At 38.1% G+C, this 115,031-nt stretch overlaps 10 protein-coding genes, 2 long non-coding RNA genes and 1 pseudogene across 19 annotated transcripts in view; 10 read left to right on the top strand and 3 right to left on the bottom strand.

The window, feature by feature from the left end:
- Window positions 1–2,443: 2,443 nt before the first annotated feature.
- LOC131790252 (uncharacterized) lies at window positions 2,444–9,532 on the top strand. Its single transcript, XM_059107440.2, has 6 exons — window positions 2,444–2,588; window positions 5,140–5,400; window positions 6,544–6,678; window positions 6,878–6,961; window positions 7,788–7,977; window positions 8,953–9,532. Exons 2-5 carry the CDS (start codon window positions 5,181–5,183, stop codon window positions 7,964–7,966), a joined length of 618 nt encoding a protein of 205 aa, XP_058963423.2. The 5' UTR covers window positions 2,444–2,588; window positions 5,140–5,180; the 3' UTR covers window positions 7,967–7,977; window positions 8,953–9,532.
- Window positions 9,533–11,233: 1,701 nt separating this feature from the next.
- On the top strand, window positions 11,234–18,877 carry LOC131790819 (uncharacterized). 2 transcript variants are annotated; one of them, XM_059108073.2, is made up of 6 exons: window positions 11,234–11,518; window positions 11,859–12,016; window positions 15,621–15,752; window positions 16,290–16,388; window positions 17,691–17,883; window positions 18,204–18,877. In XM_059108073.2, exons 1-5 carry the CDS (start codon window positions 11,391–11,393, stop codon window positions 17,864–17,866), a joined length of 693 nt encoding a protein of 230 aa, XP_058964056.2. In that variant the 5' UTR covers window positions 11,234–11,390; the 3' UTR covers window positions 17,867–17,883; window positions 18,204–18,877. The 2 variants fall into 2 exon arrangements, with proteins under 2 accessions (XP_058964056.2, XP_066018562.1); XM_066162465.1 differs by lacking the exon at window positions 11,234–11,518 and having other exon boundaries at window positions 11,881–12,016; window positions 17,691–17,882; window positions 18,204–18,784.
- LOC131790964 (uncharacterized) lies at window positions 11,899–50,148 on the bottom strand. Its single transcript, XR_009340745.2, has 5 exons — window positions 50,037–50,148; window positions 45,051–45,154; window positions 36,420–36,626; window positions 24,326–24,431; window positions 11,899–12,030 (listed from the first exon to the last, which is right to left on the bottom strand). It is a non-coding gene; the product is annotated as an uncharacterized lncRNA (long non-coding RNA).
- LOC131790906 (uncharacterized) lies at window positions 20,752–27,814 on the top strand. 2 transcript variants are annotated; one of them, XM_059108191.2, is made up of 5 exons: window positions 20,752–21,106; window positions 23,648–23,863; window positions 24,345–24,457; window positions 25,327–26,249; window positions 26,686–27,814. In XM_059108191.2, exons 2-5 carry the CDS (start codon window positions 23,672–23,674, stop codon window positions 27,243–27,245), a joined length of 1,788 nt encoding a protein of 595 aa, XP_058964174.2. In that variant the 5' UTR covers window positions 20,752–21,106; window positions 23,648–23,671; the 3' UTR covers window positions 27,246–27,814. The 2 variants fall into 2 exon arrangements, with proteins under 2 accessions (XP_058964174.2, XP_058964164.2); XM_059108181.2 differs by having other exon boundaries at window positions 20,754–21,106; window positions 23,645–23,863; window positions 26,686–27,813.
- On the top strand, window positions 29,740–38,782 carry LOC131790941 (cysteine-rich secretory protein LCCL domain-containing 2). 3 transcript variants are annotated; one of them, XM_059108239.2, is made up of 14 exons: window positions 29,740–29,906; window positions 31,820–32,047; window positions 32,401–32,521; window positions 33,006–33,175; window positions 33,759–33,877; window positions 34,445–34,536; window positions 34,619–34,729; window positions 35,202–35,294; window positions 35,870–35,911; window positions 36,435–36,545; window positions 36,830–36,928; window positions 37,066–37,182; window positions 37,567–37,680; window positions 38,380–38,782. In XM_059108239.2, exons 2-14 carry the CDS (start codon window positions 31,847–31,849, stop codon window positions 38,502–38,504), a joined length of 1,515 nt encoding a protein of 504 aa, XP_058964222.2. In that variant the 5' UTR covers window positions 29,740–29,906; window positions 31,820–31,846; the 3' UTR covers window positions 38,505–38,782. The 3 variants fall into 3 exon arrangements, with proteins under 3 accessions (XP_058964222.2, XP_058964237.2, XP_058964229.2); XM_059108254.2 differs by lacking the exon at window positions 29,740–29,906 and adding an exon at window positions 30,017–30,181 and having other exon boundaries at window positions 31,823–32,047; XM_059108246.2 differs by lacking the exon at window positions 29,740–29,906 and adding an exon at window positions 30,018–30,181.
- LOC131790916 (uncharacterized) lies at window positions 39,526–48,625 on the top strand. 3 transcript variants are annotated; one of them, XM_059108211.2, is made up of 5 exons: window positions 39,526–39,759; window positions 44,104–44,171; window positions 45,070–45,182; window positions 45,904–46,823; window positions 47,267–48,625. In XM_059108211.2, the coding sequence occupies exons 2-5, from the start codon at window positions 44,121–44,123 to the stop codon at window positions 47,824–47,826; spliced, it is 1,644 nt and encodes a 547-aa protein (XP_058964194.2). In that variant the 5' UTR covers window positions 39,526–39,759; window positions 44,104–44,120; the 3' UTR covers window positions 47,827–48,625. The 3 variants fall into 3 exon arrangements, with proteins under 3 accessions (XP_058964194.2, XP_058964186.2, XP_058964201.2); XM_059108203.2 differs by lacking the exon at window positions 39,526–39,759 and adding an exon at window positions 41,559–41,696; XM_059108218.2 differs by lacking the exon at window positions 39,526–39,759 and adding an exon at window positions 43,332–43,448.
- A 560-nt stretch (window positions 50,149–50,708) lies between the features above and the next one.
- LOC131791026 (zinc finger matrin-type protein 5) lies at window positions 50,709–53,994 on the bottom strand. Its single transcript, XM_059108334.2, has 4 exons — window positions 53,767–53,994; window positions 53,617–53,679; window positions 52,360–52,434; window positions 50,709–51,515 (listed from the first exon to the last, which is right to left on the bottom strand). The coding sequence occupies exons 1-4, from the start codon at window positions 53,891–53,893 to the stop codon at window positions 51,271–51,273; spliced, it is 510 nt and encodes a 169-aa protein (XP_058964317.1). The 5' UTR covers window positions 53,894–53,994; the 3' UTR covers window positions 50,709–51,270.
- Window positions 53,995–55,382: 1,388 nt separating this feature from the next.
- On the top strand, window positions 55,383–64,753 carry LOC131790444 (uncharacterized). 2 transcript variants are annotated; one of them, XM_059107670.2, is made up of 6 exons: window positions 55,383–55,465; window positions 57,473–57,604; window positions 59,570–59,630; window positions 61,219–61,340; window positions 62,615–63,537; window positions 64,094–64,753. In XM_059107670.2, the coding sequence occupies exons 3-6, from the start codon at window positions 59,580–59,582 to the stop codon at window positions 64,660–64,662; spliced, it is 1,665 nt and encodes a 554-aa protein (XP_058963653.2). In that variant the 5' UTR covers window positions 55,383–55,465; window positions 57,473–57,604; window positions 59,570–59,579; the 3' UTR covers window positions 64,663–64,753. The 2 variants fall into 2 exon arrangements, with proteins under 2 accessions (XP_058963653.2, XP_058963661.2); XM_059107678.2 differs by lacking the exon at window positions 55,383–55,465 and adding an exon at window positions 55,803–55,866.
- Window positions 64,754–73,582: 8,829 nt separating this feature from the next.
- Window positions 73,583–75,487, bottom strand: LOC131791333 (uncharacterized). Its single transcript, XR_009340782.2, has 3 exons — window positions 75,029–75,487; window positions 74,688–74,729; window positions 73,583–74,410 (listed from the first exon to the last, which is right to left on the bottom strand). It is a non-coding gene; the product is annotated as an uncharacterized lncRNA (long non-coding RNA).
- A 2,590-nt stretch (window positions 75,488–78,077) lies between these two features.
- LOC131791354 (uncharacterized) lies at window positions 78,078–82,339 on the top strand. Its single transcript, XM_059108692.2, has 4 exons — window positions 78,078–78,134; window positions 78,339–78,460; window positions 79,995–80,917; window positions 81,460–82,339. Exons 1-4 carry the CDS (start codon window positions 78,084–78,086, stop codon window positions 82,026–82,028), a joined length of 1,665 nt encoding a protein of 554 aa, XP_058964675.1. The 5' UTR covers window positions 78,078–78,083; the 3' UTR covers window positions 82,029–82,339.
- Window positions 82,340–87,333: 4,994 nt separating this feature from the next.
- LOC131790854 (uncharacterized) lies at window positions 87,334–97,312 on the top strand. Its single transcript, XM_059108109.2, has 5 exons — window positions 87,334–87,417; window positions 89,027–89,087; window positions 91,503–91,624; window positions 93,338–94,254; window positions 94,910–97,312. Exons 2-5 carry the CDS (start codon window positions 89,037–89,039, stop codon window positions 95,458–95,460), a joined length of 1,641 nt encoding a protein of 546 aa, XP_058964092.2. The 5' UTR covers window positions 87,334–87,417; window positions 89,027–89,036; the 3' UTR covers window positions 95,461–97,312.
- Window positions 97,313–101,470: 4,158 nt separating this feature from the next.
- LOC131788899 (uncharacterized) lies at window positions 101,471–104,968 on the top strand (annotated as a pseudogene).
- A 4,352-nt stretch (window positions 104,969–109,320) lies between these two features.
- Window positions 109,321–115,031, top strand: part of LOC136279067 (uncharacterized) — a 6,450-nt gene continuing 739 nt past the window's right edge. The window contains exons 1-5 of the mRNA XM_066162461.1: window positions 109,321–109,424; window positions 110,666–110,735; window positions 111,538–111,659; window positions 112,046–112,977; window positions 113,650–115,031. The exon at window positions 113,650–115,031 is cut by the window's right edge and continues 739 nt beyond it. Coding sequence (XP_066018558.1) covers window positions 110,685–110,735; window positions 111,538–111,659; window positions 112,046–112,977; window positions 113,650–114,215 — 1,671 coding nt within the window. The 5' untranslated portion in view covers window positions 109,321–109,424; window positions 110,666–110,684 and the 3' untranslated portion in view covers window positions 114,216–115,031. The remainder of the gene's footprint in view (window positions 109,425–110,665; window positions 110,736–111,537; window positions 111,660–112,045; window positions 112,978–113,649) is intronic.

Here is a 115,031-nt window from a genome sequence, read left to right as displayed (position 1 = left end):
CATAAAACTTTGTAGAAATGCGACTTATGGTCAAGGAATGCAAACTGCAAAACTCTCATCTCATACTTGGGTATGGGCATTGATGAAGAGTTAAATTCATTCACGTATACGGTGCCCTAACGAGTTCGACTCCTGATAATGAACCTGACTAATGAGGACTTAAAACATGATAGTTAATTGATGATGAAGGGGAGAACTTGAAAATCCACTGATCAATTTAACTATGGTAAAAAGATTAATGAAGGAGGCTAAAGTTGACCGAAAATATCGGACATTTAGATACGTTAATGGGTAATTCATCTTTTAAAAGTGAAGATTAACTTTGAAATGATAGCTGATCTTGCTGCCCTTTGACACCCTTGAATCAGTTACTTAGGAGAACATTTGCGAAGGAAGAGGGTGTTGAAAACTATGAGAAACGTTCAAAAGCGCTAGCTCTTTTTTTAGTACCAAACTGGTTCATCATTGGCAATCCCAGTTAAGCTGTGACCTATTTCAAGGCTTAACATTAACCCTTTCAAGCCTTAGTTACAAGCGTCTGATTTTTCCCTACAATATTACCTCTGAATCAAACATTCACGTCACGAAAATAAATGAAATGATCACTTACCAAAGATTCTCTTGATCGTTACATACATACATTCTTTATTTGATAAGTAGGTTGTGTGAAAGGCAGCCAAAGGGCTGATGTGGACCTACTATACTAAATATTAAGAATTACATATATATAAAAATTGCAATAATAACTTAGAACTACTATATACAAATAAAATGGTGTTCACTAAGACTAACATATAAATCTAAAAGTAAATGAAATGGTTAAACATGCATACTGATGTTAGGGCGTAAAATGTCAAGTCTAGTCCTGAATACTTCTTAGATTTATGATATTCAGTAAAGAAAATACAATAACGTGAAGTGGTCTTGTGCTTGTCGGCAGAATTTTGGGTTGTCTTTCAATATAGGTTGGACAATGAGTTACTCAATTTTAGCCACGAGCCACAAGCTTTAGTTGATTACATAATCAGTAAACGGAAAATTAGCTATAATGTAAATATAAACAAAATACAACGCAACTGAAAACAATTATCATTAATTTAATCTAAAACTCTATTCAAGCGAAGTCAGACATCATTTACAAATAGCAGAAAATTTTAATGAGAATCGGCTGGCAGTTCGTAGTCGATTCTTGCAGGTTGTTTTACCATTTTCTCGTATTATGCAGATTGCATATTTTTGGGACAAAATTTGATCCAAAGGTTCTAATGTCAATTGCCCTTAAAAAACAAAAAGTGAAACAAACTTCATTAGAACTGAAGGACCAATGCTGGTACAATTTGAGACACTTCAGCTGTCCTTACACAAATGTAGTCCTAATGCTTAGTACACTGACGAAAAGCAATGCTCAACTTGCAGAACTTCCATTTAAATTTAGCTGTGGAATACTGACTCAGAAATTCTATCATAGCTTACAATTCTTGGTTGTGTGCAACAAATATAGCTATTTCACTTTTTCTGGAGAAATGTTTGCAATGTAATATTGCACAATCAAACTTTTCAGACGCAAGAAGACACCTTTCTAATAAGGTCACAAAGAGGTTTGAAATTTCAATTTCACATAAACACTAAAACCACCAGATGAATATGCAATTCACAACTTATAGCCACAAATGCAGAACTGATAACGATGCGGTATTTCGCAAACAAATCATCTGAACGTTGCCATTTTTTTCATGAAAATATGATAACTATGCCAAATTTTGAATGCATGCACTACTTAAGGAGGAATTCATCACATGATAATATCTTCTGAATTGGAGCAATTCAAAACCAAAACAATTAAGAAGGGATAAGGACCTTAATATCTTAAGTATCTTCATATCAAATCCGAGTGGACTTAATTGGGAGGAAAATAAACACGAATTTAAAGTAAACAAAGCAATTTTAAAAATAAATCCTTAGCTTTTGAAAATGACCAGGTACAATGAAATCAGTCCATGCAAAGCTTGGGGCAATAACTTTTCTTAGTAAAATAGTCTGTTAATAGTCTGATCAACTCAATTATCTATCCCTACCCATCTCTCTCTTATTAGGAAGTCTTCAAGAAACGCCTTAAAATAGCTAAATGGTTCAACTTATTTAGATTGTGCAAAGTCATAAGGTCATAGAGTTTGCAAAACTGGAGCCGGCCTTGAAAGGAGGCTGACGTTTGAACCTCTTTCGACGTAGTGATAGAGTTCCCCTTTTCGATCAAGTGGTCATTTCCTAAGATTGCATCCGCATCACTACAAAGTGTCATTTACTTCACTCACCGCCAGAACATTGTAAACTGCTCTTCTGTGTCAATATTCCTTTGAATATCACTGTCACACTTAGAGATTATTTTACTGCCTAAATAAACAGCGTATCAGGAAACACCTACCTTTTTTGGATAAAGAATTTAAGGACTTTTGAAATAGGTAACTACATCCAGTTTTCGAGGAATCTTAGCACTCTAAAATACACCTTCTCAGCATGAAGCTTTTAGTTTACTGACGACTTCCGAGAACTTACATCAACCTACTTTCAACTCAGAAGCTAAATTCGAGGTGAGTAAATCGTGGAAACTTTGTAGATGACAAACATTGGCTAGAGAGGCAAAGCCTCATCTAACTTGTGGAAACTTAAACGTTCGTCTTTTTCTCCATAAATTTTACATTTCGTGAGATTTCTCTTCATAACATTCGAGGCTTAAGGTTTACACAATCCTCTAATCGTAGTAGCAGTTTGCGTGAGTTAAGTTGTCTGTAATAACACTAGAGGAGTCAGTTTATCGGATTTGACTGGGCGTTAAAATTCGATAAAGAGAGAAAGAAGATTTTGATCAGATGATGTTTCAGTTTGCTGATGAAAATGCAATAAATAAAGTTCCTCATTTACGTAAGTATTCAGATCGCCATCTAAACAAATCAATAATCTCATTCTGTAATGAAATACTGGTAAAATTGCCCATTTCGTGTTCGAGACGAAAACAGATTTTTATAGATTTATTTTTGGACACAATTTATGTTTTCACGGAAGAATCTTCTGCCTAAGAAGGAAGGAAAACGTCAGAAGCAGAGAGAACTCCTCTGTTTTCGGTAGGACATGACCAGCACTCAGAGAATATGGATTTTATTGCATTGAAGCTATTTTGAGCTTTAATCAGTTTGGCCTTTTTCGCATATTTTTCAACACTCTTTTCTAAAGTTAACGATTTGAAATACAACACTCCACGTTGAAATCGCGTGTTTGGATGCTTCTTTCAACTACAGTAGAAAAAATGTTTGGCCTGCCATTGCCTGCTGCGTGCCAACATGGGCAAACCCAAATTAAGAGGTAGAAATGGGTCCAAGTAAGGTTTTCCATGAACAAGAATCAGCGTTAAACGGAAAAGCTGACATATAGTGGATCACGAGGCGCTCCATTTTCCCCAGCATATCCGTTTTAGATAGCTAAAAAATTACAAGATTTGCTCTGTAACAATCCCTAGCCGTTCAGCATGATTTGACCCTCTTAGGGGCAGGACAACGGTATCTTACTTAGGGTTTGTCACACATTGTTATGTCTGGTCATGAAAAAGGGGTTGCTCACGTCGTGAACACATGGTGAAATCCCTTCTCTCCAACCAGGACTTAAAACGAAAGAAATATTGATTGTGGTTCTTGCTCATGTTTTGCTACGTGATCTCAGAAGTCTCTCTTTAACTTCTCCATCCGCAAGGAGCCCACTCTTTTCTGCGTTCCACGTTTTTTTCCTTAAAGATAAGGGGACGAGGCAACCGCAAAATCTTAAAAAAAGGAGAAATGACCTCACGCACTGAAGAGAAACGGAAATCCAAGTTTGGAAGTTTATTGAATTAATGTTATCAGATCTATCCGATTGACAATAATTAGCAGTCAATGAACAGACCTGACCTTGTTGTTTAAATCATTTTACTGAGAAAAGTCTAGAAATCTCAAAAGCTGTTTCTGCCGTGTGAAATGCCTATTTACTGTTTGACTCAGAAATAACGAAGATTTTTCACGCTTAAACTCTACGGGTACGGTGGGATGGGGGAATTGGACGAAGGATGATAGGACACCGTACGGAGATATCCCAGGGGTTTCCCAATTAAGAAATCAGGAGGACTCTCAATAGAAATCCGTAGTTTGACTATGATTGAAAGTAGTAAACACCAGTCCTTTTAATAATATTCACGCGTGCTTATTACACGCCTATTCATCAATAATAGCGTCAAAAAATACTTATTAATTAATAAATGCCTTGTTTTGAGGTAGACAGCACATGTGCTTGAAGAGTCGAAAGTCATTTCCGTCTGGACGACTTATATGATTTAAAACCTTGCAAACTACTTTCGGAAATAACATTTCTAACCACAAAAGGTTTCATCTTGCCGCTAGTGATTGACCTCTTCCATTCAAATTACGAAAGAATGCTATTTATACCAACAACGGAAATCACGTTACACTTTCCGTGTTATCAAGGTGTGAACTTGTGAGCATGCCTACGCGGAAATCCTTGGGTTTCGTAGCGGTTGGTATGAACAAAGGAAAATAAACAAACACAGCGTGAAATATTCGCTCAGAACCTTAATCGCTTTGAAATTTAATTAGGACATATATTTAGAAAGAAATGCACGATGCCACATTTCTCCCTCTGGCGGAGTTGACACAGATAAATAATTTCTTAAACATTTTCTTAAGAGATGTGTTAAATCATAAAGGAAATATCAAAAAAGCGACAAAGAGTGCATTTTGAAAATGACGAGTTGCTTTGATATGGCAGTTGTTCAAAGAGTCCAACTAACAGAAACTCTTAACAAATAAACGCTGAGGATAGTATAAACTGACCAAGTTTGACGTTCAAATTATAAACTCTCGCTGGGATAAAGGTCAAACTTAACCTCATAATTAAAGGCGGTCGCAAGCAGGTAATCAAAAGCTGTGATTATGGAAGTGGTTTTACGAAAAACGTGAGGCGAAGGCATCTGGCAATTATGCATTATGTCATGAACTAATAAGCCGTACAACACGTGTCGGTATGGTTTGTATCACCCCTAGATTTTCCGCACCCACCTAAATAAGTTATAAAAGGCGCTGACACATGCTTGGTTTTTAGTTTTAACACAGCTGAGGAAGCAGTAGAGCGAGTATCATACCATGGCGGGTTTAAAGAAGAGTTCATGGCTGCATCTTCTACTGCTGGTAGTCTTGTTATTCAGCGAAGGTTTAGCACAACGGAGGTCACCGTCATCTTCTCGAACCATCCGGAGAGGGTCCCATAGAACTACCTATAGAAGCAAGCAAGGCGCAAGTCGCGCGTCTACGAGTCGCACGAGGACTCAGAGGTATGGTGCTGCAGGACGGCTTAGAGGCGGAGGTAAGGTTTTTTACGATTTTGTTGTTAATGTCCAGTATTTTACTAGGTACATTGGCCAAAGTGAGAGAGAAAATCGTAATACCACTTTCATTTAGGCTTTGCTAGACAGTGATAGGTCTTTTCAATTTTCAAATAGGGTTTGACGGAATAAGCATGTCGGTTGTTGATTTCGAAATACGCACTGATTAACGTAGTGTTTTTGAAACTTGATAAAATGTTCCAAAGAACTCCTTGTTGCTTTAAGCGTTAGTGATGTTTAGGAAATTCTGGGTTCATTGCTGCGTATGTGGTGTTGGTGATATTTAGGGAATTCAGGGTTCATTGCTGCGTATGTGGCGAATAGCACTGTATGCGTTGATCATACTGCGAAATTCAAAAGTACTTCTGATAAACAAACAAAAAGAAGCAAATGAATAAATGACAAATCGAAGAGTATTAATCGAAGACAAGATTTTCATCGCACGAGTGGGATAAATGTCATTGGTTTTTAAGCCTCGCATATTAATGGTGAACTTAAGTGGCGCCTCGAGAGAAAGGGTTAAGCCAATGACGATATCATTACATCACACTACTTATAAATTAAATTAAAAAAAAAAGGGTTCAAACAGTGATAAGGAATAAGAACACTCCCACTGGTCTGGCATCTTTTCCGGGCATCTCCATATCACACCACTATGTTGCCGAGTATCAAAGGTCACGCGCTTAAGATGATTTTTTTAAAAAAAATATTTAACCCCCAAGAGTGCCTAGCACCAAATATCTCCTTACAATAACACCCCTGAATCTCGATTTAGGTCGTGAGGATAAAGGATAGATCTCCAACTAAAAAAGGTCTTGATCGTCGAACGAATTTTCCTTGTCAGCACCTTAAAAAGAGTATGGAAAACAGTATGGGGAATATACATACCGTGCATAGGTTAAGGAAAGAACAAAAATAAGCGGCATGGATTCCAGATCCCCAGATTTCTCGCATGAACATGAAGTCGGGGCGGAGGGGGGGGGAGGGGAACGTGGGAGTGGGAAAAAGGGAAAGAGTTGTTGATTGGCAGCGTTCCCTTGCGGAAGAATAGTTTTATGGCTTAAAAAATTTGGGTTCAATAATCGAGGATGAATTAATTTTTCTAAATGTTTTGTTGCTTGCAGAGTGCAAAGATGAACCAGCGGCACATGAGACCTGCGCGAAAGTAGTTAAAGAACTTGGCATCCAGGTTTGCCATGTCAAGATCGAACAGCTGAGATACAAACTCGAGAGGAGCTGTGCAAAGACTTGCAACTTTTGTAAGTAATGCCATTGAAATAACACGCATATTTGAGAGGTTCTGCTACCATTCTTGCCCTTCACTTTGCCTAAATAATCAAACCACAGTCACTTCCCATGCAGTTGCCGTTACACTAACTCTTCTTACATTTTCACTATTTACAACTTTTGGTTTTACTTTTTGCCTACTAATAAAGCCCACAATAATTTTGTATTCAGGTGGAGAACCTGAGATGAGCTGTAGAAGAACCAGAGACTGTTGTTGGGACAGATTCACACCGCGTGGCAGAGTAAGCTGCCCAGGTAAGAAAAATTAGCAGTTACAGCAAAGATACAAAGGGTTATCTGTAACCTTTATTTTTGTTTCCTTTTCGTTGGCTATCAAAAAGAGCTTTGCAGAAAGCGACCATGGACTGCGACTTGATGTAAGAAATCTGTGTTCACTGATTCAGTTTACAGCCTGTTGCTCTTGTGGGAAGGACTCGTGCTTTTTCTCAATAAACCCCCAGTAACCTTACATGTTTCAGTCTTTGTCGTAACTGGCTAACTGGCTCTATAAAGCAAAAACTATTCCTAAAAAACACACACCATCACAAATTAGTCAGTCACCTTATTGGAAAATTGCATGATTGTTTTTTTCATGCTAGTAACTTCGTCCAGAACTTAAGTTTTCCCTCTAAACTCCTTAAATCCTAAGAGTGACCAGCATCCAAACTCTCCTTACAGTAATACAGCTGAATCATTCATTATCATCATGAGAATAAAGGAAATGATCGCTAACCTGAGATGGTTTGATTGTAAAACAAATTCTCCCTGTCTAGACCAAAGGAGACGTGTAGAAAAGAGTGTAGGGAATATGGATACTGATGTTAGGGTGCAAAGGGTTGACCCTTTAACTCCCAAGATCTGATTGTTAATTCTCCCCTGTAGCTGCTACACATTTCCTTGTAAATTAGTTATGAGAAATTGGTGCTAGATCAAGATAGCAGCTTCTACCTGATAAGTTTGAATATTCTCATTACCTGTTTGTTGAAGAATGTTATGGATATTGTAGGGAGAAGTTTTATGTTGATCACTTCTGCGAGTTAAAGGGTTAACTACATTTCAATTTCGTTTCCTCATTGGTTAGAATGCAAGGATCACATGCACCTCTGCAGAAGATTCAAAAGATTCTGTAACTCAGGAAAGGAGGAGAACAAAGAATTTATGGAACTGCACTGCCCAGTGACTTGCGGAAAATGCAGAGGTAGCATCGGAGCGATAAGAAAGGGGCGACCTGTTACCATGCGCGACTGGAACAAGCTTTGATTTCATCAAAGGTGGGTAGTAATTAAGTCTTTCTTTTAAAGCGTTTTTAGATTGTGTTTCCATAACAAAAGTAATCTCGACGGCTAATCAGAAGTACAGAAAATGTCTTTTCAGAGGCGATAAGAACTCACTCAAAGTATAAACAACCAAACGGACTAAAGCGCGCGAAAACGCAGGTGACTCAGTCATAATTGGTTTTAGTTTAAAGTCTGATCGGTTAATAAAGTGGCGCGAGTTTCCTGTACCAATTACGGTGCAAAGTGAAGAGAACAGATTACTTTCAACACAATTTGAAATTGCTCTAAAAATACCAATAAAAGAATGCTCAAAATCTTGGGTGCAAAATTGTATTTATTTTACTGACCTAAAGGAAACCTAGGAATCAAAGAATGGACACGGTGAAAAAACGCAATCTCAGCTAGGAAACTCGCATTTTTCTGCGTTTCCGACATTTTTTTTCACGTTTTAGTTTGAGCAGATCTCGTCGTCGTCTATTTATGGCATTTTCCTTAAGTCTGACTGGCTGATGTGATGATGGCGAGTCAAATACAAGGGAACTCAAACCGAAAGGGCTTTAACTCTCGATAACATCAGTGTGCATATTCTCCATACCGATTTATACATTTCCTAAGGTGCTGACGAGGAGAGTTTATTTAGTAAACGAGAGCCTCTTAAGTTGGTGATAATTTCTTCGATTACCCTGAACGTGATGTATGATTCAGGGGTGAAACTGTCGGGAGAAATAACATGAAAGTCTCTCAAGGGTCAAAAGTAAAAAGCTTGTTCTCTTTACTCCGTCATCCTTTATTATCAATACATTTTCGCGGAGAAAGGCAACTCGATAAAGAATATCACCAATTGATAGTTTTGAGTAAAATTTTAAAACCATATTTTCAGATATGCAAGTATAAGAAATTTGTGGCAGAAAAATCCAGACGCTGCATATCATAGTGTCTAAAAATTCCACTGTTGTTTTATTTTCTCAGATTGTGTCTGAACCGCAATATAAAGTTGGTGAACAGTTCTCACTTCCATGAATTTGACATACGATCCGTATTTTGACGAGGCACCAGTTTTGATTAAAGAGGACCTCCGTCGGAAATTACCAGGAATATGCGGATGATGTTTGATGTAAATGAACGAATTTAAAGACTTGAGTAACATCTATGCGCTTAAATCGGGAGCGCCCTTCACATCAGGAAAATAATTGTTACAGATAGGCAATGTAGATGTACAGCATGAATTACATGTAAATTTGTTTAAGTTGTTTTCACGCCTGTTTTGCCAACATCTACTATTTATACAAGTCTCGGACCAATCGAGGTTACAGATACTTTGCATTGTGTTTTTGTTGAACGAAATAAATACGATTAAACCTCAATAACCGGCGCAGATAGTTCACGTAGCTTCCAAAGGGCTTATTGCAGCTTCCTTTGCTGGTTGAATACAGCAAATCCCCAAGAAAGACGCCATGTGTAATTTTGGTTCTTCTTGATCATGGTTTGACTTTTCTCTGAAAAAGGTAAAAATTTCACTGACAAACCGAATAAATAATTTTGCAAATTAGACCTGAAAACAACCGCTGACCTCCCCTCACAAGAGTCCTCTCCGCGCTTCTCCTGCAGCGAGTTGGAATTGATAATTCGGCCATGTATCATGGAAAAAGGATTGATTTTCTTGGAAACCCAACATCGGCTTGTTGTTCAATTTCATTACCTCTAATCGACCGATAAAATGCGTTCCCTGTTCTAGAAATATACCAGATAATTCAAAATAATAGAAAATGATTGAAGTATATTCATTCACAAACTAAATTCAACCTGCATTACAAGAGGAAACAATAAATTCGACAGAAATCTATCACTAGTACCAAACAATACATGAGTAATTGTCACATGATTAAAAAGTTTTCATTATCTTTCATCATGGAGAAGCTTAGACAAGATGAGAATCGCACTACTTGACATTTTTCTCCTTCCTGACTTCTTTCAAGGATGAAAATTCATCCCTAAATCGAATTTAAATTCCCTGATTTTCCCCTTACCTGTGGCAACTATGTAAATTTTTCTAACCCTTCTCTTTTTGGATTCCCAAGCTTTTCCTGCATTCCATAATAATTAGAGTTGACTTTCACAGAACAGAACAGAACAGAATCTTTTGTGGAAAGATGGAACTTAACACGGCGATCGAAATTCAGTAATAACAAGTCGGGTCACCGTTCTTTATCGGAAGAGAAAGACATTATTTAAGACATTAAATAAAGACATTATTATGAGTATGCAGTGTTCCCACTGTAACTTAGTTAAACATAGTTTTGGTACCATGTTTTAGGAAACAAACGTAGAAAATGAAGTTGAATCGGTCTATTGACCCTAACACCCTAACATCAGTCAGCATATTCTCCATACTGTTCCCAATACATTTTCAAGGTTGCTTACTAAGAGAATAAGTTCAACAATCGAGATCTTCCTAAGTTGATGATCACTTTCTTTACTCTCTTGGCCATAAAGAGTGATTTAGAAGTGATACTGTAAGGAGAAATAAGCTTCTGATCACGCTAAGGGGTCAAAAGGTAAACGAATTGAGAACCATTTCGAGCTCCCTTTCTGAGTAAGGTCGTGTTCACGCAACACACATTACTCTCAGAGTGCATTTCCTCTCAGGGGTGGGGTTACCTGCCATAGATTAGCACCCCATTGAAGGTGAGCAGCGATACTCATTTTAGTAACCTCAAACTACAGAAACCGAGAGAAGCTTATGCTCTGAAAGCCATTTGACAAGTGTACAAGATCTACGTGGAAACAAGACAGCTTCGAGTCCTTGTGAAGTCGCATTTTTCGGGAATTAATCAGAGAGATACAAGCATCTTCTCTTCAATGATACCGACAAAAAGACCACTCTACAATGAAGTAATCATAAAAGTCTTGGGTCACTTTGACAAAGTGTGCACAACTAGGGTATCCTTTTCCACGCGCCATATCAAATCCTAATTCCTCACAGCACCCCCCTCTTTTCCCCTCCAATTACTATGTTTTTCTTTGACAGTTTAATCATTTCATTCGCTCTAAGCGTTGCATTTTTTAAGGGAGGGGGGGGGCATTATAACTCTGTAATACCACAACCTGGGGTATTCGTGATACGAAACATAGGATACGTGCTTTTGGATTGTTTTTTCTAAGGATTTCCCCAAAAAGTTCCGCTTAGAGTGTAAATAAACCTTCCCTACTGAGAAGTCTTGAGCCTCTGTGCGTGAGTATGGGGATTGCCACGCGACGGGGAATGGGATAATGACGAACTATATCACGAAACTATACATCACGCTTCCTTTTCAAGTCGATCTGCGGAACAGAAAAGTTAAGGACGAACATTTTCTCTGATTCAGAACAAAATAATATTTAAGTAATAACAAATAGACCTAAAGAGAATGCATTTTACACTGGTAAAAAGTGGTCATCACCTTTGCGGTCGGCTTATGAAAAGCAAGACAATCAGCAACTCCCACGTTTTGGATTATTATAACATCAGCAGAAGCTCCTGGAGAATTTTTAAAAGGTGTTACACGTGTCTGTACAGGTTTAATAACAGGGGGAATTAAGAATGGAAAATACTCAAATACATTTTTAATTTTGTGCAGAGCGGGCTATTTCAGGAAAGGTACGTCGATGCATTTCGTTGTATAATCGTGCGCGACAATCGTTTTTTCTTTCATGATAATGGCAAGAAGATCTTTATCAATTCAATGAACATAACTTGACATTAACTTCTACCTGAAATGCGTGCAGAGAAAATCATTTTCTTATCTTTTCTGATATCGACCACGCCCCGCTTAGAACTGATATATAAAACCATCGTCAAACATTGATCAAGCATTCTTTTTCTTCTTATCCAAAAGACGAGTAGATAACCACGTTCAACATCCACGAAGCATGGCAATTCTAGAGAGGGGTTTCTTTTTATTCTTCCTCGCCGTGGTTTTGATCCTCTGCCAATCTTTTGCTCAACGTTCCACAAGTAAGCTGGCAGAAACGAACAGGCTACGAAACGGAGAAGGTAAGAGCAACCATCTAAAAGATTAACACAAAGCATCTGTGTAAGCGTAGCTTTTCCACAGTCTATTCGAAGAGTCGAATGCATAACTCTGTCAGGGGTTGATCCACCGGTTAAAACTTGATTGAGCCAATTAGGAAAACAGAAAGGATTTTACCGATATTTCATTCTATTTGGCATTTTACCAAGAAGAACATTCTAGATGACTAGGCCACTTACGTGTAGAGTACTTTTTTGAGACAATGTTTATTTTTTTTGCTTCCCCTTTCCCTTCTCACACTCTGGAAGGATTGAAAAAATAACTCACTGTATGAAACAAAGTTACCTCTCATTGTACATTCCACAAGCTTTTAAACTCAAATGGGAAACAGAAGTTTGGTCACGAGAAAGATCAATTCACACGCCATAGAAAGTTGTTGTTTCTAAAATGTTCAAGGAACAATAGTAGTTTTGTTTTCAGTACACGCATGCGCTTTCAACTCTGAAAACAAGGGTACCTTTCATTAACCATAGGCTTTTGTATTTAAATGAAAAACAGAAGCAGTACATTCACGGGAATTAACAGTTCCCAAACCATAAATGGTCTTATAGCTTAAACGTTCGAGGAATACTTTTGATTTCTTTTCGGTGCACGCAAACATTTTCAAGACTTGCAGCAAAACGAAACGAAGCTTAAAACATTACGATATGTCCATTATTGGACCGGAATCATTGATACATTCTTCTTTAACCAAAATCGGTTTTCACTATATCTGTACAGCTATCTATACATTACGCTAAATATTTTTAGTCACAGAAGTGAATACAATTTGTCGAAGCCTTTTTTTTAATATCTAAAATTTTTAATTTCATGACTGTATCAGTAGGCAGTGGTGGACAAAGACTGAATAGATTTGTTTAGACGCTTTCGTAAGGAAAGACTTTATACAAATCTGATATACGTCGTCAATCTTTCTTCTTTTCCAATGCCAAAAATAAAATACAGACATTAACACGTACATGGCCGTAAAAGCCTTCGAAGGTTAAGTGGCTGTACTCCCTTGAGACAAAAGTTCATCATTTTTCTGTTTTTGACGGCTAAGCTTAAAACTTTTCCGTCAATCTTAAGCGCGCACACATGACGTTTTCCACAGTGCTAATCACTTGTCTCATGTCAACATAGTATATGAACTAACTCACCACAGAGGTGTTTGTAGCTTAGTCATTGCACTATCCTATCTCGAAATCGGAAGATATGACACTCGTATTTTATGGTATTCAATATTTCCTTTCCTTTCTTTTTCCTCACACCGAAACGATTACGAGATGTTTATCATCCGAAATTAGAAAAACAAAGGGTCTTAATGAACTTTCACTCTAGATTCCGGAAGCGTTTGAACCAAACCTTTTCGGCACGTCATAAAATGATATTCTAACTCGCATGCCCTTAAAAAAAAACATCAAAGATGTCATTAAAAATAAAAAATAAAAACAAATATATATATATCTATATATAATTGTGGGAAATTGTAGCAAATGCTATTGGAAAGTGCTCAATACACATGAGTGTAGAGCGAAATACAATTCAAAATGACTAAAATGAAACACGCATGATTCCCCGTAACTCTAAGTTTCGTGCTTACGCACTCGTCAGACAGATTTAAATCTGTCTGACGAGTGCGTAAGCACGAAACTCAGAGTTACAGAGAATCATGCGTGTTTCATTTTGGTCATTTTGAACTGTTTATATATATATATATAGGCTGAAGGGTTGGTACATGTCCGCAGATAGACCAAGAAAGAAATATCAGTTTACCGTGACAACCAAATCGGTTTTCAATTTAACCACATCTGTATTGTATTGAAGCAGATCACGCAACAGATACATACTCTACAAGTTTGTGTTAATTTTTGGTGCCCTTTATACAAAAGGTTTAATTTCAGACCTACCGTAACTAGACAGCGGGTGTCTCTAAAAAGAGATCGGTTTCCGTGCACCCTTATGTAAGGTACTTAAACTATTAGTTTCGCATTTACATTCAAAAGGAAGCAACAATCAAACAAAATAAAATCGGTTTTTCATGATAATCGATGAAAGATGGTGCAACAGATGAATACTCAGCAAAGTGTGTCAATTGTCAGAGCCCCCCTTAATTTAAAGCTTTAGTTTCTGACCAGCAAGAACCGCTTTGAGCACATTTGTTTTCAAGAGTTCCGTGAGAGGAGTGCTCAATCTACTTATCTAGTGTAAGCTATGAGTATTCCTCTATTTCCAGTGCAGTAAAATCATCTAGATATTTGCAGTATTAATTACTGCCAAATTTTTCCTCCACGCGTTATGATAAACACTTCTCAATTTATCACTTGCCAATCTCAACGACCTTGCTTAGTTTAAAAGAATCACAGTAACAAGTTAACTGATCACTACAAGTTAAACTTTGACTGAAGAATATCAGATGTTCCTTTGGTACCAATTTTAGATACCGTACTGATACCACCAGTTTTAAAAATGAAAACAATGACGGAAAGATCTAAATATTTTACAGTCATGTAGAGATTTTCCAACCGATATGTACCCTTAAGGAATTTTAATCCTTAAGTTGAAAAAAAGTAATTAATTTGTTTGCAATATCTTTCTATCGTCACGTAAACAAGTTATGAACTGAGTCAACTATTAGTTACAAAGTGTCTTCTTCACAGGAGTCAAAATCTATGGACTTGTTTACCTAAAATGTATAAAAACCTGAAGGTAGAGATACGATCAAATTTTCACATCACTTCAGAAGACTTAGCGGTCGTTTCACTGTGAAGTCACGAAAAGGAACATTTGCCAAAATAAACTTCCAGAGTGTCATATCATTAGCTAACGCACGGAAGATATAAAGGCAGTGTGTACAACACTTTAAACAAAGTGTTAAAAGATAAAATCTAACGTTGACGTTGGATTGACTCATAAGTAACAGAGGGAACAAATCAAACTTTGTAATATAAAGACTTTGTTCACGAGAAATTAAGGATAGCCCAGCAATGCCAGAAATTTGTTGAGAACTATACCAATGTTTTTTTGCGCGCAGATCCGCCACGGATATCCTCTCTTTACCGCCACAATTTTTGCAGTCCACGTAAAGGAAGGCGTTCGCTTTTTGGTTACAGCAAGCCTACAACGCGCATTTTTACTTGACATGCTTTGTTAACGCGGCTCACGGTTTGAATTGCAACGCACCAATCAGGTCCCATTGGCGCCTTACTTTTAAGGAGTCATCAAATTTAAGTGCGCATGCGTTTTAGCATTTCATAGGGCCCGCAAATTTAGACCCTAGAATAACCAGGAGCCCATTACTAAGTAATGGGCTTCTGAAGAAACGCAATTTAAATAGTCTTTGATGTAGTTATTTCTATAACCCACAGTTCAAGACATGTGTATAAATAAATCCATTTATTTTACTGACGGGGAAGTAAACGAGGTTCCAAGTTTGTTACTCGGACTCCGTGGGGTCAGGTTGAGCTTCTCTTTCAACTGATCGACGGCCGAGCTTTCATTGCCAACAGAAAACTAACATAACAAATAACCAATCGCTTCTTTAAGATGAATTTACTAGCACTTCCTTTTATGAATTTTCTCTCGTAGAATGCAAAGACAAAGATTCACACAGTACTTGTAAGAAAATTATCAACGAACTGGGATATAGAGTGTGTTACACGATCATTAGTCAGCTGAAACTCAAGCTGGAAAGAAGCTGTTCCGCTAGTTGTCATTATTGTAAGTAGCTCTGTCCAGTGGTGCATCCACGAAATATAATCCTTGCAATAATCCATGTAGCACAGTAACCGAATAAACAACCGACCAAAAGAGCAATAAAATGAAGACAATTATTTCATAACCATGATACAAATGGCATCTACAGGAGTGACATCCGTCTTGATAAAAAATTGACAACGCGCTTGAACGAAAAACACTTGGTTTAAACTCAAAGGGTGTGTCAATCGCCAGTCGAAATCCTTTAAGCATTTTCCAGTGCCCCCTCTGAATAAAAAGGAATAAGGGTGAGTCCTTGTTACGAGGTTTTCTTGGAACTAGGTTGCTAGCCAGACATGAACTCAGAAATGCCCAAGTCAATATTGGCTTTAAGCTTCTCATTACAGTTAAAAATACACCTGTATGTAAGACTGGGATAGGAAAAAAAATGATTGATAACTGATCCACAAAGCGAGGAATGACGCTTTTTTTAAGGAAGTGAGAAATCTAAAGAATCCAGAATAACAGCAATAATAAATAAAGTTGATATTGTTTGTCAAGGTGGAGAACCTCTCGAAAACTGCAGAACAAACAGGAATGGATGTTGCTGGGATGGTAGAACAACCAGTCAAGATCCCTATGGCATAAAAGGCTGCCCTGGTAAGTAAAATAGCAAAGTAAAAAAATGCTGCTACTGAAATGAAAGGCTCCTGAAACTCAGCTCAAGGAGCACCGCATTAACCTAGACAAGAGAGTTTGGTCACAGATACCAGTGGCGGATCTAGGAGAGGGCCCCCCTACCTCCCTTATTTTGGATAAAAAAAAAAGAATCGCAGAAAGAAGAAAAGCTGGCAGGGCTAGCGACAAAACCCCCCCCCCCCCCCCCCCGTCTTCGTAACTTCTCTCAGTGATCTAAGTATGGCGAATAAATGATAAGCTTTAGTGTCAGGATTTTCTACAATAATTTATGAATATCCCCTAAGTACACATACAAAACGAAGGGGGACTCTTAACGTATCAATGTCCTCACTGGAACAACTGTGGTTCTTTAGAATATATTTACTCCTCACTACGGAGAGGGAAGGGTGAAAGGGATTACCTCGTTAACCTTTTGACTTCTCAAAGTGACGAGCATCTAATTTCTCCTTACAATACCACTGCCGACCAAACATCAAGGTCATGAGAATAAAGGAAACGATCGCCAATAGGAGAAGCTCTTGATCGTTGTGTAAATTCTTCTTGCTTGTACCATGGGAAATGAATAGAGAACAGTATGGAGAAAATACATTTTGATTTTACGATCTAAGGGTTAAACGTCACACCTGCTTCAAGTCCATTGTGACGGCGGCACACGCGTATTACTGCTCTTTTTGACCATTTGTTCAAGAAATCTAAAATTCATATATCTATCTGGTAACCTTGATTCAAAAACCCCTACCGAAACAATCGATTTGATTCATTGGTTGCGTTGCTCGTGATACTCCGAGTTTCGTGCACGAGATAATGTTTAGCGTCTGCGAAGCCGCAAGAAAACCGTTTCAACTTGCCAAATTATTTAAACTCTCCTTGCGGTTAGTGTGTCTGTAGACTGAAATTATATTGTGCAATCTCGTGAGCAATTCTTTAATATAACCCAACAATCAAGGAAACCGGTCATAATCGATGGTCCGGGAGTTAGAGGATTTTGGTGTGTCACAGAATTTAGCTGATCCCCCATCTAAGGCTCTGTAATATTTTTCTTTTCCTCTCCTCACTGGCAGGTAATTGGCGGTCAATTTTCTATAGTCCCTATTTATACTCTGTTGGTGAAGACTGATCCCCCTCCTTCCCCTCTGAAAACCATATGATCCCCCAAAACCCAACCCACCCCCCCCCCCGGCGATTCTGATTGGTCCCTAACGGGGAAGCCCAAATTCCCGATAAATGAATGACACTATTTTTTTCTTTGGGCGGTGTCTATAGAGTGCAAGGATCATTTTTCTTTGTGCAAACGATTCAAGAAGTTTTGCACACAGTCACAACCAAAAAATATCGAGTTCATGGAGTTTCACTGTCCATTGACTTGCGGCAAGTGTAATCACAGGAATTTGCCAATAAACGGACAGAAAATCCGGATGGACGATTGGAGGAAAATTTAATTGCTGAACTAAGAAGGTAAGTAAATCGACTTTCATTGCAAATCGCGCACCTAAAAAAAAATGCTGAAGAAGGCCAAAGTACGTGAACTTCCTCGTTTGTTAATCTGTTGCCATTTTCTTAAGTATAAACACGTCTAATTGTTTAAATTGTGAGCAGTTCCTCCTTTGGGCTAAAATAAGTCATCAGCCACGCTTGGATCAGTTAGCGCGGTTAGGAAAGCTAACAGGTGAACGAGGTTGGGTCAGAATCATGATAATCTAAAGCATGAGTAAAAGGCTTCAACACTTAAGTGGGTATTACTGAGTTATAATGATCAAAAGTTCGTTTCTCTTTCAGAGATTTGGTGGATGGCAAAGTCCTCTCACAAGATGGAACGTCAATATCCTTAGGCTTGTTGTTACATTTAAATGTGAGGTTGCCTTCAAATCAATGACTATGGAGGACCAATACTTTCATTACACTCTTGCTAGCTGGATGGTGATTTTGGGCAAATTTTGAGGGAGCGTCGAAAAAAATCCAAGATTGTATTGATTTTAATTTCCTTTGCACTGTGATTGGTCTGGAAAGTTCTCGACAACGTTTAAACCAAATACATGCTGCATTTGTTTTTTCAGCAATTTAGACAGTTTTCTGAGAAGTTCGCTTTTTTTTACTTTGAGTTCACCTCCTCGCCGTAGTCATATTCTCCTCTGTTCGTTTAAGATGTAGTTATTACCTTTTTAGTTTTACAACGCTCAATTTTATCTAGATTTTTATCGCTCTATCCATGTTGGTATCTAGTTATCAGAGTATAATCAATCGAAATGTATGCAAAAATTAATGCCTAAAGGTTAGCAGGACAATATTTAGGAATGCTTAAATAGCTTAATGCTGTAATAAAAAATATTTGAAAGAGATATTTGCGCAATAGAATGCTTTGCTTCATTAACAGTCTATCGCCGTAAAAATGCGATAAAATTTTTAATTTACGAGCCGAGCACCCCGAGTCGGACGAACACCAAGCGGCCATCGACGATTGCCCTGGAAGTGTCTGCCTAACTGTGGCGGGTTTACCAACTGGAATAAGCAGATCGCGGGATATTCAAGGGAAAGAAGCCAAGTTTCTCGGGTCGATTTTCGCAAGATGGGACGGTGCTGTTGAAATATATCACCTCAACAGCGATGAGTTTGACTCAGACTTCACTGATGTTGCCAGGTTTATCATTTAAGCGTTCAGGATTCAATTATCTCGCATTATTCTCAACAGTGCGTGACCAAAACACTTTGTGATGGTCGGCTTTTGCCGCGAAGCACTCAGCATCAAACTGGAAGAACACAGTGCCTTACATTAATGTAAATTTTTTCATGGTACACAAACTATCGGTGCGTTCCTTTGGGAGGATCTGGATTAGGTTTTGTGATCCAAGATCACACAGATCACGGTGCATCAAAGGAACGGAGCTACCACGACAGCAGGCGCGAAATTGTAGAGCGCGTCAGCGGAGTCGCGCACTAAATTTAAAAACGAAAACGAGATGGCCACCGCGGATAGAGCAGCTGTTGTTTCGTCAATAGAAGAACTTTCCGATGATTCAAAACTACAAGAAGCGAGAAGTTGTGAAGATGAAGAATTTCTATTGTTTCTTTTGATAAGGGAAAGGCAGAGCCATGTCCGCATTGAGCATTATTTCAAACGTATTAAGCCACTCTACATTGTTTCAGATTTTTTAAGTCATTTTCGGATGTCAAGAACTACAGTCAGTGTTTGGAATACCTGTCAGCTACTTGCCTAAGTCTGCCTCATGGACAAAGGAATGGAGGGAGACCTACCTTTGAATTACAGAACAAAGTATTGATTACGATATGGATACTTGGGAACCCTGAATGCCTGCGATCAGTGGCCGATCGATTTAACATTAAACATCGTGTTTACCGCAGAATTTGTGGAGCGATGGCCAACAATCTTTCCGGTCATTATATGAAGTAAGTACTTGTTTGAAATTGAGCATTGCTGGTCAAAAAAATTAATTTCGGATCCTACGCCCAAAGGAACGCGTTGGATCAATGATCCGATGATCCGTCTTTAGATCGCGCAGATCAGTGATCCGATGAATCCTTGTACAGAGTGGATTTGATAGATCATTGATCTGAAAATAGATTTGCTCGAAAGGAACGCCACAGATCAGAAATCCTGATCCGGATTCTCCTAAAGGAACGCACCCTGTGTCAGATCACCTTTGTGACAGGCTTTTGATGATGTTTCGAAATGGCGCTTTTATTGAAACGCTGATTTCGTGGCTACATTCCTTTAAAGTAGATCTTCAAAGTTTTCCCAGATTAAAATTAAAAACAATTAAATACTCAACGGTGAACTAAATGAACACACTGCTAGCCAAGCGTGTTAAGCCGTCAGAGCAGAGTGCATTTTTCAATTAATTCAATTCAATTGAAAAAACTGCGTGACAAATACACAAAACAAAAATCATTGAAAGTAAACAGTCCAGTTTTTACGAACCGTGGGATATTTGTTTACACAAAGAAATATTTCAGCATGACAATCTGACCATTTACAGAATCGCTAGAAATTTGCGCGCGTTTTGACTTGGTAAGCCAAACCGTCACAGCTAAGCGTAAACGCCACGACTCTAAAAAGAAATGTATCGATCTGTGGAAGTTTTCGTAAGTGGGCCTATTGTCATGACTAAATCTGTGTTGTCTCGTGTGATTTTGGGACGGTTAATTCTCCACTTTGCACCGACGCCCTTTCAAAAGTAAAGGAAAAACACAAGGCATGCAACTTCCAGGACCGTCTGGGCCGAAAGCCTCCAGAACTTCGCCGAATTTCGTCCGCTACATGATGTGAACCGAAGTGGTAGATCATAAGCCTTCGATTTACCGTTTTACAATTCAAATTAATCATTAAGCGAGCTCAAATTTACCAGCCTTCCCCTAAGACTTCCGTTCCGTAACCGGAAAAAATCAGAACAAAGCTGTCATGTGTCGACGGCGGAGCGATGAGCGAAGGTCGGAAATCGAGCAGGTGGTTAGAGGCGGGCAATTGCTCGAAATTTTGGCTTGGCTATTACACGTTTATCAATTTTTAACGTGCCCGAAGCTGGGAGGTGAGCAACCGATTTGGAAGCGGAAGAAATTTGGCAAAGTTCTAGAGGATTTAGGCCCCTGAGACGGTCCTGGAAGTAGCACGCCTTAACCGTCCCAAAACCCCGCAAAATCACTCGAGACAACACAGAAAAACAAATGTAAGTGAGCTTTATTTATCTGACTGTCATTAAGCGGATTTTGGGCATGAAAAGTCAAGGTTTGCGGTATTTATGAAACATTTCTCGGGATCACTTCCGTCTTGCCGAGATCGATCGCTGCAAATTAAAATTCAACTAGCGTATAAAATAATTGACGTCAAGCGGCCTAAAACCTACAGGGTTGTCTACCTGTGCATAGACTCTTAAGTCGCAATAACTTTGCCATTTAACGGTTTTTAATGGCCTACCACACTAACGACAAAATTACGGATGGGTTGTCCCGACTTGACAATTTTTTGCCGAAGCGGAAAAATTTTTAAAAGCACCGCCGACAAAATTTGTCCTGCGTAAAAGCTTGGCGAAAACAACTAGACGACTTGAATGGAAATATTAGCATCGCCACCGCTATAAAATTTTTTAAATCTAAACTGATAAGCAGCGCTGTGCGTACAGTATTTGTAAAACTTCTATATTCTCCGACGCATTTCGTCTAACTGTCGTAAACTTCTTCATGGAGTTGTACAAGTTAACTCGAAACGCGGCAAGGCGGAAAAAATATTTGAAGGCCACGGTTTAGGTTTTCTTTTTTCGTCACGCACGTCACGCAACAAGTTACAAAACGTAAATATAATTCTTCTTGGTGCCTCTCCGGATGCCACCGATGCCTTTTCCGATGCCTCGATTGTTTATTACAGCAATTAAAGATGTATGTACAATCAACACTTCTGAAAAATTGCTTAAAATTTTATTTAGCGAAGTTTACTGTTAACATTTCGGCTCCACAACACGATTTTTCTTTGCAACTACAAATGATCTGTCTCTATACAAACTATTAAAATTGTTTCACCGCTGACCACTCCTATTTCTTCCCCCGCTCGTCGCCCCCCTTCCGCGTGTTCGCGAGTTACAGCAGGTCTCAAAACATTCAACAGAATATCGAAGGTACCATGATCCATTCGCAGTTGCCTTCTGAAAAAATACCCCCGGAATTGTTCAGTCATTTTAGTGGGTCTCGAACCAAGACCGGTTTGGTCTTAAAAGTTTCCAGTAGTAATGGTTGAGTCGACGTGCCCGACGTCCCCATCTTCTACGGTATTCAATCATTAAAAGAGTTGCTTGGTATCTATGAAATTGATGCCTTAATACTAGGCTCATTATAAGCATCATTTCATCTTCCATCTGAGCGAAATTTAAATGCAAGAAACACGTCACAAGTTGAAACATTTGAACACGTTCCACTATATAATTATTTCGCCAAAACGTTTGATGTTTTGGCGCGCATAGCTAAATTGAATAAATTACATTGAAATATAACAAAGGTGTTATATTTGGCTGTTAACCGAATTTGACAGCTTTTTGACAGCTTCGAAATTTTTAGTGCGGATGCAACAGAGGAGACAATAATTTGTCATGACAAAATTTGTCCTTTGATTTTATCGGTACAACTCTAGTTTTGTCTGCTAGTGCGGATAGGCACTAAGACGTCTGTTATGTCATGTGTGACTTCCACTGACACTAATTCGGTTCCAAGCTAAACATAATTAGGGAAAGTCACGGAAAATTTACGTTGACCATTGCGCGCGTAAAATTATGTTCAAATTTTTAAAATAATGCAGTAAACGAAGGCTTACAAACAAATGCTTACAAAAGGTCGACATTTAATGATCACTCAATGAGGTTCCCAAAGTCTTTTTTTTTTTTTGGTGAGCAAATTAACGTGAGTTAAATGGTATTGACATTCTTCATTTAACGTATAACGCTGCCGCACGAAAGGTTCGATTGGTACGTTGCAGCTACATGAGTGGTCTTCGGGGGCAAGTAAAAACACATTATCTTACAATGTTTTGATGCCATTATTCTGGCGCAGCAGGGAAAGTCACATGAACCGGTTGCATGTTTCTCCGTTTGGGCACTAAGTGGTTTCCATGAAATCTCTGATAGAAATATTCGAAAATTAACAAAGGTCAATCTATCCATTCATTCGCTTTTCCATTCACCCGCTTTTCCATTCACAAGTTGAGGCAAGGAGTCCTGTAATTGTGCGAAAGTCAAGGAAAACTCCAAAAAGGATTGAATAGTTGTTGTGCTTTTTTTTTTCTTTCACTTTTCTTGCTCTAAACTTTTATTTTTCCTTGCATTCATAGTCAAAAGGAAGGGGAAAAACACACCGGGTTAAAAAAATCTTGAACCCAGGAAAAAATTTGAACTCTAAAGTGTAAATTCAACCACTAATTAAAGAAACGCTGAGTTTAATGCAACTCAAAGAGTAGCTTGTAATATCTGCGTTTGCACGAATGCACTCTAAGAGACAATTTGAGTTATACATTAAAATACAGTGTAAACAATTGCCAAAGTAATCAAACGATCTCTCAAACCCCCAATCGAAGTTGAGTGTGATTAACAGAACCCCAATATAATAGGTCCGTGACATGGGACGCATCTTAAATATCTCGGTCTCGAAGCATTTTTTTAGTTTAAACTTCCAATGTATTTTCTATTGAGATATCAATGGATTTCTTTCAATCAACCGATTTATAGCAGTAAGCGAGTCAATCAAACCTCCGCATGATGACATCACTATTGTGTATCATGGTATTTTCTGTGACCTTACAAGTCAGCAATGGTGGTTGTATGGATCCTAAGACTCCTCAACCTGATGAGTGCCGTCCGACCGACAAGCCAAATGAGCGGTTTGTTGATCCTCACAATGAGTTCCGAAGTCAGGTAAAGCCAAGTGCAGCGGACATGGAGAACGTGGTGAGTTGAACAGTCTTACTTAAGGAAATTTAAAGGTTTCCTTTGAAGCCACCTGTTGTCTTTTTAGTGTTATCAACAGAGTAGATAACGTAAATTGGCCACCGTTTAGGCTCTGTAACCATCTTAAGATTACCCCCTGCCTCATTGGCTGTTAACTGGCAGTCAATTTACCAAACCCCCCTTTATACTCTGTTAGCGACGACAATCCCCCCTCCCCTCTCCCTAAAAACCATGTGACCCCCCTCCCTCCGACCGTGTTAAATCATGACTGGTACATAAAGAGTATAAACAGTCCATGATCTTTCATAAACCCTGAATCAAGTTTCCCAATTCAGTCGAACTGGAAAATCACAGTAACTGGCTGTTGTGCCGATTACTTTGATTTGAATCAGTTTAAAATATTTTACAAAGATGCACTCTAACCCTACAAGTGAAACAAAAAAACTGAAAAAAATTACTCACTGTGTGGCTTGTCTGACAGGTGTATGATGAACTGTACCCTATCTCACAAGTCGAGGACCTCCTCCAGAATCAGCCGGAATGGACCTTGGCCGACTTCAGTGAGCCTCTGAAAGGAACACCATCAGATGAGCCGTAAGCTTACAACAACTAATATAACCAATAGAGAGACGCCACAAGTGTTTCTATGGAAAAAGAGGGACTGGGGGCTAACGTAAACGATTTACCGCTGGCACATCCCACCTGCTTGCTGTAGAATAGAGCAATATCAATCAAACAGATGTTTTTGGCTCAAAATATTAGAAAGTGGGACTACAATAACAATTTGAAGGTGTGGGCCGGATTTTTTCGGCAGGAGACTGCAATAACTTTCATCAATTTAAAATGAGTTTGCGCAAATGCCGATACAATTAATCATGTTTAGATGAAAAAAGGGCTTAATTGTGTCAATAACAAAATGCTTGAATATGAGCAACACTAATAATCGGACAGGCCAAATCAGACAGTTGAGCAACCAATTAAAATCAAGTACTTTACGCCATCAACCGATAAAACTCAACTACCTACCCAATCAAAATGAAAACTAATGACTTCGGGTTGAGAGGTCCGGCACATTTGAAACATAGTGACGTGGACAAAACTAAAAGTTCCAATTACTTTTACTCGGTATCAGCAAGAACGGTATGTGTTGTTACATTAAATTTTTCATTCCCGAGTTTCTTGTGTTTTGTTTTTGACACAATTTATTGGCAATCGGACCTCGAGTCGTACAACTCAAGGGTAATCCTATTCTTAATTTCAAATTACCCTTGCACTTCGTACTCGGCCAATTTGAAATCACACGCTTGATGACTCCCTGAATTGTACTCCACTAAGTCCTATCACCATTACAACCCACGATAAAAATACTTCGCTGAAAATCCAATTAACTAATGAGCTTCAAAACTTTCACACAACACAAGAGAGTTTGAATATGAATCTTGGGTCTTATTTCACAAAAACAGATTTCTAGCTTCAAACTTGCTTCAGAATGACCCCGAACAAGATGATCTTAAGTGGATGGAGACTGACATTGTGACCAAGTACAAATTTAAAAAAAAAACCGAGGAAGATACGTGGCTATTTCAACCCAACTTCGCAGGACAAATCGGCACAACAGACTTTGCCAAAGATGCGGATAGGATAAAGAAGTTCTTTAAACGAAACAACGATTGGGCAGCTATGAAAAAAAAATTCCGCACTCCTACTAGCTGTCTTCAACTCCTGTACATCACTGCCGCTAGGTATCTCTTTGTGACACACGTTCTTTACGTTCTAAGTGGTAATAAGCTAAACCCTTGCGTGAGAACAGCGGCAAAGAAAATCGAAATCCCTGACTCTGTGTGCTTTCCTGAGCCTTACGGATCAGCTTCTTGCACTTCGGACTACGACGTCGGGCTTGTTGGAAAAGACGCTGGTACGCTTACAGAGAAATTCAACAACTTTTTCCAAGACAAAAATGAATTTGGGAAACCCTCGGAGATCGTTTTTGACACAAATGTCTACGCTTTCACCCTGGAGTACACCATGCCACTTCTGTTTGTTAAACTACCGCCTACATTTGCCAAAGATGTAGAGAACAACGAAAAAACATTAAACAGCAAAATGCAAGAATTAGCCAGCGCTTATTACAAGGTCTACAAGTACAACATAAAGTTCTTCGAAACGATGGTAAATGGAGCGAAGTTATCAATGAAGGGGGCACCCAAATCAAAAGCATTCTTGGAAAAGTGGCTGGAAACCTTTAAGAGCTTGGATGCTAAAATTCCGATGAGACCTGGGGAAAAACTGAAAACAGAGGAGGACCTGAGACTGGCCCATAACAACCAGTACCAAGCCCTGGTGAAAGAGATGTCTTCAAAAGGAGGATACAAACCGGAATTGTTAGGTAATCATAACTGAGTTAGCAGCACTCCAAGCTGGCTGTAAGCGTTTTGGTCGCCATGGCTAGCGGGTAAAATTTTGACCAATTTTTCAATTACATCGAAAGTCGTCAAATTGACGACCTGTGTTTGGCGGTCAAGTAGCGAACTGAAACGTTTTCAATCTGATTTTATGATCCGTAGTTGAGGTGAGACAGCCATTTGTATAAAATAATAAAAGCGCTCCTTCGTTGCCTCCTCGGTTTTGCAAGTGTCCAGCTTGAGATGTCGCGTAAAAACGATTGCTAGTCGTGTTATGACCACATTTCTTCGGAAAGTCATCTCTACTTCCGTACTGATCACATCAAAGTTTTCCACCCCCTACCGAAAAAAAACCACACTTGATTTTTATTCAGAGATAGCAATTCCTGGTTTAATGTTTCGGTAATTTTCTTCAAACAGATGTTCTTGCAAAGGCCCTGATCTACGCAGCTGAAGCTTATCACACGCGAGGCGCCATACGACATGTAGTGGGTGGTACACAAATGAACGTGATTGACATATCGACATCACTTTCGCTTATGGACCTGAGGGTATCCATGATCGAAAACTGGGGAGAGTCAAACAAGGAGTTTAGCCATTGCCAGATGGAACCTCTGGAGGTATGCTTCCTTCAGATGAGTAAGTACATGTGGAGAATGTTTAACGCAATGAACTTAATCCGTAATGAAATAAAACCCGAAAACAGGCTTGGTTTGGTGCACTTTGGAGAGGGCACGGGCGATCCTGAGTATGCAATGAGAATGTGGCTCGACTATAAAAGGCAAGGAAAGACCGCCATTCCAAGGCAACAGGACAAAGTTCTACAGTTTTTGAGACAATTCAAATGCGATAATGCCCAAATCGGTCAGCCGATATCGTCGACTTGCATCGCGAAGATGAATGAAAAAGTCAACGCCTACAACGAGAGATTGGCTGCGCAGTGGACCGACGAACCTGTGCCACCGCCCTGGCACTACTGAGAGCTTAAATCGTGATATTTACTGCTTTTCAATGAGGCAAGATGCAGTCCAAAAAAGTAAATTTAAGTGACTATGTATGTCTTTCTTCTCTTACGATAACAATATCGTCTTTAATGTAACTATTAATTTAAATTATGCGGCCAACCCAACTCGAAAGCTCATTGGCTAATTTGGTCACTGTACACGATTAAATGTACTTTCTTCTAGTTAATTTCTGTTCGTATTTTTTCTATATCATTGTAAATCATGTTATGTTTAGTTGTTTTTACTGGATTACAATGTGAAATAATAAAGTGTGAAGTGTGACCATATCAACCAATAGTGACAATGGTACATATCACTAAGGGCCAGTGGATGTATGGCCAGCTCCATCAGTGCTTCAAGTTTAGCACCTGATTTATTGAACAAAACACATAAAAGCTTTAACAAGGCAATTTCAGCTCATCTACATAATCACCTGACCCTCAACCCTTCAACCCCAGATCAGATTTGTAATTCTCCTTACTGTCAACCATACAATTCTTATAATGTTAATTCAGAGAATTTAGTATTGTATCAACTTATTATCACCAATTGATATTTTTATTTATTGTCACCAATTATCTGGTTAATGCTACATTGATATTGTAAGGAGAAAGCAGTTTGTCTTGGTCACTCATGGGAGTTAACTCTCATGAGTGACCAAGACAAAACTTCTCCTTACAATATCAATACAATATCAAGCGAAAAAGAGCCAAGAATAAAGAAAAATATCAATTAGGAGTGATCCAATACCAAATTCTCCAGACTAACATTATAGGAATTATATGGCAGATGGTAAAGAGAATTACTAATGAGATCATCAGAGTGAAAGGGTTAAAACTTATTTCACTTCTTGATGTTACCTACTTCTCATTTAATTTTGTTGCATTAAAATGACTTCCTTTTTCCGTTTGAAATCGCGCGCATCACAGTGCACACTATGTATGCATTGCAATTAACAAAAGGACATAATTTACCAATCAGGTGTGTACAACGCTCACTTACTTATTCACCAAAAACACGAAAAATTATCAAATGAATATGATGTCAATACGATATCAAGCAGCAAGTGATGCCAGTAAAGCTTTAAGCTTCTTATTACGGTTGCAAATACACCTGTATGTAATACTGGGATAGGAAACAAATGATTGGTAACTGACCGACAGAGTGAGGATTAACGCTTTTTTAAGGAAGTGAGAAATTTAAAGAATCTAGAATAATACCAAAAATAAATTGAAGTTGATATGCTTGTCAATGTGGAGAACCTCTCGAAAACTACTGAACAAATAGGAATGGATGCTGCTGGGATGCTAGAACACCCCGTCAAAATCCCTATGGCATAAAAGGCTGCCCTGGTAAGTAAAACAGCGAAGTTACAACACTCAATCTCAACTAGATTTTCATCGCTCTAACCATGCTGGTATCTAGTTATCAAAGTACAATCAATCGAGATGTGCTCTATCCGGTAGATATAGCGTTATATGCAAAAATTACTGCCTAGAGGTTAGGAATGCTTAAATAGCTTACTGCTGTAATAAAAAATATTTGAAAGAAATATTTGAGCAATAGAATGTTTTGCTTCATTAACAGTCTATCAGCGTAAAAAGTGCGATAAAATTTTTAATTTACGAGCCGAACATCCTGAATCGGACGAGCACCAGGAGGGCACCGACGATTGCCCTGGAAGTGTCTGTCTAACTGTGGCGGGTTTACTAACTGGAATAAGCAGATCGCGGAATATTCGAGGGAAAGAAGCCAAGTCTCTTGGTCGATTTTCACAAGATGGTACGCTGCTGTTGAAATATACCACCTCAACAGCGATGAGGTTGACTGGCTGACATTGCCAAGTTTATCATTTAGGCGTTCAGTATTCCTTGATGGCATCAAATTCTTGAGATCATTCTCTGTCAAGTTTGTGTTCTGTACATGACCTTCAGATTATGTCTTTATCAAGAAGGAAGGCCCTGAAATTTATCAAAACTCAAAGAACGGAGCGAAAATTGTCTACACAGTGAATTGTAATAACCTCACGCTATTCTCGACAGTACGTAACCAAAACACAAGACATGGCGAAATGAAATTATCTCATATTATTCTTAACAGTACGTGACCAAAACGCCTTGTGATGGTCGGCTTTTGCAGCGAAGCGCTCTGCCTCTATTTTATCAATAGAGGGAACAAAAGCGATTGGACACCTTTAAGCATCAAACTGGAAGAACACAGTGTATATGCCCTCAGCGTGACCCAATCCCTTAAATTTTTTCACGGTACAAAAACTATGACAGATCATCTTTGTGACAGGGTTTTGATAATGTTTCGAAATTTTGTTTATTTTGCTGGCGCTTTTATTGAAACGCTGATTTTGTGGCTCTATTCCTTTAAAGTAGATCTTCAAAGTTTTCCCAGTTGCAAATTTTAAACCACTGAAATATGCAACGGTCAACTAAATGAACTCACTGTTAGCCAAGCGTGTTAATCCGTCAGAGCAGAGTGCATTTTTCAATTAATTAAATTCAAAACTCACGAACACAACTGAATTTCTAAAGCACATCTCATTCGGTAAACCTATAGCAAATATGACCTACATTTTATCAAGAGTGATGCTTTTTTTCCGGTGAAATATTATTACTTCAATACAAGGTACGAGTGTTAAAATTGGATGTAATTTCCTGAGTCTGAAAAAAAAAATGCGTGACAAAGACACAAAACAAAAAAAAAACGTTAATAGTAAACAGTCAAGTTTTTACTAACCGTGGGATATTTGTTTACACAAAGAAATATTTCAGCATAACAATCCGACAATTTACTGAATCGCTATAAATTTGCGCGCGTTTTGACTTGGTAAGCCAAACCGTCACAGCTAGGCGTACACGCAGCGACTCTGAAGAGTAAAATAACTATCTCAGGAAATTTTGGTAAGTGGGCCTATTGTCATGACTAAATCTAGCCTCCACTTCAGTGAACCGTTGCAATTTCGATATTTAGCTGTTTTGGAGACATTTTTCATACGTTTAGCTACATGTTTTGGAAAAAATATATAATATCGAAAATTATTCAGATAATTTCTCTAGTTCTGTCGCACCCTGTACAAATCTTTTTGGAATACTCCTTCTTATGCATGCCTCGTGTCTAAGTGTTTGTTTGAACTTAGCGTTTGCATTTTTTTGTTGGGATGGTATAGAGGGTGACCATATTGAGTGAACATGTTGGAGTGTGAGATTCAAGATTGGACATTTTGAAGTCTTAGATTTACCTGATTTAAAGCACCGTGAATTCATTAGCGAAGGTTCTGTCACTTTCGCCATAGGAAATTTATCTCTCCATCGCTAGGTTTTATTCTATTCCTCATATGACAAAGACAAAATTCAAATTTGTAGTTGGGCAGTGAAAAATTTTGAATCCATAGACTCTTAGGCCGCATCCACTCGGTCATTTAACGGTCTCAAATCTTAATTGATATATTGGACCCTAAGGCGTCTGTTGTGTGACTTCAATTGAAGCTAATTCGGGTTCAAACTAAATAAAGGAATATCACGGAAAATTTACGTTGACCATTGCGCGCGTAAAATTATGTTCAAATTTCAAAAAGGCAATAAACGAAGGTTGACCAAGTTGGACTAGGTTAAATAAAAAATGTTGAAATGGCCGAACACCAGACAAATCCTTACAAAAGGTCGAGATTAAATGATCACTCAATAAAGTTCCCACAGTTTGAATTTTTTTTTGTGAGCAAATTAACACGAGTGGTATTCAATAGCATTGACATTCTTCATTTAACGTAAAACGCTCCCGCACGAAAGGTTTGATTGTTGCAGCTACATGAGTGGTCTTAAGTGGCAAAAAAACACATTATCTTACAATGTCTTGATGCCATGATTCTAGCGCAGCAAGGAAAAACGTGTGAACCGGTTGAATATTTCTCTGTTCGGGCACTAAGTCCGGTTTCCATAAAATGTCTGATCGAAATATTCGAAAATTAGCGAAGGTCAATCTATCCATTCACCCTATTTTCCATTCAAAAGTTGACTCAAGGAGTCCTGTGATTGTGCAAAAGTCAAAGAAAACTCCAAAAGTGAGTGAACAGTTGTTGTGCTTTAATTTCTTTAACTCGTTCTTATAATTCTTGCTCTAAACTCTTTTTCGCCTTGCGTTCAGAGTCTAGAGAAAGGGTAAAAAGAAAAAACTCTGGGTTGAAAATCTTGAACCCATGAAAAATTCGAACCCGAGAACGTAAATTTAACCATTAATTGAAGAAACATCGAGTCTAATGGAACTCAAGCTGTAGCTTGTAAAATCTGCGTTTGCACGAATGCACTCGAGGAGGCAGTTTGAGTTATACATTAAAATACAGTGTAAACAATTGCCACAGTAATCAAACGATTTTTCAAACCCCCAATTAAAGTTAAGCGTGAATAACAGAACCCTGATATAATCGGTCCGTTGCATGGGACGCATCTTAATTATCTCGGTCTCTCAGCACTTTTTAAGTTTTAATTTCCAATGTATATTCCAATGATAAATCAATGGATTTCTTTCAATCAACCGATTTACAGCAGTGCGCGAGTCAATCGAACCCCCACATGATGACATCACTATTGTGTATCATCGTATTTTCTGTGACCTTACAAGTCAGCAATGGTGCTCGTATGGGACCTAAGACTCCTCAACCTGGTGATTTCAGACAGTGCCGTCTGAGCAACAAGCTAAAGGAGCAGTTTGTTGATCTTCACAATGAGTTTCGGAGTCAGGTAAAGCCAAGTGCAGCGGACATGGAGTACGTGGTGAGTTAAACAGTCTTCCTTGAGGAAGTTTTCTTTGAAGCCACCTGTTGCCTTGTAATATTACATTTTCTGATTGGCCGTTGTCAAATCCCTTCGTCAAAGCGAGGGACTTAAGGCTAACACTCGAAACGTCAGCTTTGAAACTCTTCACGGTGGCCAATTTACGTTATCAACTCAGTTGATAATACTAAATTACCCTGCTAACTCTCCTACCGATGCAGCACCAGTTTCTCTAGAAACTTACCCTCTTTATTCGTTACAATTAAGGTTTTGGCTATTTAAACGTTAGAACGAAAGGCGCTAGATATGCTACGAAACAATTTCACTGAATTCTTCATCTTGTATCGATTCAGGTGTGGAATGATGACCTTGGTGACCTGGCTCAAATGTGGTCGGATAAATGCGAGTGGATGCATGGCTTTACTAGGTTTGGGGCGTGGCACTCAAACCAAAATTTTCGAAGCAAGTCTGTAGGTAATTGAGGAAAAAATAAACGATCACTACCGGAAAACTACATATTAAGTTGCAATTTGGGTTAATTTTTCTGATAAGCCTACCATTTACAAGCACGCTGGTCGTCCAAGATCATCGCAGATAATTTCATGAAGGCAATTTTAGTACTGTCCAAAAGATTGTAAGAAAAACTAAACGTTCGTTACTGACATGTAAAATTTTAGAACTTGAGAGGCTCATAGAAGAGATAATGATGAAGAGGCATGTAGGGAGACTGAGAGTGTTTCTGTCCCACTTTTAACATAAGAGGAATTTTATCGTACTTGTTAGTTTTTTAACCTTAGTGTGTCCCTGCTCAGTTAGAAGCACATCAAAAGCAACTAGAAAAGATGGCAACTGGCAAAAATTTACCTTAAAAACAAACAATCAAACAGAAAAGAAACGTGATTCATTCTGTCGAAGAAAAGGTTTTCTTTTTCTCTTTCTCTACAATGACAATCACCAGGTCAAAACTTGGCCCGTGAGTGGGGCAAGTGGATTGAAAGTAAAGATGCTGGCCCAGAAGATTCTGTACGCCGATGGTTTATTGAAAAAAACTATTACAGTTTTTCAAAGTTTGCTTATCCGATGCCTTCATGGATGTGCCGCAAAGAACCATGTGGACACTATACACAGGTTAGTTTACAGATCACGATCATAATGCTGGTATCAAACCAACTCATAAGTAGCTTTGTAAAGACATTCGCTTGTAAATATGCACCCTTCGAGACGCACTTTCTCTCAGTTGTTACACATATGTGGACGCATGAGATTACATCTGCAAAAACAGTCGATGAAAGAAGCTGTAAGACTACAGGATAAAACAAGGTTTTCGACAACTTTTTTGACAAGCACGCTGATCATATTGCAAAGATATTCAGAGGTTAAATTGGGAGCTAAGATATGATTTGCGCATCTCGCATAATTTCTCTGTTATACATTCATTCTTTTCAATATTCTGTAAGCTTAACCACCATTTCTTTTTGTTTCAGAATAAACTCTTCACGCGTTCAAAAATTATGGGATACTCTCATATCGCATTGCAAAATATTACATAGCATCGAAAGTAGCGTCGAAGTATCGTGACATTGCCCCATTCAATTAAAGCTGCGCGAAAAGCTACGCCTTGGATAACATAAAACAGCCCCCGTTTTCGACTTCAGAACTTTGAGCACTACCCTGTAAGAACGTCATTTTCGTCTCGCTTTCCTTACTTAAGGTTGTGTGGGCCAAGAGCAAACAGGTTGGATGTGCCTTTAACTGGTGTGACAAGGACTTTGGTCAGCCTCACCCCTGGGTCCCTGGAGAGACAGTTGTAACTTGTGACTACTATCCAAGGTAGGTGCTGGATAAAGAGATTACTGCATGGAAAGTCCGCACAAACGATTTCTATACACGAGTTACGATGCATGAAAAAACCGAACGACTAAGCACAGCGAACGAGTGAGTTTTTTGATGCATCGCACGAGTAAATACAATTGTTCAAGCATTTTCCATGGAATGTTTTTATTTCATATATACCGAGATTTACACTGTGAAGTATAAAGCGAACGACTGTGAAAATACATCGTTTGTCCAGTCAGAGAAACGACAGATTGTACTACACAGTGTAACTCTGAATATGTCTGAAATAAATTCTCTTTAGAGACGACACAGTCTGCGTCAATTACAAACAGATAATAAGTAAACTGTCACCGAAGAATATTTCATTTGGTTTATTTTCTGGAAGAACGGGTCGATAGTTTTGAATAAATCCTGAAAACGTTTAATTCTTAGAAAATAATGCACGTGTTTACAAGCTCTAATAAAATGTTTGGATGGAGTCGCCGGGTCCCGAGTTTGTCTCCTTAGAGAAAACTAACTTACAATTATTATCTAACATATTTTTTTTTATCATTTTTGCAGTGGTAACGTGGTAGGACAGCAACCCTACACGCCTGGAACTCCATGCACAAAGTGCGCTAGCGGCCAGGGTTGGTGCTACAAGAATCTTTGCAGTGAGTATAAAAAGAAGGTCAATATGGAAAAATGGCCTCAAGCTACAAATAGCTCTAACTGTCATGCTTAAACTTTTCACAGGAGAGTGTAAGAATTTTAGCCCGAAATGTGGAACTACCTACACAAAAGGCACGTGCCTGACAAACAGAGAACTGATGGAAAAATACTGCCCTAAGATGTGCAACCTTTGCAGTGAGTATAGTTTTAAGTAAAACATAGGATGTCTCCATTCAGGGCCAGTTCTATTTTGTCACAAGAACATTTCCTCCTCTATCAATAAAGCCTGTTTTACTGATAATAAAGAAAGAGGTGGACAGGAATCGAAAAGGAGGCGTGAAGCGCAAAATCTATGGAAGGGTCAGTGACAAAGGTCTAGATGAGGTTGTTTCGCGAATCTTTCTTAAAAGTAACTTCTTTTAACTTTTTGGTTGTTTAAATCCCAACCAGTTGTCTTTAGTCAGCTTTATAAAGGTTGTTCGGAATATTACGTTCTGTTATCGAGCTGTTTCCTTGTTTACTGAGGAGGTTCATTTTTTTCCAAGCTTCTCACTCCCAAGAACTAATTTCTAACCTTCTGCTAATCTGCTGTGCAAAGCATTAAGACATCAAAAGTGATTTTTGTGCTTATCATATTTCTCGACCGGTCTCTGTTGAAATTTTGCAGGATGTCCCTTAAAGTGCAAAAACAGAGGACAAGTTGACCGTAACACTTGCACTTGTACCTGTTATGGCAAATGGAAAGGTTCCGATTGTTCTGGTAATAAATAGTACAAGTTTATTACGTTATTTATTTAAAGTTTTAAGGAAAAAAAAAACCCAAGCTTGAAAAACAAACTCTCATAGCCTTTAAAAAGTCACTTGACTTTATTCACAGCGCGACTTTTCATGCAATTTTTAGTGTGTTGAGAATAACTCGGGTCTATTGATCGTTGATGGTACGACGAAAACGGCAGAAAATGGCGATTTGAATTAATTCATCGAAAAAGGTTACTCAATATATATATGCAAACTGGATTATCGCTTATAGACATAGAAAATTTCTGGGGTGATTCCCTACCGCAAAAGGCGCGATCAACTCATGAAACTCGACGATTTGGGATCCAGGCTCACTAACCTACCTAAATTAAGGTTATTAATTTTGCTTTCACGCACATAGCGTGCCATACATAGTTCAAACTTCATTTCTTCCATATTTAGTAGTTCTTTTGTTTTGGAAAATAAAAGTTTTTCAAAGCCTCAAGTGGACTATGGTCGGTAAAGGGCCAGAGATAAAAGGCTGAAAAAGCTTTCAAAGTGTATGAAGGACTAACCACTCGCATGTATTTTCTTCAGAGAAGATCTGCGATGAGGGGTGGTACGGAGAGAAGTGTGAAAGTAAGTCAGATCAGTCCAATTCTAGCTACACAACGATTTAAAGGGAACTTCACTTTTTAACTTAGTGTATGCCGCTGAAACAATTATTCTCGACTAATGTCGACTGAGACCTCGTAAAATGTCAATACAATCGACTGAGGATCTGAAACTCGAGGAAATATTTGGTTAGAATGGTAATAACGTTCACTAAGCTCTGCTAAGACTTGGTGGTAACTTGATCGTGACTCGTATGAACCAATTCAAGTGCAAGAGGTATTTTCTAGGGAATGAGTACAAAGGAAGTTCCAGATGGTATTCAAATAAAAGGTTGCTCGCTTTATCGAATAGTTCTTGCAATTACCACCACTGTAAGTAACGAAGTCTAAGCGTGCAAAAGATTAAGCGACTTTAGCATACTTAAGCTTGTAAACCAAATAATCAGTTAACAAATCAACAATACAGTGAGAAAGTAGTTCTTCAAAATGTTGAATTATGTAAAACGTCTTCACATTTTTAAAAACTGAGATACCTTTTCTCCAAACAGAACGGTGCTTCGACAAAGTGGGAACATCTACATGCAAGTGGCGAGTCCAAAACGGCCATCCATGTTCAGTAACATACATGAAGCTCGACTGCGTCAAGACCTGTGTTTGTGGTACAGTAACCCCTTTGAATCGTCTACGCGTTACCTAGTCTCCAACTTTTCTTTTAGTATTCTTGCTGTATTCATTTATACCTGAAGGGTACAGGAACTTTTAGTTGTGCTATGTAAATCTATTCTTTTGGTCTCAAACTACTACTTTATTTATTTATTTTATTAACTACTATTACAAATTTTTTAGAACTAATTTATAATCGTTTTTCATAAAGCATTATCTTTGTTATAGCTTTAAGTCAGTTATTTAATCTAGACGTATTTTTCTTCTCTTCCATTTTCAGATCTCATGCCAAAACCCAAGCCCAATCCACCACCAAAACCACCGACAAAAGCCCCAGTGACTGTCAGACCTACAAAACCCATCTCGGGATCTGGGACAGGTGTGGATTGAAAATCGATTGAATAAAAAAGCAAACTTATTTTCATAAGGGCTATGAAATCAAGAGGCCCTCAAACTGAGTATCTGAACTATATTCTTATCATGTTCATTAAGCGCATTACTCGGTTTATCCCACAGATTGTAAAGACAAATACACAGCCCCTAACCAATGCGATTTTTGGGCGACACTTGGAGAATGTCAGAAGAACAAAAACTGGATGAGACAGAACTGCATGAAGAGCTGTGGAGTTTGCAGTAAGAGTCAAATATATACTTTCACTAAACTCATATCTTAAATTTCATCCTTACTTCACTACCATTACCTAAATTCATCACATATCTCTTTTACAAATCATATACTATTCCTTTCTGTAAAATATATCAAGACTAATTTTTTAAGGGCAAAATAAGGAACAGTCATGTATAAAGTAGAAAAGAACATCCCATGACAGGATCTTTTACAGAGGACTCTCTAACAGCATACTTATCTTAGCTAGTTTCAGAAAAAAAATTAGAGTCTAAAAGAAAAAGATCGTTATTACAATAACAAGAATCACGCAAACTAAGTGGCGAACTATGAGGAAAGGACGTTATATATTATATGTTCACTGATTATATAGACTTGATTAATATTCATAGATTGCCAGGATGTGTACAACACCGTGATGTGTAAACAGTGGGCTGATAAAGGAGAGTGCAAGAAAAACCCCAATTGGATGGAGCCGAATTGTGCTAGGAGCTGCCTTGTTTGTGGTTGGTGAAATAAAAATGTAGACTTTGTGGTTCTTCACTAATTACTTCCACCGGCTAACTCAATCAATAATCTGACCACCTGTCGAACTGAAGTTGATCAAGGCATATCTACAGGCTTAGAAAAGTTTCAAAAAGTAGCTTTGTTTCGATAGTTCTGCGGTGTGCTTTGATCCACAGTCCGCGTATAAACCACATCTAGTCAAGCAAATATTGAATTTCTCTGGATAGAGACTCTGGTTGGCTTTGAAGTATATCAACGGCTCTTGAGTATCATCGATGAGAGGTCAAAACAGTGTAAAAACAATTGACAACAGAGTTACTGATTAGGATTTTTTCTAGTCACCTCTTACAGTTTTGGGCTGGTACGTAATCATCTAAAATCGCCAGAGAGCCGTAAATTGATGACTCAGTAAAATTATTAACAACATTGCTGGTGAAGCTTATTTTAGTTTCTGTCCACTGAAGGTATCTCAACCCCCCCCCCCCCTCCTCTCCCTCACAATTGAATCAAATTTCCCCGGCTATGAATATACACTGTATACATTGTACTTCTTGGTGGAGAGAAGTACGGCGAGAGTTGAGTGTCCTGCACACGTCTGAGGCACTGCGCATTCCACGGAATAGTGGCACGATAAGATAAATATCAGGCGCTCTACTAATATATGAAAATAAACATTGCATTTCCTGTTTTATCAACAGACTGTTTTGACAAACACTCGAAATGCAAGCAGTGGGCTGGACTTGGAGAATGTGGAAAGAAATACGCAACATGGATGGAGGAAACTTGTAAAAAGAGTTGTAATAAATGCAATGTTAAGGGTTGAATAGATCCGATCGGTTCATCTTTGAAACAATTTTAGTTTAGTGCAAGATCCTCTTTTGTCTAGATATGCAGTGGAGACCATTCGACAGGCTTTGTTCAGCGCGCGTTCCACCATACAGGAATTGGGTGTCTGAGGCGTTGGTTACACCATTTAACCTTGACATTTTAAAGATTGCATAACAACAGTTTTCAATTAAATATCGACACATCAAAACCAAAGTAATCAGAACAGCCGATCAGAAAAAAACGTTTACATCGTCACAACGCAAATAAACACAATTGCACAATCTGGCCCATTTTGAAAATGCTTGTAACCATAACGTTCTGTCCTTTTCGTCTCTTCTCGATAAGTAATACTTCCGGAAGTGATTAACATGTAACTTCTCCCTATAATATCCATTATTATCCACAAAATCAGTTAATAAGAATACTCAAACTTATCAGTTAGAAGTCTTAATCTTGATCACACCTAATTCTCATAACCAAATTAGAAGAAAATGTGTAGCAGTTTGAGCGGAGAATTGACAGTCAGATCTTGGGAGTCAAAGGTTTAAGCGAACATAAGAAGAGGGTGATCTCGATCGAGTCAGGAGGAATTTCATCACACAGCATGTATATGAGTTTGAGAAACAAAATGCTCCAACAGAGCTTCGTCAATGGGTGGGGATTTCATGAGACCATAACCTCTGCGATACCGGTGCAGCGCTCTACCAACTGAGCTAACGAGCCAACTGGGAGCTGGCCATTATGTTGGATCCAAATAAACCTTCGAAGTGGTGAATAATAGCTGTAAACATATGAAAATCATATGTGTGTACTGCGGTTGAAGAAACGTATTTAGAATCAATCCCACCAGCTAAGAACACTACTGAACTAGTCGTTAAAACAAGGCCTGAAAAAAGAATCACATTTTTCGTGACCAAGATGACAAATAGCACCCCGTACATGATCCGCTTTCCCTCAGATATCCTCTTTTCAAAATGCAAAACTCTTTCCATGTAAATCTGCTCTCCACGTGGGCGTACAAAGTAAATTAGAAATGCATAGCACAGCTGGTTACTCTTATGACATCACCAATTTGAAGAGGGTCCGTTTAAGCGTGAAACACAGAAGGGGCTGTCCTTACTTAAAGCCTCGCAGGATTGTCCAAACATTAAAAGTCAGGTGCTGAGCTACTGGCACGCAAAATATCCGTGTACGCTCAATTTGCGTTTCTCTCTCTCTGCTAAAACCAGAACGAAAAAAATTAACAGAAGGTAAGTCCATATCTGTCTGTGATAGTAAAGACAAAAATTTCACTCGATCTTCTCTAACTTCGAACTAAATAAAACAAGCGAAAAGAATGCAGTAATTGATAGATGTAGGTTCCTTGTGGTGGTACGTGATAACAATTTTTTTTTTCGGAAGAGCGCGAGGCTGAGCGAAAATAAAGAAACGTAACGTATAAGACAGTTTCAAACTTAGTTCGAAAACAAAGATTGAAATGTTGGGATTCCGATTTGGATTTCTTTTAACACGTTTGAATTTCTTAGATATTTATCCATCACTTGAAGTCTACAATTGAGGTTGTGGTTCACTTCGCTGAGATGATCGGAAATCGTCGTTTCATGAGACCGAAGAAAGTTACGCAGGAGTTATGCTATTAAAGAAATTTCAGAAAAGAAGGCCTAAAAAAAAAATTCAATCTTTGACGTGATTCGAACCCTCCCTGAAATCAGTTGGGCGCCACTGCGCGCTCAGTTCATGATAGTTGGGCCTAAGCAGTATGGGTTTGAGTGACAGGGACACCTAAATGGTTATAAAGAACGTGAAACTTCTGAGTTGAACAGAGCTCTCGTCAAGTTTTCTCCTGTAAACGACGACTGTTATTATACAAATGATTCAATTTTTGAATCGTTAAATCTTACTCTTCAATGAGTCGTTTCCAGTACGAAAAAAACAGCGTCTAAAAGAAACACCTATTTTCAATTCGTCATTTCATTCAAGAAAGACTTTAAACGTACACGGAATTTAAGCCTCTGTGGTTTGACCCTTAGAGGACAAAAGAATGATGAAACGAAAACACGACACTGGAAGTGCCATCCCTTCCGGTTGATCGAAGAACGACGGAGAAAATTTCGTTTCTGAACGCAACTCTAACTTTGAATTTTTTTCATAATCTCGACCATATACAGCTGCACTACTTTTAAAGGTTTTGAAGTCGCCCACGGGAGCTTTGAATAGACAGGTGACGTATTAATTTTTATGGGACAGAGCGAGGGGGACTGAACAAGTGCTAGCAACGCTGAAAATTTACATAACGTAAATAGTGCCCTTATAGTTGCACCCAAAAAGCACCCGATCCGTTAACTCATTTTAAGCTACAGGAGTATTAAGTCTATCAATTGCGTTGATAGAGCACTTTCTCGATGACTGTAAAAACTTTTATTGTGCTTCGGTGAATTATTTATTATTTATTGTCTCCATTTATAAATCGCGGAACCTTACATTTGTAATGAAAACTGAAGTCATATTCAAATGAGCAGTTAACTGCTTCTTACTCGCTCGCGTTTTTTATGTGTGGACCCCTGAGTTTTCCAGTAAAGTGGATTATGATGGGCTTTTGCAGTTCTCTCTTTCACTTGATGACACTGCGCAGAAGACCACCAAAGCACGGTTTTTTAAACTGGTATTCAAAATTTAACTAATTAGTATTGTGTACACTCGTAACAATTGTCGCGAATTCGCAAAACCCCGAAAGTTAAGAGAAGAAGCTTTTGTTGCCACTGTCTGCCTTACGACAAATGTGGCCTCGAGTTTACATTCTTCGCAGTAACAAAATATAAGCACCTAAGGCAATTTCTTGGTAAGCAGTTAGTGAAGGAAGTCGAAACGACCAACATTACCCGTAGAATGGCACAATAGTAAACGGGTATTAGGTTCCACAACCAATTGAAACTACCTGCATGGTCCTTAACATTAGAAAATTACCTTACGGTCGGTGGATCCAAGAATTTGCCAGCCACCCACGCTTGTTTACGGATGTCCAAATCTTACGAAATTTTAAGACAGTCTTAAAAAAGATAATAAGTTAAAAGTAGACTGCTTTGTATCCTTTGTCTAAACGCGGTTACGTTTACCACTCTAGTTTTGTTTCTAGAACAAATACTAAGATATCAAGTGAAAGTAACGTTCGCAAGCCATATGCATCCAGGTAAGAAGTGTTCAATTTAACGACGATTTTTTATTTTTTATCAACTTTTTTCTTGTGAGTGGGCATATGCTATTTATTCTTGGTATAAAAAATTACACAATTAATTTAGTTTCAATATCACTGATTCCCAATTTGTGATAACACAATTAACTCTAAGGTTACAATACCAGCAAGGTAATAATTACAGCTGAATTATCAAGATCTTCTTTCACTTTAGGCTAGGTAAAAATTTCATGTTTTCTACCACAAAAGCTCCTAAACCCATTGGAAACGTCAGCCCTCCTAAATCATTTTCGTAAAAAATTATTTCAACCCCGATACGTTAAGCTAAATTGTTCCTAGAGCATCCAAAATCTCACTACTAAGATAGAGATGTACAAAATGTACCGTAAAAATGACTTCAACGCCATAAAATCTCCTGCTTGCGCGCTCATCTGAATCTATATTTCAACACCTTTCCCCTTTGTTTTCTACTTGGTCTCATTTTCGCGTGTCTCTTTTTTTTTTGCCTCTTTCCGTGTTACCCCATGAACTGTTACAAAAGGCAGAGAAAAAGAGCCAAGAACGATAAAGATGAAATTTTAGGCTATGGGCTGTAGCCTCTGCGAAAGTAGCTCACGTCACCCCGCTCTCACAACTCCGATGACAAAGTTTAATGTTTTCAAGACAAATACATCGTTCGCAAACTAAGAATAGAAACGTCACACGAGTACGCAAAAATACAACTGCGAAAACATGGAATATCTTCTTGATAGATTGCAACCTGTGAACAGCCGCCCTCTCCTAGATGGATTTCTTCAAAATGATAGAAAGGAGTCACGAGATTACCATCAATTCGACTGCCTTCCATATGAACTAGTCTTACTAATCCATCAAATCCTACACCTAGTTTTATTTTACCATTGCATGTCTAGGAAAAAGGGGAACCTGAACTTCATCAAGTTACATTTCGGTATCTAAATAACATTTTACAATTGATAAGAGACACCCAAATATAAAACAAATTTAAAGTAGAAATTGTGATAATAAGTAAGCGTCTCGTCTGCTCCCTTTCACCTCACAATGCTACACTTCAAAAAGCATATCAGAAAAGTAGCTCATTGCATATCTATCAGATTTACCCCTTGCACCTAAACATCAGAATGTTCACTCTCCATATTATTCTGAAAATCTGGAGAATACACAAATGCTAACAAGGAGAATTTCGGTTTAACAAGCTTTAGCTTCCTTAGTTGTTGATCATTTCTTTTATTCTCATGACCTTTATGTGTGATTCGGGGGTTAAATTGTAGGGAGAAATAAGATGCTAGTCACTCTTAGGGACGAAGGGTTAATAGTTTAAAATTTGTTTTAATTGTGTTGTTTTCTTTGTGACAAATGTCAACACAAGACAATGAAAATTTATCTCTGAAATGTAATTAATCAGAGTTAAAACGGTGACTTATGACCTGTGTCGAAACACAATTGTTAACCAGGAACACAATCAACGACACACAGTACAGCACCTGATCGTAAATAAAACTAAAACATTATCTTATTGTCTTTTCAACCAATAACGGCAGGCAACGAATGTTTCTGAGGCGCAAAAGCTTATGAAATTTTAAGAGTTTTGGTGAAATATAACAATAAAATAAATTTCCTTAGTAAATTTGTTACAACAAGCTTGATCTGACTGCCCGTACGTTTCCTGATTTATTCTCAAAACAAAAACTGGGAGATCGACTCAAACGAACGTATTTGTTTTGTCGTTAGGTAGGTGATGTTAACTATGACGGTGTATTTCTCTTAATTTGCCTGTTGATGTTTTCTTTTTTCGTTGTTTTTTTTATACATCCTGTAACAGTTTTAAGACGCACAGCAAAATACGAGAATTCCTAGTTCATGTTCACGTAATTTAGTCTATGGCCACGCGAGAAATAAATAAATTTTATTATTGTCACGACAAAAACGCTTAGTTTGTTCCAGTTCCTAAGAACTCTTGAGCCATCAGATTGGTTCCGTTTCACCTAAAATACTATTAACATCACGTGAAGCACACACTTTGCCGTTGAAGACAAGCAGCAAGTTATTATATCTCAGGCACGCACACAATCATATTCCTCCTTCTTCAATCAGCCATTTCTGTTTGTCCCCTCCTTCCTGTTCACGCTAAGAGTTTTAGAATGCTTGATTCAAGAAAGGGAACCGAGAAACACAAAGGACCACTATTATGGGGCAAAAGTTGATTGATATGAACCCTGAAGGGAAATAGAAATTTCGTTAACCCGGTTTCCTAGGTCTGAAGGCGGAACTCAGTTTTCAGAACGCTTAGGGGGCCCATAACCTACACGTCCATTTCTAGGAAGCATTTCTACATTCTTACTGTTTTTGTACCCTGTGACTTAACTAAACTTTGCTGTGTTATAAGTTTTTAGGCACTCCAAGATGATACTTGCTTTAAGTGTCCTAGTTTTCATGCTGGTTCACAGGAGTGTGGTAAGCTTTTTAAGCGATATCTCAAGACAATTAAAAAGATACATTCCTCATAGTCGACATCCAAATAATTTTGGAGAGACTGTACTCCTACGTGTAACTATAGAATGTACCAATTTGTGAAAATTTAAAAGTTCCAAAAAGCAGTAGACCGCACTATCTCAGTCAATACATAAACAAGTAATCCAAAGATTTCTTAAAAATCAATTTTCATTCTATAGAGAGGAAATTATGGAGTCGTATTTGACCAAACCCAGCATTCCTTTCCACCCTTCATCACTCTCTTTCTCTTCATCGTGCCCCGCGTCACTTTGGGATAGTGATGAAGTTAAACTACGATTTCTTATGGTAATCGAGCTAAGTGGAGTGCAATTTGGTCTGAAATATAAGCATAAGCGTGATTTGAAATCATAAGTATGATTTCAGACCAAAATTGCACGAAACGGAGTTCAATTACCAAGGGGGGAGAGGGGAGTGGTTGGAGAATTTTGTTTGTGTCACAATGAAATTTACTTGAATTGCCCTTATGATACCGTCCTCCCTCATTGGTAGTCAACTGGCAGTCAATTTACTATACCCCCCTTCATACTGTGTTGGCGACGACAATCCCCCTTTCCCTCCCTCTAAAAACCATGTGTTACCCGTCATTATCCTCCGACCCCCCCTCTCCCCCTCGTGTTAAATCATGACTGATACATAAAGAGTATAAATAGTCCATGATCTTTCATAAATCTGAATCAAGTTTCCCGATTCAGTCGAACTGGAAAATCACAGTAACTGGCTGTTGTGCCGATTACTTTGATTTGAATCAGTTTAAGATACTTTACCAAGATACACTCTAGCCCTACAAGTGAAACAAAAAAACTGAAAAAAATTACTCACTGTGTGGCTTGTCTGACAGGTGTGTGATGAACTGTACCCTATCTCACAAGTCGAGGACCTCCTCCAGAATCAGCCCGAGTGGACCTTGGCCGACTACAGTGAGCCTGTAGAGGGAAAACTTTCTGATGAACCGTAAGCTTACAATCACTAATATTTCAACTATCATGAACTTAGAACGATTTTGTGCAAATGCCGATATAAGTTATCGTGTTTGGATCAAGAGAGGACCTAACTGTGTCAGTAACAAAATGCTTGAATATGAGCAGCCCTTAGAAGCCCTAACTTGGGACTTTCTAGCTCTTTCAAGTCCAAACTGTTCGATTACTAACTCTAACAGTCGGAAAGGCCAAATCAGACAGTTGAGCAGTCACTTAAAATTATGTACTTTACGCCATCGTCCAATAAAACTCAGCTACCTACCGAATCAAAGTGAAACTAATGACGTCAGGTTGATAGGTCCACATTAGAAATATAGTAACGTGGACAAAACTAACAGGTCCAGTTACTTTTACTCAGTATCAGTAAGAATGGTACGTGCTCTCACATTAAATTTTTCATTCCTGAGTTTTTCATGTTTTTTTATTGACACAATTCATTGGAAATCGGACTGCGAGTCGTACAACTAAGGGGTCACGCTGATCATAATTTCAAATTACCCTTGCACTACGTACTCGGCCAATTTGAAATCCTTCGCCTGATGACTCCCTGAATTATACTCCACTCAGTCCTATCACCATCACATATCACCATAAAAATACTTCGCTGAAAATCCAATGAACTAATGAGCTCCGAAACTTCCCCACAACACAAGAGAGTTTGAATATGAATCTTGGGTCTTATTTCACAAAAACAGATTTCTAGCTTCAAACTTGCTTCAGAACGACCCCGATCAAGATGACCTGAAGTGGATGGAGACTGACATTGTGGCCAAGTATAAATTTAAGAAAGATCCCAAGAAAGATATGTGGATATTTCAACCCAACTTCGCAGGACAAATCGGCACAACAGACTTTGCCAAAGATGCGGATAGGATAAAGAAGTTCTTTAAACGAAACAACGATTGGGCAGCTATGAAAAAAAAATTCCGCACTCCTACTAGCTGTCTTCAACTCCTGTACATCACTGCCGCTAGGTATCTCTTTGTGACACACGTTCTTTACGTTCTAAGTGGTAATAAGCTAAAACCTTGCGTGAGAACAACGGCAAAGAAAATTGAAATCCCTGACTCTGTGTGCTTTCCTGAGCCTTACGGATCAGCTTCTTGCACTTCGGACTACGACGTCGGGCTCGTTGGAAAAGACGCTGGTACGCTTACAGAGAAATTCAACAACTTTTTCCAAGACAGAAATGAATTCGGGAAACCCTCGGAGATCGTTTTTGACACAAATGTCTACGCTTTCACCCTGGAGTACGCCATGCCACTTCTGTTTGTTAAACTACCGCCTACATTTGCCAAAGATGTAGAGAACAACGAAAAAACATTAAACAGCAAGATGCAAGAATTAGCCAGCGCTTATTACAAGGTCTACAAGTACAACATAAAGTTCTTCGAAACGATGGTAAATGGAGCGAAGTTATCAATGAAGGGAGCACCCAAATCAAAAGTCTTCTTAGAAAAGTGGCTGGAAACCTTTAAGAGTTTGGATGCTAAAATTCCGATGAGACCTGGGGGAGGAGTGACAGAGAGTGGCCTTAGACTGGCCCATAACAATCAGTATCAAGCCCTGGTGAAAGAAATGACTTCAAAAGGAGGATACAAACCGGCATTGTTAGGTAATCATAACTGGACCAGCAGCACTCCAAGCTGGCTGTAACCGTTTTGGTCGCCATGACGAGCGGGTAGAATTTTGGCTAATTTTTCAATTTCAGCGAAAGTCGTCAAATTGACGACCTGTGTTTGGCGGTTGACTAAGTAGCAAACTGAAACGTTTTCAATCTTTGATTTTCCGATCCGTAGTTAAGGTGAAACAGACATTTATATAAAATAATATGATCGCTCCTTCATTACCTCCACGGTTTCGCAAGTGTCCAGCTTGAAATGTCGCGTAAAAAAGATTGCTAGTCGTGTTACGACCACATTTCTTCGGAGAGTCATCTCTACTTCCGTACTGATCATATCAAAGTTTTCCACCCCCTACCAAAAAAAAAACCACACTCGATTTTTATTCAGAGATAGCAATTCCTGGTTTAACGTTTCGGTAATTTTCTTCAAACAGATGTTCTTGCAAAGGCCCTGATTTACGCAGCTGAAGCTTATCACACGCGAGGCGCCATACGACATGTAGTGGGTGGCACACAAATGAAAGTGATTGACATATCGACGTCACTTTCGCTTATGGACCTGTGGGTATCCATGATCGAAAACTGGGGAGAGTCAAACAAGGAGTTTGGCCATTGCCAGATGGAACCTCTGGAGGTATGCTTCCTTAAGATGAGTAAGTACATGTGGAGAATGTTTAACGCAATGAACTTAATCCGTACTAAAATAAAACCCGAAAACAGGCTTGGTTTGGTGCACTTTGGAGAGGGCATGAGCGATCCTGAGTATGCGATGAGAATGTGGCTCGACTACAAAAGGCAAGGAAAGACCGCCATTCCAAAGCAACAGGACAAAGTTATACAGTTTTTGAGACAATTCAAATGCGATAAAGCCCAAATCGGTCAGCCAATATCGTCGACTTGCATCGCGAAGATGAATGATAAAGTCAACGCCTACAACGAGAGATTGGCTGCGCAGTGGACCGATGCACCTGTGCCACCGCCCTGGCGCTACTAAGATTTTACATCGTGATATTTATTGCTTTTCGATGGAGCAAGATGCAGTACAAAAATTAAATTAAAGTGACTATATCAAACAAAAGTAACAATGGTACATATCAATAGGAGCCAGTGAGTGCTCAAGAAAAATTTGTCTGGCCAGCTCCATCAGTGCTTCAAGTTTAGCACCTGATTTATTGAAACAAAACACATTTCACCTCAAACAAGGGAATCACTTGACCCTTTAACACTTCAAACCCATATCAAATTTGTAATTCTCCTTACTGTCAACCATACAATTCATATAATGTTAGTTCAGAGAATTAAGTATTGGATCAACTGATTATCCCCAAATTGACTCATGGGAGTTAATTCCCATGAGTGACCAAGACAAAATCTCTCCTTACAATATCAATACAATATCAAGCAGAAAATGAACAAGAATACAGAAAAATATCAATTAGGAGTAATAAGTTGATCCAATACCAGATTCTCCAAACTAACATCAGAAGAATTGTATGGCAGATGGTAAGGAGAATTACTAATGAGATCATTGAAGTGAAAGAGTTAAAAACTTATTCCACTTCTTGATGTTACTTAACTCTCATTTAATTTTATTGCATATAAAATAACTTCCTTTTTCCATTTGACATCATAGGTATCATAGTATACACTATATATGCATTGGAATTAATGAAAGGACAGAGTTAACCCATGAGATCTCTACAATGCTCAGTTACGAATTTACCAAAAACATGAATAATTACTAAATAAATGTTATGTCAATAAGATATCAAGCAGCAAGTGATGAGAATAAAGAAAAATACCATTGAGGGGATTATCAGTTGAGCAAATACCAAATTCCCCACTATCACCATTTTGATAACAATGTCATGGCACATGGTAAGGAGAATTACTAATGATATCTGGTGAGTGAAAGGGTTAACTAGCAAATGGAAACATTCATTTATTCTCTTATTCCAGTCCTCCTTGAAAAGAAACACCCTCTAAGTATTTGTGACAGAGTGGGAATTTGACAGCAGTTTCTCATCAAAACAGGGTATTCTTTAACATATGATATTTTTTGCTACTAAAAGCTATGGTTACCTTGATTAGTGAATATGACTTTCATGAGAGAGAATCAAAAGCAGATTTTGGTTTAAGAGGGGCTTGCCAAAGTTTTGCTCGGGAATGATTAAAAAACACAAGTAAAATTCAGTCAAACTTTAGACACCGTGTGCCTAGGATACATGTTAAAGTCATATTTCCTTTTTGCCCTTTGCATGAAGTCTACAGGGTCTGTACCCCTTTCTAAAAAACAATTTTCCAGGATTTTCTCTAGGCTATTTCCTGGACTTGGATTTATTTTTTTTCAAGATTAGGAAGATTCACATGAACCTTAAGATTTTCAGGAATAACCATTTTTATCATGATCTGCAAAGTCAAACTGACAAGTGATGAGAATTTTAAAGAATATGCATGAAAAATAACAACAAGTTCGATTGAAAGGAATTATCCATTCCTGGAAATTCAATGGTAAACTCAGGACTTTGTGGGATTTTTTCTGAAACCTGTAGAGGCCATAGGTCTGAATGTTCTACTTATAAGGACTCAGTTTCATACTTAGGACAAAGAATCAAACAGTTTATGCCTAACCAGGCTTATAAACACCTGTCCATAGACACAAGCCACAAAGATGTTGGACCAGTGGGCATTATTTTGAAGATTGCTCAATGCAGAATGCTGTCTGTGCAGGTTCAAAAATCGCACAGGATATCTTTATGAAGCAATGTTTTGTTTGCATACTTTCTGGTAGGCTGGCCAATTCTAGTCCAAGTTATGCTGAGGTTGAGGGAGCGAAGCTAAAATTCGTGTTCACACAAAAAAACCTTTTTTGCGTCATTAAAGGTCATGGATAGCATTTTCTGGAGAAGAGCTCCATGCAACAAATGGCTCTATCTTCTGGTGACAGGTAAGGATCCAATACAACTGATACAAACCTTATTTTTAGAATGGTCGTTACTTTTGAGAGATTTAAAGGTGAAAATACTTTTCCTGGCTGCATTATTTAGAATTCAACGGTGTACTCTTACACCGGAACTGAACACATAGAAAACGTGTCAACAACAACTATCGATAAAATTTGCAAAACAAGACAATGAAAAAGTTGATCGTTGAGTTAAAAAAAAAAGGCCAATCACAATAGCATTTTACCCCATAGTTTCTCACCTTGAAAAACTGCTTCTAATGATTCAATGGCTGTCGTTCTATTCTTTTGAAAACAATACGATCCCACAGAATGAAGGACGCAAAAAACCTCTATTGTTTTGCTCTTTCAAAGTAACCGCGCTTTTGATAATTTATCATCAGCCCGAAAGAAGCTGGGAACTGGTTGATGAAAATCTGAATACAGAATATTGGATATGGAACTTTGGATATGGAACTGTGGAACGAAACCGCGATCAATATATAACAAAAAACAAATGAATAATTAAGTTAATCAAAGAGTCGAAAAGAAGGCTAAAAAAAGATAAATTGGGGGCTATTGCTAGTACTCCATTGGTTCATTCAGTCTTGTCCTCAAAACTGACTTACAACTTTAATCAATAACAATATTTAAGTCTACTGAAGCTCACACCAAAAATCTCTCCACTCTTTGACATGTTTTGACACAAGATTTGTTAAAACGTTTAAGTTGCTGCAAAGAAAGCCTCACACAGAATGAATGCCTCTATGAAGCACTTGGTACACTTGCAATTTATTGATTTAAAAAATGTAGGCTTCTATTTCAATCTCTTCTCAGGTAACAGGCAATTATTTTACCAGCATTAAGTTGTTGTTGGTTGGGGGGAAAGATGGCAAGTTAAGAAGATGCAAAAAGAGAAACTTTAAAATGGATTTTTCTTTTATTCAATTCTCTTCATTTGATTCATTGAGACAAATTTAATGATTGCTCCAACTGGTCTTACTTAAAACATTGTAAGAAGTTCTTATTTACATCAGCCTCAGCCTTATTGCAGGCTATCTTCCTTGATTCATGATCATCATATCAATACAAAATGAACTCTTATGTTTTCTTCAAGGTTCTTCCTTCCTTTTTCCCAATGAACATTGTCTTATACCTACCTAAACATCATCTGAACTCACACAACTGATCAGCGAATATAAAGAGGATCTTAATCTATTTAACAAATAGATTCAAAGTTGCCGTTTGTCTGTTCAGTAATAGATCACAGATGACATCAAAATGTGGAAAGAACAAAAAAGTGGCACACAAGGCGCAGCTGAGTGGGTCACTGATGGATAATGACAATGGTTATGGATGCAAGTAGTCCTCTGTGTAAATGTACTCAACCTTTAAATATCATAGACCTCTTGAATGATGATGGGGGTGATCAAAAGATGACAGCAGGGGTTTGATTGAGGTACCCAAGCATGAAAAATCCCATATGTCAAGCAACAATTAACCCCACTCTTCTCTTGGGAGTTCAGGGTACCCTCCAGGAGGTGGTGGTAACAATGAAGGAGGCAGTTGCTGTAGAGGAGGAAGACCTGGTGGTAAGGTGTAACTTGACTGTGAAGCAGATTTCCCTGGTGCATCTTTACATTCAACCTTTTTTCGCTTTTTGTCGTACTTCTCCAGCCACTCTTTAAGTGTTGCCTGAGGTTGACCTGCCTGTGACTGGTCTGGTGTTTTTCTACCTAAGCCTAATAAACAAATATTCTGCCTAGTAAATGCAACTTTAAAAAAAAACTACTAAAATACACAAATTCTTAGGTAACTATATGTAAGGCGAAAGTGGAAAAGTCAAAAGTCTATCATCAAAGGTCCTAAAAAGGAAGCCCATCCCTCAGAGAGACTTGCCTGTTGAGCACATGCAATGTCAACCTACCAAACAACTAAATCCCAAATGATCCCTAAATGTCACCACCATGAGAATAAATTCTTGGCAACAAACCACAAAAAGCACAATTCCATCCATATTTGAATTTAAACAGTCTCCCATTGAGATACCAACAGAAAAGGAACTGTTCTGCTATTGAAAACACAGTAAAACATTTGAGGGCCGACTGAAAAAGGTGGGAGCAGCTTCACATACTTCAGGAATGAACTTGCAAAGATGGAAAGGGGCAAACTTGCAATGGGGTGAAACCTCCAGATACATTGTTACATTTGTTACATTTGTAACAAAGCATGATTAAGAAGTTTTAACCCTTTACACCATAATATCAGTATGCATATTCTCCATACTGTTCATCATACATTTCTTAAGGTGCCAACTAGGAGAATTTGGTTATCAATCAAGAGCTTCTTTAGTCGGTGATCATTTCCTTCATTCTTGAGACCTTCATGTATGATTCAGAAGAGATATTGCAAGGAGAAATTAGATTTTATTCACATAAAAGGGTTAAACACAAACAGTCTATTATTTGAACCCAAATTAAACAGAATGAAAATTACATCAAATGATAATATACATTTTTGTGCCTGCTTGTTTAAAACCTGTCTACCTTATCTAGGTATAAAATGTATGAATAACTTTATCCTTACTTGCTTCTTGAGTTGCTAACAACATCTGTGGACTTGTATGAGAATACCAGCAATTAGCACCAAATCCACATGTTCCTACAGAAGTAAATTAATTACATTATGTTGTAAAGTTCAGTAATAAATAATCATTATGAAGTTTTTAGTAACATGGACTACTCTTGTTACATGTACAGACACTCTGTGCAATTCAACCACCAGTTCTTAAAGCAAATGAACAATGACCATTCCACAATAAAGAAAAAAATCAGCTTCCTCCTACATTCAAATTAGGAAGACACATGTTATAAAGAGGGGTAAGTTTCTAAAGAAACTGTTGTGCTGCATTGGTAGGAGAGTATATTAGGATCATTTAGTAATATTAACTTTGTTGATAATGTAAATTGGCCACCCTAAAGATTTTAAAGCTGACATTTTGAATATTGGCCCTTCATCAGAGCAAATGACAAAGGGATGATGCTGAAAATATCAGCATCTAATGTTAGACTCATTATAGTGGAGCTCGCAGAGCGTAGCCCCATAATTATACAAAGTAGTAGTAACCCATCAAGCCAAAAAAATTTGGATGTACGTACAACCATATGACTGCACAAGGTGCTACTTTTAACATGTGTGGTCAACTGTACCATGGGCACGCCAACACCATGGCTTTGTTCAGTAGTCCAGTGTTCAGTGCACTGGGCTTCGAGTTGGACGACCCAGGTTCTAGTCCTGGTCAGGGCAAAGTGTTGTGCCCTGGAGATGTGTGGGAAAAAAAAATGCGAGCTCCACTTTTAGGCTTGGCTAAATCTATATATTATATGAGTCTGACAGGTATATTTTGGTCCCCTTATCTTTGAGCTGCACTGCATTTCATTCAACTTTGCTGTTTTATATACACTTCTGCATCATGTCTTATCTTAACCCTTTAACTCCCACCAGTGATCAATATGCAACTTCTCCCAATAATATCATTACATTAACCAGCAAACAGGTAATGAGGATACTCAAACTTATTAGGTAGAAGTTGTCATCTTGATGTAACACCTAATTCTTGTAAATAATTTACAAGAAATGTGTAGCAGCTAGAGGGGAGAATTAACAATCAGATCTAGGGAGTTTAAGGGTTAAACCTTAACAATGGTCCAGATATCCTATTCCTCTTGTTCACCGGAGTCCACCCCTCTTGTTTGGTTCTTGCTTCAAACGAAGCAAGAACTGATCAAATCCTTCCCTTTCATTGTGACCTTAATTCCACAGACATAATTATAACTAGCTCACCAGTAGCAAAAAATTTCCGACAGGGTGGTTTACTTGTTTCCTCAGCCAAGAGAACTGCAGGATCTACATGTAAGTGGACAAAATTCATGATGAGCAAAAAACAGTCTACATGGATTGGAAGTAAACAAGTGACATATCGCTTTTTCCTACCTTTGAATGAATCATAGTGTAGCTTACGATTTCGCTTGTGTTGCACGCCATTGATATGATTTTTTCTCGTATGCAGAGTATCAGCGAAGGATCGGTTACAATATTCACAGTGATACCTTTTACCCATCCTTTACAAACAAAATAACGTTGAAATGTCACATCCAAACTGTTTTCGGATAAAGTAAAGTTTTTGAAAATTTTAAGCTAACATACTGCGGCCATTTTGCTTAGCGGCCACACTGATTCGAAACATTGCAACCTGGCCATCAATTTTGGACAGTGCGAGGGTCGAGGGGGACTGGCGGAGGGGTTAGAAAAGCATAAAACTTTTGAATCAACCCTCCTCAAATAGGGATGTTTTAGGCCAATCTGGAAAAATGAAACAAATTTTTCAAGGAAACAGAAACTGCTTGAAATCCCAACGGGCTGGGAGCAGATTAGCAGGCGATTTATAGAACGCAGTCAAGGGGGTGGGGGGAACTGGAATTGTTTTGTGACCGCTTTGTTGAAACGAGGGCATTTTAGCGAGTTATCCATTTCTAGGTTTAGAACTCCTGAAAGAAGGTCTTTCTCTTAGGAGTTCTAAAATAAGAAATGCATTGTGAAAGTAAGGTGAGATATTTTTATTGAGAATTTGACTGTATTTTTACTTCCTAAGAACAGTGGTAAATATTCCCACACCGTGAAACTCGTATATTTCGCCATGACTCTTGTTTTGCAAGATGATCATCTCTTTGCTGGAGCCTAGGCTGCCTGTGGAGAGACCAGCTATAGCCATCGCGCTGATTTCGAAAGGAGCCGATTAAAAAAAGAAAGGAAGCCAACGCTATATTTTATGTTCCCCGAGTGAAAGGCTTTACCGTATAACAAAACTTTGGCGATTCAGTTATGTAGTTATACAGAGATTGGAACAGTCATTAATCTGATTTAGGAAAACCTCAAAACTTGGCTGGTGTCCAACCTCGGATGAACCTCCGATTCATGAAAAGTGATTTAAGACAATGTGCTACTAGCTTTAGCTGGCGCCCGTTTTTTCCAGTCATTTGCGACGCTTGGACGTTTTGATGTATTTGACTAATGCACGCCTTTTTGACATTCGATTTTAGATCGCACCTTTCTAAACTGGGTCTGTTGTTGGATTGCAGCTGTACGTGCTTGAGTGGCGTATACATTTCGAACGGTGTCCGTTTTCTGGTGGCGTCATATTATGAACAACATCCGGTCTTTGGCGCACAGTGAGAAAGTACAGTGAATAGAACGAGCTAACGGAGGCTGGTCGAGTCACTCAAAGGCTTAGCCACATGCCGCAGCTTCCGCCCAACAGTCAATAACTTGCATCTTTATTTGATCCTATCAAGCAACTCGATGTTAAACTTAATTAAGTAGAACACTGTTCAGTGAAGTCAGCATTTGACAATAATCAAACTGACAATCTCAAACAATTTATGTCACTTGTGGCTGGTTTATATTGGTTCTGGAGAACCAGCCAACTTAAGCTAGTTATTGAATTGAAAGGTGGCGGATTCAACGAGAGTGTCAGAATTTTACCGGATAGAATAACAGCTAACACTGCCACAGATAGCTCACTCACGCAAATTATCGCCCATCTTAATTGTTTGCAATTATAGCTCGAGGGCTTTTCTACCAAGAAAATTTTAAACACATGCAGAATCCATAGCCTCCCCATCCTTCTTCACGGGTAAGCGTGCTGTTCTGTTTGTTCACTAAAAGAGCGTGAAAATGGTAACAACAGCAAATTTGCAAAGAAAAAATTTCTGTCCCATTATTTCATTTCATTGACTTTTAGCGAATGAAAGGAAATCTTATTGGCTTGACTTTGTCTCTCGGTGATAAGGAAAAACGACTTTTTTTTTGGAGGTGCAACCAGTTTGAGCAACTTTTTAGCGTTCATGGCGTTGCAATTTGCCAGAGTTGTGTATGGTAGAAAAACTGACGTCAAAACATTCTGAGTTTTTTCATTCAAGTAACTGCGATTAACAAAAGGAGTCTGGATAGATTAGAAGCCATACCGTGGAAGGAGAAATAAACTAATATCAAAGCGAGAACCATAAATTGAAAAGTGGTGGCTTGCGAAGAAAGGTACTGCCTTGACATCAACTCTTCCTTTAACTAAGAAAAAAAAACGTTTTGTGAAAAATCAGCTGTGTCAAAAATAAACTGAGAGGACCATCTCGAGACAAAACGTTTACCCTGTTTCGCCAGGGGACGAGATGTACATTTGGTTCATGTATTCACCGGACTCAAAATTCCGTGTTTAAATCCTTGTAAATGCTGTTTTAATATCTCAGCTGGTTGTTCTATATTTTTTTTCGCTTTATATTCTATAAGATAGGTATTTACTTAATAAACTTTTGACACTGTTGCCATTCAGCTTAAATAAAGGGTATTCCAAAAGACAATTCTGATGGACAGTGACAACATTAGACTAAATGATTGGGTCAGTAAGATTTGTGCGTGTAAAATTTGGAGCTAATCCAAGACTTTTATTGCATTCTGTCTGGAGAGATTAAATAAACAGTGAAGTTCCAAAACGGAACTAATTTCTACATGAATAAATCTAATTAGAATGGAGACCGTGCCGCGCCATGATCTCAGATGCGATCAGCTTCCCGTCTTTCCAAGCCTAACAGCTCGTTGGCTTGGTTCAAAGTTTATCATATTTTGTTGGGCTATTAGAGACTCCTATTTTGGCATAATTTGGCGCACCAGTCTTTTAAATTCCAATCTTGGCTTTGTTTTTTTTTTTCTTTTTGGTAATTTCCTTTGTGTAACTAAAGACTAAAGAATGATTGCAAAAGCAATTTAGAGCAATCAGATTTGAGAATTTCGATCAAGTATTTATGACTAACCAAGTGCACGTAACATTAGACAGGTTTTAGTAAGTACTTAGAGATTTAAGGCTAATCGTGGTCATTCCTGTATCGAGTGACAAAATATTAATACCATCTTGGTTCTTGTCTAAGAGGATGGTCTGTTCTTCATCCAAAGCTTCTCAAATCAATTTTCGAATTCTACATAATTATTAATTGAGCCAAATAGTGTATTTATTTCAAGTCTATTATCTTTAAGTCATTTTCATCGGGAACACTTAAACTAGAGTGCAAAAGCACCGGCAGTGAAATTACTGTATTAATAACGGCTTAACTAAAAAAGCACTTTATTTAAACGAATCTTTGTTCGTGCTTAGAGTACCAGCTAACCTTCATTGTGTAACGGAATCTACGATCAGTTGACAATCAATTTTTTGCCTTACCTGTCCATTTACACAATCTTTTTTTTTCGGTTTTTTTTTTTTTTTTTTTTTTTTTTTCACTGCTGAGCATTATTTCGAGTCGATCGACAGCAGGACTTTTAACTATTTACCGTATAAAGTGTTGAGATGTTAAGCAACCCAAAAAGCAGTTATGCCAAGTATTAACGATGCAGTAAACTTGTAGCTTCATTTGTCGGGTGGGGAATTTTTCACATAAAGAATCACTCTCAAAGGACGAAGAACACTGAAGAACACAAAATCAGTTTTTACCTTATTTTTAGGATTTTATCAAAGTTCCCAATCAGAGTGTTTTTGTTTTTTCGTTTTTTTGAGGGAGTATCTGATCATTTGACCAGCCAAGAATGCATGGCAGTTTTCTGTGTTCATATTACTAATGACGTATTCTGAAATAATTTCTTAAACATTACTAAGCTTGTGGCAAGGTCCACCTGAGGCCATAAATATCTGCCCGCTCTTAGTTCATTTGGAAGTTTCACCTGGCTTCCGGACAGTGCGCACGGATCTGAAACTTGGTGGTCAAAAGGCAACTACTCCTTATTTGAGGTACGTAAAAGACTTTCAAAGTACATACACTACGTTTCCGTACAACAAAAACAAGGACACAATGTTTTAACGGGTATCTATGACTCCTTTACTGCAGGAATTTGGTCGAATTTGAATTATAGCTCTTAATGGTTTTAGCTTTTCAAACAACTTATTCAAATAAAAAAACAATGAAAGCCAGAAATCTTCAAGTCTATTTATAAAAAAAGCAACCATCGTTTCAAAAATAAAATCTACCTGAGTGGATGATTGAGATTGATTGAAAACTGAACTTATCTCCCAAGTCATTTATTTTGCTTCTCCAAACACAGTGTTTCAACATAGGCTTTGTCACTGAACCCCAGTTACTTCAGAAAACCTTATTTCCTGACATGTTGAGGATAAATAAAAATTATCTCAATTAAAGGCGGCAATGAAAAGAACGCCTGTAGAATTACTCACAGTTTTACAACTGTAGTAACTTATAGACACCTGAAATTCAGAAAAAAGTCTATCTCTGCGATGACTGATTAATCATTGTTTCGGGAGATCTTTTCCTCTTGAACAGTTCCCTCGTTAATTCAGAATTGTGATCCACGGCGAAAAGAATATTACTCTTGATTCGTTACGGAACATACCATTACGCGCCAAAAAGTTAGCTGTAGTCGTTTTGTTGGGTACTCAAGGGGAAGTAAGAATTTTTAAGTGATTTTCTTTGTTTTCACGTTTGTGGAAATTGTTCACCATTAAAAAAAAAGATGAAAAAAAAAGCGTATATTATAATTTCCTAAAGGCTTTTTTCTTTCCGTTTTTCCGTGAGAAAAAGGTACAGGTTTCAGAATTTGAACTGAAGAATTTACATTAAATATTAATGAAAACCTCAAAAGCAATCAGTCAACTCTTGGCTAGAATATCAAAATGTTTGAAAAAAAGTTTGATCGAGTCAAGATAGGTTCACCAAAAAGAATTTTAAGACAAAAACCACTACATTCGCTTCTTTGCGTCTTTCACTCTAAGTTATACAACCTGAGCTACTTTAAAACAACCTGTAAAAAGTACAATCCTTTCTCACACCGGTGACATCATCTTGGCAATTATGAGGTCATCCTCGATTCACTGTCTTGTAGCAGGCCCTAATTTTTTGTCCAGTTTTGAAGATTTTATAAACTCTTGGCGATCTCGTATTTGAAAGTTTTTTTAACATGTCAAATAGACGCTTTTGTCAGTGAAAAACTTAACGCAACGAAACAAATGAGTTTCTGGTAGTTACTGTATTAATATTACCAATGATGTAGTGTAAAGGTTTTTACTTCTTAAACACTGTTACCATTTTAGCAAGTCCACATTTAGTCGTAAACATTCAGCACACGCGTTGTTCCTCGGAAATCTCATTGAATTAGCGAACAAAGGATAGATTTTGGGTCGGGAAACAATGCATTTAAAGCGAATCTGAGAGGCAACAGGTTGTTTTGAAATTCAAGTCAAGAGTTCGCATAAAGTATTAATGATTTCCTAAAACACTTAAATACAAGTGGCAAAAAAACTCACTTAGCAACGAAATTTTTTATTTTGATGAACATTTTTGTTGTTGCAACTGTTTTTTTTTTTGGCTTTTTTTTCGCTCAGTTCTTAGTTGTACAACCTTGTGAGACACCTTGCACGCTGTAGATAACATCGTTGATTGAATAAATGACATTGAGGTCATGAAAAAGCTCAATCTGCGGATAGTTTTACAGTTCTTTTAAAAATCTTGATTATTCGATATTTATGATATACAAAACACAAAGGATGAATGACCAATACGATCACTTAGGTAAAACGCTTGAAACAGGGTGGGAATGTGGCCACGTACACAGTGCCTGATGGGAAGGTTGGGTTTAATATAGTGAAACATTTAGCGGCTTCGCTGTTTTCTGTTCGACTGAATATTGTATCACGTGTTATAAATGACAATGCATTATTCTGACGGCTTATTTATATTTGTAGGTTCTTCAGAATGATCTCAATTTTGAGGATCTTGGTTTTCATTTTGGTTCAAGGACATGTGGTAAGAGATGTATAAACAACCCACCGATTTCCATTCATACATATATATATATATATAAACATCAAAAAAGTATATCTTCAAATCACTAACAAATTAGATAACTATGAGACAAAGAATGTATCGTTAGCAGAGTCTTGCAGGTGGGTTTTAGATGTGAAACAAAATCCTGAGAAGTGAAAAAGATGAGTTCATTAACAAATAACCAAATTTTGGACAAAAGCCATCTGATAAGAATATATTGTTTAGTATTTGCAAATGAGTCATCGGTGGAAAGCATAAAGATTTCTCAAAAAACGATCTGAATTCAGATAATTTCCCTACCAGCAGACCAGGTATAAAATTTATTTTTCCGTCACGAGCCCTTTAAACCCTAAGAGTGACCAGCTCTAATTAATCATTAAGATCATGCAGGAACCCATTACCCGGAGTCTCCATACGAATTGTACCCTTGAGTCAACCCTGTCCCGTATCTTTTTATTTTTAGAACTGAGATATGTGGGGGGGTTCTTTAATTTCCCGTGAAAACACGCTGACATTCGCATAATTGAAATACTTTTGTGCGGCCTGCATGTGACGTAAATAATAGAGCACCACAGCTCTCTTATGATTGGCTATTATGTAAACACCCGCGAATAACCCCGTAGGAACTACTTCTAAGAATAAAAAGATACGGGACGGGGTTGACTCAGAGGGTAAGTGGGGAAGATGGAAGCTCCGGGTAATGGGCTCCTGGATCACGAGAGTAGAGGAAATGGTCGCAACCTAAGAAGCTTTGATGAGTAAACAAATCATTTTTGTCAGTAACGAAGGAAATGTATAGAGACGGCTATGGAGAATATGGATACTGATCTTAGGCTGGAAAGGGTTAACGAGAATCTGGCGTTATGTATAGAAAACATCCTTCGAGTAGCTGACAGTTATTTCAATCATCTTCTCTTGTTTGCTTAACGACGTAATGCTACTCTAAAGAAAAGTAAAATTTACTCGGGCTAACCTGTTTTTAGGAGGGTTCATTGTGTAACTAGATTCACATATTTGTACCGCGAGCTTCCCCCTACAATGAAACTAACCTTTGTAAGGTTAGTTAGTTAACAATTATTCCATGAGCGCTGTTGGATATGAGATGGTAAATAGCAATCTCTTATCCAACAAATGCGAATGGAATGATTGCTTTAAAAAATTTCGTCAAATCCTGAAAGTTTGGATATTTCGAGCTTTTTTCAGCTCCGTGACAATAGGTGCGATACATTTCCATCTAAGATGGCTCGGAATTAAAACACTAGAAAAGCAAAATTCGGAGTTAAAAATTAATTAATTGGAAATATTCACTATTTTTTACCTATTCTATTAGCTGTGATTTTACCGAGATTAACTGTTCAGAGAAACATACAGAGAATATTACCCAAAGGACAAGCGTAGAAGGTTCTTCTACTCTCCACAACCGTTACTCTTCCATCTGTCACTCCTATATATCCAGTTGACTTCACCCTATCTGTTTCATTAACCGTTTAAATGAGCGCAATAGAATGGGTGTGAGTAATCTTTACCACTTGAATGATATTACCAAAAAATGTGCACTACATCTCAGGTGTGTGACAGGGAACTTTACCCGGTTTCCATGTTCAGAATGGATGTTGACGAGAACCAGCCGATTGATCTGCCGGAAAACGGCGAAACTAAGCCTCCCCGAGGAAAATCAGATAGTGAAAGGTAGGAATTGCTGCAAACATTATGTAAGAAAGGCGGCGGAGCATTCTGAGGGGGAAGGCTTATCTTTCACTCAGCCATGCGCATACTCCCACTCAAATTTCCCAAAATGCCCTTTGTGTTGTTCGGTGGCACAAGCAAACCTCTTTGCACTCTTCACAGTTTCGATTGAGTCCGTAATCAATATGTGACTTGTGGCACAGTCTTTAATTTAATTTAATCTTCCACCTTAAATATGAGTTACCTTTAAAATCAAGGTTGATCTCAAAATGCGCCAGAAACCCCATTTTCAACTACTGTAGGAATAAATTCTTACCAACCAAGTGCGAAAGCTGTACCGGGGAATATTGATCCGTGCAAGAGAATATGAATTGGTGCCTTATTTTCTCTTGGTCTGAGGTCGTCACAGTACCGACCGAGGGGAGCGAGGCCCATACAAAAAAAAACACTTAAAAGTTCGTTTCTCTAAAAGTAAAGCCCAAAAATTGGAATAAAACTTTTGCGTATTAATGGAAGAATAGCTTGTAAATTCACAGACTCGTGGGAGTCACAGCGGGAGGCGCAGTGAGAGACCCAGTGGAGGCGCAGAGGCCTTATGGTCAGTGCACTGGACTCCGCGTCGAGAGGCCCGAGTTCGAGACCTGGCCAAGACTATGCGTTGTGTTCTTAGAGAAGACACTCTGCTCTCACAGTGCCTCTCTTAAGAGCACACTTAATTTGGAGCCTCGCTCTTATGTGTGTACCACATCGTCATGGTGAAAACGATTAAAAGAAAAAAGAAACAAAAGAGACAAAAAAAAAAAAAAGACTCGATCGAAAAATTCTAAGTGATAACCATGCCAAAGTCTCCCAAGTAATCGACCACTCAGATCAATAATTTCTAAATGTTGACCATGAATAGCCTCCACATCCCTAAGCCGGATCAGATTTATTTTTATCATTATTATAATTATTATTTTTACCATTATTATAACTATTGTTATCATGATTACTACAAAAGATGAGATTCAGATATTGCACCAATCAAACGGTAAACATCTTCATCATCATTATGACTGGCACAGTTATTAAACGAGATGACAGCAAGTAAATGCATTCAAGAAAATTAGTAAATCTACTAGACAAGAACCAAAAGTTAACTTTGTTCTATCAATAACCGGAAATTGCGCGGAAAATAAACTCTTGACTTGCGATTTTGTCTCTCTAGCTCTTCGTAAATGAACATTTGCTGAACAATTCCGAGCTAATCAGATTTATCCTCTCCTCAATACTCTCAGGCGCGCAGTTGGTCCACCAATCGATGTTGATGTTCAGCCGTTGAAAAATCAAATTGCTGATGCTTACGGTTTCCAGAAGGATCCCAATAAAGATCAATGGAAGACGCTACCAAGTTTTGAAGGTCAAATCGGAAAAGGAGGCTGGGCAGCAGCTGCACAGTTAGCAGAGCAATTCTTCAGAAACAACAACAACCACGCAACACCATGGCAAAATTTACTGGCTACACGAACCCCCATCAACCTCCTTTACATCACAGCTGCTAGATACCTTTTTGTAACCCATGTTCTTTGGCTTCAAAGTAATAGACAGTTAATTGCTTGCAAGGAAAAGAGAGACAAATACAGCGGCATTATTCAAAGCTTCGAGATCCCTGCAACTGGAGTGTGTTTTCCTTTACCTTATGGCAGCGCCACCTACAAGTCAGACTATGACGTCGGGCTCATCGGAGTAAATTCTGGAACCCTCACACAGAGCTTTAATCAGTATTTTCAAGCCGTGGCCCCGAATGGATTTGGCAAACCCTCAGAGCTTGTATTTGACACAAATGTTTACGCCTTCACTCTGGAATTCGCCATGCCCATGATGTTTCTCAAGCTACCCGAAACGTTTGCTGCCAAAGTTGCGAAACTTGAAACAAAAGTGAGGTACAAAATGCAAGAATTGGCCAGTGCTTATTATAAGATGTTCAAGTACAACAACAATTTTTTTCAAGCGTTGACGACGTCAGCTCAAAATAACATGAAAGCTGAGCCTTGGCAGGTTCTGAACGATTGGCTGACAGCGTTCGACAACATGAACACCGCTGAAAATTTCAGAAAAGGGGCAAGAACCGACCAAGCCTTCAGACTCGCCCACAATAATAGGTACCAAGCGTTTGTGGCAGCCGTATCACAAGGCGGAGGATATGTACCAAACGGGATAGGTGATTAGTGATACGTAGTGCATGCTAAAAAGCCTCTAAAACGACTCGAAATTATTCCCTATTGAATGTTTAAGGTAGTTCAGCTTGGATTTGGTTTTGCTTCGTTATCATCTTTGATTGGTCTAGAAACCCACTCCACTCTCTAGACCAATGAGTCGAATGCAGAGCTCAAGTCAAGCCCGTTTTAGGTACTCGCGTCTTCCCGCGCCTAGAGCAGTTTCCTTGTTTATTGTTAATGTTTACCCCATGAGTTATCATTGGCCACTTGAAATCTACGACAGATAAGTGGTCGATTGATTTGGTTGTCAAAACAAGTTATGATGACAAATGAAAAAGTTAAACTACAAAGATTCCGAAAAGAGCTTTTTTTCAGTTTTCACTGGATGACTAACATCTAGCTCAGTGGTTTGATAGAACAGGAACATTTGAAAACAAATACCTCGGGCGCTAATATTCAAGAAATAACTATGTTGCATCTTAAACTAACATAACATATAATACTGAGTTAAAACTAAGTTTAAGCAACGATTGCCTTGTACAATTCCTGCCTCAACAGACAACGTCGTGAAGGCCCTACTCTACGCTGCAGAGGCATATCACACCCGCGGCGCCATACGACATGTGGTACAGGGTATGCAGATGAAGGCGATCGACAGGGGCGAGTTTAACACACCGCTATTAACTTATGACCTGTGGGTGTCCATGATCGAAAACTGGGGAGATGCAAATAAGGAATACCACCACTGTCAGGAACCGAATGTCTTCATAGTGGAGTGCTTGAACAAGATGAGTAAATACCTCTGGAGGATGTTCAACGCGATGCGATTAGTCCGTGTCCGTCTGCCTTTTAAAAGCGGTGATCAACTGCTAGCCTTTGGTACAACTGATGACCCCGAGTCAGCCTCGCAGCAATGGCGGCGCAGAGGTGCAAATGCAGACGCGGAAAGCTATTACCTGTTTTTGAAAAAGTTCGAATGCAATGCCATGATAAACCAAGAGACAAAGAGAGTCGTTGCCAACACCCGTTTATCCGTGAATTGTATGATAAACATCAACAACAAAGTCAACGACTATAATATAAAGATGGCAGGTCTTGTGACAAACAAGAACGGAGAAGGGATGTAAGTCTCAATCTTTTTGTGACGACTCCAAGAAACAAGTGATAACTTCTCCCAACAAAGCCAATCCATTGTCAAGCAACAGGTGGGAAGACTTAGGAAAACATCAGGAGACCAAAATCGTGTTGAAGATACGTCTTAATTCTCACAGTTGATTTTAATTTTAACCTGTAAGGATAATTTCTAATCACATGTAAGTTGGGTGGCTATCATAAATCATCGGAGCAGTATAGAAGGTCTCAAGAGAAACTTGGCCGTTAGGCGTAAAAATAAACAAATTTTAACCGTTAGTCGTAAAAAGTAACAAATTTTACTGTAGGTCGTCAAAAAAAGTTAACCGACAATAATGGAAAGAAAAAAATCGTTAGGCGTAAAATGGGCAAAATTTTAAAAGTTAGCTGTAAAAGTCATCACTCCACTGAGACTCTCAGTATAGCTGCAGTGTTATATTTTGCTATGAACTTACTTATATTTAAAGTATACATAATTACTACCTGTATTATCTTAAGTTAAGATAAATGAGTCCTTCACAGGTGGGAAAAATTGACGCAAAACAGATAAAATGTCTTGCAACATGACGACTCAATAGCAAAAATATGAACTGATAAGAACCAACATCTACAAAAACTGGAGATAACTCGCAATATTGATGTTTGAATTTCCTACTAGGCGCCGTTTTGGATCGTTTGACGTCACACGGTCGCCATTATGGATCAATTTCAGTATCTAAGCAACTGCGCTCCTACCCCTCCCCTAATCCAAAATTTACACCAACTTGCTAGAAGTTAATTGTTGTTGGGTCAGGGGAGGGGTGGGTGCGCAGCTGCTTAGAGACTGACATTGATCTGCCATTATTATGATCAAACAACAGCTCCTAGGACCGCAGGAGTTCTGATCAGGGATCATGCAGATCATGGTAGCATCTAGAAAACGTCACACGATCCAATTTCTCCGCACGCACTAAATTCTATAGTTTCAAAAGGCCGAGATCTGTTTGTTTTTTTCCTCACAAAAAATTTTTTTTCCGCATTGATGCAGACAGATGTTACTGAACAGATCATCTTTGATAATTTCACGACAATTTGTTCTAACTGTGCGAAGTGGTTTGGTATAACGATTGAGAGGAGCCAATATATGCTCTTGTGGCATGAAGGCCTTTAACTCCCGAGATCTGACTATTATCTTTCTCACCAGCTGCTTCACATTTCCTGGTAAATTAGTTACGAGAATTTGGTGTTAGATCAAGATAATAATTATCTGATAAGTTTGAGTATTCTCATTACCTGTCTGCTGGATTATGTATGGATATTATTGGGAGAAGTTATATGTAAATCACTTGTAAGGTTAAAAAAAGAGAACGCTCATATTCAGTTATCTTTGATTTAAGATAGTCGTTGCATGAAAAATATCTGAGATATTCGAGCTCCAAAACCAAAAGAGAAAACTCTCGATTAAAAATTTGGTCAAAAATTGGTAAAAGAATCCATGATTGTACTTTGGAATCAACGATAAAGTAGTAATGATAAATTGATTGACGATTTCCGTTTTTCGCCCTTACACAGATTTAAACTTTGCCTACCAAATATAATCGACTAAAATTCGGAGTGTATATTGTTATCATCAACTTATTTTAATCGCATTTAACCAAAAAAAAAATTAAAAAGCTTAAAAAAGCCAACAGTTGTACTAAAACATCGTGTTGAAATAAAAGACTGTTGGAACCAACCCAGTGGTGAATCTTTTTTATCTTTCTGGCCATATTCACACCAGTTTCAGCTACGTTTAAAGGTATTTCTTAACCTCGAGCCCAGATCCTACGAGTGACTTTGGCCAAAAGGAGATTGGAACATAACTTGGAATTTTACAAAAATCGAATGGTGCAGAGATATTTCTTAGCTATAATGGTAAATATCAATCAGATTTGGTTGTGAGCAATGGCTACGGGAAAAAACTAAAAACTACGAATAAATTCAGTTGTTGATTTCCTTGAAAATGTTCTTCAAGAACATTATCAGGCGTTCTCCTTTTCCAAATTTCTTTCAACTAAAAACTGGGAAACTGCAGGAAGTGGCCCTGGTTCAAATTCATTAATTTTCACAGTCGATTAGTCTGACTTAATTCAATTTTTTGGGGTTATAGAAGAAAGTAAAACAAAACAAAAAACAAAAAATAAATAAATGCAGGCCCAGCAGAGTTTGTATAAAGTGTTACTATTTCCTTTTTCGAGTCACGAACGCTCGCACTTTTAGATTCCATCAAATGAGCCGTTTTTGTTTCGTCCACAGTTGTGCAACCGGGGTCGCCGTAGGACCCTTTCAATACAATGAAACCATGCATATAACTTGTAGTAACTTGTAGTAATATCACCCACAATCTCTTATATTGTAGATACGCTGGCTGAATAGTCAATTCCTGTTTATCTTTTTACGATTAGTGACGCTCAGTTGTGGCCAGCGGTATTCTAAGGATAAGGAAGTAAAGATTTCATTTAATATCAGCTTGCCCAGTCAACTAAGCCGATTTCCACGAAGGCGCGTTGTTACAGATACCCAATTTAAAGTCTAATCAACAACATTTTCATAAGTAAATTGAAATATTAAAGGATGCAATCGCATAATAAAAAAACTCTACAAGATCTATACTCTAAGATTTAGCTATGAGAGGGTGTGAGCGTTTATTTTGATTTTAAATGATGATAGAGATTCCGCGCTTAAATGAAGGTCTTCTGGAGATGAGTTCAATAGTTTAGCGCAGCACCACCATAACATAAACTTTTTTTTTCTTTCGAGGTATTTGGTTTTGGGTGTATACGTAAATGCAACTGCAGTGAGATAGAAGAACCCTTGAGATTTTATTTTGTCTCACCATAAAAGCGACGGATTTTGTGGCAAAAAACTTAACTTAATGTTAAATCGAAGAAAACGTTGTAAGCTAACGTCGAGCTTAAGAATTTTCATTAAGTTTTAATAATGGTTTACAAATCAGTTCATTGAGACAACTCTTTATTTGTGCTCAGGGAACCAGCTAACTTACAGTGTGTCAGGGCACCAAAGAGTCTCAATGAGGTGATTGTTCACCAAGCAGGTTGAAATTAAAAGTTTGGTCGTTTTACGGCAAACGATTCTAAAATTTGTTTCCTACTTAACTTGAGTTATCATATTATCCATCCGGTGCCGCACGCGCAATACCGTAGAAGGCCAGACGGGTTGAATCGAGCCGATCTGGAAAAAGCCGTCCGGCCAGAACATTGTTGCAAAAAGTGAGTGACAGCATGGAACAAAAATGAGAAAATAAGTTAAATTTTTCGATGAATCGTGAATTTCTCGTTGTGACTACGAAACATTAAAAAAAAAGTCTTTATTGTAGTATTTCATTTTTTGGTTTTTGCTGCGCGCGCTAGTCTATCGCGCCCTATTTAACAAATAGAGAAGCCTTGACTGTGTTCTGTTCTGTTGTAAAGCACGCAGGAAGCGGCTAGAACACGAAAGAAGTGTAGGGGGAAACACGAGACGTAATCGAGTGTTTCTCCCTACTTCGTGGGTGCTCTAGCCGCTTCCTAAGTGCTTTACAACAGAACAGAGCACAGTCAAGGCTTCTCTATTTGTTTTATAGTAAAGAATTCGTTAAATTCCCCAAGAATTACATTCGATTTTCAAAACAAACTTTATTTCTAAAGCGAACAACAATTTCGTCAGCATGCTCTATACTCTCATAAAGCACGCTACAATAAGCCAATCAGAATCCCTGTTAGCATGGTTCAAATAATCTGATTGGCTGTATAAGACTAAAGCTGTCAAAAATGTCAAACCATCAAAGTTCATATTCTGCAATAGTTTACAAACAAAATAGTTCGGCATGTCGAATTTAACACTTTCGCCTGAAGTTTTTTAGTTTCTAATACAGGATCTGAAAGTGAAATGTTCAGTGATATTCGGCCCAATCGTGGCTCACAAAAATACGTAAGTTATTTCACATGACAAGTAGAAAACAAACTGTTCAAGACGAGTGTATTATGAATGAACAACAGCCGAATTCGCTAGCACATGAAGATCGCTCGGAATGACAGCGCCGTAAAACTCGGCTGCAGTGACTGATGTGGCCTTCCACTCAACGCATTGGAAAGATAGTCAGAGGAAGCTCTTATTTTTCCACTCGAAGGGTAGTCGATTTAGTTCCTGCTCCATTGCGATGACCGAAGATTGCCATGATGAGCTAGCCGCGATAGACCTCAGCATGATCGCAGTCGCTCTGACACCGTCATGATTAGTATGAATTTTAACAGTTATGCCAGGTTATATTTTTCATAATTCCTGTTTTTTTCTGTTGTTTTTGAAAACAAAACTTTATATACTATACAAGTGTTAGCTGTGTTTGATTTTTATTACCGTACGTAAACTTGCAATCTAACTGAGCGTGAAGACCTTTAAAACTCGGACTGTCTATTTTGTTTTATCTTTAATGATTTTTGTCTCTGCTCACGTTACAGTAACGTAAATTACTTGCCTTGCTCCCTTGTTCCAAAATTTCACTTACAATTAACGAAAGAAAAGCTAGAAAGAAGTCCCGGAAAAGGTCGGACATAGTACAATTTGGCAGATGGCGTGACAGCTTTAGCTCAGTTCTATGCTCTATACTCTCATAGAGCACGCTCTTTCAACCAATAACACTACTTGTTATATCCGAACTTTATTATAATTAAGTTTCAACAAACGTTTCGAATATTCCAAAACTTATAATAAAAACAATAAAATGCTTATTGACTGAGTAAAGACGGGCCAGCCCTCTACCCCATTCGATAAGTACATATTAGTTTACAAGGAGGGACCTGAGCCAAGTGTCTTTTTTTTTTTTTTAAGTACCAAAATAGATCAAGAGTGTGTAACTGTATTAGCCACAAGGCAAGACACATAACAGTCCAATGTTTTTATTCTTTCAAAATGACACATCATATGTGGGAAATAGTGTTATAGTTAACTTTTTAAATTTTGAGGAAAGGGGATAAGTTGCTACAAGTCCTACTTGCTGCGTCGGTAAGGGGTAACATAAGATAATTTGGCTTTATCAACTGAGTTGATAATGAAACTCGGCCACCATAATGAGTTTCTAAAACCGACGTTGCGAGCGTTAACCCTTCCTCAGATGCTCAAAAGCTAAACTTTCGTAAATCTTTACAGGGGCCGATTTCCGTTATCAACTCATTTGGTAGAAACAAATGATCTTTTTCAATTTTTGTCCATTTACTTTACGGATAACGTGAAAACCTCCCACAGAGACCTTCGTATGTCGCCTATTATTAAACGGACCATTTTTTTCGTCTCGGAAGTTCATTCATATAGTTTTGGTTTTTCGACTCTGATCAGGACTTCAAGGTAGCGATACTTTTCGTCGCATAAATTATTGAAGTCGTTTGTTTTCGTTATTGTCTTTATAGCTTTGATGATCATGAGCAAACTATCAAACTAGTCTAGACAGCCTTAGTCTATATTGCGGGGTGAAAGACAACAAGGAACATGTCAAATTGTGCAAACATAAGCTCTTATCTAATTCCAAGGATCTAATCATAATTTTAAAATAATAGCCTCTTTTGTGTTTTGAATAAAGGGACACTGTAGTCAGTCACGTATGATCTTTAGTTGCTGTCCAGTTTCTGGTAGTTACAGGTAGTTCACTTCTGACAAGATGTGAATTATGTCTGAAACTTTGCTAAGCGTATGGCATGTCTGTAATGGGCCATATAAATTCAGCTTATTTTTGGCTTATTTAAAATTTCCATTTAGCTTTCGATCAGAGCGCTCCTCACCGAATCTTGGTCTTCATCAACTGCCCGTAATTGAAAGGTTGGACAGGGAGTTTCAAAGTACACGTACTAATGCATACAAAAAAAAGGCACAATGTTTAGAGATCGAAGAATGATCCCTTTGCGTATGCCAGAAGGAATTTTAGATAAGTATCAAATTTCGTGGCCCTTGAAGCTGGCTGGATAGTCGTTTCCTGTTAATCTTTTTTGATTACTGACGCTCAGTTGTGGTCAGCGGTATTCTAGGAGTAAGTAAGAAAATATTTCATCTGAAACTAGCTTTCCGATTTCCAATGCACGTTGTTACGGATACCCAATTTAAAATCTAGTCAACAACATTTTCAAAAGTAAATTGAAATATTAAAGGATGCAATCGCGTAATTAAAATCTCTTCAAGATCTATACTCTAAGATTTAGCTATGAGAGGATGTGAGCGTTTATTTTGATTTTAAATGATGATAGAGATTCCGCGCTTAAATGAAGGTCTTCTGGAGATGAGTTCAATAGTTTAGCGCAGCACCACCGTAACATAAACTTTTTTTCGAGGTATTTGGTTTTGGGTGTATACGTAAATGCAACTGCAGTGAGATAGAAGAACCCTTGAGATTTTATTTTGTCAAGTCTCACCATAAAAGCGACCGATTTTGTGGCAAAAAACTTAAGTTAATGTTAAATCGAAGAAAACGTTGTAAGCTAACGTCGAGCTTAAGAATTTCCATTAAGTATTAATAATGGTTTACAAATCAGTTCATTGAGACAACTCTTTATTTGTGCTCAGGGAACCAGCTAACTTACAGTGTGGCAGGGCACCAAGGGGTTTCAATGAGGTGATTGTTTACCAAGCAGGTTGAGATTAAAAGTTTGGTCATTTTACGTCTAACGATTCTAAAATTTTTTTCCTACTTAACTTGAGTTATCATATTATCCATCCGGTGCCGCACGCACAATACCGTAGAAGACCGGACGGGTAGAATTTAGCCGATCTGGAAAAAGCCGTCCAGCCACACCATTGATGCAAAAAAATGAGTGACAGCATGGAACAAAAATGAGGGAAAACAAGTTATATTTTTCGATGAATCGTGAATTCATGTTCTGACTCGGAAAGATTAAAGAAAGGTCTTTATTGTAGTATCCCAGTTTTTGGTTTTTCCTGCGCACGCCAGTCTACTCCGTCCTATTTTAGTTACAACAAACGTTTCTAATTTTCAAAACTTTAGTTAGTGGTCATATGACAAAATACTCATTGACTGAGTTAAGACGGGCCAGCCCTCCCCCCCATTCGATAAGTACATATTAGTTTACAAGGAGGGAACTGAGCCAAGTGTTTTTTTTTTTTTTAAGTACCAGAATAGAGTGTGTAACCGTATTAGCCACAAGGCAAGACACATGACAGTCCAATGTTTTTTATTCTTTCAAAATGACACATTATAAGTGGGAAATAGTGTCATGGTTAATTTTTTAAATTTCGAGTAAAGGGGATAGGTTTCTACAAGTCCTAGAAAAACTGTGATGCTGCGTCGGTAAGGGGTAACATAAGATAATTTGGCTTTATCAACTGAGTTGATAATGAAATTCGGCCACTATAATGAGTTTCTAAAACCGACGTTGCGAGCGTTAACCCTTCCTCAGATGCTCAAAAGCTCAACTTCGTAAAGCTTTACAGAGGCCGATTTCCGTTATCAACTTATTTGGTAGAAACAAATGACCTTTTTCAATTTTTGTCCATTAATTTTACGGATAACGTGCAAACCTCCCACATTGTAAAATTAAGAGTTGATTTGGCCCCAAAAATGGGGCCAAAACGAGTGAGTCCAGTTTGGCACTCGCTTAGGGTCAATTCAGCCCCATTCAAATGGGGCTGTTTTTGGCACCAATTTTGGGGCTGAATTGATCCCGTTGTAGGGGCCAAATTGGACCATGTGAAGGGTGAATTTGAAAAATACAGGGGCCACTTTGAAATTTATAGGAGCCAAAACAGCCCCCGAAATTTCAGCCCTCTCACAAATGGCCCCTTTAAAAAGAGCCAATTCAGCTCCAATGTGGGCCACTTCAGAAGTAGAGGGCTCTTTCCTCTCCATGCTGATTATCCCCCTTACATTCAAATAATGAAAATACACCACATACTTTATCTTTCAAACACTCATTTATTAGGTTCTAGATATTGTTTATGTAGAAACCTTTTTTGTACCTGATTTTACAGTTAAGAATCTTAATTGTGGTATAAAACAGACAAACTTTGAAACATCATGTGAAAGAATACAACATACATACATATTTAACATTAATTCAACCATTTTCTAAAATAGATCTCTTCCCTACATCAGTATACTTCTTAACAGTGCAAGCATTGCAAGAAATTACACCCAAGAGACACTTGTGAGTAAAGCTTCCCTTTTCAATGACTTAGCAAATGTGGTAATGTAAAGCAGCTTATAATTAAGACTGATTTAAAGTACAGAAAATTATCAAAATAAGACAGAGGCAACAAATGGTCCAGTTCCTGCACGAGAATATAGATCTTGTTTGATTTGTGCATATGAAAAACAAAGAGCCTTAGAGAAGCAAAGAGTATTCTTCCAGTGGGTGTGAGAATACATACACTCATATTGCTACTTTAGATATTATCAAAATATAAACTATCAGCAAGTACTACCGCAGGCATTTGCCAAGTCATTGAAAATAGAGGAAACAGTGACAAGAGTCTGCCTGTGCCCAATTTCAAGCAATGCTGGCTCTAAAAAAAGTCAAAATTGCCTTTGACCGATTGTAAGAAAATATAAATGAGCCAAGTAACCCAATGAGAGCATCAAGAATCTTTTCTTGTGAGAAGTGACAAATTACACTTCCCTCTGTTACTATATTCAGGTGATTGATGTATTGAAGATCTCCAACAATTAAAATTTGTGCTGGACATAATCTCTGATTGCTGAATCAACATCAGCTACTCTATGCAATAAAAACAAGTTTTACAACCACATTAAAATCAAGCCAAAGTGCAAAAAGTGCCTGTAGCCAGAAAAAAAAAAGAATATATATATACACACTTAAGTTAAAGAATTAAAGAGGACACATCAATTCTCTGTGACTGAGTTTTGTGCCTAAGCACTTGTCAGACAGAAAAGTTCTGTCTGACAAGCACTTAGGTGCGAAATTCAGAGTCACAGAGAATTGATGTGTCCTCTTTAATTCTTTAACTTATGTATACTTAGCTCTGCTACCACAGCATTGAGCACTTTATGCCAAGGTAGACTCTACCCCCACATTTACATATATATATATATTGTTTTTCTAAAACTATAAGCTAAAACACCAGAAATGAAAGTGGAAATTTAGCTCAATTTGTGTAATTTGTCTCCCATTCAAGACTTGAAAAACTAATGTATGACTCCCAAAATATCTGAAAAAAATCAGCTATTCTATGTCCAATATTTATCTAATGGTTTGACAACAGGAATATTTTAAAAAATTGCAAAATCAAAAAAGCTAAACAAAAAGGCAAAATTAATACACCCCAAAGTACTTGAACCTTTGTATCTGGACTTCATTGGCAAATGGGCTCAGAAATTTTAGCTGTTCATCTTAGTACCAAAGTAGCAGTTTTTTGGACTTGTACCTCCAAAATGGTCACAACTTCATTAAATGCATATGATGACAAACACACAAGAACAAAGGTCATGAACTAAAAAGGTGAGAGTGATTATTTTGCAACTTTTTAGTTTAAGGCAAGAGATTCAGCACCACAAAATTGTCTCTCTTCACTGCAAGCAGAAGAGGTGAAGCAATAGATTTTTAGACCATACCAATCCATTCAGTTTCCAAGTCAACTTAGTCTAGTATCCTGCTAACCATACAAGGATACTCTGCAATTTTTTTTTTTTGCAATCCACTGTTGCTCAGAGTACTTTAGGCTGCTGATGAGATATTCCTTCTGGGTATCCAACTCTACTGAGGCAGAGAACTGTACAAAAAAACAAACAAATGAGCAAATTAATTTGTTGTTGGAGAACAGTAAATTTTTGCAACTACAAAGTAGCAAAATATTTGTAAGCAAACTGTGCATAAGAAGTAAAAACACAATAATGGTGATCCATCAATGATGTATTTTCACCAAACTGTATATGTACTTATCAAGAAAAGAAATCATACCTCTTTGCACTTCAGTTTTAGTTCAGTATTCATGAATAAATAAGGATTGCTTGTAGACTTAAAAAACAAAACAAAGAAAAGTTTCTTACCCTCGATGGTAGTTGAAATTTTGAAAGCCATTCAGGAGGAACCTGTAGGTAAACATTTGTTTTCAAAAAAATTAAACTGTCTGATAACATCCTGTCAATTCACTAATTTTTTAATTTACCAGATTTAAAAATTGGGTTTACTTTGTTTTATGCATGGTGCAAGTAAATACATATCTAATATATTTCAATAAAAATAAAGCAAATCTCGTCAATCCCCGAGATTTGTCATCTTTAACTAACCAACTGGCACCTTGTGTGTTTTCCTTTAGGATATAATCGAAAGAAAGTAATCGATAATGTACTCTTCATCATCCTGCTAAGTTTAATATACAAGAACTTACTTAGACAGTGCTCAGTTCTGTCGCCTCGTCCGTAAAACAGAGATCCTTGGGCGATTTACCCTTTTCTTTCGGTGCCAATGTCACCTCTAAATTTTCATAATCGCTGATGTTATCTGAATCATCAATCGACGTTTGAACCGTCTTACTCGAAGGACTTGATTCTGCACGCTGAAAGAGTGAGAGCCAAAAAATCAGCTTAAGTGGATGCAAACAAAGACATAGACATAAAAATATCAGTTCATCTTTTCAAGAATTCAGAGTGAGAGATCCTAAAATCAGAGAATCTTGAAGTAAGTTAAATCCATCTTGTGCAAATGCAGTATTCGAACTGTAACCGTCTCTATCTCTCGGCGCCAAAATTTGATCACGTGACTTTAGTTGCGAAACCGCTGAGACTCAACAAGACTCGGGAGAAGAGGCGAACCATTCATGCGTCAAATTCTCTGGTGGGAAAATTAATTATCGTACCGACGAAGAACTCGTGTCATCTCTAGGTTCAGCGTTCATTGCAATCAATTTCTTGAGCTTCAGACGCTCTTTTATAATAGGGTTGTAGTGCCTTGGCACGTCTGCATCTTAGGCGATGGCAAGGAGATCGTGGCCATCGCAACTGTCTTTTTCTGCAAGATATGATACGAACAAAGATCAATGGAGCGGTCAAGTTTGTGAATGTAAAGTTGCAGTAAAATACGTTGTTAAGAAATTTCTTTTGCCTACCTTTCCTTTCTTAAGTCTCATTCCATACGACTGTAGCCAAAAAACAGCCTCTTCAGTGACGAATTCGCTGCTATAATTCATTATTGTTTCCGACGCACGTGGTCTAGGTTCGACTTATGCCATCACAGGCAGCTCACGCTCACGTCTCGAGAAAAAGCCAACGATTAATTCGTTGTGTGACTCGGTGTTCAGTTACGAGAGGAACCGTTGAAAATTTGAACACTTTATAAGGAATAGTATAGGGAACGAAATATGGTCGAAAAAAGAAAATTATTTTTACATTTTCTTTTTTTTCAAAAATTGCACCTCGTTGGGGCCAAATTGGTCAATCCTACTTGGCTCTTGGAAGGGCCAAATTGAGAAAAAGTCCCAAAGTAGAATTCATAGGGGCCAATTCAGATTTTGGAGGGGTCGAAATGGTACCTGTCCCGCCCGTTTTGGCTCAAATAGTCCAAAACGAACCTTGATGGGCCAAACTGGCCCTCGAGAAATTGGGGCCAATTTGGTTTTGGGGTCAATTTGGCTCTTTTCGTTTTACAGTGCACAGAGACCTTCGTATATCACCTATTATAGAGCGGAACATTTTTTTCGTCTCGAAAGTTCATTTATATAGTTTTGGTTTTTCGACTCAGATCAGGACTTCAAGGAAACGATACTTTTCATTGCATAAACTAATGAAGTCGTTGTTTTTCGTTATTGCCTTTATAGCTTTGATGATCATGAGCAAACTAGACAGCCTTCGTCTAGTTTTGACGGAGCAGTGAACTGGTATCTTTGCCACGATGGGAGTTTTTTTCTCTTATAAAAAACTTAATACTACGGGGAGAAAGGTAACAAGGAACAATTCAAACTGCGTAAACATAAGCTCTTACCTAATTCTAAGGATCTGATCATAAATTTTTCAATAGTAGCCTCTCTTGTGTTTTGAATAAAAGGACACTCTAGTCAGTCACGTATATGACCTCAAGTTGCTGTCCAGTTTCTGGTAGTTACAGGCAGTTCACCTCTGACAAGATTTGAATTATGTCTTAAACATTGTTAAGCTTGTGGCTTAAACATAAGCTTAAACATAAGCTTAAACATAAGCTCTTACCTAATTCCAAGGATCTAATCATAAATTTTTCAATAGTAGCCTCTTTTGTGTTTTGAATAAAGGGACACTGTGATCAGTCACGTATGACCTTAAGTTGCTGTCCAGTTTCTGGTAGTTACAGGTAGGTCACCTCTGACAAGATTTGAATTATGTCTAAAATAATGCTAAGCTTGTGGCATGTCTGTAATGGGCTATAAATATTCAGCTTATTTTTGGCGTATTTGAAAGTTTCATTTAGCTTTCGATCAGAGAGCTCCTCATCGGATCTTGGTCTTCATCAACTGCTCCTAATTGAAAGGTAGGACAGGGAGTTTCAAAGTACACGCACTACATGCATATATAAAAAAAAAGGTACAATGTTTAGAGAAGAATGATCCCTTTGCGTATGTCAGAAGGAATTTTAGATAATATCTATCAAATTTCCTGGGCCATTGAAGCCCTCGAAAAACTTATTCAGATCAATAGACAATATAGGCCAGGGATTAACAAAGGTAAATATTGGAAAAAAAAGAAAATGAATTTATTGAGGAAAGGCAAACATTGGTTAAGAAAATATCACATCCTGAGTGACTGATTCAGTTAAGTTTGTCTGTGTATGCCAACGCATGGGCTCCTTAAAAAATTATAGAACTTTGAAAGATACCGGTGAAATAAATCCTTAATTGTACCAAGGCACTTGCGAATAGTTGTTTATCAGATACAAGGAGGAAATGTTTGAAAAAGTGTTCGTTTGAGCGCGGATCTCACGCCATGTTCATCGAATAAGTTCTCTCATTGCCGCGATAAGTGGCAACGAACTGATATGAATTGACACAACGGAAATGTTCCTACAAAATACAACATACAAAGCGATACATTACCATTCAATGAGTATGGTTCAATTTAGCGAATCGTTTCCGCGAGCTTAAATACGGCTCAAATTGTTTGAGGACAAGGCTTAGTTTGAGTCAGAATGTCTGAAAACAAGACTGATGTGAGAACTGCCACGGGGCCCTCTTTGGCCAATTTCGAGAATAAACTCTTCTGTGGTGGGATAGGTGTTACCCCAAATTAAGAGACTTTTAAAAGTATGAATATCATGGTTATGGTTCAGCTTGGTAAAACTATGATTCTGTGCCTGTGAATAAGCAGTCGAAGACAGGGATGAATTTTTAGCCGAATCTCGGCCAAACTCATCTAATGAGATTAGTGATAAATGACAATATGAAATTCTTACTAACCGCTGATATTTGTAGGTTCTTCAAAATGTTATTGATTTTGAGTGCCATGATTTTCGTCTTCGTTCAGGACCGTGTGGTAAGAGGGTTTTACCTGACCTTAATTTCATGACTTTGGCTAACATTACATGTCTAGTCTCAACATTTCTTATTTGCCTTACTGTCACCCGCATCTGATATTTCAGAATTTATGTCCGTAAGCCATTTAAACGATTTAAGTGAAATACCTATCAGTGACCTTTACCATATGCAGTTTTCTCTTACAATGGGTCTTGTATCACAGGTGTGTGACAGGGAACTTTTCCCTGTTTCCATGTTCAAAATGGATATTGACGAGAGCCAGCAAAGTGATCTGCAGGAAAACGACAAGATTGAGCTCCTTCAAGGAGGAGAAGATAGTGAAAGGTAGGAGTAGACAGAAAATGGAGTTTCTGGTGCATTTTGAGATCAACCTTGATTTAAAAGGTAACTCATAAATTTAACTTTGACTTCAAGGTTAACTTGAAATCAACGTTGATTTCAAAACACAGTTCTGGCTCATTTTGGAGACAACCCTGATTTTGAAGGGGAACTCATGAAGTACATCAACCTTGATTTCAGAGTTGACTTGAAGTCAACCATTGATTTCAAGCAAAGAGTTCTTGCCAGGAGAATGGGCTCCTGTTCTTGCACATTTTGAAATCAACCTCGATTTCAAAAGACCATTTAAATTTTTCACAAGTGAATAATTTCACACCCTCTTCACAATGTCTAAATCTGTACTTTAAGTCTGTACTTTGAAATCAACCCCGTTTTCAAATGTATCATGAAATATGAGTTACCTTTAAAATCAAGGAGTGTTCTCAAAATGCGCCAGAAACCCCATTTTCAACTACTGTAGGAATAAATTCTTACCAACCGAGTGCGAAAGCTGTACCGGGGAATATTGATCCGTGCAAGAGAATATGAATTGGTGGCTTATTTTCTCTTGGTCTGAGGTCGTGACAGTACCCACCGAGGGGAGCGAGGTCCGTACAAAAACAAACACTTAAAATTTCGTTTCTCTAAAAGTAAAGCCCAAAAAATGGAATAAAACTTAGGTTTGGATCATTCAATACGGTCATTTTGCTTGGCTTTCTGTCTGTATTTTTGCAGTATCCTTCAGTACAACACTGTGGTATATTTTGCGTATTAATGGAAGAATAGCTTGTAAATTCACAGACTCGAGGGAGTCACAGTGGGAGGCGCAGTGAGAGACCCAGTGGAGGCGCATAGGCCTTATGGTCAGTGCACTGGACTCTGCGTCGAGAGGCCCGGGTTCGAGACCTGGCCAAGACTATGCGTTGTGTTCTTAGAGAAGACACTCTGCTCTCACAGTGCCTCTCTTAAGGGCACACTTAATTTGGAGCCTCGCTCTATTGTGTGTTCCACATTGTCATGATGAAAGCGATTAAAAGAAAAAAGAAACAAATGAGACAAAAAAAAAAAAGCCTCGATCGAACAATTCTAAGTGATAACCATGCCAAAGTCTCCCAAGTAATCGGCCACTAAGATCAATCATTTCCAAATGTTGACCATGAATAGCCTCCACATCCCTAAGCCGGATCAGATTTATTTTTATCATTATTATAACTATTATTTTTATCATTATTATAACTATTGTTATCATGATTACTACAAAAGATGAGATTCAGATATTGCACCAATCAAACGGTAAACATCTTCATCATCATTATGACTGGCACAATTATTAAACGAGATGACAGCAAGTAAATGCATTCAAGAAAATTAGTAAATCTACTAGACAAGAACCAAAAGTTAACTTTGTCCTATCAATAACCGGAAATTGCTAGGAAAATAAACTCTTGACTTGCGATTTTGTCTATCTAGCTCTTCGTAAATGAACACTTGCTGAACAATTCCGGGCTAATCAGATTTATGCTCTCATCAATACTCTCAGGCGCGCAGTTGGTCCACCAATCGATGTTGATGTTCAGCCATTGAAAAATCAAATTGCTGATGCTTACGGTTTCCAGAAGGATCCCAATAAAGATCAATGGAAGAAGCTACCAAGTTTTGAAGGTCAAATCGGAAAAGGAGGCTGGGCAGCAGCTGCACAGTTAGCGGAGCAATTCTTCAGAAACAACAACAACCACGCAACACCATGGCAAAATTTACTGGCTACACGAACCCCCATCAACCTCCTTTACATCACAGCTGCTAGATACCTTTTTGTAACCCATGTTCTTTGGGTTCAAAGTAATAGAAAGTTAATTGCTTGCAAGGAAACTAGAGACAAATACAGCGGCATTATCCAAAGCTTCGAGATCCCTGCAACTGGAGTGTGTTTTCCTTTACCTTATGGCAGCGCCACCTATAAGTCAGACTACGACGTCGGGCTCATCGGAGTAAATTCTGGAACCCTCACACAGAGCTTTAATCAGTATTTTCAAGCCGCCGGCCCGAATGGATTTGGCAAACCCTCAGAGCTTGTATTTGACACAAATGTTTATGCCTTCACTCTTGAATTCGCCATGCCCGCGATGTTTCTCAAGATTCCCAATACGTTTCCTGACAAAGTTGCGAAACTTGAAACAAAAGTGAAGTACAAAATGCAAGAATTGGCCAGTGCTTATTATAAGATGTTCAAGTACAGCGACAATTTTTTTCAAGCGTTGACGACGTCAGCTCAAAATAACATGCAAGCTGCGCCTTGGCAGGTTCTGAACGAGTGGCTGACAAAGTTCGACAACATGAACACCGCTGAAAATTTCAAAAAGGGGGCAAGAACCGACCAAGCCTTCAGACTCGCCCACAATAATAAGTACCAAGCGTTTGTGGCAGCCGTATCACAAAACGGAGGATATGAGCCCAGTATGATAGGTGATTAATGATTCGTTGAGCTAAAAGTCTTTAAGCTTATCGACTTGAAATGTTTCCTTATTATGTGTTAAAGTCAGTTTCAGCATGCCTTTGGTTTTCCTTAGTTATCATCTGTGAATGGTCCAGAAACCCACGCCGCTCTCTCGACCATTCAGTCGGATGCAAAGCCTAAGTCAAGCCCGTTTTGTGTACTTGCGTCCTCCCGCGCTTAGAACAGTTTTCTTGTCTTTATTTTCAATGTTTAGTTATAATTGCCTCTTGACATCTACAATAAATCAACGGTCGATTGATTTGGCTATAAAAATATGATGGTTAAAAATTGAAACGAAACTACAAATATTCCGAGAACAACTTTTTTCAGTTTTCACTACAAGAAATACATTCAGCTCAGTGGTTTAACAGAACAGGAGTATTCAAAAACAAATACCGCGGGCGCTTATTCAAGGAATAACTATGTTGCATCATAAGGTTAAACAACATGCAATAGTGAGCTAAAATTAACTTTAAGTAACGACTGACACGAACAATTCCTGCCTCAACAGACAACGTTGCTAAGGCGCTACTCTACGCTGCAGAGGCGTATCATACCCGCGGCGCCATGCGGCATGTGGTACAGGGCATGCAGATGAAGGCGATCAACAGGGGCGAGTTTAACACACCGCTGTTAACTTATGACTTGTGGGTGTCCATGATCGAAAACTGGGGAGATGCAAATAAGGAGTACGCACACTGTGGCCCAAATGTCCTCATAGCGGCGTGCTTAAACAAGATGAGTAAATACCTGTGGAGGATGTTCAACGCGATGCGACTAGTCCGTGTCCGTATGCCATCTAGAAGCAGTCAGGGATTGCTAGCCTTTGGTACAACCGACGACCCTGAAGCTGCTGCGCTGCAATGGCGGCGAAATGGCCAAGCTACAGAACCTAAAAGTTATTACAACTTTTTGAAAAAGTTCCAGTGTAATGGAATGGTGAACGTAGCAGCTCAGGCACCCGCCGCTAACCTGGGTCTCTCCGTGGCTTGTATGACAAGAATCAATAACGTAGTGGATGCCTATAATGCAAGGCTGGCAGCTCTTGTGACCAACAAGGACGGAGATGTTATGGCTTAACAGAGAACTTCTCCCAACAAAGGCAACACATTATCAAGCGTACAGATAGGGAGAATTCAGGAAATCGTCAAGAGACTTTACTAACGTTAATCAATTATACATCCAAATTCTAACAAATATTTAATCAGAGAGGAGAATCTACAACTGATCATGTGTAAGATGAGCGGCTATCATACACCACCAAAACAGTATAGCGACACTATTATAGTTAATCTTTAACTTGCCCACATTTAAAGTATCTACCATCAAAGTTTAGCTCTCTTTATTATCTTAAAGGAGATAAAGAGGGATAAATGCCAAATTACACTCTTGAATCTAGAGCAGTTTTTCCTTTCGCTTCGAATTCCTTTGTCGACCCAGAAAAATCAACTGAAAACTTGGTCTTGCATGAAAGTGAAACGATTTTGGTCTAAACTTGATTCAAACGTAACTTAAGCGAATATAAACGACTAGAATTCAGGAGTGTAAATTGTTCTTTGTCAACTTAAGTTAACCGCATTTATTCGAAAAAAAAAGGTTTAAAAAGCCAACTGTCGTATTGAACACTTTAATGTGGAACACCTAAACTAGGATTACTTTCTCCTATGAATTATTTCTCAGGCAAAAACTGTTTACACAAGTAATTTGTGAGAACCATTTGCATCTTGAAATAATAAACTGTTGGAACCAATCAAGTGATAACTTGTTTCTGTTCATTAAGTTGAACTTATTCTTGAACCCAGATCCCACGAGTGAGTCTGGCTGAGGGAGATTCGGATAGGAGTTTAAGATGTCTGTTAAGTCGAGTAGTGCATGCGTAATGAGGATTGAAACTGTCTTAGACAAATGAACCCTCAGTCAGATTAATAAGCATAGAGAGGCCGCCGAGAGAATAACTCAAAACAGTGGTCATAAATTCAATCGTCAATCTTCCTCAAAAACCAGATTCAGGTTGTCAGTGGAAAATCACATGGGATGTCCATGGTTTCAATTTAGGGCTTTACATTGATCACTAGCCTTACTTTTCTCGGTTAAAAGAACAAAAGTAAAGAAACCGACAATATTCGCCAGAGGTTTCAAATAGCTCGCTTAAATCGTCAATGATTATTTCAAAATTACTCGGCAAATTTTTGACATGCTTCTTCTTGACCTAACCCTTTTTTAGGGTTTAGAAATCAACTGACTCTAAATTGAATCCTGAACAATTTCAATCGTTAGATTCTATTCGATGAGGCTCCTTTTTTCTGGTTCTTTGTAACACAAGCTACGACGACGTACAAATGTGAGACGCTGTCGACCCGGCTAAAAAAGATGGCGTAGTTTACAGGATTCCCTGTGAGTGCGGCAAGGTGTACATCGGAGAGACTGGAAGACCTATGCAAGACAGAATTAAGGAGCACGATCGAGACATCCGACTCACCCGTACCGAGACCTCCGCCGTTTCAGAACATGCCCACAACACCGGACACAAGCCACTCTGGAACAAAGTAAAGTTTATTGATCGTGACCCTTATTACTACACGCGCAGGGTCAAAGAGGTAATTCATATAAGACTTCACCCGAACAACATCAACAGGGATAGTGGAAAAGAAATTCCAGAAGCGTGGATGCCCATGATCAAAAAAGACAACAACAGGAGATCCGTACGACAGCGGACCGCCGAGGGATCAAATCACTGAGTGAAACAGCAAGGATCGAAAAGCACCAATCAGAGCTGTTGAAAAACAACTAATCACAGCAGAGCCTCATGCTTTATAAGATCACGCATGACCAGTCGACCTCCTCGCCTGAAGAAGACCGTAAGAAGATCGTGAGACAAACGAAAAAACTAGAGAAAAAGGTTTTATCGTGAGACACTTTGTAAACAATAAAGCGCCTTTGTTTCATTAGGTAAGATAACTCTTAAGGTAATTGTAAGGTCATCCAAAATCTCTTTTGCTCCAGACAGTGACTTTTTTAGTTTTTTTATTGGATCAATGAGGCTGCGAATCTTGGTTTTCCATTTGGAGGTCTCGTCATGCAGATGATCATACAGCTCAGTAGGAAAACACTTTGAAAAAAAACTAAATTGAAAATAGAAAGAAAAGATTAACCACATCGCTCTATTGGGGAAAAGTAATTAACCAGCCAGCAGTGTCTGGTAGCGACTACATCAATTTTACCAATCAAATTTTTTGAAATAATTAGTAATTAAACGTCTGCGGTTGTTGCGAGATCGCTTTTATCCGTCAATCTCAGTAGTCCTTTGTGCTTTGAGGCTTCATTTAACTTTCGAATAAGAGCACTCACGAGATATTGGTGCTTTTGTCATGTTTTGATTCACTGCCCCTCTGGGAGTGCGTCAAATCAAAAGGTGAGCAAAAGATTTTTGAGCAACTGTATTTTTTTTTCTGTCAGATTTTCTGGTCTATTTAGACCCTTAAGAAAAAAGTATAACCATTTCCAAGGTGTAGTGTGGGCAAACACCATGGAAAAAAATTGAATAAAATGAAAAGGTTATCCACACCGCTCTGTTCCTTAAAAAAGCTTATTATCAGCCAGCAGTATCTAGGAGCGACTGTATTCATTTTTACCAAATTCAAATACAAAATAAAAATCTGAAAAGAGCGTACAAGCGACACCTGAACTGTTAGAAACTTTTAAGTTGCGTCATCGATACCTGAAATGTTAGAAACATTCTGTAACATATATATCTCCTCTAACTCACCAGTTTTTTTTAATCTCTTCTTGACTTTTCAGTTACAAGTTTACTTTTCATAAACTATCCGCTTCAATAAAAGAAATATATACTTTTAGCTTGAACTTCTTGCCTTACCTTTTGATTTGATTAACTCATCGTAAGGCAGAGACAAATCAAAACAAGACCCCAATACAGTCCTAGTGCGCGCTTTTCGGAAGTTGAATGAAAGCAGCACAAAGCACAAGGAACTACTGAGATTTACAACTAAAACTAGTTTAGCCACAAGCGTAAGGACGTTTTAATTATTAATGATTTCAAAACGTGTAATTGGTAAAATTAATACAGTCGCTACCAGACACTGCTGGCCCTGAACAAGTTAATTGACTACCAGTCGCGGTTCGTTTCTTTCCCTTTCTTTCAGCTCATAACCCAGAAACAAATATAAGTTGAGCTTCAGATCAAAAACCTTATTGAAAAAAAGCTTTATCCTTTCATGAAAAAAAAAAAAATTTTTGTAAACGATTTAACACTGCTCTTTTATTGTTTGACCATTGCTAATTGCATGTTATTAGAGACACTTAAAAGCGTCTAGAAAACCCTTCAATGTTTCCACCAATACTTCTACGAGTATGTAGTTGTACCAGGCGTACCTTTTGAAAGGTTAAAAGCTTTTCAAAGAACTTCATTTGAAAGCATTGTAGGTGATTAATAAAGCGTATAGTTAATTGTTGGATGAATTTTTTAGCTTTCATTCCACCGCGTGACAGAATCATTTAGTCCAAATTAGTTATACGAGCTGACCAAAATATTAGACTGGCCACAAACTTACTTAACCAATTTTCATTTTGACAGCATTGATAAGATTCTGATTCTCAAATGTTAGAAATTTTCAGTATTCTTTTAGGACCCTAACTTATAAAACATACGATTATTTGAACCATGCCACAAGTCTTGATTAGTTAACTCCAATTTTCTTTTGATTTGAATTTACGTTTTTGTCGTCAAATGAGAGGTCAGTTGATAATTTGCGATTTGTCTCATCTAAGTCTCTTTCAGAAAATAATACTAATCTACTCCTTAAGGGTGTTACTATGGTAATCTTCTTTTCTCAACGGTCTAAACGACTACAAAATGTAAAGAACAATTGTCATTGTTTTAATGACATCCAAAAAGTCAATATTTTCTGGCCCACGATTTTTTTCTGACACCTATTGTCAGCTATATTCAGTATTTATTACATTTAATGTCGTTTTTGTCGAAAACTGGAAGAAAATTTAGTTTATTACATTTCTTCATGTTTTGTACGGGCGAGGCGAATCTTCATTCTAGTAATTTATAATAAGAAACCAACAGGGACGTTTTTAACAGTATCTTATTTGGTCGAGTTCGCAATGCTTAAATTTAATTATCGATACCTGAAATGTTAGAAACATTTTGTAACATCTATATCTCCGCTAACTCACCGTTTCTTTTTTTCTATCTCTTCTTGATTTTTCAGTCAAGTCTACTTTTTACAAACTAACCGCTTCAATCAAAAAAATTTATACTCTTATCTTAAACTTCTTGGCTCACCTTTTGATTTGGTTTACTAGATAATAATTAAAGCAAAAACAAGGCCCTAATAGTACTTGTACGCTCTTTTCGAAGTTGAATGAAACTTCAAAACACAAAGGACTACTGAGATTTACAGCTAAAAGTGGTCTTGCCACAAGCGTAGGGACGTTTAATTACTAATGATTTCAAAACATGTCATTGGTAAAATTAATACAGTCGCAACCAGACAATGCTGGCTGGTTAGAAGCTTTTTCGGGAACAGAGAGATATAGATGACCTTTCCATTTTATTCAATTTTTTTCCATGGTGTTTGCCAACAATACACCTTGGAAATTTTGTGCTAAGCCGAGATAAAAAGATGTATATTTCAGGTCATGGCGGTAGCGCCAAAGAAGGTGTCAAACAAAAAAAATTTTAGACTGAGATAGATTCCTAAGCAAAATTTTAAGGAAATTGATTTTTCGACCCGAAACGCACCGGACCGCTTTTAGAGAGACTGCGTCTTGATTAAAAAGCACTTCATTCAAACGAGTCTTTGTTGGTGCTCAGAGTACCAGCAAACCATTAATGTTTAATGGAATCTGAAATAAGTTTTTGAAATAACAGACCAATTTTTGGCCTTATCTTTCCATGCACGCAATTTTCTTTTTTCTCTCGTTTTTATTTTTTTTGTCATTGCTGACCATAATTTCGAGGCCACTATAGGACTTTTAACTCATTATCGTGTAAAGTGTTGATCTAATAAGCAACCCAACATGCGGTATGTCAAGTCTTGACGATGCAGCAAATTTGTGGCTTCATTTGTCGAGTGGGAAATTTTTTCATACAAAGAATTTCCGTTGAAGGACGAACAGCATAAACAGACGCTAAGCAAAATTCAGCTTTTACCTTATTTGTATGTAATAAAGTCTTCAATCAGGGTGTTTTTGTTTTTTCGTTTTTTTGAGTGAGTATCGTCATTTGACCAGCCAAGAATGTGTGGTAGTTTTCTGTGTTCATATTACTAATGACGCATTTTGAAGTCATTTCTTAAACATTACTAAGCTTGTGGCAAGGTCCACCAGAAGCCATAATTATTTACCCGCTCTTAGTTCATTTGGAAGTTCCACTTGGCTACCGGACAGAGCGCACGGATCTGAAACTTGGAAGTCAAAAGGCAACTGCTAGTAATTTGAGGTAGGTAAAAGACTTTCAAAGTACACACACTACGTTTCCGTACAACAAAAGAGGCAAGGGTATAATTTTTTAACAAGTATGACTCTTTTACTGCAGGAATTTGGTCGAATTTGGATTAAAGCTTGTAATGGTTTTAGCTTTTTAGCTTTTCAAACAACTCGTTCAAATCAAAACTGAATGAAAGCCAGGGATCTTCAAGTCCATTTAAAAAAAAGCAAACATCGTTTCGAAAAAAGAAGTTCCTGAGTGGATGATTGAGGTTGATTGGAAGTTGAACTTATCTCCTGAGTCCTTCATTTTGTTCCTCCAAACACAGTGTTTCTTCACGGGGCTTGTCACTGAACCCCGATTACTTCAGAAAACCCTATATCCTGATATGTTGAGGATAAATAAAAATTATCTCAGTTTAAGGCAGCAGTAGAACGAACGCCTGTAGAAGTACTCACAGTTTCACAATTTGAGTAACTTATAGACACCTGAAGTTCAGAAAAACGTCTATCTTTGCGATGACTGATTAATCATTGTTTCGGGAGATCTTTTCCACCAGAACAATTTCCTCGTTAATTCAGGATTGTCATCTACGTTAAAATGAATATTACTGTTGATTCATTACGGAATATATGGCTACGCGCCAAAAAGTCAGAAGGAAAGAAAGAAGGAAAAGAGCGTATAGCATACTTTTCCTAAGAGCTTTTTTTCTTTCCCTTTTTTAAATGAGAAAAAGGGGCAGATTTTAGAATTTGAACTGAAGAATTTGCTTTAAATATTGATGAAAACCTGAAGCAGTCAATTAACTTTTAACTAGAATATCGAAAGGATTGAAAAGCAAAAAAGGAAGTCTTCATCGAGGCAAGATTGGTTCATCAAAAAGAATTTTAAGGCAAAAACCACTTCATTCGTTTCTTTGCATCTTTCACTCTAAGTTATACAACCAGAGTCACCTTAAGACAACCTGTAAAAAGTACAGTCCTTTCTTACACCGGTGACATCATCTTGGTAATTATGAGGCCATATCTCGTAGCAGGCCTCAACTTTTTGTCCAGTTTTGAAGATGTTATATACTCTCGGCGATTTCGTATTTGAAATTTTTTTAATCAAATAGATGCTTTTGCAAGCAAAAAACTTAATGCAACGAAAAGAATGAGTTTCTGGTAGTCACTGTAAAAACGTTTTTTATTGTTATGAGCCTTTTTTTCTTGCTGCGATTTTTTTCGTGCTTTTTTTTTATGCTTAGTTCTTAGTAGCACAACCTTAAAATACACCTCGCACGCTGTAGATAACACCGTTGATTAAATAAATGACAGTGAAGTCATGAACAAGCTCAATCTGCGGATAGTTTTTACGGATAGTTTTTACAGCTCTTTTACCATCATGATTATTCGATATTTATGGTAAACAAAACACAAAGGATGTATAAGCAATAAGATCGCTAAAGTAAAAAACGCTTGAAACAGGATCGAAGTGCCGCCACGCACACAGCACCCCATGGGAAGGTTGAGTGTAATATGGTGAAATTTTTAGCGGCTTCGCTGTTTTCTGTTCGACTGAATATTGTATCACGTGTTATAAATGACATTACATTATTCTGAGCCCTTGTTGATATTTGCAGGTTCTCCAGAATGATCCCAATTTTGAGTATCTTGGTTTTCATTTTGGTTCAAGGACATGTGGTAAGAAATGTGTAACCTATCGACCTCCGTCATATATCATCATCATCATTAGGTCGAGCATGCTCGCTATTCCATGACACGCTCCCTCCACCTTTCTCTGTCTTCCATTGCAGTTGGTAGTTCTTCAAGTCTGCATCCTATGTCATCCATCAATTGGTCAATGTAGGTCTTTTTTGGGCGTCCTCTCGCCTGATGTCCATGTGTTGGCTTCCAGAGTAATACATCCCCTGCTAGTTCTTCTTTACTGCGCCAACAATGCCCTGCGAATCTCATCCTATGTTGCTGTAGCGATTTACTTATTGGCGGGATGTGGCCGTAGAGCTCTTCGTTTGTGGGGTGGTCCTTCCATGATCTGTTTAAGGCAGTGCGTAGCATTCCAGTGTATGCTCCATCGATTTTCTTTTCCAGATGTGTGCATATATATATATATATATATATATATATATTTATATACATATATACATATACATAGATGTGTAAATATATATATATACATACATACAGAGATGTGTATAAATATATTTATATATATATTGTGGGAAGAAGGGATGAACTTGTAGTTTATTTGTCTTTTTCCTGCCACAGTATATACGTCGCTCTACTCCTATGTATTGAGCACTGTTTTACGAAAGTCAAAATCTTACACTATATATATATATATATATATATATATATATATATATGTATGTATGTATGTATGTATGTATGTATGTATGTATGTATGTATGTATGTATGTATGTATGTATGTATGTATGTATATATACACAGATGTTCAAATCACCTAAAATTTTCGATAACTGATGCAAAGCAAATATCGTTCGTGGAGTCTGAAAAAGATGAGCTAATTGACAAATAACCAAACTTTGGACAAAAACCATTCACAGATCTGTTAAGAATATATTGTTTAGCATTTGCAAATGAGTAAGTGGAAAATATAAAGATATCTCGAAAAGCGATCTGAATCTAGATCAATAATTTCCTTACCAGCTGGCAATTTTGCCTCCTCTACTCAACTGGGTACACAGAGTTGATATCTGGGTGCGTTGGCCAGCCAAGCCACCGTTTATTTAACGCCAAATCGATATGCCAACAAAAGTCTATTACAATTGAAGTAAACTAAATTCACCAAAGCCGGACACGAAAACCCCTAAAAAATCAGCAGGTGGAAAAAACGGGGAACGTGAGCCCCCAAGCAAGGTAGCGGTGCCACCCTTGGGGTTTTAGGGTATCCTATGAATGACATGTTATACACAGTTACTTAAGGTAGTATGCAAATGCAGCTCTAAATTTATACAAAAACGAAAACGAACAACTAAACACGGCGAAGGCTGACCGCAGAATGCCTTGCCCTACGTACGACCTCTACTTACAAACCACTATCCCGTAACTCTCCGCGCACCTCGCATCCGCCCCCAGTCCTCTGATACGTGCCAGAAAAATATTAATTTATACCAATAAGGATTACCACAAATTACGTTTTAAAGTACTGGCCCTTTAAACCCTAAAAGTGACGAGAATCTAATTAATCATTAATATCATGAGAGTAGAGGAAATGGTCGCAACCTAAGAAGCTTTGATGGGTAAACAAATTCTCCTTGTCAGTACTGAAAAAAATGAATGGAGACGGGTATGGAGAATATGGAGACTGATGTTAGGGTGTAAAAGATTAACGATAATCTGGCGTTATGTGTAGAAAACACCCTTCAAGTAGCTGAAAGTTTTGTCTAGCTTCTTTCCTTGTTTGCTTAACGACGTAATGCTAATCTAAGGTAAAGTAAAACTTATTCGGGCTAACCTGTTTTTAGGAGGGTTTATTGTGCAACTAGATTCGCATATTTCTGCCACGAGTTTCCTCTTACAATGAAACTTTTACAACCTTTGTTGTCAAAGTAAGGTTAGTTAGTTAACAATTAATCCATGAGCACGTGTCGGATATGAGATGGTAAATAACAATCTCGTATTCAACAAGTGCGAACGGAATAATCGTTTCATCAAATTTTGTCAAATCTTGAACGTTTGGAGATTTGAAGCTTTTTTCAGCTCCGTGACAATAGGTGCGATGCATTTCCATCTAGGATGGCTCGGAATTAAAATACTAGAAATGCAATATTCGGAGTTGAAAATTTAATAATTTGTAATATTCGCTACTTTTTATTTCTGCCATTGGCTATGATTTTACTGATATTAACTGTTCAGCGAAACACAAAGAGGATATTGCCTGAAGGCAAGCGTAGAAGGAGACTTATTTCTTCCACTCTCCACAACCTTAATTTTTCCATTAGTCACTCCCAGATATTCAGCTGATCTCGCTCTATCTATTACATTAACCGTTTAAATAAGTGCAATAGAATAGACTTAAGTGAATAATATTACCACTTTAATGATATTGCCAAAAATTGTGCACTGCATTACAGGAGTGTGACAGGGAACTTTACCCGGCTTCCATGTTCAGAATGGATGTTGACGACAGCCAGCCAAGTGATCTGTCGGAAAATGGCGAAACTGAGCCTCCCCGAGGAAAATCAGATGGTGAAAGGTAAGAATTGCTGCAAACATAACTTAATGGAGCAATTTAACCCTAAGCAATTCTCAATTGCAGAGGCGGCGAAGCGTTTTGAAACGCGGGGAGAGGAGGGCTTATCTTTCACCCAGCCAAGCGCATACTCCTACTCAAATTTTCTAAACTGCCCTTTGTGTTGTTCGGTGGCTGCTGTCATTGCCAATATGGTTATGGAAGACGTGGGACAAAGGGCCTTAGCCACTTCACAGGTTAAACCCTTTTTTTGGAAACGATATGTCGATGATGTTATTTCTCTGGTATCCTATCGCATTTGAATTCAGTGGAGCCGTCTATCCGATTCACCCTTGAGCGTGAAGAAGATAGACATTTGCCCTTCCTTGATTTAAATGTGTACAGAGGTGAACAGGGTAATTTAGAGACAAGTGTTTACCGTAAACCTACCCACACCGACAAATACTTCGCTTTCGACTCTCACCACCCTATTTGCCATAAAAATTCTATAGCCAAAACTTTACTCAGGAGGACTGGCTGAAGAGAGGAAATATATTTCTAATGTCCTAAAGGCAAATGGATTTACCAAAGCCTTTTTTCGTACTGCCAAAAGTCAGTTACAACTAGTAGCAATCCTGATGAGAGGGAACCAGCGACTGGTTTTGCTGTTATTTCCTGCATTCAGGGTGTTACAGAACTCACCAAGAGAATTTTGAACAGCCACAACCTTAACGTTGCTCAAAATCCTTTTCAGACTTTAGTGCATATTTTTGCCAAACCTAAGGATCCTGTCATGAAAGAACTACGAACGCTATTCTATTCCGTGCAATGACTGTGATCACGATTATATCGGACAGACCAAACATCACTTTGGTACACGTTTGAAAGAGTATCAAAAAGCGGTCTTCTTTCGCAAAAAAGAAAATTCAGCTTTTTCGGAGCACACATGCCTAACTAACCATACAATTGGGTTGAATAACTCTAAAGTTATCACCTCTAATAGACGTTACCACCGGCGCCTTTGTTTGAAAGCTTGGCATATCAACGCCGCCCACGCTCCTTTTAATCGTGATGATAGCGGCCGGCTTACTTCCTGACGCCTATTTACACCTCGTCAGAAAAAAGGGTAGCTAATTAGTGAGGGTATAGAAGAACCTCTTTTTGCAGCGTTTAGATCACCCCTGATGAAAGCACTAGACAGAAGTGCCGAAACGTTGGAACTGTGAATTGTAACTTCTCGATTACATTCATTAAATCTTTAAACCAAAGTAGCATCGAACCATGTCAGGCAGTGACCTGCTTGGAGCATTTATCATTAGTCGCAACTGGCCGGATAGATCAGGCGGTCTTCAAAGTGATGAATAGCCAATTTCTCGAGGGTTTCCCCATAGTTTTTGTGCAAACAACATGATAATGATAGATAAAAAGTGAAAACTGACTGATCTCTCTGGGAAATTCTGATTGGTAAAAGAAGTTTCTGAAGCAATCTACCAGTGAGGTCAATCAATTTTGAAAATTGTTAGCTACCCTCAGTCTCCACTTCTCTTATTTTTTATTAACGTCCATAATGACAATTGACGCTACGATCTAAAGAATCACTCATGGCTCATTCAGTAATTCCATCGATTACAAATGCTACTTTCATCGTTAATACTATTTTTCATTATAAATATTATCATTTTTATTAATTTGTGCAAAATTGTCATCACAAATTTATCCCCTCCTCAATTCTTTCAGGCGCGCAGTTGAGGAAATTACTCCTCAGCGGTTGAAAGAAGTCATTGCTGATGCCTATGGTTTCCAAAAAGATCCAAAGGATTACCGGTGGAAAACCCCCCTACCAAGTTTTGAAGGTCAAATCGGAAAAGGAGGCTGGGCAGCAGCTGCACAGTTAGCAGAGCAATTCTTCAGAAACAACAACAACCACGCAACACCATGGCAAAATTTACTGGCTACACGAACCCCCATCAACCTCCTTTACATCACAGCTGCTAGATACCTTTTTGTAACCCATGTTCTTTGGGTTCAAAGTAATAGACAGTTAATTGCTTGCAAGGAAAAGAGAGACAAATACAGCGGCATTATTCAAAGTTTCGAGATCCCTGCAACTGGAGTGTGTTTTCCTTTACCTTATGGCAGCGCCACCTACAAGTCAGACTACGACGTCGGGCTCATCGGAGTAAATTCTGGAACCCTCACACAGAGCTTTAATCAGTATTTTCAAGCCGCGGCCCCGAATGGATTTGGCAAACCCTCAGAGCTTGTATTTGACACAAATGTATACGCCTTCACTCTGGAATTCGCCATGCCCATGATGTTTCTCAAGCTACCCGAAACGTTTGCTGCCAAAGTTGCGAAACTTGAAACAAAAGTGAGGTACAAAATGCAAGAATTGGCCAGTGCTTATTATAAGATGTTCAAGTACAACAACAATTTTTTTCAAGCGTTGACGATGTCAGCTCAAAATAACATGCAAGCTGCGCCTTGGCAGGTTCTGAACGAGTGGCTGACAGCGTTCGACAACATGAACAACGCTGAAAATTTCAGAAAAGGGGCAAGATCCGACCAAGCCTTCAGACTCGCCCACAATAATAGGTACCAAGCGTTTGTGGCAGCCGTATCACAAAACGGAGGATATGTACCAAACGAGATAGGTGATTAGTGATAAGTCGTAGTAAAAATGTAAACCGACATGAAGTGATCATCCATTCAGTGTTAAAGGCAGTCCAGCATGCCTTTGGTTTTATCTTGGTTATCCTTTGTGATTGGTCTAGAAACTCACGCCACTCTCTCAACTAATCAGTCGTTCATGTAATGTTCATCTTACGTCGCAGTCCAGCATGCCTTTGGTTTTATCTTAGTTATCCTTTGTGATTGATCTAGAAACCCACGCCACTCTCTCGACCAATCAGTCCGATGCAAAGCTAAAGTCAACCCGATTTGAGTACTCGCGTCTTCACGCGCTTAGAGCAGTTTTCTTGTTTCATTTTCAATGTTCACCCCATGAGTTACCATTGACCACTTGAAATCTACGACAGATAAATGGTCGATTGATTTGGTTGTCAAGCAAGTTATGATGAAAAATGAAAAAGTGAAACTGACAATATTCCGAGAACTTTTTTCAGTTTTCACCAGATGACTAACATCTAGCTCAGTAGCCTTGACAGAACAAGAGCATTTGAAAACAAGTACCTTAGGCGCTAATATTCATGAAATAGCTATGTTGCATCATAAGCTTAAATAACATACAATACTGAGTAAAAATTAACTTTGCGTAGCGATTGACATGAACAATTCTCGCCTCAACAGACAACGTTGTTAAGGCCCTACTCTACGCTGCAGAGGCATATCACACCCGCGGCGCCATACGACATGTGGTACAGGGAATGCAGATGAAGGCGATCGATAGGGGCGACTTTAACACACCGTTGTCAACTTATGACCTGTGGGTGTCCATGATCGAAAACTGGGGAGATGCAAATAAGGAATACCACCACTGTCAGGAACTGAATGTCTCCATAGTGAAGTGCTTGAACAAGATGAGTAAATACCTGTGGAGGATGTTCAACGCGATGCGATTAGTCCGTGTCCGTCTGCCAATTAGAAAGAGATACGGATTGCTAGCCTTTGGTACACATGATAACCCCGAGTCAGCCGCGCTGCTATGGCGGCGTAAGGGTGAAAGAGCAGAAAAGAAATGGTATTACCTGTTTTTGAAAAAGTTCCAATGCAATGCCTTAGTGAATGTGGAAATTGCGCCTCTATCCATGATATGTATGACAAAAATCAACGACATGGTAAACGCCTACAATACAAAGCTGGCAGCTCTTGTGACCAACAAGAACGGAAAAGGAATGTAAGCCTCAATCTTTTTGTGACGACCTCAAGGAAAAAGTGATAACTTCTCCCAACAAAGCCGATGCATTGTCAGTCAACAGGTGGGAAGACTTAAGGAAATCATCAGGAGACCAAAATCGTGTTGAAGATACGTCTTAATTCTCACAGTTGATTTAATTTTACCCTGTAAGGATAATTTCTAATCACATGTAAGTTGGGTGGCTATCGTAGATCATTAAAGCAGTATGGGTGGTACCAGTGGGGTTAGCCATGAAGCATAGCGTAAAACGGCCAAAAGAAACTTAGCCGTTGGGCGTAAAAATTAACAAATTTTAACCGTTGGTCGTAAAAATTAACACATTTTAACCGTAAGTCGTCAAAAAAAGTTAACCGACAAAAGTGGAAGGTAATTATTAATCGTTAGGCGTAAAATGGCCAAAATCTTAACAGTTAGCTGTAAAAGTCATCACTCCACTGAGACCCTCAGTATAGCTGCAGTGTTATATTTTACTATGAACTTACTCATATTTAAAATATACGTAATTATCATCTGCTACTATCTCAAGTTAAGGTAAATTAGTCCTACACTGGTGGAAAAAACTGTCGTAAAACAGATAAAGTGTCTTGCAACATGACGACTCAATAGGAAAAATATAAACTGATAAGAACCAACATCTACAAAAACTGGAGATAACTCGCAATTCTGATGTTTGAATTTCCTATTAGGCGCCATTTTGAATTGTTTGACGTCACACGGTCGCCATTAGGAATCATTTTCAGTAACTGAGCAAATGCGCTCCTACCCCTCCCCTAATCCAACATCTACACCAACTTGTTAGAAGTTGATTGTTGTTGGGTTAGGGGAGGGGTGGGTGCGCAGCTGCTCAGAGATTGACACTGATCCGCCATTATTATGATCAAACAATAGCTCCTATGACCGCAGGAGTTCTGATCAGGCATCATGCAGATCATGGTAGCATCTAGAAAACGTCACACGATCCAATTTCTCCGCACACAATAAATTCTATAGTTTAAAAAAGCCAAGGTCTGTTTGGTTTTTTCCTCACAAAATTTTTTTTCCGCATTTATGCAGACAAGTGTTTGCTGAAGAGATCATCTTTGATAATTTCACGACAATTTGTTTTAACTGTACGAAGTGGTTTGGTATAACGATTGAGAGGAGGCAATATACGCCCTCGTGTCATGGAGGCCTTTAACTCCCGAGATCTGATTATTATCTTCCTCACCAGCTGCGTCACATTTCCTGATAAATTAGTCCACGAGAATTTGGTGTTAGATCAAGATAATAATTATCTGGTAAGTTTGAGCATTCTCACTACCTGTCAGCTGAATTATGTATGGATATTATTGGGAGAAGTTATATGTAAATCACTTGTAGGGTTAAAAAGAGAACGCTCATATTCAGCTATCTTTGATTTAAGATAGTCGTTGCATGAAAAATATCTAAGATATTCGAGCTCTAAAACCAACAGAGAAAACTCTTGATTAAAAAATTGGTAAAAAGTTGGTAAAAGAATCCATGATTGTACTTTGGAATCAATTATAAAGTAATAATGATAACATTTTTTAAGAGATTGACGATTTTCCGTTTTTCGCCTTACATAAAGTTGAACTTTGCCTACCAAATAATCTAAAATCGACTAAAATTCGGGAGTGTATATTGTTATTATCAAATTATTTTAATCGCATTTAACCGAAAAAAAAATTTAAAAGCTTAAAAAAGTCAACAGTTTTACTAAACACTATAACAACAAAACTAGGATTACTTTCTCATATGGATTATTCCCCATGCAAATACCTCTAAGACAAGCTATTGATAAGAGCCTTGTGCATCGTGTTGAAATAAATGGCTGTTGGAACCAATCCAGTGGTGAATCTTTTTTATCTTTCTGGCCATATTCACACCAGTTTCAGCTACGTTTAAAGGTAATTCTAAACCTCGAACCCAGATCCTACGAGTGACCCTGGCTAAAATGAGATTGGAACATAACTTAAAATATTACTCAAATCGAATGCTGCACAGATATTTCTTAGTCACAGTGATAACGATCAACCTAAGATCTGGTTTTGAGCAGTGGCTGTGAGAATAACTAAAAACTACATATAACTTCAGTTGTTGATTTCTTTGAAAATGTTCTTCAAGAACATTATCAGGCCTTCTCCTTTTCCAAATTTCTTTCAACTAAATATTGGGAAACTGTAGGGGGTGGCCTTGGTTTAAATTCATTGATTTCCACAGTCGACTAGTCTGACTTAATTCAATTTTTTGGGGTTAGAGAAGAAAGGAAAAAAAAAAAAAAAACAAATAATTTGTGGGCCCCGCAGAGTTTGTATAAAGTATTAATATTTCCTTTTTCGAGTCACGAACGTTCGCACTTTTAGATTCCATTCAATGAGCCGTTTTTGTTTCGTTCACAGTTGTACAACCGGGGGGTCGCCGACTCGCCGTAGGACACATTTAATACAATAGAGCGCCTTTGCTTGAAACCATGTATATAACTTATAGTAAGATCACCTATAATCTCTTATATTGTAGATACGCTGGCTGAATAGTCAATTCCTGTTAATCATTTTACGATACTGACGCTCAGTTGTTGTCAGCGGTATTCCAGGGGTAAGTAAGTAAAGATTTCATTTAATATCAGCCTGCTCAGTCAACTGAGCCGATTTCCACGAAGGCGCGTTGTTACAGATACCCAATTTAAAGTCGAATCAACACCATTTTCATAAGTAAATTGAAACATTAAAGGATGAAGGATGCATCGCGTAATAAATCGCGTAATAAATCGCGTAATAAATCGCGTAATAAATCGCGTAATAAATCGCGTAATAAATCGCGTAATAAAAACTCTACAAGATCTATATTCTAAGATTTAGCTATGAGAGGGTGTAAGCGTTTATTTTGACTTTAAACGGTGATAAAGATTCCGCGCTTAAATGGAAGATAAACTTTTTTCGAGGTATTTGGTTCTAGGTATATACGTAAATGCAACTGAAGTGAGATAGAAGAACCCTTGAGATTTTATTTTGTCAAGTCTCACCATAAAAGCGACCGATTTTGTGGCAAAAAGCTTAAGTTAATGTTAAATCGAAGAAAAAGTTATATGCTAAAGTCGAGCTTAAGAATTTCCATTAAGTATTGATAATAGCTCACAAGGCAATTCATTGAGACAACTCTTTATTTGTGCTCAGAGAACCTGCTAACTTACAGCGTGTCAGGATACCAGGGTGTCTCAAGGGGGTGATTGTTTACAAAGCAGGTTGAGATTAAAAGTTTGGTCATTTTACGGCTAACGATTCTAAAATTTATTTCCTAATTAACTTGAATTATCATATTATCCGTCCGGTGCCGCACGCGCAATCCCGTGAAGGCCGGACGGGTAGAATCGAGCCGATCTAGAAAAAGCCGTCCGGCCAGAACACTGTTGCAAAAAATGAGTGACAGCATGAAAAAAAAATGAGAAAATAAGTCATATTTTTCGATGAATCGTGAATTTCTTGTTGTGACTGGGAAAAATTAAGGAAAATTCTTTATTTTGGTATCTCAGCTTTCAGTTTTTCCTGCGCGCACCACTCTATCGCGCCCTTTCGAATTTTCCAAAACCAAGTTAGTGGTCATATGACAAAAATGCTTATTGACTGAGTTTAGACGGGTCAGCCCTCTACCCCATTCTATAAGTAAATATTAGTTTACAAGGAGGGACCTGAGCCAAGTGTCTTTTTTTTTAAGTACCAGAATAGAGTGTGTAACCGTATTAGCCACAAGGCAAGACACATAACAGTCCAATATTTTTTATTCTTTCAAAATGACACATCATAAGTGGGAAATAGTGTTATGGTTAGCTTTTTAAATTTCGAGTAAAGGGGATAGGTTTATACAAGTCCTACAAAAACTGTGGTGCTGCATCGGTAAGGGGTAACACAAGATAAATTGGCTTCATCAACTGAGTTGATAATGAAATTCGGCCACCATAATGAGTTTCTAAAACCGACGTTGCGAGCGTTAACCCTTCCTCAGATGCTCAAAAGCTCAGCATTCGTAAATCTTTACAGAGGCCGATTTCCATTTTCAACTCATTTGGTAGAAACAAATGATCTTCTTCAATTTTTGTCCATTAATTTTACGGATAACGTGTAAACCTCCCATAGAGACCTTCGTATGTCGCCTATTATTGAAAGGACCATTTTTTTCGTCTCAGAAGTTCATTTATATAGTTTTGGTTTTTCGATTCTGATACTTCAAGGAAACGATACTTTTTATCGCTTAAATCAATGAAGTCGTTTGTTTTCGTTATTGCCTTTATAGCTTTGATGATCATGAGCAAACTATCAAACTAGTCTAGACAGCCTTCGTCTAGTTTTGACGGAGCAGTGAGCTGGTATCTTAACCACAATGGGAGTTTTTTCTCTTATAAACAACTCAAAATTGCGGGGCGAAAGGCAACAAGGAACATTTAAAACTGTGCAAACATAAGCTCTTACCTAATTCCAAGGATCTAATCATACATTTTTCAATAGTAGCCTCTTTTGTGTTTTGAATAAAGGGACACTCCAGTCAATTACGTATGACTTTTAGTTGTTGTCCAGTTTCTGGTAGTTACAGGTAGTTCACCTCTGACAAGATTTGAATTATATCTAAAGCATTGCTAAGCTTGTGGCATGTCTGTAATGGGCCATAAATATTCAGCTTATTTTTTACTTATTTAAAAGTTTCATTTAGCGTTCGATCAGAGCGCTCCTCATCGAATCTTGTTCTTCATCAACTGCTCTTAATTGAAAGGTAGCACAAGGAGTTTCAAAGTACACGTACTACATGCATATAAAAAAAGGTACAATGTTTAGAGAAGAATGATCCCTTTGCGTATGCCAGAAGGAATTTTAGATAATATCTATCAAATTTCCTGGCCCTTGAAGCCCTCGAAAAACTTGTTCAGATCAATAGACAATATAGACCAGGGAATAAAAAAGGTAAATATTGAAAAAAAAAATGGAATTATTAAGGAAAGCCAAACATTGGTAAAGAAAATACCACATCCTGAGTGACTGATTCAGTTAAGTTTGTCTGTATATGCCACCGCATGGGCTCTTACAAAAATTATAGAACTTTGAAAATACCGGTGAAATCAATCCTTAATTGTACGAGGGCACTTGCAAATACTTGTTTATCAGACACTAGGAGAAAATGTTTGAAAGAGTGTTCGTTTGAGCGCGAATCACACACCATGTTCATCGAAGAAGTTCTCTCATTGCCGCGATAAGTGGCAACGAACTGATATGAATATGACACAGCGAAAATGTTCCTTCAAAATACAACTTACAAAGTGATACATTACCATTCAATGATCATGGTTCAATTTAGCGAATCGTTTCCGCTTGCTTAAATACGGTTCAATCTGTTTGAAGAGAAGGCTTAGTTTGAGTCAGAATTTCTGAAAACAAGATTGATGTGAGAACTACTACGGGGCCCTCCTTGGCCAATTTCGAGAATAAACTCTTCTGTGGTGGGATAGGTGTTACCCCAAATTAAGAGACTTAAAAGTATTAATATCATGGTTATGGTTCAGCTTGGTAAAACTATGATTCTGTGCCTGTGAATAAGCAATCGAAGACAGGGATGAATTTTTAGGCGAATCTCGACCAAACTCACCCAATAAGATAAGTGATAAATAACAATATGAAATTCTTACTAACCGATGATATTTGCAGGTTCTTCAAAATGTTATTGATTTTGAGTGCCATGATTTTCGTCTTCGTTCAGGACCGTGTGGTAAGTGACGAGTAAGAGAGTTTTACCTGACCTTAATTTCATGACTTTGATTAACATTACATGTCTAGTCTCAACACTTCTCATTTGCCTTACTGTCACCCGTATCTGATATTTCAGAAATTATGTCTGTAAGCCATTAAAACGATTTAAATGAAATACCTGTCGGTGGCTTTCTCTATATGCGGTTCTCTCTTACAATGGGTCTTGTATCACAGGTGTGTGACAGGGAACTTTTCCCTGTTTCTATGTTCAAACTGGATATTGACGAGAGCCGGCAAAGTGATCTGCCGGAAAACGACAAGATTGAGCTCCTTCAAGGAGGAGTAGATAGCGAGAGGTAGGAGTAGACAGGAAATGGAGTTTCTTGCCCATTTTGAGATCAACCTTGATTTTAAAGGTAACTCACTGCATAAATTTAACTTTGACTTCAAGGTTGACTCGACTTGAAGTCAACCTTGATGTTAAAGGCAACTCATGAATTTAGCCTTGAAATTAACATTTATTTCAAATAAAGAGTTCTTGCCAGGAGAATGGGCTCCTGTTCTTGCACATTTTGAAATCAACCTCGATTTCAAAAGACAATTTAAATCTTTCACAGGTGAGTAATTTCACACCCTCTTCACAATGTCTAAATCTGTACTTTTAAATCAACCCCGTTTTCAAATCCATCCAATGAGTTACCTTTAAAATCAAGGTTGATCTCAAAATGCGCCAGAAACCCCATTTTCAACTACCGTACGAATAAATTCTTACAAACCGAGTGCGAAAGCTATACCGGGGAATATTGATCCGTGCAAGAGAATATGAATTGGTAGCTTATTTTCTCTTATCTTCTCTTATTTTCTCGTTCTATGGGCAAACAAATAATTTGGTAAACCTAGGAGCACGTGGATCTTCTCCATCTGGCCATCAATCCAGCGATGGCTGAAGCTTGATCTGTAAACAACTCATTTTTAGCTGCTATGTGCACTTTTATTCTATTTAGTCCTCGTAATATTGTAATTCCTATAACATGGAAGGTACGAGTAAAGACGCTGATAAATCTAGACGATCTTTATTGAAGGAACTGCCATATTTTAGCTCCAGATGAGATTTATCTTTGATCCATGGACAATTTAACAATTCTTTTGTGATTCCTTGGAAAACTAGGAGAGATTTGGACAAGTTGTCGAGTATTTATTAGCTGGATTTGTTTACTAAGACTATGCGTGGTGTTCTTAGAGAAGACACTCTGTTCTCACAGTACCTCTCTTAAGGGCACACTTAATTTGGAGCCTTGCTCTATTGTGTGTTCCATATCGTCATGGTGAAAGCGATTAAAAGAAAAAAGACACAAAAGAGACAAAAAAAAAGACTAGATCGAACAATTCTGATTGATAAACATGCCAAATTCTCCCAAGTAATCGACCACTCAGATCAATCATTTCTAAATGCTGACCATGAATAGCCTCCACATCCCTAAGCCGGATCAGATTTATTATTATCATTATTATTACTATTATTATCATGATTACTACAAAATATTAGATTCAGATATTGCACCAATCAAACGGTAAACATCTTCATCATCATTATGACTGGCACAGTTATTAAACGAGATGACGGCAAGTAAATGCTTTTAAGAAAATTAGTAAATCTACTAGACAAGAACCAAAAGTCCACCAATCGATGTTGATGTTCAGCCGTTGAAAATTCAAATTGCTGATGCTTACGGTTTCGAGAAAGATCCCAATAAAGACCAATGGGAGACGCTACCAAGTTTTAAAGGTCAAATTGGAAAAGGAGGCTGGGCAGCAGCCGCACAGTTAGCAGAGCAATTCTTCTGAAATAACAACAACCACGCAACACCATGGCAAAATTTACTGGCTACACGAACCCCTATCAACCTCCTCTACATCACAGCTGCTAGATACCTTTTTGTAACCCATGTTCTTTGGGTTCAAAGTAATAGAAAGTTAATTGCTTGCAAGGAAACTAGAGACAAATACAGCGGCATTATCCAAAACTTCGAGATCCCTGCAACCGGAGTGTGTTTTCTTTTACCTTATGGCAGCGCCACCTATAAGTCAGACTACGACGTCGGGCTCATCGGAGTAAATTCTGGAACCGTCACACAGAGCTTTAATCAGTATTTTCAAGCCGCCGGCCCGAATGGATTCGGCAAACCCTCAGAGCTTGTATTTGACACAAATGTTTATGCCTTCACCCTTGAATTCGCCATGCCCGCGATGTTTCTCAAGATTCCCAATACGTTTCCTGACAAGGTTGCGAAACTTGAAACAAAAGTGAAGTACAAAATGCAAGAATTGGCCAGTGCTTATTATAAGATGTTCAAGTACAACGACAATTTTTTCAAGCGTTGACGACGTCAGCTCAAAATAACATGCAAGCTGCGCCTTGGCAGGTTCTGAACGAGTGGCTGACAAAGTTCGACAACATGAACACCGCTGAAAATTTCAAAAAGGGGGCAAGAACCGACCAAGCCTTCAGACTCGCCCACAATAATAAGTACCAAGCGTTTGTGGCGGCCGTATCACAAAACGGAGGATATGAGCCCAGTATGATAGGTGATTAATGATTCGTTGAGCTAAAAGTCTTTAAGCTTATCGACTTGAAATGTTTCCTTATTATGTGTTAAAGTCAGTTTCAGCATGCCTTTGGTTTTCCTTAGCTATCATCTGTGAATGGTCCAGAAACCCACGCCACTCTCTCGACCATTCAGTCGGATGCAAAGCCTAAGTCAAGCCCGTTTTGTGTACTTGCGTCCTCCCGCGCTTAGAACAGTTTTCTTGTCCTTATTTTCAATGTTTAGTTATAATTGCCTCTTGACATCTACAATAAATCAACGGTCGATTGATTTGGCTATAAAAAAATGATGGTTAAAAATTGAAACGAAACTACAAATATTCCGAGAACAACTTTTTTCAGTTTTCACTAGAAGAAATACATTCAGCTCAGTTAAAATAGACAATTAAACAGAACAGTAGTATTAAAAAACAAATACTGCGGGCGCTTATTCAAGGAATAACTATGTTGCATCATAAGGTTAAACAACATGCAATAGTGAGCTAAAATTAACTTTAAGTGACGACTGACACGAACAATTCCTGCCTCAACAGACAACGTTGCTAAGACGCTACTCTACGCTGCAGAGGCATATCACACCCGCGGCGCCATGCGGCATGTGGTACAGGGTATGCAGATGCAGGCGATCGACAGGGGCGAGTTTAACACACCGCTGTTAAGTTATGACTTGTGGGTGTCCATGATCGAAAACTGGGGAGATGCAAATAAGGAGTACGCACACTGTGGCCCAAATGTCCTCATAGCGGCGTGCTTAAACAAGATGAGTAAATACCTGTGGAGGATGTTCAACGCGATGCGACTAGTCCGTGTCCGTCTGCCATCTAGAAGCAGTCAGGGATTGCTAGCCTTTGGTACAACCGACGACCCTGAAGCTGCTGCGCTGCAATGGCGGCGAAATGGCCAAGCCACAGAACCTAAAAGTTATTACAACTTTTTGAAAAAGTTCCAGTGTAATGGAATGGTGAACGTAGCAGCTCAGGCACCCCCCGCTAACCTGGGTCTCTCCGTGGCTTGTATGACAAGAATCAACAACGTAGTGGATGCCTATAATGCAAGGCTGGCAGCTCTTGTGACCAACAAGGACGGAGATGTCAATGCTTAACAGAGAACTTCTCCCAACAAAGGCAACACATTATCAAGCGTACAGATAGGGAAAATTCAGGAAATTGTCAAGAGACTTTACTAACGTTAATCAATTATACATCCAAATTCTAACAAATATTTAATCAGAGAGGAGAATCTACAACTGATCATGTGTAAGATGAGTGGTTATCATACACCACCAAAACAGTATAGCGACACTATCATAGTTAATCTTTAACTTGCTCACATTTAAAGTATCTACCATCAAAGTTTAGCTCTCTTGATTATCTTAAAGGAGATAAAGAGGGATAAATGCCAAAATACACTCTTGAATCTAGAACAGTTTTTCCTTTCGCTTCGAATTCCTTTGTCGACCCAGAAATATCAACTGACAACTTGGTCTGGCATGATAGTGAAACGATTTTGGTCTAAACTTGATTCAAACGTAACTTAAGCGAATATAAACGACTAGAACTCAGGAGTGTAAATTGTTCTTTGTCAACTTAATTTAACCGCATTTATCCGAAAAAAAAGTTTAAGAGCCAACTGTCATATTAAACACTTTAATTTGGAACACCTAAACTAGGATTACTTTACTTGAATTATTTCTCGGGCAAAAACTGTTCAGACAAGGAATATGTGAGAACCATTTGCATCTTGAAATAAAAAACTGTTGGAACCAATCAAGTGATAGGCTGTTTCTGGTCATTAAGTTGAAATTATTCTTGAACCTAGATCCCACGAGTGAGTCTGGCCGAGGAAGATTTGGATAGGAGTTTAAGATTTCTGTTAAGTCGAGTGGTGCATGCGCAAAGAGGATTGAAACTGTCTTTGACAAATGAATCCACAGTCAGATTAAGGAGCTTAGAGAGGCCGCTGAGAGAATAACTCAAAACAGTGGTCATAAATTCGATCGTCGATCTTCCTCAAAAAGAGATTCAGGTTGTCAGTGGAAAATCATATGAGATGTCCATGGTTTCAATTCAGGGAGTTCCATTGATCACTAGCCTTTACTTTTTCGGTGAAAAGAACAAAAGGAAAGAAACTGAAAATATTCGCCATAGGTTTCATAGAGCTCGCATAAATTGCTAATGATTATTTCAAAATTACTCGGCAAACTTTTCATGTACTTCTTCTTGACCTAACCCTGTTTTAGGGTTTAGAAATCAACTGACTCTCAATTGAGTCATGAACAATTTCAATCCTTAGATTCTATTCGATGAGCCCTTTTTTCCTCGTCCTTAGTGACACAAGCTACGACGACGTACAAATGTGAGACACTTTGTAAACAATAAAGCGCCTTTGTTTCATTGGGTAAGATTACTCTTACGGTAATTGTGAGGTCGTCCAAAATCTCTTTTGCTCCAGACAGTGACTTTTTTTCGGTTTTTTCTTTGAATCGAACCTTGGTTTTCCATTTGGAGGTCTCATCATGCAAATGATTATACAGTAGGGAAATACTTTGGAAACAAAAATGAAAATGAAAATAGAAGGAAAAGATTAACTGCATCGCTCTATTGAGGAAAAGCATCTAACCAGCCAGCAGTGTCTGGTAGCGACTACATCAATTTTACCAATGACATGTTTTGAAATAATTAGTAATGAAACGTCTGCGGTTGTTGCAAGATCACTTTTATCTGTCAATCTCAATAGTCCTTCGTGCTTTAAGGCTTCATTTAGCTTTCGAGATATTGGTGCTAGTGTCGTGTTTTGATTCACTGCTCTTCTAGGAGTGCGTCAAATCAAAAGGTGAGGAAACGATTTTGAGCCAAAGTAAATAGTTCTTTAATGGACACTGATAATTTTAAAAAATTGACTTTACTGAAAAGTCAAGAGGAAGTAAAGAGTAAAATTGGGGGTGAGAGGAAATATATATGTTACAGAATGTTTGTAACTTTTCAGGAATCGGTTGATCTAACTTAAATGTTGTGAACTCGACCGAATCCCCAGCTACCCGCATAGTTTAGAAACATCCCTGTTGGTTTCTTATTGTGAATAATTAGAATGAAGAGTTTCCTTGATCGTGCAAAACAAGAAAATGCCAAAAACTAACTTTTCACTAGTTTTCCACAAACTGTCATTAAATGTTATGAATACTAAATACCGCTACTAACTTTGTTTGCCAAGTAAACGTTAACATAAAACAATATAGGTGTCGTAAAAAATCGTGAGCCAGAAAATATTTTCTTTCAGGACGTCATTAAAAGTTAATGGAAAATACTTTCCCTTTCAGATTTTGTAGTCTGTTTAGACCGTTGGGGAAAAGATTATTACTATTTCCAAGGTGTATTGTAGGCAAACACTTCGGAAAAAATTAAATAAAATGGATAGGTTATCCACATCGCGCTGTTCCCAAAAAAGCTTCTAACAAGCCAGCAGTGTCTGGTAGCGACTGTATTAGTTTTACCAATGATACGTTTTGAAATCATTAGTAATTAAATGTCCCTATGTTTGTGACAAGACTAGTTTTAGCTGTAAATCTCAGTGGTCCTTTGTGTTTTGAAGTTTCATTCAAATTCCGAAAAGAGCGTACAAGGACTGTTGGGGCCTTGTTTTGCTTTAAGTCTCTGCCCTTTGTAGTAAATCAAATCAAAAGGTGAGCTAAGAAGTTTAAGATAAGAGTGTAAATTTCCTTGATTGAAGCGGATAGTTTGAAAAAGTAGACTAAACTGAGAAATCAAAAAAAGGTAGAAAAAAATAAGTGGTGAGTCAGAGGAGATATATATCTTACAAAATGTTTCTAACATTTCAGGTATTGATAGTTAAATTTAAATATTGCGAACTCGACCAAATTAGATACCGTTAGAAACGCCCCCGTTGGTTTCTACTTGTGAATTACCAAATAAAGATTTTCCTTGACTGTTCAAAACATGACGAAATGTAATAAACTAAGTTTTATTTCAGTTTTCCTCATAAAAGACATTAAATGTAATAAATACTAAATACAGCCGCCAAGATTGTCCGGCAAGTAAACTTAAAACAATAGGTGTCGAAAACAATCGTGAGCCTAAAAAAGATTTTGACTTTTTGGAAGTCATTAAAATCTAATGGATAATAATTGTTCTTTACATTTTGTAGTCTTTCGTTGAGAAAAGAAGATTACCATAGTAACACCCTTAAGGAGTAGATTAGTATCATTTTCTGAAAGAGACCTTGATGAAACAAATCGCAAATTATCAACTGACATCTCATTTGACGACAAAAACGTAAATTGAAATCAAAAGAAAATTGGAGTTGACTAATCAAGACTTGTGGCATAGCTCAGAAAAACTTATGTTTTATAGTTTTAGGTCCTAGAATAATACTGACAATTTCTAAAATTTCAGAATTAGAATCTTATCAATGCTGTGAAAATGAAAATTGGTTTAAATAAGTTTGTGACCAGTCTACCTATTTTGGTCAGCTCGTATAACTAATGTGGACTAAGTGATTCTGTCACGCGATGGAATGAAAGCTAAAAAATTCATCCAACAATATTAACTATACGCTTTGCTAATTAACTATTATGCTTTCAAATGAAGTTCTTTGAAAAGCTCTAAACCTTTTAAAAGGTACGCCTGGTACAACTTCATACCCGTGGAAGCACTGGTGGAAAAATTAAAGGGTACTCCAGATGCTTTTAAGTGTCTCTACTTACATGCAATTAGCAATGGTCGTTATGGTCAAACAATAAAAGAGCAGTGTTAAATCGTTGCAAAAGTGTTACTTTTTGTCATGAAAGGGTAAGGCTTTTGTTCACGAAGATTTTCATCTAAAGCTCAACTTATATTAGTTTCTTGGTTATGAGCTGAAGAAAGGGAAAGAAACAAACCCCGACTTGTTGTTCAGAGTTTTGATAATAAAACGTAGTCAATTAACATGTTCTTAGCTTCTCTTAATGCTTGAAAAACCAGTTAATTGCATCCCTCTCAGTTGCACATCTTGTTAGTAACTGTAGAAAAAACACGTTTTGTCATTATCTTTCTTTAAGTCTTGTTATCAGCGTCTTGTGAAACGAAGGAAAATAAAAATTGTCCGAAAAATGTTGAACAAAGAAAAAGTTTGGACCTTAACATTTTGGACCCGAACACTAGCTCTTGTTTTAAAAATTAACGACAATGACTATTATAATTATGATGGCACCTCTGATTTGCCAACGAGTTGATGGGCTGGTTTAATTTTCATGATCGCAGTGGTGAATTCTCGGCCTCGCGGTGTAAAATTTATCTCACGCATGCGATCATAATTTTAAGAAAGAACTACAATAAAACGCAGAGTAATTGAATCGACACAAATGAGATGAAGCATAAAATCCATTAGCCAGGTACACTAGAAAGAAAAGCACTTAAACAACCAATTATCTCCGTTAATAATTAAAAATCAGCTGGTGGCCAGCAAAGTTAAGGCTATGAATATCAAGCGTAGTTTTTGCCCTTCACAAGTCTCACTCAACTTTCAGAAAGTAAACAGTATTGGACTCAAACCAAATTTTTCATCGTAAAATTAGAGCTTTGAGTCTTGGTCTCCTAAGCAGCTACTTCAAATCCAAAGGTAGGATACAAGTTTTCAAAGAAAATCGCTAATCAGAAAAAAGCACCGCATTTTTTTAAAACTCGGTATGGCCTCTAATTAGGGGGCTATAATTTAGGTCTTGAGGAGAGAGATTGATTGAAGAGTCATAATTTTTTTTCAAGTTAATCCTCTGAAACTGTGAGCATGTACTTACCACAATGACGATAAATCATATGAATTACTTTAACAATTTCTTGTCGATTGTGAATGTAATTAGCTGAAATGAAGCCGGGTTACCCTTAGTCGGAAAAATACCGGCAGTGAGTTAAAAAAACACAAAACGTAACAAGAATTTTGAGGTTGGATATCTATAACCAAGAAAATAGCTGACATATTTTGTCTTGCTATAACCAAGGATCTATAGCACGACGAAGAAAATCTTCTCAATAGAAAAGCAAAGTGCCAATAAAAAAGGTGGGTTAAGAAAAACTCATTACCAAATTCAGTTTGAAGCTTTTCAGAGGTCACTAAAGTTGAGTCACGAACTTTTGATCCGCGAGGAGTCGTTCAAGGTTGGTCTTTTGCTAACCAAAGCCAATTGTTATTTGTTTTAGATACCTCCGTAATTAATTTCTAATTGTGACTTAGTCGGAGGAAGACTCTTTCTAATCGTAACAAAGGAAAAAACAGGAAAAAATGAAAATAAAGGAATGAAACAAAGTTTCCTAACATCTATAGCAATTGTTAAGCCGAAGAAGTAAATAAAATCGGAAAAAAAAAATGTGTCGTAGAATACTTCTTGCCATCCGGATATCATTCAATTCAATGAACACTGATTTATTATCATGACCTTTGGCAATCTGTTTTTAGAAGTGACATTTAGAACAAATTAAAACATACGTTTTGAAACTTTCCCGTTAAATTTCGATTATTTTTTTATTTAGAGAAAACTACACTTGAGACAAAAAAAACCGTTGGAAGAAAAAAATTTTAACTTTTGAAAAACTTTTAGTCATCATATGAAAACTATTAAACTGTAATGACTGTTAATCCAGATGACACGGCTTGGTTACAGCAGAAAGGTTATAGCCGTTGCATTATTTTAACTTACTTTCACCTCAAGGTTTAATGAATAGTCCCAAAGTCTTAAATAAAGTAATTTTCATATTCGCAAAGTCTGCGAACTCGTTTATTTTAAGTTTCCTCGCTCTGTGAGTCCTTTGCTCGTAGGCACTGAAATAAACTTTAACTTATTATTATCATATTTCTTTTTGCTTTAGAATTTTCAGATGTATTAAAATGATTTCCACTTTGAGTATCCTGGTTTTCATGTTGGTGCAAGGACATGTGGTGAGTAATGACAAACTAGGTTGAATAATTGGTTTTCTTTAAGAAATTAATTTTGAATTTTATATTTGGGGATATGCACAATAATCACTGTGTTTTACTAGCTCATTATGTAAGATTAAAGCTAGATATACCTAAGATCTTTGCCTAAAACGTTTGAGAAATTCCCCCCAAACAGTGACAATCGTTCGCGTTCGAAATGATTCTGGACCGACATACCGTATTCAGTCTCCCGGGTTCCACAAAAAAAAAATTATAATCGAAAAACGATAAGCGAAAAGTAACTACTAACCGACATGGTCCAACATCATCGATATTTGAATTAAGAGAGAGGAGCATTTGCCCCCCACCCCCCCCACCCTCCCATTTACACCCTCAGATTTCGCACACTTTGAAAATCCCAACGCCAAGTCCTGAAGCTAACATTCGCACCCTATCCACGACTCTGAGCTAGATGCTATCCAGAAAAAAAATTGTATATTGTTTTAAAGACTTCAAAAACCCGTACCTCGTCTGGCAACTTACACCCGTGTAACGCTTTAACCCCTGAGGGCCCGATGACTAGCATCTAAATTCTCACTAAGGTATCACTTCTGAATTAAATATTAGGCTCGTCGCGGCAATTACGGAATGACCGCAAACTTGAATATTTCGAAAAGCTCCTGATTTTTAACCAAATTCTCCTTGTCGGCGTCATATCAAAAGCATAAAGAACAGAATGGAGAATATGTCTGCTGAAGTTAGGGTGTAAAGAGCTAAGCCAAATAAAGGAGTTTTATGTAATGTGTACAATACTGTATGACAGGTTTGCGACAGTGAGCTCTTTCCAGTTTCCATGTTCGAGGTAGATTCTGTCGAACACCAGCCGATTGATCCGCAGAAAAACGACGAAATTGAGGCTCTCCAAGGAATAAACGTTACTGAAAGGTATACGACTAATTGCATATACCAGGAGCTTAGCTCCTGCAACACATCGGATTGAGTGTAATTCCAATTACCTTGTCGTGTTTTGTATTGCCTATATTTTGCATCGATCGTTATCACAATTACCATGATCAAAAGTATCGTGACTTGATTTGAAACAGTGATTATTATGAAGCTTACCTATCAAACATATTTCTATAACTCAGTTTCAGGGCAATGATATATAGCTTCGGCAAAATTCAGTGCTCAAGCTTGGATTCCTTATAGTACTCAGATATTTTCCACGTTCCCGACAGAGAAAAAACATTTGTCTTCTTTCATTACTGAGCCCTTAACGTACTATCTTTTTCGTTCTTTTTATTACAACAAGACATTTTTCTTTGTTATAGATTCGAAGACCCCAAAGTTACAAGTGGCGATATCATCTGGATGGATGAAATCATAAGTTACTACGACTTCAAGGAACACCCTGGAGCTGACGCGTGGAGGGAACAACCTTCCTTTGAGGGTCATCTTGGAACACTGCGTTTCAAGACAGCAGCAAAGGAGGCAGAGCAATTTTTTCAGACATTTAACAAAAACCTTGGCCAATCACCTTGGGAACTTCTACAAAAAGTGACAGAAGGTCATAACAACATACTCCTTAAAATTACAGCCGTTAGGTATCTTTTAGTTACTCACATTCTTTGGCATGTAAGTAAGGGGACATTGACAGCTTGCAAGGAAAAGAGGAGCAGTTACACCGACATTCCACAGAGTTGGGAGATTCCCGAGGGTGGAGTGTGTTTTCCTAAACCATATGGCAGCGCCACTTACAAATCGGACTACGACGTCGGGCTTATTGGAAAAGATTCTGGAACCGTCACTCAGAAATTTAATAGTTATTTTAAAAAAACCTTTGGGTTACCATCGGAGCTTGTATTTGACACAAATGTTTACGCCTTCACTCTGGAGTTCGCCATGCCTAAGATGTTTCCCAGCCTTCCCCTCTCATTTACTTTGGGTCTTCACAAACTTGAGCAATTCAGGTGGTACAAAATGCAAGAATTAGCCAGTGCCTATTACAAGGTCTTCAAGTACAACGAAGATTCTTTTAAGGAAATGAAGAATGGAGCTACTGACGAAATAAAAGATGAAATGGCCAAGAATGTGTTGCGTTCTTGGCTTAGAAAATTTGAAATTATGAACGGGCAGTTGGCCCTGAAAAAAAAAGAGACAGAGACACTGGCTGAGTTCAGATTAGCCCGCAATGAGAAGTACCAGGAGTACCTGCAAAGTATGTCACAGGGGAAAACAGGAGGTTACCAAATACAATCAATAGGTAATTAGATATTAGACAGACTAGAGATTTATAGAACTGTTTATAATGGTAAAGGGACCGAGTGAAGCCCAATTCGGATTGTAATCATACGAGTGATTAACAAAATCGGACGTCCGTTTTGTCAATTACGAGTATGATTACTGACTTAATTAAACGGCTCAAAGCCTGTTACAAGTTAATCATAACCGTTACAATTTCCGAAAAAAAAACATATACATTTGAGACAAACATCTCTGGTAGAGACAATTTCTAAAAGAAAAAATCCTCCATATTGGAAATTCCCCAGATTTTTCATTTTCAAAATTAAAGCAGCTAATGCACCATAGCATTCGAGGAGATTGTAGTGGTTATGATTAATGAAAGAAATGCGTCTCACCGAGGAAAAATAATTCAAAATGCACGAAATGTCCCATTAGCACTAATTCGTTACGATACTGACCTCGATACTCCCCATTGATGATGCGAGTAACTAAATAGAAACTTCATGCAAGATCCTTTAACTTTTTCTTTTTAATCAGCGGTACAAAAAGTACCGATGAAAAATTTATAAAAAGGGTGCCACTTCCCGCACAGCGCGTTATGATAAATTATAAAAAATAGGACCCCGAAGATTTGGTATCATATACATATAGGCTTGAATCGACAGTTATGTCTAATTACGCTGTTTCACAGATTACCTCTCCAAGGCCCTCCTCTACGCTGCAGAGGCATATCACACCCGAGGCGCCATTCGACATGTGGTACAGGGTCTTCAGATGAATGCAATCTCCACGAGTCAATATTACACGCCGCTATCAACTTATGACCTGTGGGTGTCCATGATTGAAAACTGGGGAGAGGCGAATAAAGAGTACGAACACTGTGGAAAGATTTCCTTGGCGAAGTGCTTGATGAAGATGAGCAAGTACCTGTCGAGAATGTTTGACGCGATGCGAGTGATCCGAAGTTCCCGTCTACCAAAGAAAGACAGAGAAGGATTGTTAGACTTCGGAACAATCGACGACCCAGAGTTCGTGACTGACCTTCTACTGCGATACCGAAGGAGTGGCAAGGAACCCTCGTCAGCAGCTGATCAATTTGTAATCCTTTTTTTGAAAAAGTTCGATTGTGAAAGTCCTTATTCAAAAAATTTGTATTTTGGGTTGGATTGTTTGAAAAAAATCCATGAGAAAGTGAATGCCTACAACAAAAAGTTGGCTGCCAATGTGAACGAGGCAGAGGGGATGAAATTCATTTGACCCCCTCGAAACAATTATTGAAGATCGTCAAAAAAGACAGGTGGAAATGTAGAAATTCACCAATTAAGAAAATTGCAAATTCTCAAAAATTACTATAATATCTAAAGAAACGCTACAAAAACGACGTATCCAAAAAAGTATTCTCTATTTACTCATTTCACAGTTACTGTACATTAAATCAGTCTTTACCTATCGTAATGATTCTATTTAGAGCCCGGGCACTTATAACCTTCTGGTACCTCAAGGGAGGGCGCTTCTTCAAAACAGGGCGTTTATTTCTCTTCCGAGAAACAGTGAAATGTGTGAAACAAAGCTTTGGTGTTTATTTGAAAGGTATTAAGATGACTGAGACTGAATGAATTTGTTTCCTTGGATCCTTGCTGGCTAGAACGACCAGCCAAGCAATCGTCACAAAGTTTTAAGACGTGATTATTTGTTTTAAGGAACTGCGTACTTACCTACGTAGGAACCCCACGTAGACATAATGGTTGAGGGACAGTGACGTGGACCACTGTTTTTATAATGAGGCTTTGAGTGAAAAATGGCGGGAAGTTGAGCTACAGTTGATCTCATTGGAATAGGGGCTGCTTATTAAAATAAGAATATTTTTACTCAATAGCGGTGCTCATTAGCAAAAACCAGATTCAAGGGGGGGGGGGGGGGGGCTTGGTGGAGAGAGGCGCTTATTGGATTGAGGGCTCTAAATTGAATCATTGCGGTACCAGATAAAGAGGTATCAATAGAAACTCTTGTTTATGAAATTTTTAAGTGGTTCTTTATGCAACATCTGGCCAGGAAAAACCATTGGCCGAAGAT

This window comes from Pocillopora verrucosa, chromosome 2 (genome assembly GCF_036669915.1).
Source record: "Pocillopora verrucosa isolate sample1 chromosome 2, ASM3666991v2, whole genome shotgun sequence".
Taxonomy (NCBI): Eukaryota; Metazoa; Cnidaria; class Anthozoa; order Scleractinia; family Pocilloporidae; genus Pocillopora; species Pocillopora verrucosa.
Note: the sequence above shows the minus strand (reverse complement) of the source record. Positions and strands in the feature narration are given on the sequence as shown.

Coding starts and splice junctions, on each gene's coding strand:
- LOC131790252 (XM_059107440.2), top strand. CDS start 5,181: ATGGCGGGTTTAAAGAAGAGTTCATGGCTGCATCTTCTACTGCTGGTA. Junction 6,679..6,877: donor TGCAAAGACTTGCAACTTTT/GTAAGTAATGCC, acceptor TTTTGTATTCAG/GTGGAGAACCTGAGATGAGC. Junction 6,962..7,787: donor TGGCAGAGTAAGCTGCCCAG/GTAAGAAAAATT, acceptor CTCATTGGTTAG/AATGCAAGGATCACATGCAC.
- LOC131790819 (XM_059108073.2), top strand. CDS start 11,391: ATGCATTTTACACTGGTAAAAAGTGGTCATCACCTTTGCGGTCGGCTT. Junction 11,519..11,858: donor TCCTGGAGAATTTTTAAAAG/GTGTTACACGTG, acceptor CTTATCCAAAAG/ACGAGTAGATAACCACGTTC. Junction 12,017..15,620: donor CAGGCTACGAAACGGAGAAG/GTAAGAGCAACC, acceptor TTTCTCTCGTAG/AATGCAAAGACAAAGATTCA.
- LOC131790906 (XM_059108191.2), top strand. CDS start 23,672: ATGATGACATCACTATTGTGTATCATGGTATTTTCTGTGACCTTACAA. Junction 23,864..24,344: donor CAGCGGACATGGAGAACGTG/GTGAGTTGAACA, acceptor CTTGTCTGACAG/GTGTATGATGAACTGTACCC. Junction 24,458..25,326: donor GGAACACCATCAGATGAGCC/GTAAGCTTACAA, acceptor TCACAAAAACAG/ATTTCTAGCTTCAAACTTGC.
- LOC131790941 (XM_059108239.2), top strand. CDS start 31,847: ATGATGACATCACTATTGTGTATCATCGTATTTTCTGTGACCTTACAA. Junction 32,522..33,005: donor TTTTCGAAGCAAGTCTGTAG/GTAATTGAGGAA, acceptor GACAATCACCAG/GTCAAAACTTGGCCCGTGAG. Junction 37,183..37,566: donor GAAGAGCTGTGGAGTTTGCA/GTAAGAGTCAAA, acceptor TAATATTCATAG/ATTGCCAGGATGTGTACAAC.
- LOC131790916 (XM_059108203.2), top strand. Junction 45,183..45,903: donor GGAAAACTTTCTGATGAACC/GTAAGCTTACAA, acceptor TCACAAAAACAG/ATTTCTAGCTTCAAACTTGC. Junction 46,824..47,266: donor ATACAAACCGGCATTGTTAG/GTAATCATAACT, acceptor TTCTTCAAACAG/ATGTTCTTGCAAAGGCCCTG.
- LOC131791026 (XM_059108334.2), bottom strand. CDS start 53,893: ATGGGTAAAAGGTATCACTGTGAATATTGTAACCGATCCTTCGCTGAT. Junction 53,680..53,766: donor ACACTATGATTCATTCAAAG/GTAGGAAAAAGC, acceptor ACTTACATGTAG/ATCCTGCAGTTCTCTTGGCT. Junction 51,516..52,359: donor GTTAGCAACTCAAGAAGCAA/GTAAGGATAAAG, acceptor TTTGTTTATTAG/GCTTAGGTAGAAAAACACCA.
- LOC131790444 (XM_059107670.2), top strand. CDS start 59,580: ATGATCTCAATTTTGAGGATCTTGGTTTTCATTTTGGTTCAAGGACAT. Junction 61,341..62,614: donor GGAAAATCAGATAGTGAAAG/GTAGGAATTGCT, acceptor CAATACTCTCAG/GCGCGCAGTTGGTCCACCAA. Junction 63,538..64,093: donor ATATGTACCAAACGGGATAG/GTGATTAGTGAT, acceptor CTGCCTCAACAG/ACAACGTCGTGAAGGCCCTA.
- LOC131791354 (XM_059108692.2), top strand. CDS start 78,084: ATGTTATTGATTTTGAGTGCCATGATTTTCGTCTTCGTTCAGGACCGT. Junction 78,135..78,338: donor TCTTCGTTCAGGACCGTGTG/GTAAGAGGGTTT, acceptor CTTGTATCACAG/GTGTGTGACAGGGAACTTTT. Junction 78,461..79,994: donor GGAGGAGAAGATAGTGAAAG/GTAGGAGTAGAC, acceptor CAATACTCTCAG/GCGCGCAGTTGGTCCACCAA.
- LOC131790854 (XM_059108109.2), top strand. CDS start 89,037: ATGATCCCAATTTTGAGTATCTTGGTTTTCATTTTGGTTCAAGGACAT. Junction 91,625..93,337: donor GGAAAATCAGATGGTGAAAG/GTAAGAATTGCT, acceptor CAATTCTTTCAG/GCGCGCAGTTGAGGAAATTA. Junction 94,255..94,909: donor ATATGTACCAAACGAGATAG/GTGATTAGTGAT, acceptor TCGCCTCAACAG/ACAACGTTGTTAAGGCCCTA.